We start from the raw sequence: 144179 nt of genomic DNA, 5'->3' as shown, positions 1-144179 counted from the left end.
CCGCGGTCGCTATGTAGAGTGACCGTTAGACGGAGGTTCTTTTATATAGAAAGTGTATAGGGGTAAAACGGGGAAATCCAAAAACTGGTCAGTAAATGGAGGTGGCCGCTAGTGAAAGTGTCCTTTATGGGAGGCTCGACTGTACATACTCGTAATTTAATGAACTCCAAATAATGTGCACTCACCTTACTGCTATTTTCAAACTTCTAACTAACAAATTTTTCTCGAAAACCCGAACGTTTGAGTTATATTTTAATGCTTATCACTTTAGATAATGTTTATCCGATAATTTTTATCAGTAAAAGATGTGGAATTATATGTTTTTAATTACTATTATAAAGATTGGATAAAATCGTTGTCGCTGTTTGCGAGTAAAGTATAAAAAATACAGATTAATCTTTTGTGTAAAATGATAATTTTAGCCTGCCAATTAACTTTAAATTTAGAATTTCAATTCCATATTTTGGTTCTTATTAATATTTTAAAGGTGTTAAAACAGTACAATAAACAGTAATGACACTTTAGAAGTCTTTTTCAAAGGCTCAGAGAGGGTTTTTGAAGCATTTTAGGGGAGGGGCAATGGCTGATTTGAGTTTTTCTAAGATTTTAAACTAAAATCAAAACCTACCTACTACACTACATCGATTATTTCGTTGTTTTTTCCCGTTAATTTTGGGCTACAAAAGCCAATCCCGTAATTGTACGCCTGGATTGTGATCGATTTGTTCAACGATCTATTTTTTGATAGCATTTACCATCGTCGTATTTGTGTGAACGTGGATTTAATGCTGTGGCAACACTGCTAACTAGAATGTGAAATCGTTTACAAATTACCGAACGCGGTGAATTGCGGTTGTTTTTTTTGTAAATTCGAGCCTGATGTCAACAAAATTGTTTAAAAATCATCAGATTCATCCTTCACATTAAATTAGTTTTAAAAATTAAAATGAAATGTTTTGAATAAAAGTTTTTATAAATATTATTTATAAAGTTACATTTTATTGCTCTCATTAGAACAGTATCATTTAAAATGTAAGTTTGAACACAGAAACAGGATAAGATTCACATGCTACGCCATAATTAAATTAAAGTAATGATAGCAATTGGGATTTTTAAGATGTGGTAAAGTTAAAAATTGTAGGTGGCGCTAGAAAATAATTCGATTCTCATATCATAAATATAAACCGTAAAATTGTTTAGCAATAATTCGGCTTCATTCAGTAACAAGCAAATTAATAATTTATTTTTTTCCACGGAATACATCAACTCTTGGTAGTCAAAATCGATCTCTTTTTGGCTACTTTACTCTGATATAGACTCTTGTATATTACAGAATCTTTTTTACTGTTGCACTTTTAATGGACTGAAATTCGTCATCCCCTATCTATGTGCACTGTTCAAATAAAGTTTTGGCAAACCTCTCTCCATAGACTCAATTCTCTAGCTATTCAAGCCAATCATACGCTATCTCATGTCAGTATTGTCGTGATAATGGACAAAATGTTTATTGTTTAACAATTAGCATTCTACTATTAGTTATAATGTATATACAGTGTTTACCTACATGTCGAGACTAATATCAGATTACAATGAGTGTAACAGAGCAATTTATAGACGCCATGTTGGCTGGACAAACCTTCATTACAGGTAATCACACAAAAAAATATATTGTCACGATATGTTACACAAATAATCATATATATCCACTTCTAGTGCACACACATGATGCGAAATGGATAACGGGCTCACCCTATAGCGGTTAGAGTTGAAGGCCAATTTGGTTAAGAAATCCCCCTGGAGTCGGCTCTTTCTCTTGACAGAATGATAGAATCTTATAGAGAGTTGCTTTCTAGGGTGAACTGATCGACAATGGATCCTTCATGGGTGATATCAGAGATATTTAGGTGTTACACTATTATAGACTAGAATTGGAGATCTAATTTGAGACTTGGAGACCATTTGGTGATGCCACATGGAGAGTGAACCACTATTTTCCTGCGAGAGGGTATTATATTAAGCATTTATCTTCTGAACCTGAAGACACCACGGTAGCCGAGAGGTTAGAGGCGAGACCAGTAAAGCTAATATGTATTGTGGTACTGGGTTCGATTCCCCGATCTTAGGCCTTGGATTTTATTTAATGATTAATAAAAGAAATTTACAGTAAAATATGTTTGCTAGTCGCCTCCGTCCACGACACCAAATACGGTAGTTGGGCGTAAAGTCCGCCTGAAAAGAAAAGGCAATTACTTTACTTTTACTTCTGGGCCTGCAGTCTCAGACTCACAGTCGGCTATGATTAATTTATGGTCTGCCATAAATTTTAGCGAGAATCTTCGAATGAACTGCTTCGCATCTCTTTCGCCAGTGGACTGATTTCTTAACAGTCCTAGGATATGCAACAGAAGGTTTGTTCCAAGTGCTTGAAAGATTTGGTAGGCATTGATAGCCTTTATTTACCTCCTAATGACCAGCACAAATGACCAATCCTGCTGTCAAGGAGATTTCGTTATATAATGATTTCATTATAGTATAGCATACTAGCTTACTCTCATCCAAATTGGCAGTGGAAAGACCAGTCTCCGGCTATAAATTGCTGGCTCAAATGGTCTTGGAAATGTCTGTAACCATACATAGTCACCCGGTATCAATCCGATGGTCCTCGGGCTCAATCAGACCGGTTCTACGACACCTAATTATAGGTTTATAATATCCTAGCTTGGGGTAGTTGGGCGTTATTCCAGCCAGGGAATATAGGCGATTACCTTTGCTTCAATTACTTATCAATTAAATTCAAATAAAAGTAAAGTAGTTTTTTTTTAAATGATTTAAGGCGCGTCAACATCTAAGGTTATTGGTGCCCAAAGCTTTTTCCAGTGCACTGCCGGCCTCCAGTGTTCTCTCGTTACAAACAACACTATCCATCACCGGACAGTGAGCTTTAAGAAGCTCCTAGGAAGGGAAAATCTAAGGGTCAGCAGCTGGATTCGGACCCGGGACCTCCGCGTGGGAGTCCAGTATGCTAACCGCATAGCTAATCCCTTCCCTAGTAAAGTAGTAAAGTAAAGTAATCGCCTATTTTTTCAGGCGGAACTTAACGTCCAACTACCAATTAGGTGTCGTGGACAGAGGCGACTAGCAAACATACTTTACTGTTTTCTTTTATTAACCATTAAATAAAATACAAGGCCTAAGACCGGGAATCGAACCCAGTACCACAATACATATTAGCTTCGCCAAATTGAAATAAAAAGGTCGATATTTGTTCACTTTGAATTTACAAACATGGTAGAACCCTCATCGAGTTTTTTTTATAAAAACAAAAACTATTTTTCGACCTCAATCCGTCCCTCCCTCTTATCAGGAGTAAGAAAAAGTGAAAATGAATCCTAGAGAGAACGTTCGTCCAAAGGGACAATCTTGCCTTTGGATTTCACATAGAGCACAGTACGTATAGCTTCACAATCCGAAGTTGGACCATGATATGTTGAAGAGACCATGCACAGTCTAAACGTAAAGTGTAATTTGGTGTGTCTGTATGTGCGCGCGTGTATGTGTTTTGTTTAATTAAGGGCAGACATGTTTGTATGTCTGTTAGTTATATTAAAAATTCACTACATGTAATATATAAGCAATATAAACTGATAAAAATCACAAGTGATGTTTTTTTTTCATTCTTTTCTGTATAGAGCTACAAGCTGATGTATTTAATAGCTTAACATGGCGGAAATAAATAATTCTCTCTAACTTCCGGTATTTATGTTACTGCGTAAACATCATTTACGTTGAAAATGGCTATCGATTACAAAGTTCCACACACCATACACTCTTATCTTTGTTAAATTAACTCGTAAAAATCGGAATAACTCATTTTAACTCTTGAGTTAATTAAAAAACAAAAAAAAAAAATAAAGCGCTGAACTAGCTGAAAGGCAATTAAGTTACAAGACCTTCGCCGTCTGTCGTCGAAACAAAACTCAATTCCCTAAAGTGGTTTTGGTTTACCCTTGTTCAATTTAACGTTGTTAACCAATAAAACAGATCTTATTTCTTTTTAAATTAATTTTAAGATTATGTTTACTCCGAACATACTGAATGGTAAAGCATGCACCGCCAGTATGATTTGATCTCTAAATTTGTATTTTATTCATTTTAATCAAAATTGTAATTTTGAAAGAATATATAATTAGTTTTTCTATTTATTGTATTTAAAACTGGTGTGAACGCACACAACTTTCTCTTATTACCAGTAGAGTAACGTGTTTATTTTATCTGGGTAGACTGTAGCCAAAATTTCCCATTTTATATCAGTAAAAATTTTTAAAAAACAAACTCTTCCAAATATCGGTTTTATCTAAATCAAGGTATATATTTAAATATAAATATTTATGTATCAGTGAAATCTAGATGTAAATTTTTAGATTTCTTGACAAAATACAGGAAATCGTTTGCAAACATACTCGTACATGTTTAGCGAGTCCATTAAATTTATAATTAAAGCCAAGATCTCTTTGTTATACCTAAATAATTTATTAATTCAGTAAATTCTAGTATTCATCACCACCTGACTATATTTTACAAGCAGAAAAAAAACTCAAAAAGTTGTACTTCCAATCCACTGGTCGGCAGTGAACTGAAATCTGGGCGCCTGTGATCTCAGATGTTGCCGCGCCTTCAATTTAAAAACAAAACGAAAAAAAATCAATTAATAAAAATATTATCAACTTTAGATAATTAAGATTTGGTATTTAAAATATATTATGTTCTAAAAAGATCAAAAATAGGGTATTAAAGTAGAAATGAAGAAATATCTACTTGTTCTATATTGCATAATGTAATATAATCTGGATTGAATCTACATACTTTTTTAAAATCCAATTATCATTTGTGTTTTCTGGATTTTTGAAAATACTCCATGAAAGACGATTTTAATCCTGATTAATGTGCTATTATATTTTCTAGTAAATCTTGAGATAGATTAACCTTATTACGGTACATATTAACAACTTTACTGTAAATTAATTTATTAATTAAAATAATTTTATGTATTATATTTTTTTTTTTTTTTTTTTGGCGCATCAACAGCTGAGGTCATTAGCGCCCGGAGCTTTTTCCAGTGCACTGCCGGCCTCCGGACAGTGTTCTCTCGTTACAGACAACACTGTCCATCACCGAACAGTGAGCTGTAAGAAGCTCCTAGGAAGAGAAAATCTAAGGGTCAGCAGCTGGATTCGAACCCGGGACCTCCGCGTGGGAGTCCAGTATGCTAACCTCATAGCTTTATGTATTATAGGAAGAAACGTTTCTATGATATTTTTATGCTTTAATTTTTTATGCCCGCCATTATTGATTATTTTTCGCGTACTACCAACCAGCAACTCGCGTACCTCTGGTTGGGAAACGCTGGCCTAAGCTAAGCAGCGAGGCTGATCAATTCAATGCCACTACTATCATAAACTGCTTAAATTTCAGCACTCTAGATTTGTGACCAGCATACAGCAGGGCTTCAAAACGTGCGTTTTCAGTGAAAACGAAGTATATGAAGAGAAAAACGCGATTTTTTCTTACTTTTTTCTTACAAACTAATTAATTTTAAACTCATCCTTAATTAGCTGCAATTTATATTTAGCAACAATTTATGTATCTATGGTAATTTGGTTGCAGGCCTACCAATTCTCTTTTTAAACACATTTGAAAGAAAAGTAGACGTTAGAATTATAGATAAATAGAAGCGATATAATTTGGCTATATACGGCGTACAAAATTATGCCTGTATAGATCACAAAGACCGCTTGTATTCTGATCGGTAGAATGTACGTTCCACTAGGCGGGTGTAGGTTGTGGAATGTAATTTAGTCAAGAGGATGTTTGTATGTGTTGGTAGTTTTGCCGACATGCACTGCATGATTAGCCCTGTCTTGTTTGTAGCCTTATGTTATATTCTCGGTTTTCATAGTTCAAATTAAGACTGATTGAATCAAAATGCCTTTTTACTTTCTCCTACTCAACAAAAGAAGTAGTTGCGTGATCGTGACAAATAATAATAAAAAAAAATCTCTTTTTCTCTCTTTGTCTTTTACTTCATGTTTTGTGTTATCCTGTAAGTTCAAAGAAATCTGGACTACACACTCACACGACTTAAACGATGAACAATTCTCTAAAACGATAAACAATTCTCTAAAACGATGAACAATTCTCTAAAACAATGAACAATTCACTAAAACAATGAACAATTCACTAAAACGACGAACAATTCACTAAGACGATTAATGCTGCACGAGAATCGAGACCGAGACCGAGACGAGGCTTGAGCAACCGAGACCGAGATCGAGACTTGAGTAACCAAAACCGAGACCGAGATCGAGACATTATATATATCTCGTCGAGATTTATTCGAGAAATCTCGGTCTCGTCTCGGTTTTTCAAATATTAATTTTTAGCTACAAAATTATAAAATTGTGTACTTTATTAATAAATAATCATTACCGGTATTGAATTAATTATTAAAAGATACGATTTTATTATATATATTCAATAATACTACATCTATTTGACTTCGTAATACATAATTTTTACATAAATTCGCTAAATTTCACTATTCATATCATTCATTCATTCAATTTCATAAATTTCACTATTAAAAATCTAATACTTTGAACTTTGACATTATTTAAATTGTATTTTAGAATTTTAGAATTAGTGAATTTGAAAAAAAAGACTGCATCTAAAAAATATTGCCACAAATTTTCGTTTTTAAGTTACTCAATGCCCAAGCATTTATACATAAAAAAGCTTTTACTGAGTCAGAAGTTAGAGAAGATCTTCTATTGGTCATTATCATCGCAGCTTGCGAAAATAATCTTTCAGATGGTACTGAAGTTGCACAGATACTAAAAATATCTTTCACCATTCTAATACAAATTTTTGAAGGAATTCTCATGTGTTTTACCACCATTCTAAAATGTCATATTTTTTTTCATTTTTAATACTTAGACAAAAATTCAAAAAAACCGAGATATCTCGACGAGACCGAGATAGAGACGAGACACTTGTCATAAGAGACCGAGACGAGACTTTATGCAGATCTCGCCTCGTCTCGGTCTCGTGCAGTACTAAAAACGATGAACAATTAATTCTCTTAAACTATGAACAATTCTCTAAAAAGATAAACAATTCTCTATAAAGCAATGAACAATTCACTAGAACGATGAACTCTAAAGCTGCGAACAGTTTCTCTAAAACGATGAATAATTCTCTACAATAACTAGTTGTGTTATACAATTATAATTCACTATGGTTTCCACCTTGATCGTCGGACCAGCTATATTTCACCTGAAAAAACTCCTCAGATGGCCTGTTCTGCTCTTTGATTGCAGAATTTAATGAAATTACTAAATTTTATCGTCTAAAATTGACAATTTCTAATACTAAAGCGACAGCAGAACGGCCTCTGTTTGTCATTTTAAAGAATATCAAAACAAAGTAAAAGAATATTTGATATTTAGATGGCTGTGAGTTAAGTTTTAAAATAATTATTATGATCAATTTTTGGATGCTAAAATTAACTCAGGAGTTGAAAGAATAAGACAGTTTGCCAGTGAGGAAGTAGCCACTTTGTATAGAACTAAGTCCCTCTGTGGACAAACTTAATCAAATACTTATCTGAATCCACAATAGGCGGATGCGACAAAGAGTGTTTTTGTTTTGTTTCTTTTTAGGCACAATGTATTAATGTTAATTATTACCCGGGCGGTTTGATTTCTTGATTGTTTGATTATTGATTGTTGGAGACAGTTATGAATGAGTTCAAAGCTAGTAAGAAAAAGCCGACTGGCTGTGTGCGCTTTTTTGTTTGAATAGAATTAGACAATAGGGGGGGCGATCTAGTCATAGACAAAAGAAATACATACGTACACAATGACAGAAACTCTATTCATGTTATTTAGATTGTACGGAGACATCAACTCTAATCGCATCTTTATAACTCATTACATATATATCTTCTACAGTTTAATTTAAAGTGAAAGAAAAACCAAAATGGCCGTTTTTCAATTAAAACATTAACTGGTGTTAAGCATGGACTTTCTCGATTCATTAGTTTAGTTACCGCCAGAGGAAGCGGTAATCAAGGAAGCTGGTTTTAGTTATAGTGGGAACAACTTTGTGAGGCTAATTTTTCAGCTTTTTGAATTCCTTTACAAACAGCCCCTAAACTTTAACTACATTTATCTAGATCTACAAATTTGATCAGTAACACTTTTCCACTAAACTGCATTTTAGGACACTCTTTCCTCTGAAGTGCGATTTCACTGTATTAATCGTCAGTGAGAAAAAAAAAACCAAACCCTATCTGGGCTCATATATAACTACCCCATAGAAGTAATAACAATAACCAACTTAGAATGCTATTTCCAGCACCAGGCCAAGAACATACAGTCGAGCCTCTCAATAACGGACACTGGCGGAGGAAAGCAAAGTGGCCGCTGTTTGGAGGTGGCCGTTAGAAGGAGGTAGGCAAGTTTCATAATGAAAAAATATGGTTTTTTTTTCCAAACATCTATTTAAAAATTGTTTATTATTAATAGATTTAATAACGTGCATAATTGCATAATTATTTAGCTATATGATATGCATCAAGTTTTTTCTTAATTATCCAAAAAATTTATCAAAAAAACTACATATTATTGACTTATTTAATAATTTTTATAATAATCATCACATTTATTTATAACAGCAATAATTTATGGTAAAATTATCATCATACTAAAAAATAATATTTTATTTAAAACATTTCTCTGATAATTATCATCAAAAAATCATAAATACAAATAGCAATATAAATTTACATTGCATTTTTTATCCACATTTAATTTTTTTTATTACTTTATGGACGGTAAATTTTTGCTAAACTTAATGGACAGACGCGCTTTTACTATATCACTCCTCAACATTGTAAAAATAATCACTAATTTTGTTTTGCAAGCCGTTTTGTTTTTTCAACGCGTAGAATTCCATTTCGGTCCTTCAAAATATTGGCTTAATCTGCATTTTTCCAACTCCAAACCTAATTGTACATAATTAACCTTTTTGTTAGAAATTATGCAAACTCATAAAATAATTGAATTTCTTAGAAAAATACCTTTCGGCAAAGTTGTCGATGGCTCGATTTGGTTTTTGCAAAATCTTCCAACACATTTATTTTTTCTTCTAGAGTTAACCACTTTCGTTTAGGAGACATATCGGAAAAAATAATATTGTTCGTCCAAAGTAATATTGAAAAATGATTAAAATGGTACAAGATGTATGGAGCTTATATAGGAAACTTTAGGAAAAACCAGAGAAAAAAAACAAAAACTTGAGAGGGGATAATTATTTTGATCACCGCGTCAAATAGAACTTTTAATAATAAGGTGGTCGTTGGTGGGAGGTGAAACATATAATTCCGTTCCCCAAAATCAATGTCCGCGGTCGCTATGTAGAGTGTCCGTTAGACGAAGGTTCTTTTATACAAGAAAGTGTATAGGGGTAAAACGGGGTAATCCAAAAACTGGCCCGTAAATAGAGGTGGTCGCTAGTGAGAGTGTCATTTACGGGAAGCTCGACCGTATACCTAAGGATTCATATCAGTCCTAACAAAACGAGCGACAAATTTAAGGCAAAAAATTCCTATTTTTGACTAAAATCCTGAAATTATGTCCTAGGTCAGGGGTCGGCAACCCGCGGCTCGCGAGCCGCATGCGGCTCTTTTATCCAAATTTTGTGGCTCTTCAGCCTGTCCAAAATAAATTGTATATTTCAATTTTATTGAAACAAATGAAAATTTCATTTATATTTTTCAAAAAGAATTTTAAATGTTATAGGTTTGAAATTGAATAGAATTATTTTAAAATACAGTACGTAATTATAAAAGACTGCCGCCATTTTCATTCAAATACAGATTTAGTTATTATTTATTCGTTTATTTACTTTGAATATGTGAAAATAAATATATAAAATTGTCAAAGTTGGGTGTTTTTCAACGTTACGCTTTTTCGTGCAGTTTTTGACGATCACGCTTTTACCACTGTCCTACTGGACAGTTTTAAAACATCTAAATGTTAATGAATATCATAAAATAATAATTTGTGAATACAAATGATCTACAGACTTTTTTACTCTATCATCCTTACGGCTCTTGGTAAGATTTATTAAAATTATTTAAGAAGAAATGGCTCTCTACTTGAAATAGGTTGCCGCCCCCTGTCCTAGGTTATAAAATGATCGTAACTACTTGGCTATATTGATGGCCGTGGACATTCTTATCATTAAATGATATAAGAAAACTGCATTACAAGTTGACACAATTCTCATTGTCAAAATGAATAGATATTAAGAACGATTTCTCCATGAATCCACGTTTTTTTTTCCGCAGCCATCTTGATAGTAAATTAGCTGACAAATCTGGCACATACATTACTTCTGTAATGGTCGATACAAAATTGTGTTTTCAATTCGATTAAACCTGTATTATTACGTGTATTTTTGGTCAGATATATTTCTTTTTTTCAAATTTCTGTTCCAATCTTAATCTTTTATGCTCATATGATTGATTAATGGCTCCCGTATGCACGAGTTATCTTGAGAATACTGTCCAACAAGCAAACAAGACGAGTGAAAAAGCTAGTTTTTTTTTTTTTTATACGCCCTCAATTTTTAACAATAAAGGCATTCACGTAAATTGAACTTTAAATTGTTTGCCTTATTCTTTTTGAAATGATTATGCACTTTTAAAGTCTACATTTTCATTTTTTTTTTCTCTTAAATTCGTCTACGAGCTTTCCATTGAAATAATTATAGATTAACTCATCTTCCACTTCTTCACTGTGCCTCTAAATTATTCAACATCCTCAAAGTAATTCTCATGTAAATATTATATTGATTATTAAAAGTTAAGTATAAGGGTTGATTAAACATCAAAAGTTACACAAACTAACCCTTTCTTACTGCCAAATTTCATCACAATCGGACTATAAGATTTCCAGAGTTATTAAAACTGTCCAGTAGGACAGTTGTATAAGGGTTGACCATCAAAAACTGCACGAAAAAGTGTAACGTTGAAAAACACCCCACTTTGACAATTTTTTTCTATTTTTCTATAAAAGACTCCTTAACAAAAACTTACAGTTTAAAATGTTAAGTATAAGGGTTGATTTTTGTGTACCTTTTGGCGTTTAATCAACCCTTATACTTAACTTTTAAAACTGTAAGTTTTTGTTAAGGTAAGTTAATAATTTTGATTACATACATGGGGCTAACTCTTCTTCCATTCGAGGTACAGCGTCGAGACCCCCAAAAGGCACATCTACATAAAATTCCGAATCGAATGACATCTCATTCATGAAAATCGGTTCACGCGTTTAGGCGCTACGTTGTTTACAAAAAAGGTAACAAGAAGAACATTTTCTGAAAATGCCGTTATTGCCCATTTTCAGCAACTTATTTCTCGAAATCTATTAGATCTTGGTTGTTATAAAAAAATTTACAGTTATAGAGGAGGATTTGCCCTATATTATAAAGAAAATTAATTTGGAAATTCTATCTTTTATAGAAAAAGAGAAAATTTTTTTCAAAGTTGGTTGTTTTTCAACGTTACAGCTCTTTCGTGCAGTTTTTGACGATCAACCCTTATACAACTGTCCTACAGGACAGTTTTAAATTCAACTTACTTTTTTACAATTTGTCTTAGTAAATATAACTTGTTCTACTGAGTTGCATACTCATAATTAATATGAAGCTGATTCCAAATTTCAATTGCGGCAACATAATTGCATAAATAAACTATCAGAGTTTGATAGTTTTGCACTCCATTCACCAGTATTAGCAGACATTTTATCTGTTATAAATAACACTTCAAACCCAATCTCTCATCAAAAACATTCTTGCCTTAAACTTTTAAGGTGTGTTATTGTTATTAAATTTTTCAATAATTACCATTTTCTCCGCTGCTTGCATCATTCTTTTATGTTCCTTGAATAGCAGTGGCCTCCGCAACCATGTTCCTCCAATGATCTCAGTTCTGGGCCACCTGTCTCCATCTTCTTACACCCCATAACCTTCAGGTTCTTATCCAAGTCATCTAAGCAATATAAACAAGGTACCTTTCTCTTTTTCTTCTGCATTACCGAATGTGCCAGAGAAAAGTTTCTAGGGTATTCTGTTTTCCTCCATCCATCCTTTGTAAGTGACCCAGCCATCTTAGACTCTGTTTGACCTCATTTGCCATGAGTTTTTCTTCTCTTAATGGGCCAAAACTTTTTCTTGGAGATCTTCCTTTCACAAAAATTTTCTACAGCTTATCATCACTTGAAAGTTAATAGCTATGATTCATTTCTGTAGACAACTATCGAGCTTAAAATAGTTTTTGTGTACAGCTAACTTATCCCTTCTCAAAATAATACTTTTTTGTAGCAACGGAAAACCTCTTTTTCCGGCTACTGTTCGGGCTTTATAACCACACTCCATTGTTATTACTTATCTTAAATTCCTAAATTCCTTTACTGGCTCAGGGTTACCATTTCTTCGTTTGCCCAAGAGTGCTGGCTTATCTGCTGAACTTCTCGAAAACTCCTGAAAAATTCGCACCATTTTATAATGATTTATGAAATGAAACTCTAAAACAAAACGCTAACTATTATGTATAGGTTGTAAAATGTTTAAAATGGGTAATATGAAATAAATATAGGATAAAAATGTTTACATCGTCTTGAGCAGGGAACATTTTCACTATAAATTTAAAAATGGAGAATGCGAATGGAGAAAACCACTAGGTTCTTTTGTATTTTTAGAATTTACTATTCATTCATTTCCACGCTAATGTTAATAAAATTTCTACTTCAAAGAAAATGGCTCGACTACAAATCTCTTGAAAGACCTCGCATTTATTTGAAATTATTTGTAAAATGATCTTATGAAGAGATTTCGTAACCTTCCTTTTATTGTAATGAACACATAATGAAGCCAAATAAATTTTGTTATGGCGAAGTGAAGTAATATTTAATAAGATTTGAAGATAAACAAAACTTGAAAACGGAATTAAGATGTTCACTTCAGTTATTTTGTTTAAATATATACAAAAATGATTTTTAATAAATAAATGGCTTTACCATCATGCTGTAAAATAGTTCTATTAATATAATTGTGTATTTATAGAAAGGAGTTTGTAAGTTTTGATGCAATATCCAGGAGATCTTTTAAGAGCATAGACTATGTTTACTACATCTAAGTTGAAAAGGGGGAAAAAAAAACTACAGATATTAGAATAACTAAACGCTAAAAACGGTTAGGTATAACCGTAACTAATAAAATGCCTAGGATCTAACATCAATTACAGACAGGCCGACACAAAGATTGGGGGAACAATTTGCCAAAACTATATTACCTGCTCTAACGTACCTTAACTAGCGTGTAAATCTACACAACTAACAGGTAAAAGACTATTAGTAGTAAAATAGTATTAATCGAAATTTTTAAGATACGATGAAATTCATGCAATACTTCTGGTTCAATATTAATTAAATGGAAACATTTTATGTTTTAAATTAAGGAAATGACGATAGAAAATTTGTGTGAATCAAATGCAAGAGCACCAAGAATTAGTGCATTTAATACACTGAAAATGCATAAAGACATGGTTAGCTAGCAATCAACAAGCTATCGGCAAAAAAACTAAATAAACTGCACCTCAACGGGTCACAACCATCATGCATTACTTATTAACTTACGAGGTGTGTTCAAAAAGTAACGGGAATTTTCGTTTTTTGAAAAAAATATTTATTTATTCATCTACATTAATATTGTCGCCTTCAAAGTAGTCCCCTTCGCATACAATACACTTGTGCCAGCGCTTTTTCCAATCCTCGAAACACTTCTGAAACTCGATCTTTGTGATAGCTTTCAGCTCTTTCAGCGATTCGCTTTTAATGTCATCTATGCTTGTAAAACGACGGCCTTTTAATGTTCTCTTTATGTTTGGAAATAGAAAAAAGTCACATGGAGCCATGTCTGGCGAATATGGAGGCTGGGGCATCGTTAAAGTTTTGTTTTTGGCCAAAAATTCACGAACAAGCAATGAAGTGTGAGCAGGTGCATTATCGTGGTGCAAAATCCATGAATTGTTTTGCCACAAATCCGGGCGTTTTTTTCGGATTGCTTCACGCAAACGGCGTTGAACTTGTAGGTAGTACTCCTTATTGATTGTTTGACCTTGTGGCAAGAATTCATGATGCACTATGCCATTAAAATCGAAGAACACAGTGAGCATAACCTTCACATTCGACCGCACTTGTCGAGCCTTTTTCGGTCTTGGCGATCCAGAATGCCTCCACTGGGACGATTGAGCCTTAGTTTCGACATCATATCCGTAAACCCATGTTTCGTCACCTGTTATAACACGTTTCAGTAGATCCGCATCGTTGTCGACTTCATTGAGTGACTCTTGAGCAACTTCCATTCTCCGCTGTTTTTGTTCGAAATTCAACAATTTTGGAACAAATTTTGCTGCCACACGTTTCATACCCAAAACATCCGAAAAAATTTCATGGCATGAGCCAATTGATATGGCAACATCATCAGCGACTTCTCTGATTGTGATTCGGCGATCGTTCATAACCATTTCTTTCACTTTTTTCACGTTTTCATCGGTTGTTGATGTGCTTGGACGTCCAGGTCGTTCGTCATCTTCAACGTTTTCGCGGCCATCTTGGAAACGCTTATACCACTCGTAAATCCTTGTTTTACTCATAGCAGACTCACCATATGCCTTTATTAACATTTCACACACTTTATTACACTTTATTTCATTTTTTACGCAAAATTTAATACAAATTCTTTGATCCATTTTTTTTAACAAACAAAAATCGCCAAGCTCGAAAAACACGTCTAACCTTAACGGCTGCTACTTAAGAAGTAAACAATGAATATTACTGAAAATTTTATCGTACTTCAGGGGCATGTGTACCAACATAATAAAAAAAAAAATTTTACAATCAGACTCCCAAACCCGCGAAATTTAAAAATTCCCGTTACTTTTTGAACACACCTCGTACACCATCCACTGGCCCATGCCCTACAACCAATCTGGTTAAGAACGTCATTTACTGATCGAAATCCTAGAGAATTGATGGAGCTGTTTCCTCACAATGGTACTCACAACAGTAGAATTAAGGAAGGGATTAGCTCTGTGGTTAGCGTATACTGGATTCCACGCAGAGATACCGGGTTCGAATCCCAGCTGCTGGTTCTTAGGAGCTTCTGACGAAAAAGCTCAGGGCGCCAATAGCGCAGATGTTGATGCACCTTAAACTGTCAGAATTGTAATCAACACCAGAGAATACAAAAAGAAGTTTTCTTATTTATTGAGAAAAGATGCAGCGAGTACAGTGCGTAACCTTGCTAATTGAAATCACCAATTTTGAAAAATCAACCCTCCCATAATATAATGAAGTTCTCCAAGTCGAGTCAGTGGCTGTTCTTAAACAGTAGTTGTTTAGGCGAATCAACTTAAATAGCAGAATCGGTAAGCGAACCCCAGTTGGTTCAGATTACTAACAATTTTCTTTTGATGGTGGCAAAATATTCGACAAAATGGTCCATATATCCAATCAACAAATTAATAAAATGCATTATAAAAACCAACGATTTTGGAATTGGAAGAACATAAAACGCTGCACTGACTTTTCTTGCACACAAGTAGAATAGTCAAAAAAATGTTTAAATTTGGCCAATAATTTTAAAATATAGATGAAAACAGGCTTACCATTTTGACCGGAACTGTCCTGTTTTGAAAGTACAGTTCCCGGCAGTTTATCACTTTGTCCCGATTATTTGATAAACATTGAAAAGTTCCCAATATACGATAAAAGCAATAAGCAAAATTAGCTATAAATATCAGTTATAGAATATATTTTTAGCCTGCCAGATACATCTACACTAATTGATAATCTCAACAGTGAGTACTTAAGAATGTGGTGCATTACTACATTGGCTGAATCAAAGGCAAAAGCTTTTTGAATTGCATACTAAACTGTAAACTAAGCTGCACTGAACTTTACGATGCAATTTAAAATAAAGAAAAATACTTTTAATTTTAGAGGCATTTTGTTTCTGCGTATACAAACTACAATAGAATACAAACAACGAGTACATTTGAAATTATCACAGGCTATTTGTTTAGTTATCAAAGTAGGTTCTACGCTAGTTTAGATTTTAGCCATTGTCGGTCAGTTTTCTCTCCGAGTCCCGGTAGTGTTTGTTGTCCATTATTTGTAGTTAGTTTGGTTGACTAGAAATATGTATGTTGTCCTGCCCGTTAAGTTCCTTTATTATGGGCACTTGTAGATTGTTCATATTGTTCTGGAGTTTCTAAGATTTCCTTAGGTAAAAAAATAGATACGAGGTGTGGCTATTAAATAACGAGACTGTTGCTGTAAAATATTTTATTTTAAATTTATACATATTTAGTTATTATCACCTTCAATATACACCCCTCCCCTATCCCTACAACGCTCCATGCGAATTTACCATTGTTTGAAACAGTGCTGGAAGTCTTTTTCTGTGAGCTCCTGCATGACGCGTGCCGCTTTTACTTTCACAGCTTCAACTGACTGAAATCGTGTTCCTTTTAATGCAGATTTGACTTTGGGGGAACAGATAAAAGTTACATGGGGCCAGGTCAGGCGAATAAGGAATTGGGATGTTGTACTTGGCTAAAAACGTCTTGTGACAGACAATGCAGTGTGAGCCGGCGCGTTGTCTTGATGGAGAACCCTGTGACCTTGTTCTTCCACAAATTGGGTCGTTTTTTTCCTTACTCTTTCACGGAGTTGAGCAAGCACCTCACCGGTAGTAATGTTGATTAATTATAATCGATATTTTCACGTCCGTTTTGGACGTGGAAGGGCCGACCCGGGCGGTCATCATCTCCGACGTCTTCTCCCGGCCATCTTGGAAACGCTTGAACCACTCAAAAAACTCGCGCACGTTATAAACATTCATCGCCATAAACTTCTTTTAATAAAAGATAAGTTACATGTAGCAGTTTTACCCAGTTTCATGTGAAATTTCACGACAATTCGTTCGCTCTACTACAATGTGTAGTATCATGTTTTTTCGGCAAAACGAAACTAACACTTCTTACACAAACGGACGGTTCTGGTCAGACAGATTTCTCTACAAGCACGTGAGTGACGCTGCAATCGAAAGAGAGGCTTTACGCTGCACAGCTGTCGGTCGTTAGGATTTGGCGCATGCATAGTTCTTCTGTAATTCTCGTTATTTAATAGCCACACCTCGTAAACTAGATGGCAGAGCTGTCTAAAAGTTTGGTAGGTTTGCCTTAAATTCAGTGTGATTTTTGGACTCTCGTTTCGAATTTAATGCTATACAAGTGTTGCTTTTTGGTAACTAGTCTCTTATGGAAGCCTTTTCAACTATAGGCAAACCGGCATAAAGGGAATTTGACTTTCTGTAATGAAAATTCTATCAAAATTATACCAGTTTGAGTTTAAAACAATAAATCTATTCGTTCAAAACACGATTAGCACACAACTTAACTAATTTCTATCTACAGTCGAACCTCGCTTAACGAGCATAATTCGTTCCAGAACCTTACTCGTTAAGCGAAATACTCGTTAAGCGAAACAATTTTTTTCATTTAAATTAAAATAAAAGGGGATAATTGGTTCCATGCAAAAAAAATATTGATAACAATTTTTTTATAACATTTATTTTGAAAAAATTATATACATATGTACATATGATGTAATATAATATAAATTACATATATTAATTGAGATAAATACATTCATAATTAATCCTTTTTAATTATAAATTTGTCCAATGTTCCTTGTTTCTGCCGTCGCTTCAAAATGTCTTCAAAATGTGACACAGCATTATCATTAAATAAATTTATAGATCGCATAGCCACAGCCTTATTCGGGTGATAGTTTTCTACGTGTGTTGCAACAGTTTCCCATGCTTTCAACATTTCTCTTATTGCGCTGGAAGATTGTTGTTTCTCTGATATTTTCTCCTCTTTGTCTAATAAATTCTCTTCCACCAATTCTTGTTGTGAAATGTGTTGCAACTCAACAAGTTCCTCTGTGGATAGCTCTTGACTATGATCTGCTACAAGCTCATCAATATCATCTTTATCAACTGTCACAATCCCATATCCGTGGCCAAAGACACAATTTCATTATCTAGTGATTCCACAGGTTCGGATTCAATCGCCTCAAAACCAGATTCGAAGAGGATTTCAGGCCAGAGCTTCTTTCATGCAGAAATTAGAGTTTTTTTTTGGTAACCCCGTCCCACGCCTTATTATACACCAGCAATGGTTTAATTTTCAAGTCACCGCTTGCATTAGCACAAAACAGCAACGTGAGGCGATCTTTCATGGGCTTGTGGCCGGGTAATGCTTTTTCTTCTTCTGTTATGTAGGTTCGCTTGGGCATTTTCTTCCAAAAGAGACCTGTCTCGTCACAGTTAAAAATTTGTTGTGGCAAGTAACCCTCGGAAACCAAAAGTTTTTTGAAGTCGCTGACGTAGTTCTCAGCTGCCTTCTTATCGGAACTTGCTGCTTCACCGTGCCTCATAACACTGTGAATGCCGTTTCTTTTTTTGAATTTTTCAAACCACCCACGGCTTGCTTTAAATTCTTCTTCGTCTGTTGACGATCCTGGAGTTTTCGTACGGAGATCAGTGAAAATTCGTTTTGCCTTCTCACAGATTATTTGTTCGGTTATAGTGTCGCCTTGCAATTGTTTTTCATTTATCCAAATGAGAAGTAATCTTTCCAAATCATCAAGGATACGTAACCGCTGCGTAGACATTCTTGTAACGCCCTTTGATGCATCTATCTGTTTGATTTTGTCTTTATTCTTGAGAATAGTGCAAATCGTTGATGTTGATCGATTGTAGGTGCGTGCTAGATCAGCCGAACTTACACCATTTTCTCGTTTCTCAATGATTTTACGTTTCAATTCTAACGTTATTTTAATTCTTTTCGAAGCCATTTTGTTAGTGGGATAACAAAATAAACACAATAATATTTAAACACAAATGTCACTATATGGACTTCCCCTATACACCACTCATTCGGTGAAGTTCGGTTTCGACTGTATCAATGCATTAGATACGTGGAGAATATGAAACGCATATGCGTAAACAGGAATGACTAATCGAAGTATGCGCAGTTTTCGATGAGTCAGCGAAAACTGCGCAGTCAGCGAAATGTCATTGGAAAACTATCGTTATGCGAAACATCGCTCGCTATAAGAATCAATTTGTTTTACTCGTTATGCGAATTACTCGTTAAGAGAGGTGCTCGTTATGCGAGGTTCCACTGTATTTTCCTTGAGTCTGTTCAAAACACAATTAAATTATCTTGGGAAGTGGAAAAAAGAATTGTATACATATTTTTACTGCAAACTGAACGTAATAAAATAACGTAAAAGGAAGAAAGCAAGTCAGAGAAGATTAAATGAAAATTTTAACTTTTTTACTTAATTAAAGACAGATAATTTAACTGCTGTTCACCACATATAGAGAATTAAATATAAATTAATAATAGATATTTTCAACTAAAAACAAATTTTTAAAAAATGACTTAGGTAATCACTTAGGCACCATGTTTTTTTTTATATGTATATAATAAAAAGTTTACAACTGCTCCTCCTTTAACTTAAAAATTAACTCTTGGTTTGTCAGTGAAATTTTCTATAAGAATTTTTTTCCCTAATATACTCTAAAATAGGATGATAAACTATCGTAAAATGGTTATCAGATGCATAAATAACACAGAAAGAAAAACACTTTTATCTTGCCCTGGGAGTTACATCCCTTAGGGATAAGTAAGTAAGGAGATTCACTATCTTGCCAACTTTTCAACCTAATTTTGGTGCATGTGATACGCAAAGCCGGCATTCAACGATCAGGCACAACATTTCATAAGTTGACGCAGATTTTGGCCTATGCAGATGTAGTCGATATCATATACAGTGACTCCCATTAATATTGGGACACCTATCAAAATGATTTAAAAGGAAAATGAAAACAACACACAAAAGTTTGGATTATTTTTTTTTTTTAAATAACATTAGCAACATCTGTACAAATTATATATAAGTATAAATCAATGAAATTCCAAACTGTTAGGTAGTACTTTTTGAAAAAGTGTAAAATAAAGCTCTCAAAAATATTGGGACACCAGAAGTGCTAGAGTTTAAATGTTCAATATTTAAAATCTCCTACTATTTAATAATTGGTTGGTAATAATTTAATAATTGCTTTTTGACTTAAAACAGCCCTCAAACGATCAGGCATGGATGAAACAAGTTTTTTAGTTAATTCAGGTGGTGTTTTTTTCCTATTCTTCCAGGAAACATCGTTTTAATTCATTTTTGTTAGATATTACTCGTTTGCTTAAAGCACTAGCTAAATATTGCCATAATTGTTCAATGGGATTAGGATCTGGTGACTGCGGAGAGGTTTGGAAAACTTTTCGGCAATTATATAACAGTCACTGACGTATCACCCAAGCCGTAGGTTTGGGGTCGTTATCTTGGTAGAATTTAAAAGACCCTAAAATACCCAATTTTTTGGCACTTTTTCCAAATTATTTTTTAATATATTACTATAAACTATTTTGTCCAACATTCCATCAATAAACACTAATTCTCCAAATCCTGATGCGGACATCCAGCCCCAAACCATAACTGACCCACCTCCACCCGGAGGTGGAGCTTTAAAACCCTTTAAATTCTTCTTTTCGAGCTCAGCATTCGCTTTCCTCCAGCCCATAACCCATCCATCTGACTGAAACATTAAATTTTTATTCATCGCTAGAGTATATCATTCCAAAAGTCACTATTTCCATTAAAACATTTTTCGGCAAATTTCACTCTCTTAACACGATTTATCTTACTGACAAAAGGATTCTTCCAGGCTACTCTACCATGATAGTCGAGTTTTCTTAGCACTCTCCGAACAGTTTCTGCTCCTTTTTTGCTCTCTGAACATGTCAAAAATTTCACATAGAAGTTTTGGAGCACTAAGTCGGTGATCTTTTTTAATTCTTTTAATATATAACGCTGCTCTCTCTTAGAGAGCAGTTGAGGACGGCCTTTTTGTGGGGTTGAAACAATTCTTTTTTCTTTTTGGTAACGCTGAATGATGTTCCACGCAGTAGATGTTTTAGGTCCGATCAGTTTTCTGTCCCTCTGACACTTTTTTTTTTGTCTTTGTGCATAGTAATTACAATTTTTCTTTGTTCAATCGTTGTATTTGTATTTTTGCGCGACATGTTACACCTGGCTTGATTTATATAAACTAATTTAATTATTAATTTCATATTGAATATATTCTTAAGGTAAATATTTACAAATTGTATAAATATTCGGGCAAAACCTTGGACAAACTATAAATTATAATAGTGTCCCAATATTTATGAGAGGTAGAATTTGCACTTATTATAATATATATATATTTTAATCTACCAAAACATTTTTATGTAATTATTTAAATAGTTTTTATTTAATTAATAGTAATTATGAAATGAAATGAATTTATAAAAATTTGAATAAATGGGTGCCACTTTTAATTTTCGTCAATTTTTAACTTCTGTATGTACTGTCCCAATATTAATGGGAGTCACTGTAGAAAGGTCCTTCAGAGAAATGGAAACCGCATTCCTTAACCTGGTCAGAGTTGCTGAGAAGGTAGAATTGAAAGTTAATGAGGCCAAAACTAAATATATGCATGCAGGAGGATCAGAAGAGCTTACTGATCTTTTGAATATAGAAGGCTTTAGTATTGTAAAAGTGAACTCCTTTTCCTACTTAGGCACCATCGTTACTATAGATAACTATGTGTCCGTAGAGACCAAGAAGAGAGTGGCCCAGGCAAAAAAATGTTCTTTTCGGGATCGGTCGATACATAAAGAGCAAACTTGGAATCTTGGAATACGAAAGTAACCCTCTACAAGACGCTCATTCGGCCTGTTCTCGCATACGGAGCAGAAGCCTGGGTAATAACAAAAGCCGATGAAAAACTGTTATTAGGGTTTGAAAATTCCTCCAGCTGACGTAGTACGATATTTAGGACTGTACATTGACAAGAGGCTCACGTGGAACCCCACATACTCGACTGAAACGACAAGACGTGAACAGACGCTACAAGCTACTTACTAGACTACTTGGCCGCAGATCCAAACTCGACTTGAATCACAAACTGACAATCTACAAGTTACTGTTAAGGACCCATATGGACATACGGAGCAGAAGTGTGGGGCTCAACCAAACCCTCTACAGTCACTACAGTCTAAAATCCTGAATGCTCCATACTACATTTCTAACCTTACCATACACACTGACCTTCACATCCCTTTTGTCACTAACCGAATAAAGTCTCGCTACCTTGCAGCTTCCTAGCTCTCCATACTAATCCTCTTGTCCAACAACTCTCCTCTCCTCACCTTCCAGACAATTGAAGCCTCGTCGATTGAAGCGGAAGTGGCCTAGAGATCTATTGTGATTAAATCATTGCGAAAGAGTTTCACCAGTGGGTGATTGCTCTAACCATGACATTACAAGTGAACTGAACCAGTAAGATCAAATTTACTTGATGCAACATTTGTTGCAGTGGTAAATATACTCGTACAAATAAAGTGAAAAAAGGTTTGAAAGAAAGATTCTTCGGCTAATATATGGACCTATCAAAGAGGAGGAAACCTGGAGAAGGCGCTCTCTAACGCGGAACTGATACACCTATTCCAGGCCCCGGACATCGTTAAAGTGATAAAATTAAGTAGGTTGCGTAGGGGCAGGCCGTATAATTAGAATGGCAGATAATGCAACAGCAATGTGCTCGAGAGAAGTTAATAAAGTGGCAACAGATTTGGCTCGTTTTCTTGCATAGACGACAGTTTTGGGTGTGGGGTTAATACGATTTCAAATTTTCTGAAGTATAATTTCCGCGGTTAGTGTTCTGTCTTTTATGCTGAGTTGGCATTTTTCTGCAGTGAATTGGAAACTGAGCCGAACTATAACAGAAAAAAAGTAATAATAATTGGCCATCTATCCCTACTGTTTGATGGCCATCTGTCCCGAATGCTAGAGCGAGATGGCCAACATGATAAACATAACTCAAAGCGTACTTTTTGACAGTTTTAGAGGTTAGGATTCATTAATGTGTACTGTACATTCCTAATATGTAAAAAACAACACTAAAATTTCGACACATACATTCGCTGCAGCACGCAATATGCAACTATCATAAAATTTTTTGTTGAGACGATACCGTTTTTATTCTCTGAGTTAATTAATAACGCTTTGACGCAGACCAAAATGAACTCACTGTAGTCAGACATGAAGGTTCATCACTTGAGAGGTCATGCAGTGCCGTCGGACGACATTTCGGTTAAATTTCGGCTGTTGGCCATCTCTCCCGATTGGCCATCTCACCCGACTTTACCCTAATTAAAAATATAAATAAAAAATTGTATTCAAATTAAACTTATTAATTGAAGTCATCTCTGAGTTGTTGCATTAAATAATTATACAATTCAGTTTCAAATGTTGCTGTTGTAGTTTTATTGATTGGTGTCAAAGAGTTTCAGAATAAAGAGGATTGACTTAGAAATGAATTTTTGCAAGTAACTGTTCTGAATGGAGAAATATGATTGTTAACTGCTCTAGATTGTATTAAAACCAATTGGATCTTACTACAAATATATTAAATTAAATAAAAATTAAATATTTCTGAAAATTGTATTCGTCGCTTTTGTACTTCACATTCAGCTAAGCAAGAAAAATAAAAAGAGAAATACCCAGTGAAAATGACCACATTTCTTTTTTGAATAACTGTGGTGGTAACACTGCTACAGGGACGAACGCGCGCTCTATGGTTAGTAGAGACCTGGGAGATTCCTGTTATCAACATTTTAGTAATCATGGAACGTTACACTGCAAAAGAACGAGCATTTTGTGTAGAAGCATATTTTCGAGATAAATCGGTTGTGAAAGTTCATAGAGCGTTTCGTAAACAGTTCAAAGTTAACAGTAATGAATCTGTTCCTACGCGAAAATCGATCCTCAGGTGGGTTGAAAACTTCCGTGAAAGTGGCAAGACGACTGATAAGATTCATCCAGGTGCCAAAAGAACAGTTCGTACACCGGAAAACATCGGAAAAGTTTGCCAAGCAATAAAAATTAGTCCAACTCGTTCCACTCGCCGTCACGCAGCTTCTTTAAAGTTATCAAAGGAATCTGTGCGTCGAATTCTAACCTCAGACTTGAACCACCATCCATATAAGTTGATGATCACTCAAGAGTTGAAAGAAACTGATTACCGACAGAGATTACTTTTCGCCGAAAACATGTCAAAGAAATCGGACGATGGTGAGATTGATTTAAATAATCTTTTAATGAGCGATGAAGCTCATTTCGAACTCTCTGGATCGGTAAATAAACAAAACTTTCGGTACTGGGCAAGTGGTAATCCCCAATTCATTCCAGAAAAATCGTTACATAGCCAACGAGTTACAGTATGGGCCGGTGTAGCGTCGTGGGGAATTATCGGACCGTATTTTTTCGACGGAACCGTCAATGGAGAGAGGTACAGGGAGATGTTAAACTTGTTCCTCATCCCCCAACTCCGCCGCAAACGTCGTTTGAATCGAACCTGGTTCCAGCAAGACGGGGCAACTTGTCACACCGCCGCTCTTACACCTGCGTTGTTGAAAGAAACGTTTGGAATTCGTTTATTGTCACGTTCTTCAGATTTCGCTTGGCCGCCTCGCTCGCCAGATTTGACGGTTCCAGATTTTTTTCTGTGGGGGTATTTGAAAAGTCGTGTTTATGAAACCAAGCCCCGTGATCTAGAGGATTTAAAATCGAGGATTAGAGCCGAATTCGCAAAAATTTCGGCTTCCATGCTGAAGAAAGTATTCAAAAACTTCGTTAAACGATTGGAAGAATGTAAAGCCCAGAACGGTCATCATTTGAAGGATGTAATATCCCACAAATAATCTCCCATGTTTCTACTTTTCAAAGATTTTTTTGTTACTTTTATATCTGTAATAGTTTTGTTGTTATTAAAGAAATAAATGTGGTCATTTTCACTGGGTCACCCATTAATATACACATCCTCTATAAATCCAAAAAAACTTTGTAATTTTAAATTCAGCTCAGCAGTTAAATCGCTAATCAGAACAGTAATCAAAGGTTCAAAAAAGCTGGAGTTGCGATCAACGGGTTTTAGTTAAGTGAAATGAGTTGAATATTGTAATTTTATTTTAGTTAAATAAAAGGTTATTCCGCAATTTTGTTAGAAAATTCTCTTACATTATTGTTACTATGACTATTTTTTGTGACGGAGATTTAAAAAGAACTATTTTCTGTATTGTTACAGAACTGCCACTAACTTCCAATAATCAAGAAAGAGTCTACCAGTGAGCCACGAATTATAATTAAGATTCAGTAATCCATCTCGCTCTTTAAAGATCCTTTTAATGAATACCAACTGATTACAGTCTTTTAATCAAATATTTATACGAGGGTCGTTTGAAAAGTCCGTGCAAAAATAAAAACTACTTAATTTTTTGGGGTAAACCTTTTTTATTTTTCAACATAGTCTCCTTTTAGGCTTATACACTTCGTCCAACGCTGCTCTAGTTTGTTGATCCCTTCCGAATAATAGGATTTGTCCAAGTCTGAAAAATAGCCATTCGTTTCTGCAATCACCTCCTCGTTTGAATAAAATCTTTTTCCCGCCAGCCATTTCTTCATATTGGGGAACAAATGGTAGTCCGAGGGAGCCAAGTCTGGTGAATAGGGGGGATGTGAAACGAGTTGGAACCTTATTTCCATTAATTTTGCGACCACAACTGTTGAGGTGTGAGCTGGTGCGTTGTCGTGATGGAAAAGGACTTTTTTGTGGGCCAATCGTGGGCGTTTTTCTTGCAGCTCGGTTTTCAAACTGTCCAATAACGATGAATAATATGCACCTGTAATAGTTTTACCCTTTTCCAGATAGTCGATGAGGATTATTCCTTGCGAATCCCAAAAGACAGTCGCCATAATCTTTCCGGCCGAAGGAACGGTCTTCGCCTTTTTTTTGGCGCAGATTCCCCCTTGGTAACCCATTGTTTAGATTATTCTTTGGACTCAGGAGTGTAGTGATGTATCCATGTTTCATCCACAGTGACGAAACGACGCTTAAAGTCCTGCGGATTCTTCTGGAACAGCTGCAAACCGTCCTTGCAACACTTCACACGATTTCGTTTTTGGTCAAGCGTGAGCAATCGCGGCACCCATCTTGCGGATAGCTTTGTCATGTCCAAATGTTGATGCAAAATATTATGTACCCGTTCATTCGAGATGCCCACAGCACTAGCAATCTCACGCACCTTCACTCTTCTGTCATCCATCACCATATCATGGATTTTATCAATGATTTCTGGAGTAGTAACCTCAACAGGGCGTCCAGAACGTTCAGCGTCACTTGTGCCCATATGGCCACTCCGAAAATTTTGAAACCACTTATAAACTGTTCTAATCGAAGGTGCAGAGTCACCATAATGTTTATCAAGCTTCTCTTTAGTCTCCTGAGGCGTTTTGCCTTTCATAAAGTAGTGTTTAATCAACACACGAAATTCTTTTTCGTCCATTTTTTGAAAATCACTCGACTTCCTCGATTCAAATGAATGCCAAACACAAAGAAATAGACCGATCTGGCTGAAACTTGGTGTGTGTTCTTCCAAGAGATGCTACTAACTAAACATAACCTCGATACGCGCCAGTAGTGCTATCTCTCTGACTTTGCACGGACTTTTCAAACGACCCTCGTAGAAGATAATGTTTTTTTTTAAAAAAAAAATATGGTTGTACTGTGATTGCTGCGTTTAATATTAAATTTCCTAACTTCTAACCCCTTCAAATTTTGCACAGTTTCCGACTATTGACTTCTCCAAACTGCCAATTAACTTACTTTTAACTTAAAGTTAACCTTAGTATTGTAGTAAGTCTTTCCACCATTTTTAGTTTGTTTCTTTAGAAACAAAAAAATAGGACTAGAAGCGAAACTACCTAACCCATAGAGGGACAAAATCTCCATGTTATATCTCCAAAAACTGTTTCTTCGCCCTCCAATGTTCTACACGATTATGGAAATATAAAATAACAGCAGTAATTTTTCGGACCACAAATAAAGGGGAAGGTTACATTCAGGTAAGAATGCATAACATTGTTTTTTTTTTTTTATACCACGGACTTTTTACTAGTTTCCATTACTAAACGCTAGTTTCTTTTGATAGTTTAAAAATGGCAGGTAACTATAATTTATTTACTATTATTATACGCTGCTACAAAATATTAAAATAGCTATACTATTGTATTGAAAACGATGCATGCAACAGATGCGTCAGTCAAATGTGATATCCAAAGAAAAAAAGGTGTGAAACACACGCCTAAAAACTGCACTATAAACTCCACCCACAAATCTAAACTATTAACACCTAGTTTCGTCTATAAATGACATGTTCTATCTAAACATAATGGAATTTCGTTGAAAGTCATTAAATTGCAGGAGCTTTGGTAAAATCGGGCCAAGGGTATAAAACTGGACCATTTTGTTGTTCTGTTAGTGGTACATAGAAAGAACTTACAGGCTACCACCTGTAAGTAATAGAGTTGTAGTCTATTTAAGGCGATTTGGCCACAGCCAAAACTGTCTCGGTTGTAGTTCTGTTAATGGTAAAACGAAACACAGCGACTAACGCCCACAGTAAAGAAGTGTTATTCTATTTAACGTAGTCTGGTCACACAGCTAAGACTATCTCGGTTGCAGTTCTGTTAATGGTAAAACGAAACACAGCGACTAACGCCCACAGTAAAGATGTGTTATTCTATTTAACGTGGTCTGCTCACACAGCTAAGACTGTCCCGGTGGCAGTTCTGTTAATGGTAGAACCAAACACAGCGGCTAACACCCACAGTAAAGAAGTGTTATACTACTTAAGGTGATTTGGTCACAGCCAAAACTGTCTTAGCTGTAGTTCTGTTAATGGTAGAACGAAACACAGCGACTAACGCCCACAGTAAAGATGTGTTATTCTATTTAACGTGGTCTGCTCACACAGCTAAGACTGTCCCGGTGGCAGTTCTGTTAATGGTAGAACCAAACACAGCGGCTAACACCCACAGTAAAGAAGTGTTATACTACTTAAGGTGATTTGGTCACAGCCAAAACTGTCTTAGCTGTAGTTCTGTTAATGGTAGAACGAAACACAGCGGCTAACACTCACAGTAAAGAAGTGTTATTCCATTTACTGAATCATCTTACTGCCCAAGAATACTCCAAAGATGTTGGCAGGTTTCCAAAGAGAATCGAAGCAGGAAATAAGACTGATAATGCCTGCACTTCCTTTTCCGCTTATTTGTAATTCTGTTACATGTTTAATTAAGTTAGGGTTTAATAATTTCCACTTTTACTAAATTACCGAAGTAAATAGAAATTATGAAGATATGAATAACTTATCATTAATTTAAGAGCCTAATAAGGGAGTGAGTGGAAGATCTAATAGTCTTAGGTGTGCAGAGTAGCAGAGCAGATGGTGTTATCGGGTAATTTGGTGGTACATCTTGCCTCACCGCGAGCCGAGCCACTTGTAGCCCCAGGGGCCAGTGTTCTACCCACTGAAGCACCGTTATTTCAAACAATCTCCCTTAATTGCTACTTTTTATTTATTTATTCTTATTTGTGGAAGACAAAGTGTTGAAGCATAAGCATGGTTCTAAATTGCCCTAATTTTATATTTTTTAAAAATTCTAGTGCGAATACTTACTACTAGTCTCAAGGATCTAACTCACAAATTTTTAAACTTCGAACATTTGATTAATATGTTAACATTATAAAAAAAAAAGACGGCGTAACCTATCCCAACTCATTCCCTGGAACTACCAAAAGCGAATTTTCAAAAAACGTTTTTTCAAAAAAATAAAAAGAATAAAATCTTAAATAAATGTATAATCCATTAAATAAAGAGGTATTTTCTATTGAGAAATTGTATTTAAACTCGATTTTGGCAACACATTTACACTCCTTATTAACAGTACACAAAAGACAGGACCTTGTAGATTGTAGATTGTATTAGAAGGGCGGTTCCACCAAAAAGGGGAAGGAACGCAGGCAATCCAAAATGCCCATTGTTCTCCGCCCATCCCTCATCTCATGATAGATACCGGGGCTTTAAAACAACAAATCCGGCTAAAGTTTGCCAGATGCTAATACAATAAACTAATAAAGTAGTAACAGGACACTACTCCAGTGCACTAGAATTTTTTTTTTTTTTATTTTATTTATTTGCTATTCACAATCTACAAAGAATAGAATTCGTAATAAGTGAATACGATAAAAGAAGTCTTCCTGACTGGATCAACTTGAGGAGAGAAGCTGCCCACCGGCAATACTCTCGCTGGAGTTTCTTACATTACTGGAGATTGTCACGAGGCCAACAGCGTTTCAGTCGTCGTGGAGGACGATCTGGAATCGTTGTGGAGGCGAGATTTAGAACAAGAGGATTGGTACAGAATGGAAGAGAGTCAAAGAATTTTCTATACTTAGATTTAGATTTTGAGATCGTTATGGAGAGTAGAGTTAGACACATAAAATGGAGAATTTGTAATCTGTCGGAGAATTTTTGATTGGAAGGACTGTATTCTTTGTGAATTGGAATGTTTGGTTGAACCCCACAGCTCAAGTCCGTAAGTCCAGATCGGTTTAAGTACACTGTTGTATATTAGTCGTTTATGTTCCAGTGGTAGTTTGGATTGTCTGCCAATTAGTCGTAACAGTAATTTGTTTCGTCGGTTGAGTTCTAGTCTTTTCAGTTTAGTGTGCGGATTCCACGTTAGTCTTTTGTCGATGTACATCCCAAGGTAGCGAACTAAATTAGCAGAAGGAAGAGGAATTGAGTTAAAATTTAAAGTGTGACAAGAATTACGACGCAGAGTAAAAGTTATCTGTTCGCACTTTTGAGTATTGAATTTGACTCTCCACTTTTTGGCCCAGGGTTCAAGTTTGTTTAGATGATATTGTAGATGAGAGGAGGCTGTAGTGGCGTCTGAGTTAGAAGAGAGAATAGCAGTATCGTCAGCGTAAGTGCAGAGCAGTGTGTTTGAGTCAGTTGGTAGGTCAGATGTGTACACAGTATAGAGAAGCGGTCCGAGAATACTTCCTTGAGGTACACCAGCCCGTGCCAGAGCCAGTGCACTGGAATAAACCTAGAAAGTTCGTTAAGATAACCAGATGCCACAATCTCCGGTAGGGAGACATTTGACCTTCCGAAGACGAGAAATCTAGTTTTAGAATAAACTGGGGCACACCTCTACAAAGTGCCGCACAGTCTCATCGGACTCACCACAGCCAAAGCATAGATTGGCGACTGGGTAAGGCCACATTTGAAAAGATGGTACGCTAAATTCGCATGTCCACTCAACACCTGAACCAACTGGTGGATCTGGGACCTGCTGAAACCAACCATATCCGTTTTTGACAGTCCAAGGATTTCCTTAGCCTGGCGGCAGTCAGCTCAGGATCTCCACCCGTTTACGATGTTCTTTCAAAATCCACTGCTCCACCTCTGTTCTACAACGTCGATAGGATACAGGGATAATGGGCTGAGGAGTCATCAAAGGCAGAAATAATTGGAAAAAAAAATCGTACCAGAAAATAAAAAACTTTAAAGAACTTTGTTGAGTCATTTTATAAAATTTTAAAAAACTAAACTTAGGTCCGTTTGCTATTTTTGGTTTTGCGGAACATTGCTCGATTTCTTATAATCATATATCATGCTTTTTATACATAAAACTTCTTTGCACATGCATTGGGGGCTCTCAGCTGTAAAGCAAGAAGGAATCCAATGGCTCATTGTCTTTCTCTACTATGTTTGGAAGCGTTTCAAAAATGAGAAGAATTGATAGTTAGTTCTGCTTTTAGACTGTGTAGTAAATTTCCCGCAGTGCGTTACTGATCTGTCGTAATACAATAATAACATATGTATATATTGTATGTACTGAACATATGTACCGAACATATACGCACACAAAAGTACCCACAGTGTGTGTACTATCATTACTAATACAAAGATTCACACTTAATATGTTTACAATGAGTATTCTTGCTTCATTGTATGCCTGTAAGGCTGTGGACTCCCCTAATTTTGTAGCTACAATACGATTTCTAGCTCACCATATCAGGGGTAGTAGGTTTTGCTTTTGGGACAATACAGCCCCCGAAAACTCCCTGACTAACTCTGTAACTAATTTTCAGTCTACCGCCCCTCACTGAATTTCTATTATAAGCACATTCTTTTTTTCATCCCTAACACAACAATAAATAGTTTTTACGCATTACTAATATTTACAGCACGCAAAACTATTAAAAATAGATAGTACGCGTAAAATAGAAATTGTCAAAGCTGTAATTTAGTTACGCTTACAGGACATCGTTCTCTAATAACTAGGACAAAATGGTCCCGTTAAAGGAATCATTTTGAGAATCACATAACATATTAGAATGTTAATATTAGAAATTTGAAATATTTCAATATTTTTCTTATTTAGCACAGAACGTTTAAACAATTTAAAACGGGGAAGGGATTAGCAATGAGGTTAACGTATTGGATTCTCACGCGGAGGTCCCGGGTTCGAATCCAGCTGCTGACCCTTAGATTTTTTTCTCTTCCTGGGAGCTTCTTACAGCTCACTGTCCAGAGGCCAGCAGTGCACTAAAAAAGATCCGGGCGCCAATAACCTTAGATGTTGACGCGCCTTAAATAAATAAAAAATAATAATAATAATAACAGTAACTTTAAATTCAGTGAATTCAAAGAAAAATTGTCTCCGTGTTTAATAATTAATTTATGTCATTTTAATTGTTGGTTGGCGGCAATTTTGAGTTACGTAACATCTATGAACTATATTCCTTAGACTTGGTGTAACAGCGGTTGAGTGCAGCGAACCAAAGTTGTAACTTGGTCGTAGTGATACAGACAGTACGTTTTATCTGTGTGTGTGTGTGTGTGTGTGTGTGTGTGTACATAGTGTGTTCCGAGTGTTATTATTACCGTCAAGTTTTCTTAGAGGTAAGTTTCCTTAAACATGAACTTGGATTGTGGGGGAGTATCAGGAAGGCCACCCGATGATGTGGAGATGAAGTGGAATAGGCTAGATAAAGTGGTAAATATTAACGACGCTATTTCAAAGCAGAGACATACAGTGCCCGTAATTAAAAGTACAATTACTATGGAGTATAGAAGTACTGATTTAGGGCCATTTCACATAATTATTGAAAGCAACAAACGAGACCAAAAAGGGATCGCTAGGATAAATCCAATGTCCATTGGTACGAGGGTCGTTTGAAAAGTACGTGCAAAAATAAAAACTACTTAATTTTTTGGGGTAAACATTTTTTATTTTTCAACATAGTCTCCTTTTAGGCTTATACACTTCGTCCAACGCTGCTCTAGTTTGTTGATCCCTTCCGAATAATAGGATTTGTCCAAGTCTGAAAAATAGCCATTCGTTTCTGCAATCACCTCCTCGTTTGAATAAAATCTTTTTCCCGCCAGCCATTTCTTCATATTGGGGAACAAATAGTAGTCCGAGGGAGCCAAGTCTGGAGAATAGGGGGGATGTGAAACGAGTTGGAACCCTATTTCCATTAATTTTGCGACCACAACTGCTGAGGTGTGAGCTGGTGCGTTGTCGTGATGGAAAAGGACTTTTTTGTGGGCCAATCGTGGGCGTTTTTCTTGCAGCTCGGTTTTCAAACGGTCCAATAACGATGAATAATATGCACCTGTAATAGTTTTACCCTTTTCCAGATAGTCAATGAGGATTATTCCTTGCGAATCCCAAAAGACAGTCGCCATAATCTTTCCGGCCGAAGGAACGGTCTTCGCCTTTTTTGGCGCAGATTCCCCCTTAGTAACCGATTGTTTAGATTGTTCTTTGGTCTCAGGAGTGTAGTGATGTATCCATGTTTCATTCACATGACGAAACGACGCTTAAAGTCCTGCGGATTCTTCTGGAACAGCTGCAAACCGTCCTTGCAACACTTCACACGATTTCGTTTTTGGTCAAGCGTGAGCAATCGCGGCACCCATCTTGCGGATAGCTTTGTCATGTCCAAATGTTGATGCAAAATATTATGTACCCGTTCATTCGAGATGCCCACAGCACTAGCAATCTCACGCACCTTCACTCTTCTGTCATCCATTACCATATCATGGATTTTATCAATGATTTCTGGAGTAGTAACCTCAACAGGGCGTCCAGAACGTTCAGCGTCAGTTGTGCCCATATGGCCACTCCGAAAATTTTGAAACCACTTATAAACTGTTCTAATCGAAGGTGCAGAGTCACCATAATGTTTATCAAGCTTCTCTTTAGTCTCCTGAGGCGTTTTGCCTTTCATAAAGTGGTTTTTAATCAACACACGAAATTCTTTTTCGTCCATTTTTTGAAAATCACTCGACTTCCTCGATTCAAACGAATGCCAAACACAAAGAAATAGACTGATCTGGCTGAAACTTGGTGTGTGTTCTTCCAAGAGATGCTACTAACTAAACATAACCTCGATACGCGCCAGTGGTGCTATCTCTCTGACTTTGCACGGACTTTTCAAACGACCCTCGTAAAGTACTTTTTGATCATCACCCAGAAATCTCTCAAAATATTGACAACGTAAAAAAAGTTGGCATAAATAGGTTAAGGGTTGAATTGAACAATGGAGTCTCAGCCAATAAATTGTTGGGATCTTCATTGCTCAAAGATAAAGGATTTAATGTGTACATACCGAGATATCTATTGCAACGAAGAGGGGTAATTAGGGGAGTAGATACCGAATTGTCTGAGGCCGAAATAAAAGATGTTCTTAGAGGTCCACCTGGGATTCATTACGAAATATTAGAAACGCGAAGATTGAAACGGAAAGTTACAGATAGGGACACTAACAAAGTGAAATTGGTGCCCACCCAATCTGTTTTGATTACAGTGAGGGGACAGCAATTACCGCAATATGTATATATCCATTACGTAAGGTGTGAAGTAAACAACTACATTCAAAACGTAGTACAGTGTAAAAACTGTTTTCGATTTGGACATTTTCAGGATCAGTGTAAAGGGAATAAAAGATGCGAGGAATGTGGAATGAACCATGATGTATCTGCATGTTCGGAAGATAACCAGGCCAAGTGCACACCTGTTAATTTTTGCTTTACCAAACATTAAAATCAATGATTTTTTTATTCTGCATTTAAACCCAAGCCTTGCAAATCAAGTGCTTAAACTACCAAAATTTCAGTTTTTCTTCAGTCTTGGTCTTTTGGTATATGAATACAGTTACTGCATCAGATTGTCCGCTAATTAAAGCTAGTATTTTTCGCCGGTCCGTGATCTGTAAGTAGCTCCTAGGAAGAGAAAATCTAAGGGCCAGCAAGCTGGATTCGAACCAGGAAATTTTGCAATGGAATCCAGTATACCACTGAACTAATTCCATCCCTACATCTAAAATTATTGCTTACTATTAACTATATTAACGTGAATTTATATTGGTTTTAATGAGCGTAAAAAAATTAAATTAAGGATTCAAATTAGCAAGGAATCGGTCCAAATAAAAACAACAACTCGTCTTTTTTGCCAACGTTTCAACAAATATATTACCTTCTTCAGGGCATGGCTATGCGGGTTGGTTGAATTACAGAAAACTGTATTTATTTTGACTGATTCCTCGCTAATTTGAATCCTTAATACTATATATTAACTATACTAAATGTATACAATATTAACTGCAATTTTCAGATAATGTTAAGTTAGATGATCTGTACTAACTTTATCATTGAAACATTAAAAACAATAGTAACATCAGTTGGAGATATTTTATCGTAAAATACTTTTAAAAGTGCATTTAAAATTAGTTGTAAATGTGTACATGTTTAAGTACACATATATACTTATATATCCAGAATAATGTAAGTTATTGCCAATGTATTGCAAACTAACTCTATTTGTATGGGAGCATATCCCGACAAACAAATAAATAAATCTAATCTTATTAACATTAAAAAGTCAATTAAAGTAATGCCAATTTTTCAGGCAGGCTTTACGTCCAAGGTGTCCGTGGACGGAGGCGACTAGCAAACATACTTTACTGTAAATTTCTCATGTTAAACATTAAATAAAATTCAACGGTCTAGACCGGGAATCGAACCCAGTACCTTACAATACATATTAGCTTTGCAGGCCACGCCTCTAACCGCTCGGCTACCGTGGCGCTTTTATAAACTAATAAATTAGTGATCACACAAAGATCCTACCAATCTAAAAGGCAGCTGTTATCTTCTTATTGTAACCTGCACGTGGATGATGCTGTATCTCATATGCGCAACCACATCATCACCCATTTGTTAAGGGCACACATCCGAGCCAATTTGATTGGCTAATAGAAAAAGACATGAGGATTTTCGAGTTCTACCGTATCAAAGCAGATTTCAAAACAAACAAAAATCATTTTCCTGCATTAGACTCGACAGCAAGACTTCCTTTTATTAAGTGAAGAAAAGGAAGTAAAAAGTAAATTTAGTCTTCTTGTAGAGGAGGTAGCGATTAACCCATGTGAAAAACGCGCGTGCAGTAACAATCGTTCTAAAAAAGATAATGTAAAACAGCTAAAAGTGTTTATTTGACCCCATTTTAATTTTTCAGAATCTGTGTGTTAGTGCGACTTGATCTACATATAATTGACATCGCGGTTAATACGGATTTTTATTTTTTTACGCTTCAAAATTGGAGCAAAATTTAAAATTTAAATTGCACTATATTCGTTTGTGATTTTTTTTTTGTTCTTGTAAACAATTCCTTTTCAATGCTAATTGCTCTGTAATATTTTAGAATAGATGATTTTAGTTTTTATTAAATACCTAATTTGAAATAAAAACACGGTTACCTAACTATTAGGTCACGACTAGACCAAGGTCAAATTGTAGCGTAAGTAGTATTTCTGTTAGTTTGTACAAAATTAGAAAACTTTTGCGTACACTATTAGCTTTCTGTTACTACAATTATTATGGAACTATCTTATACATGAAACTTTTATATTTTAAGATATATGTAATTAATTCTCAGTAACATTATCTTATTTGTAAAAAAAAAAAAAAAATACCGAAATTGTACTTTAGGGAGCAATTACCACCATTTCTCAAAAGAAATGCCCCAAAACGACTTTTAAAAGATAAATTATAGATCTACGTATATTTAAAAATATTTAAGATGTTTATTGAACCACGCCCCCAAAAAAGAACTCAGATTTAATGGAGTTTTTGTGAGCACCGATAAAATCAATTTTATTTATTTTGATGAATGATCCTAGAAAATTTCTAATAATCTCAATCGATTACTTTCTACTTTAATCAATTAAATTGTTTTATCTTTGTTGACCAACGTTTTATACTTTCAAATATATTTTTTTATGTAAATATATTATAATAACCTCGTTAAAAATTAAAATATATAGACCTCCATTTTCATAGGTTGCCCTGTAAAAATTTCATTGGTACAGGCGTGGCCTGTTTTATGTGGGTGAGGTCAATAACACTAACGTAGCTTTCTATTGGCTCCACAAACCCACCTACATTTTGTATCTTCCATTCTCCATTCTGATTAGTCAATTTTTTATTGTCAATTATTTCTGTTGAAAATACATCTTAATTTTTTTTAAACAATTTTTCCCTCCATAGGTATTTGATAAATTATCGGAATATGCAATAAAAACAAAATTAATAAAAATAATCCTAAAATCGAGGTTTTTCTTACTAGCATCTTCCATATTATTTTTACAAATGCAAACGGAAATATGGAAGTTAGGAAATATTCATTATTTTAAATAAAAATAAACAAGAAAACTGTGCACATTGTTCACATATAAATCCTCCATTTTCTAAGATTCTTTGCACGTGACCGCCATTTAACAAAACAGAACTAGTTGCATGGCACAAGAACGTTTTCAAGCACAAGATACTTTTGAGAAATCTATGAGCTGTTTTTAAAAACATTTCTCTGAAGCAGGGGAAAAAAAGCTCCGGGCGTCCCATTACTTCAGATGTAGACAATCAAAGATGATCCGAAACTTGGTATTTAGAAGAGAGACTTGGCCAACACCATTTTATATAATCTTGTAAGGCGCCACGGTAGCCGAGCGGTTAGAGGCGAGACTTGCAAAGCTGATATGCATTATGGTACTGGGTTCGATTCCCGGTCTTAAGGCCTTGGATTTTATTTAATAGGTTAATAAAAGAAATTTAGAGTAAAGTATGTTTGCTAATCGTCTCCGTCCACGACACCTAATTGGAAGTTAGTTGGACATTAAGTCCCGCCTGAAAAAATAGGCGATTACTTTTTTAAACTTGTAGAATCAAAATATGTAAAAACATTTCTAGATAAGTTTTTTTGAGTTTGTAACATAGTTATTTCATATTGTTATGTAATTTTAAGATGCCATTGAAATTTTGCATTTAACGCATGCGAATGCACTTTTAGTGTATGCAGCACCCTGAAATAGACCCGCTTTCTTTAGCGTTATTTTATGGGTTCTTAACCTGAAGACAACGGATTCCTTGGGTTCTTTTTACTTATTTGAAGAAGATGTTACTTTAAAAAAGTAGGATATACAAACAAGAAGATAAGATGATAAATATAATTAATAATAATTGTTTTATTTCAAGGTGGTGTGCAAAAAGATTGATCCCAAAAATAGTTAATGCTTCATTATTATTTATTAAAAATTTATGGCTTTGAAAGGTTTACTAGCTACACCATACGGCTTCCAAAATATAACTATAACCGTAAATTACTTTGTATTAGTTTTAATTAAAGTTTGTTTTTCAGTGTTTTTAATTTCTCAACGAGATTGAACTGACAAGTTGTGATACCTATTTTACCAATTTTAGTTTTAAAAAAATCATTTTTGATTTTAAAAAAGTCGAAATTAAAAATCTGCATGATTCCAATCTTCTCTTTTTTATGGGAACTAAGAAAATGTAAAAACAGACAAACATTTCCAACCATTTCTGTTACTTATTAGAATCCTATTTCTCACCAACTTCATTTTCTGTGGAAGAGGATTATGACGTCAACGATCGCACCTATATGATCGCCTCGTCTTTAATTTTAAATGGCTCATTTTGTGTATATGATTGTTAACAACCTGCTTGGTAATAAAAGAAAAAGTAGACCATCCTTCATAATCGGATTTAGGAACCCCTTAATTGTGCTGTGACTGTGTCTAAAAGATTACCTCGGTCAAAGGTAGCTTTACTTGGATTTTATAGCCACAGTAAGCTAAAGTTCTTTTTTACGTACATAAAAGAAAGAAATTATCGCTGCAGTGTCGTTAAAGAAGAACAGATTTTTTTTGGAAAGCTATTTATTGCAGCTTCAGATTCCAAAGCGACAATACTGTAACACCAAAAGAGCTTATAACCTCGCACAACCATATTTTAAGACTTTGTTACAATGATTTGGGTGATGTAATTTCTTTATTGTTTGAGATATTGATTTAGTAACTTTTTGGTAATTTCTTGATTGATTCATTTAATTTCAACAGCTATTTTGACAAACTTTAAGTTGATTCTTATTTAGTGATTTAGGAGATAAATGAGGTAATAAGTAGATGACAAAGTCAGAAAAAGTAGAAATCTAGACAAACTGGAAGCCATTTCGGTGTTTTTCCATTTTATTTTACCTTCCATTTTCCAAATGAAGGTTACCCTTCATGTTTATTTTAGCCCTGGCCATAAAAGTAGGTGACAAAGACAGAAAAAGTAGAAATCTAGACGAACTAGAACCCATTTCGGTGTTTTTCCCTTGTATTTTACCATGCATTTTTCATATGAAGGCTGCCCTTCATGTTTATTTTAGCCCTGGCCATAAAATTAGGTGTCAAAGACAGAAAAAGTAGAAATCTAGACGATCTATAAGCTAATTCGGTGATTTTCCCTTGAATATTACCTCCCATTTTCCAAATGAAGGCTGCCCTTTATGTTTATTTGGGGTAATATGGTTCTAGACGGGCGCCTTAGGGCCAAGATTGGGCCCGATCCTACCTTACAGGAAACGCTACTTCTACCAACTCTCTCATTTAACCTTTTACACTAGTTTATCCTAAACCTAACAGTCTTGTTTACAGTACTTCTCAAATCCTTATGGAAGAAAGAGTTATGAAATTGTCCTTTTAAATTACCTCCACTCCAGTGGATCTTAACCTGCGTTGAACAAACCGCGTACGTTCTCCAAGGACTCTATGTGTACACTCACCAATTCCATACTGTTGACACTATGCGTGCCGAATTACCACCATGTTAAAAAGTGGCTCGCCACTTTGGAGAATGTCCGATAATTAGTGCTACAATGTTTCTCAGATCTTTTCATTCTAAAGTTGTTAATTCTAAGAGAATTCGTTAGGCTTAACGTTGTAAGTTACTTTGTAAGTTACTTCGATCGGGTGCTGTAATCCATTTCTTGCACTCTTTAAATCTAGCCCAATAGCTGCCAGACTTAGGCAACACGGACTCTGGTCCTTCAAAAAGTTGAGAAGAACCCAACTTTGACCTGAACCTAATAATATCCACTGCATTCTTTTGGCCAAGTTCGATAAGTTTTCTTCTAAATTTATTTATCAGCTTTGATAAGCACTCTAGTTTTTTCCAGAGCTTTCAAAGCAGAATAAAAAAAAAATAACTCTTTCTTTCACTGAATCTTCTAGAATCTTAGCAACTGTTATTTGTAATAAAATTCACAAGCTCAAACATTTTTAAAAGAGTAAATTATATAGTTTGGAAGTATGTTGATATTAAGCAACAAGTAAGGTGCCACGGTTAGAGGCAATGACCGCAAATATAAGATGTTTTGTGGCTCTGGGTTCAATTGCGGTCCTAGGGCTTAGGTTTCATTTAATGTTTTGACATAAGAACTTTATAGGTATGTTTGCTGGTCGTCTCCATCCACTATACCTAATTAGGTAGTTGGACCTAAGCAAGAATGAAAAATAGGCATTACGAATTTATATTAGCTTTTAATAACCCTTAAAAATAAGGGTTCAAAATTAGCGAGGAATCGGTCCAAATAAAAGCACCAACTCGTCTTTTTGCCAACGTTTCGACAAATATATTGCCAACCAACCCGCACAGCCACGTAAGTTTCAATAATTATAAAAAAAATTATTGTATTTAATTATTATATTACTGATTTTTCAATTCTCTAAATTGTTTTATTTGTAATATCCAGGCCCTGAAGAAGGCAATACATTTGTCGAAACGTTGGCAAAAAGACGAGTTCTTGTTTTTATTTGGACCGATTCCTTGACTAATTTGAATATTTAATACAATAGGCATTACCTTACCTCATTTTTACACATCAAGAATTCACTTTGGCAACATTCAACGCAAATATTTGTTTTTCTTTACACAAATTAATGCTCTTCAAGTCTGCTTTTTGACTATTTTATGCGTTGGAAGCCAGTTTTTGCATATCCAACTGACATGCTCTTCAATAAAAGAATAGTGACGTGATGAGAAGTGGATTTTCTAGCCATTAATACCGAAGCAGATGGTCAATGCTAAATTCTAAAACATTCCATTAGAATTAGTGTATTTTAAAGTTATGCCTGGCCGTAAAACATGTGTGAGATTGGCTATTTAAAAAAACTGATAGTTGAAGTGAAGATTACGGAGTGCCATTAAGAGCTCAACTATTCTGTACACTACAGTGGAGAACTGTTGTCAGGCCAATCAGCAGATAAATTAGAGTCTTGTCGTTTTACAAATTTCACACATAATTAGTAATTCAGCTGTAAAACTATCATTATCATTCTTTTGTTTCTTTCCAAAACTAGCCATACTAGGGCAATTTGCACGACTCTCTTTCACTACAATGATTAAAAAGATACTGTTGAACACGGGTGTCAAACTCAATTAAAACACGGGCCATTTGGTGCAACGGGCAAGAATCACGCGGTTATCAATAAATTTAAAAATTTGATTTGATAGTTATGATTAATAACATCACAACCAACAATGCTTTAGAAATTTAGACGAACTAGATCCCAATTCGGTGTTTTTCCCTTGAATATTACCTTCCATTTTCCAAATGAAGGCTACCCTTTATGTTTATTTTAGCCATGGCCACAAATGTAGGTAACAAAGTTACATTTTGAATAATTTCAGAGTTCTGCTTTAGATTCTTGCCGATTGCAATTAACGGCAACCAGACAAAGCTGCGCCGTTGCAAAAATTAAATAAAAATCTTATTTTCTCTAATTGTTTAGTAACGTTCCTATAATATTCTTAATAAAGTAAACGAACATTTACTTTAAAGTAACTGTTACATGTACAAGAAACTAAGTTAAGAAATATTATTAAAATCTATAATTCATTTAATTTTTAATTGAGAGTTGTGCAATCTAAGCCCGATCAATATCTGGTCTTAAATCTCAGTACAGCAGCAGAATGAGCTCACAAATAATCTACAAACCAGTTTGTGTAGAATTGCTATAGTTAAACTAAACTCTATTTTTTAAACACTTTTTTTGAGACTATGAGTTCTTGGTCTCAATTCTTTCACTCTAGACATACGATCAAATACTGCAGTTACAGTGTAGATTGTGTCTATACTGTGTCAGTGAATGCTTGTATTAGTGTTTGCTACGTGCCTAGTCGTAGATTGTAGCGAGTGACTCTGTGTCTTTGAAAAGAGATGTTTTTATACGTTACGTGATGGATCGCTCTGGTCACTTCACGGCTTGGAAGTCGAAATAATAGAAACTAGACAAAGATTAGTTTGGATGAGAAATGCTTTAATAGTGTTTTGTGTTAGAAGGTAGTATAAAAACACTTCTAGTGACAAATATCTGTTGAAGTCACAATCTATGAAATTGGAAAGTGTAACCTACCTTCTGTATTTCTGAAGGTTATGTTTACATGTAAGATATTTTTTTTTTTTTAACTATTCCGTTTTGAGAGTATTGTTTAGGGTTGCTACAAGGCGATTGCCCTGGACCGATTAAGGCTTAGAAAATATTTATTTATGAGCCCACTTTATTTCTAAATTTCTAATTTAGCCTAAAACTAATGGCAGACGATAAACTTAACTAACATTATAGATCTGACACGAGGACTCTGCTTCAACTCCTGTTAAATATTCAAACTCTCCAGATGATCTTCTCACATTAAGGTACTCAGATAAAGCGAAAAATTTTGGAAGGTTCTAAAAATGGAATACACGGCGAGCTGGCGATTAGGGATAATGTTAGGCACTTGACGCTAAAAAGTTATTTCTTCTGCGTAAGGGAGGACTCTAGTTAACCTAGGAGAAGCGGCTAGACAGCAATTGGAGATAAATACTTTCTTGTACTAAACAGACAACGGCTGTTAGCATGAATATATTGAAATGTAAAATATCTATAGAGATGTTCCGCCTTCATATCCTCTATCTGGCAGAAGAAGCCCATAATGTGAATCATTTAACCAATTCTGTGGAGATGATGGTGAAGAAATCATGGCCAGTGATGAACCTAAAGCTACAGCTACTTCGCAAGTTCAAAGGGAGAAAAAAGGTCAGCCCAACGCTCTCCTTGGCAGTATCTTCTCATTTCCTGAAGGAAACTATCCTTGCTTGAGGCGGTGACAATCCTTTTTGTTAATGGATAAAGCCTCATCGGGCTATGGATGGGTATAGCGGTTCGCTTGTTCGTAACCATAAATCCTGCATACCCACTGCATTATTACTTCTTACCTGTCTTAGCGTTATAGCTTCTGGCATCATCTAACAACTTTGCGATTGTCTCGGCAACTGTAAACAGTTACAATTGAGCCGATGAAAATGAAAGTGGCGTAAGTCCATTTTGAGCAGTTTTGTGTTAAAATGAGTTTTGTGTTTTGCTCTGTAAAAAAATGCAGATAATAAAAATAGCTTTACTATTTTTGTTTTTATTATTATTATTACATAGAATCAAATTTTTTTTTTTACACTCTAATGAGTGTAATGGGATTTAAAATTATTTTAGAAAATGCAAAAATGTGTCTTAATTCATTGTCATTCTCAACAAATCTGGCGTAAGGTTAAACAAAACGGTGTCTTAACATCAATGATAAGGGTTTTATTTCATAAACCAATGCTTCAAAATGCAGAAATCTCATCACAGAGACTCATTTTACTAGCAGATCTTATTTGAACATAACCGACTACACTATCCACAGAACTGATCACCCTGATGATACTGCACATGGGGCACTGCAATTCTAATAAAAAACTGTCTTCAACACAATCTGATCCCAACTAATCCTACCAATTCTCTTCAATCAACAGTCATCTCACTCTCAATAAACTGAACAGACGATTCAAACTTCTCTCTAGACTTCTCGACAAGCGATGTAAACTCTCACTACAGAATAAATGACTTATCTACACTATGAGTCTGAAACCTGTCCCTGGACTTACGGAATGGAACTTTGGGGCTTAGCCAAAGCTTCCAATATCTACAAAATCCAATCCTTCCAGTCAAAAACACTCCGTCGAATCGCAAATACTCCTTACTATGTCCTTAACTCTACCTTACACCGAGATTTCCTTGTTACGTATGTTTCAAAAGCTGTAAGAACCCGTTATACTCAATTCCACACATCAATCACCTCACATCCTAATCCACTAGTATGCCCAACTTACTGCATTGCCTGGAAATACTCCAAGACGGCTGAAGCGCTGGTGGGGCCACGCGATCTTCTAACATGAAGTAAGTGCCAGTCCAACAATAGTGAACTGTACCTCTTCGGGAGTTCCACTAATGGGTGAATTCTCCCCTCATGCTATTCATGTACTTATCTATTATCATGTTGTACGTATCAGCTTCACTTACGTATTGCAGAAATATTCTGCAGTTGTGAAAGTAAGAAAAAATTCCAAATTAAAATTTAACTAATAACACCAACACTAAGGCTTATATTTAATTTTCAGATAACTAAAAACCATGTAACAATTCACTAATTAACACCACACGACAATAAACTTCACCAAGAAAACAGTCATAAAGAAACAAACAATCTGGGTGGACTTACGCCATTGTCATTCTCAACAGTTTGAGCTTTTGAGTAAGTACAAATAATTTGTGCATCTCCTGATGGCCAATAAGTGCACTAAGAACTTATTGCATTGTCACTCTAAACAAAACAGTTGTAGAAATACTAAGCTGTCGTTACCTTGATTTCAATAAAAAATGGACTTAAGCCACTTTCATTCTTACGGGCTCAATTAATGCCTTAGTTGAATCGGATAATACTGCTACTTCGATAATGTAATGTAAGAATCGTTTTTATAAAATTAAACTGTTGAAGAAAAAAAAAGTGCATAGGATATCCACAATTTACTATGCACAAAAAGTTGTAAACCCAAATGATGTAAGGGGTAGTCAGTATTTACAGCTTGAGTAAAATAATATATTTTGTATTTTAAGGAAAATAAAAACTATGACATGACTTTTCCTTCACTCATTGTATTATCATCAAAAATTTAATTAAACGCGTTGAATAAACCAACCAGACATGCGCACGATGTGTTAACATGTCATTTACAAGATATATGCATGTTATCTATGCACGGCATCTCATTTTATTTATTAAAATAAAATTAATTAAAATATTATAATAAATTAACTTCATTAATGCCAAAAGCAATTAATTTAGGATGTCTAGATTTAAAGGAGAGAAGAGAATTTTTTTTTGTTAACTTCCTGTCTATTTACAGTTTACAAACGCTAACAATGTTTTTAACAAACATTCCTTTTAATTTGTTTATTACATGTGAAAAAATTTACATCACTACTGGGCATTGTATGACTGGTAAAGCTGTGCATGAAGGTCGCACCGAACATTTTGTATTATATATGCATAACCGTTACTATACTTTTCTATACTATACTTTCTCCTGCCTCTTTTAAGAATGATTGCATTTATGCTTATGTTTTCTTTTGAATTTTTACCGAAATACACGATTTGTAGGCCGGAGAATGAAGGAAAAGTGATATTTTACAATGTGATTGTCTTTTCAGTTTAGCAAAATGCAGTAGATTGAATCCAGCAAAAACAAAGTAAATGTATATACTTCTGGAGCGGAGCAGGAACAGGATACTGTGCAATTCGGAAATTACACCTTCGAGTGGGTGGATAATTTTATTTATGTAGGCACGCAGGTGAGCTCCGAAATTAATAGAAGAATTAATGCTGGCTAGCAGGACATACTTCGGCTTGCAAGAACATTTTAGAAGTCAGTTACTCTCCAGGTCGACTAAGATAAGGGTCTTTATAAGACCCTTATCCGACCCGTCTTAACGTACGCCTCAGAGGGCTGGGTTACCACCAGAAATGACGAGCTTGTTCCCCTTAGGTTAGAAAGAAAAAAATTCTTCGAAGGATCTATGGAGCCATTTTGGATGGCTGGAACATTGGAGACGGAGAAGTAACGCGGAACTAAGGAGTTTGTACAGGGACGTCGACGTGGTGAGTTTGATAGAAGCTTGGACGCCTTCGTTGGGCAGGAATTGAATCCCGAGGAAATACCACACAAGATAATTAAAGAAAATATATATGCGACCGAGTGGGCAGACCGAGGTAGCGATGGAGGTGATGGTGTTTCTAAGTATGCAAGAACTCTCCTTGGTGTCCGAAACTGGATGGTGGCCGGCATTGGACAGGGGACAACTGGCAAACTTTGATAGAGGAGGCCAAGATTTGCGCAAGCGAGTTGTAGCGCCAGTTAAGAAGAAGAAAATACAGTAGATTAGATTTTAGCGTCCATGGTGGACTACACCATCGCACCACTAATTGTGGTGACCACTAGTGCGAGCACAACCCTCAGTCACGTCAGTTTTATAGTGAGAGGCCAAAGGTAAGAAGTCAAGAATATTTCTTCTCCGGCATAGCGAACTGAATCAAAACAGCCCTAAACTTGCAGTGCCGCTTCTTCTTCTATCTGACAATACCCCAACATTGGCATGAACAAGTGACACATGGGTTTTCTCATGCTTCTGTCCCCTTCAAGTGATAACATCCGAATGAATGTCCGTCTGGGCTTCGTTGGTACAATGCTTTAGTAAATTTATGTTGATCTGTTCATTATTTTTGGTGACTGAATCATAGTTTCAATAGGATGAAAAATTAATGCAGTTTCAGTTATTATAAACTTTATTATGCCGAGCTTTCGACCTAGGGACTAGAGTCATCTTCAGGGATAATTTACAATACAGTCGAACCTCGCTTAACGAGCATAATTCGTTCCAGAACCTTACTCGTTAAGCGAAATACTCGTTAAGCGAAACAATTTTTTTCATTTAAATTAAAATAAAAGGGGATAATTGGTTCCATGCAAAAAAAATATTGATAAAATTTTTTTTTATAACATTTATTTCGAAAAAATTATATACATATGTACATATGATGTAATATAATATAAATTACATATATTAATTGAGATAAATATGTACATTCATAATTAATCCTTTTTAATTATAAATTTGTCCAATGTTCCTTGTTTCTGCCGTCGCTTCAAAATGTCTTCAAAATGTGACACAGCATTATCATTAAATAAATTTATAGATCGCATAGCCACAGCCTTATTCGGGTGATAGTTTTCTACGTGTGTTGCAACAGTTTCCCATGCTTTCAACATTTCTCTTATTGCGCTGGAAGATTGTTGTTCCTCTGATATTTTCTCCTCTTTGTCTAATAAATTCTCTTCCACCAATTCTTGTTGTGAAATGTGTTGCAACTCAACAAGTTCCTCTGTGGATAGCTCTTGACTATGATCGTTCAACCCCTAGAACAATCTAAGCCTTTCTTCTCTGCCCAGGTCAACTTCGTTACAATATTTAAACACAAATGTCACTATATGGACTTTCCCTATACACCACTCATTCGGTGAAGTTCGGTTTCGACTGTATCAGTGCATTAGATACGTGGAGAATATGAAACGCATATGCGTAAACAGGAATGACTAATCGAAGAATGCGCAGTTTTCGATGAGTCAGCGAAAACTGCGCAGTCAGCGAAATGTCATTAGAAAACTATCGTTATGCGAAACATCGCTCGCTATAAGAATCAATTTGTTTTACTCGTTATGCGAATTACTCGTTAAGCGAGGTGCTCGTTATGCGAGGTTCCACTGTATACTGTTTTACATCATTAGATGGTTGGTGTGTCTTCTGTTTTGTCTGTTCATGGACATCGAGTCCACTAAACCGCTCCAGCAACTTGTTATATACCCATTCTTTGATTACTGTTCAAAGGGATCTAGTGTACTTGGACGCCAAACATTCGAATCCTGTAAAACCACTGTAGAACCTTCCCAACTGAGCCAAAAGATCTGCCGCTTTACTGCTCCTGCGTTCTGCCACCCTTAAAAGAAAGGTCTTTAAATTTGCTGCACATATTTTAGGAATAACAGCTTATTTACTAAGAAAAATAAAAGAAACAGTAATACAGTGGTGATCTACAAAGGATAATGTTATGTCGTACAAGTTGGTAGGGATAGAATTTTCATTATATTGCATTTACCAACAATATTCTACAGGGGTGGTAAACTAACTCCCATTATATTAGGTTACTGATAGCCGACAATGTTATTATTGTTTGATTATTTGTGCGTGTGCCGTATGTATGTGGTGCGCGTGTGAATTTATATGAGCCAAATACGTAGGGGGAGATTGGAAACAAGTCAATTTTCCGTAGCTGATTGCTGTAAGAGACTACTCAGTAAAATGTATTCTGCGAGCGTGTTAGTGAGTATGGAGGGTGGGGGGCAGCTACCCTACAATCTCCAAGGAAAAGAGACCTAACAGTGCATATCCATTGACCGAAGCTATAGTTCTACGCCTGCAGAAAGCAACTTCCGAAATAAATGGCCACATCAACATCCAGAATTTCCTGTTTCATAATTCCAAAGCTTGATAACCCGAGGATAACTTTCCTTATCCACTCTTTAACTAGGATGAATGTAGCGAAACAAATAGAATGTCCACAATTTCCTTGCAAAAGAACAAAAACAAAAAGACGCCTGATTTTGGTTGAATAAAAACCTGTTCACTATTAGTTGGTGACTAGCATGACAACAACAAGAACGATTTTAAAAGGAATGTTCAGGCTTTAGTTCTGTAAATATAAATATACATTTTAAAAAAAACACACTAGCTAATAATCACAACAATGATTGATTGACCTAATTGAGGTAATGTAGCCACATCTCGCTCGTGAGACTGTTCAGGTTTTAGGTCTGTAAGTGGTCGAAAGATCAAAAGTACCAGCTAATTCTCGTAAGAATGATGAGTAGTCCTGATTTAGATAATTTAGCCTAATCTCGCTCGTGAGACTGTTCAGGTTTTAGGTCTGTAAGTGGTCGAAAGATCAAAAGTACCAGCTAATTCTCGTAAGAATGATGAGTAGTCCTGATTTAGATAATTTAGCCTAATCTCGCTCGTGAGACTGTTCAGGTTTTAGGTCTGTAAGTGGTCGAAAGATCAAAAGTACCAGATAATTCCCGTTAGAATGATGTGTAGTCCTGATTTAGGTAATTTAGCCTAATCTCGCTCGTGAGACTGTTCAGGTTTTAGGTCTGTAAGTGGTCGAATGATCAAAAGTACCAGCTAATACCCGTAAGAATGATGAGTAGTCCTGATTTAGGTAATTTAGCCTAATCTCGCTCGTGAGACTGTTCAGGTTTTAGGTCTGTAAGTGGCCGAAAGATCAAAAGTACCAGATAATTCCCGTTAGAATGATGTGTAGTCCTGATTTAGGTAATTTAGCCTAATCTCGCTCGTGAGACTGTTCAGGTTTTAGGTCTGTAAGTGGTCGAATGATCAAAAGTACCAGCTAATATCTCTGGGAATGATGAGTTGACCTGATTTAGGTAATTTGGCCACGTCTGGTTCATTCTGCAGTCTAAGCAATAGTTCTGTAAGTGGTTGATAGTCCACAGAAATTAATGGTTGAATTGATTTCGGGCGTGGCTTAACGTCCAACTACCAGATTGAATTGATTTGCGTTCTTTAATGCTGTATAAATAATTTATACTCATTCTTGTAGACACTGCATTGAACCGATATTCTAGCAAAAGAACTGCATTTTATTATGAAAATAAGGATTTGATTGAATTGAATGAATTCTTAGGAAGAAATGAATACCTTTGCTGATTTTGATTACAAAAAAATGTAACTGTATTTTACGAATTTTGGAATACAAGCTTTTTTTTTATTTTTGGGAGAGATACATAAATATTTTGTTACCATACATAATGTATTTTTTATTGAGTGTAATTATTATTACCTTTTATTTGAAATACATTACAATATTATTACATCTGGCTTAGGACATAAATTACATGCATAATAATGAGGATTTTTTTTTTATTATTCATACATGGCGTTTTTACTACATTAATTATCATGAATTAATTTATGTATTTTTATTCTCACAATTTAAACTTAATGCGTCTACGTATAATAGGTTGTAACTAAAACAAATTACTATGGGACTTTAAAACCCAGTCACATACGTCTTAATATTTAAAAACACTGATACCATACTAGGATTTTTGGAAAGGTCTGTGCGTTTGTTTGCTTGAATATTTGAACATTCTTTGTTCTATCAACACTATTACCAACTGTTTGTTGTTAAAAAATTTAGAATGAACACTCATATAACTGCCTCTTAAATATCTAATTTCCTTTAAACTTTTAGTTTTATGCTAAATGTTTGGTTGCAAATGTTCGCCACAATAAAGCAAAAGTTTTTGTAATAGACTCGTGACATTTCAACATCCCTGACTCTTCATTAAAAATAAAAATTATATTATTATTACTGTCTCTTATTTTAAAATTTTTTTTTGTTACGACATATTTTTGGAATTTGTTCATGTTCATGTTGTTTTGGGGTGGTTTAAGTTTTTTACAAGGAAATACCTGTTTTCAGGACATTGAATACGAAAACAATATAACAACATATATACAGGGTGTTCATTTTAAGACGGCTCAAATCCATTTCATGCTTAAACGGTTAATCTGAGCAAAAAATGGTAGAGGAAAAATTTGTTGCCCGTCACCTCTAGTTTCAGAATATGTAACTTGATTTTAGATTCCTGCCCGCATACGCGGCTGACGCGCGACCAAAAGTGAGAGTTCGCAGTTGACCCCCATTTTATAAAAAGTAATGAAAGAAACCGGAAACCGCAATTCGATATCTTTAAAATTAAAGGTGCTAGGCCATTTCAAAATCTGGTATTTTTAATCATATTTCAATTTTTTTAACTTGTTATCAAAGAGAAAGAAGAGCACGCGATAGGTCATTTTTATGTATTTTTTTCATCCCCTTTCTACTAAAAATATTGCCAAGGCCGTAAAGCTAGTATTTTTTCTTAATATCGGGAAATAAGTAGTTTTCCGAGTGATTTTTCTAAGAAAAATCAAATGTTAAGAGCTTTAGATGTTGTCAAGCATACACAAAATGGCTAAAAATTAATTTTACATCTGTTACAAACAAGAAGGTTTAATAATTGTTTGATAATTTTGGGAGAGTTGCGTTTAATTACCAAAAAAATTGGAAACCTCCTGCCACATATTTAAGTGATCAATATCTTTCATGTAAATGATCAATCTTATTCCTTAATTTATCAAATAATGCACTTTTGCAGCATGAACTGTGTCTTGAAAGATGCCTCCTCAGACTCGCAAGCCAGGTTAGCCAGGAGGTTATCAACTGCTCTCTGTATCTGAGGAGGCACCTTTGAAGGCACAGTAAATGCTTCAAAAGTTGAGTAAAGTGCATTGTTTGATAAATTAAGGAATACGTTTGATCCTTTACATGAAAGATATTGATCACTTAAATGTGTGGCAGAAGGTTTCCAATTTTTTTTGTAATTAAACGCAACTCTCCCAAAATTATCAAACAATTATTAAACCTTCTTGTTTGTAACAGATGTAAAATTAATTTTTACCCATTTTGTGTATGCTTGAGAACATTTAAAGCTCTAAACATTTGATTTTTCTTAAAAAAATCACTCGGAAAACTACTTATTTCCCGATATTAAGAAAAAATACTAGCTTTACGGCCTTGGCAATATTTTTAGTAGAAAGGGGATGAAAAAAATACATAAAAATGACCTATCGCGTGCTCTTCTTTCTCTTTGATAACAAGTTAAAAAATCGAAATATGATTAATAAATACCAGATTTTGAAATGGCCTAGCACCTTTAATTTTAAAGATATCGAATTGCGGTTTCCGGATTCTTTCATTACTTTTTATACTCTTTAAAACAGTGTACATGAAAAGAGGACCCTCAATTTTGGTCGCGCGTCAGCCGCGTATGCGGGCAGGAATCTAAAATCAAGTTACATATTCTGAAACTAGAGGTGACGGGCAACAAATTTCTCCTCTACCATTTTTTGCTCAGATCAACCGTTTAAGCATGAAATGGATTTGAGCCGTCTTAAAATGAACACCGTGCATAATATATACATTATTATAATTTTATTTTAAGAAATTGTCCTTTTTCTTTAAGTGCAGAGTTTAATATATTTTTTCTTCTTTTTTTCTCTTGTTTACTTATAGCAGAGATACTGCCCGCCACATTTATATGTACAGGGCGACCAGAGTTATATGCTCCACCCACTTTTTTTTTAAACTGCGGGAAATTTCGAAAAAATAAAAAACACGTATTTAATCATTTTTAGTCTAGTTTATTTTCAGTGATTGACCCATTTTTTTAAACCCTTGTATCTCGAGATACAGCATCCAACTTTTGTTTTTCAAATGGAACGTTATATTTTTTTTACATATTTTTATAGTATTTGAGCTCCTAAAAAAAACAAAAACAAAATTATTGAAATCGGTTATGTTTTTCAAAAGTTATGGGTATTTAAAAGATAAAAAACAAATTTCAGTTTACTGTCAAAATTACGTTATTTTTTTTAAAGAATCTATTCAAACTGGGCACAACCAACGGATAGGCAAGCCAAAACTCTGGACGCCCACGCTTTGCTTGTAGCAGCACTTATCGTGGCGAAGTCAAGATCTAGGCAGGCTAGAAGTATTCGACGTTCAGGTTGTTTTTTCTACAAACGTTTAGGTGGAGTTATTGGAAATCAACTAATCGGCCCATACTTCTACAGAGAGAACTTAACTGGTGAAAGGTGTCCAACTTTTTGTTCAGATACATTTTGCCAGTTCCGCTTGAAGATGTTCATCTACAACGTCGGCTAGATATGTATTTTCAACAAGATGGTTGCCCGGCGAGAGTGGTTCGAGGTTAGCTGGGCAGAAATTTCCATTAAAAGTGCGTAAGGACTCATTGTCCCATCCAATGGCCACCTCGATCTCCGGACTTGACCCAAATGGACTATATTTTGTGGGGATACCTAAAAAAATAAAGTGTAAAGTATCCTTAATCACGTGGCTTCAGTCAATGATCTGAAACGTCGAATTACTCTAGCCTGCCTAGATCTTGACTTTGTCACTATAAGTGCTGCTGTAAGCAAAGCGTGGGAGTCCAGAGTTTTGGCTTGCCTATCCGTTGATGGTGCCCAGTTTGAACAGATTCTTTAAAAAAAAATAACGTAATTTTGACAATAAACTGAAATTTGTTTTTCATATTTTAAATTACCATAACTTTTGAAAAACCTAACCGATTTCAAAAATTCTTTTTTTTTTTTTTTAGGAGCTCAAATACTATAAAAATATGCAACAAAAAATATAACGTTCCATTTGAAAAACAAAAGTTGAATGCTGTATCTCGAGATACAGGGGTTTTAAAAAAATGGGTCAATCACTGAAAATAAACTAGACTAAAAATGATTAAATACGTGTTTTTTATTTTTTCGAAATTTCCCGCTGTTAAAAAAAAAGTGGGTGGAGCATATAACTCTGGTCACCCTGTATATATAAATGTAATCAGGGTATCTTTTCTGGGTGCTCAAGGGTTCAGGTTCAATCAAACACATGCCCAAAATTGAAAATTTTCATATATACATTTATCTGCAGGTAAAAAAAAAAAAAATTATCATAATTATTCCAAAACAATCACCCTTTTAAGTTTCCATTTCGTCAGTCAGTCAGATATAGTTTCGAGACTCCGTTTCAGGTGATCCTCAGATGGAGGACTGAATGGAGGGTAAACTGAACAGAACAGTGCCAGAAAGGAGCCATGTGGTTTACGGATGGCTCCAAGATGGCCTGTGGTACCGGAGCTGGAGTGTATGGGGCTAAACCTGAGATACTCATTGAGAGTGCTCTTGGGAGATACGCCACCGTCTTTAAGGCCGAGGTCTTTGCCATTAAAACTTGCGCTGGGGAAGATCTGGCGAATGAATCTTAGAAATAGGGAGATTTGCATTTTTCCGGGACAGCCAAGCTGCACTGAAGGCCCTCTCTTCCTACCGCTTCCCTGGTCTGGGAGTGTAAAAAGGCCCTAGATCAACTGGCCCAGCACAATAAAGTCCGACTGAGAGTGGGTGCCGGCCCTGTGGGGATTAAGGGGAATGAAATAGCTGATCGGTTGGCCAGGAAAGGAGCTAGTACTCCTTTCATTTTCCCGGAACCAGTCCTGGGGATCACTAGGGGTGAAGTCCGTGAGGCTCTCAGAGATTGGATCTGGAGAGAACATGAAAAGAACTGGGTGATGCTTCCTGGAGTTAAACACGGCAACAGTATTATGCCCTTGACTGCGTAAACAAAGAACCAAATTGACTCTGGGCTTGGGCAGAAATCAGATTACTCTGCTTACAGGTCTATTCACAGGGCACGGCATGTTCAGAAAGTACCTGTACAAGGTGGGGGGCTTATTAGCTCGGAACTATTGTGCAGATTGTGCCAGGAAGAGGAGGAAACGGCCTCTCTCATCTGTTATTCGATTGCGTTGCAATCGAGCGGCTGCGCTACCGATATCTTTGGTACCTTGAGACCAAAGGAGATTATAGCGCAGAAGGAACTGGTAGGGAAAGCCCTCAACCTTCTTAGAAGGGGAGGTTTCACCTACTAGACTTTAGGGAAGGCACAGTAAGCCTCTTGGTGGCTCCAGTGCTGTGGGGCATGGGTCCCGTCCCGCCATGTAAATCTAATCTAAATCTAAATCGTCAGTCTAATTATTTTAAAAGAAAAAAAAAAACTGCTTCTAAATGACCCAGCAACGATTGGCCAGAAATTATAAATTCATTTAAAGAAATTATGTATGCAAGTTGCACAATAAGGTCTCTTACCAAGCAACAGGGCAACTTGTTATCTTGTTGGTGGGCGATTAAGAGTTGAAATGATTTAGAACCAACATTCACATGAATGAGCGGAGTATGATGGAAATGAAGTGATTAAAAAAAACAGTGATGCTAGGAGGTTCAATTTTGGTTATCCATTATTGCTTGGACTTGGAGAAAGCGCCCAGGATCGCTGCGGTTTACAAAAACATATAATTAATAATGTAATAATTTGTGTCAAATTGGTTTAAAGTTATTTATTTTTTAATATCGTTATTAATATCGTTGATTTTATCTGTTGAAGCAGAATGTTTTCCGTATTCCTGGCCGATTTCGCATTTTCAGAGGTTGGTTTATTTCAGATTGGTGTGGACAATTTACTTAAACTATATTCCTGTCATACTGTAAACTTGCCGACTAGTGTATGACAAAAAAATCCGCAACACTAAGCTTGAAAATCCGAAACGGGTAGATAATATATTTTTTAAAAAGAATACGCGCTGCAATTAATAATAATCGACGATGATATTCAGTTCTGTTGAGCCATGAACATTTTCAATAATTATTTCATTATTATTAATATTATTCATTATTAAATTCATTTAGGGTGAAGGGACCAGTAATTGACTGGGCACCAGTAATTGACATACCAGAAATAAACTGGTATTATAAGGGATATGAGCCGTTTTTAGTGGTGATTCTTTCAATTTCGTTATTGAGAAGCCTTTGGGCAGCAGTTCCAGAAAAATATTAATTATTGGAAGGTTCCTTGGTATCAGTGGAAGGTTATTTGTGTTAAAAGTTCAAAATCAAGGAAAAAACAAGCCGTTGCTAAGGAGGATTGATAAGAAATTAGTATTACTTGTAGATTTCATTTATGTAGTTTTTTTTTTAATTATAAGAAGCATTGAGGATTAAAATGGGGCTGTCAATCACTGGTCCTTGAAACGGCAATCTGCCCAGTAATTGACATGTATGTCAATTACTAGTCCTACAGCTTTTTTGTTTGAGACCAGTGATTGACTTCCTGGGAAAATGATAAGATAGGTTGGTAAATTTTATTATAATTAAAAATTCAATACATTGTAAAATAAAATCATTGATAAAAAATATCGGCAACATAAAATAAATAGTAAAACTTCCATCAAAATATGTTTAAATTAATGAATTAGCAAATGTACGCCTTATTTCAAGAGGGCATGCAGAATGATTATTCTGTAGAGAACAACAATGTATGAACAACAAACTGGAATAGTCGTGATCGCCGAACAGCTTCCAAGGCCTACGTGACTAATAAAAACGACGCCCACGTAACGGAGTTGGAAAATCTCTCATTCTCCCTCAGTTTTGGGTCCTAGCCACATGACAAAGAAGAAAGGGAGGAAATGGCTAAACCATAGAATTCCATCAAAGAAAACGGCCAGAGGAAGAAGTACCAGGTGCGAAAACAAACATACGTGGAGAGTTGGTGACTTTGTGATGTTTGTGATGTTACCGGTAGTACAGTTGTGTAAGGGTTGATCGTCAAAAGCTGCATAAAAAAGGGTAAGGTTGAAAAAATATTAGATTATTTAGGTTTGCCTATTTAAAAACTGATTGTAATTAATTATGAATAAGACCGATTTTTGTTATAAATCCAATTGAAAAAGTGATTTAGGTGATTTAAGTGATTTATTTAGATTTAAAAGTGATTTTGAATGCATACCTTATGTCGTTTCATGAATGTATTTGTATGTCAATTACTGGTCCCACCCCATGTCAAACACTGGTTCCACCGAAAATTCGGTATGTCAATTACTGGGTCACTGACATACTTCCAAAAAAAATCATTTTTGGTTGACATAAAGATCGAATTTACTGCTTTTAAAATATTAATAAAAAAAAATACATCCTACTGGAGCGGTACAATTTTAGAACCTACACCTGGAGCCAAAATAACGGAAGTTATTCTATCTTAAACTCGAATTTTTTCTTAAGCAGTCAATTACTGGTCCCTTCACCCTATTTATTTGTTTTATTTATTAATTGCAACTGAAATTGCTTTTTCTATTTAATAAAGCCACGCTAAAAATAACTTTTCATAAAATACAATAAATAATTTCATTGAAAGGAATATTCGTGCCAAACTTTCAAAGATTAAAAATATTACAGATAATTCTTTGTCAATAAATATAAATCTTATTCTATTCGTGTAGTGATTTTTGTTTTTTAGAAAGTAACCAGTCGTCCCAAGTTGGCTTCACAGAATTAATTTATATCACTGGGGCTGTCAAAAAAACATTAACATAAGACATATTTGATGTTTAGTTAAAGTTAAAATGTTTGTAAATTGGATTCAATGCTTTGAGTTTTTGTTTTGTTATGTTCAAAGTTAAACAGAAATAATATCAGAGGAGTTACAAATAGATTTTTTTTTAAATCATTTGCTACTCATCGGAACAAGAGTTACCATTTTGAAGATTTATTAGAATCCATAAATATATGAAGTTTTATCTATATATATAAAAATGAATGTGTGTCTGTTTGTTTGTTTGTACTCGATAGATTCAAAAACCATACATCCAATCGCCGTGAAAATTTGGGAAATTATTAGGTATATCCCCGGGAAGGTTTTTGCAAAGATTTTTAAAATCAGAGTTGGGGCTCTAGGTGCTCCCGAACAAATATCCCAAAAATATCAAAATAACATTTAATTAGTAATATTTGTTAAAAGTGTTACCATGAAAACCATGAAAAACAGTTTTTTTGCAATTATTAATACGAGAATAAATTATACCGAGGATGGTGGAATCCATTAATCTAAAAGTACTCAACAATACTATTGACGTTGATAATCGTTGGGTAGTACCATATTCTCCATTACTACTAAAAACGTATAACGCACACATAAATGTTGGGTACTACAATTCAGTGAAAGCTATAAAATATATTTGCAAATATGTGAACAAAGGAAGCGATATGGCAGTGTTTGGAGTGGAAAATACAACTGCATCTAACGATGAAGTCACCCAATATCAACTGGGAAGCTACATAAGTAGCAATGAGGCCGTAAGGCGTATTTGATCATTTTCCATTCATGAGCGATATCCAACGGTTGTTCATTTAGCAGAAAATGGACAGCGTGTGTATTTTACATCAGAAAATGTACGTGCAAGAGCAATGTCACCAACGCCAACAACATTAACTGAATTTTTCACATTATGTAGAAATGATACCTTTGCAAGGACACTACTGTACTCTGAAGTAGGGATAATTTTATTGTTAATTTTCATTTCGATGTATTGTATACATTTGGTCATTAATAAATTATGTTTGAGGTATCAAAACTGCCTTTTTGTTAAACACAGCAACGTGTGAACGGGTACAGCTAGTATATTATAATTATTAAGACTATTCTGATACTAGTCCTTTTAATCAATGGTTTGTCTTAGTGCTTCATCCGTTATGCGAAATCATATATTTACACAATATTGTACGTATTCGTAGTAAACCTAATAATATGCACAAATAATGCAATATATAATCTATAATGGGTGTATAACGATTTATATTCTGCATACTAATCTGCCAATTAAAACATAGTTTAGATTAAGAATAGGGAATCTTTTACCAAGGATTTGTCACTAATTTTTATATATGTGAATTTGGGCATAGAATATGCCCAGCGTAAATAAGCCTAATTATTCTAGATAGCCTAATCTTTATTAATCAATAGATATATTGAAACTTGTTAAAATCAAGGACCTAAAGCAAAAAAAAGTCTAGCCAAAAGGTACAATGACAAAAACTTACCATTCTTCCCTGGGATTGACCAATTCTTTGTATGAAAAATAAAAATTTAATATTTTTTACTAATTTTTCCTCCGTAGGTATTTAATGAAGTATCAAATTATGCCATAAAGAATTTTCTTAATGAAAACATAAAAAATAAAAGATTTTTCTTGCTTAATATCTTCTAATAATGTAAGGGTAAAACAGAAAATTGGGAATAATGGTTATTTTCTTGTAAAATAGGTAAAAGAAAATTGTGGGTCACGTTTCATCTATTGTTCACCGCCATTTTGTATGTTTTCATTTGCATAAGGCTGTTATTCAACGATTTTTTGTAAAGATTTAATGATTAATAGTTTAATACCTCCTATTACAATCAATCTAAGTTAAATGGTGTGCTAAACTTTAGTGAACAAATATTTTGAAAATGGCCAGCAAAAGGGCCAGTGACAATTAATAAATCCTAAACAATATTAATTGTTGTAGAATTTGAATAAAACACCATAAAGCTTTTTCAAAAAGTTTCTAAATGGCTGAAATTACTAGCTGATGAAATGTTGGAGATATTTGCTGATTTGTACACTTTTTGTCGTTTAATCAATCTTTATACTTAACTTTTTTTAAACTGTAAGTTTTTGTTAATGGGGTTTATTTATAGGCGTGGATGATTTTATAAGTGCAGATGTATTTATCAGCATGAATGGATTACTGGATTTGGATTTTAGCTGAGCTGCATGGAATGTTTTATCAAAGTATTCCACTTCTATTACTAGTAGAATAAACTGAGTAATGTTGTTTTAGAGTTTGTGGCAGAAATTACTTTCAAAAGTAATCAACCTTTCTCAAAGCAAATAGCTCTTTAATATGCACGTCTAGCAACATCAATAATGATAAAGGGTAGTATGTGAAGTGCGAATACAGGTTAGAAATTACTTGATTATTTGATAAAATATGGAAAAGAGAAAAAATTGAAGTGAAGTCAGGGTGTGGCGATAACGGATATAATCCGAGAGTACACCTGAAGCGTAGGAGTTAGGAAAGGATGATGTTTACATCACTGTAAAACTCTCTTCCATCCGTCGACTAGATTGGATGGCTAAAGTGAAGAAAGGAGAGTCGGTTTGCTACTTGTGTTCTCTTACTACTTGCCGATGGAAGCCGCAATTGACGACGTAAAGAGAAAAGGAGGCGTCATTCCAACCCGGGCTAGTTTTATATGTCAGGACGATGCTAATGGCCAAGTAGTCGATATGCAAAATATAAATTAAAAGTAAATAAATAAAATAAAATATAAACACACAGCCTTTTTTCCACATCCTAGTATATTAGTGTTTAAACTTAGTAGAGTGTCTCTACACATGTTATGTCCAACTTCAAACAGTCAGCTTTATTGATGAATATAGGATATCTACGCTTGAATTTACACCTCATCATTACTACCATCAAATTGCATATTTACCAATCTTCTCCTAAACAATCTCTTTTTGATATGCATTTTTACAAAAGAATAGTTGTCTTTTGTTGAGAAGGAATTTACTGGCCATATTTACTGAGACAGATCTAATGTCTAATTGACAAGTTCCTGTATTCTAGTCCCAGACAGTTGGCTCAAGGTTGTAAGAAACCCCCAAGAGGTAAGGTATTTATTTGGGTTTCAGTTTTGCGACAAGTTTCTCATGGAATTAATTGATAGAAATTCATAATAAATGAATACATTTGAATGCAGCCCAGTAGTATTTTAACTGCATTGCGTAATAAGGAACCATTATTACTGGGCTTAAATTTAGGTTAGGAACTTTATTCTTACAGAATTTAAAATTCTTTCAACTCCATTTTGTTTTTGTTTTTTCTAATTTTGTTTACAGACAGAATTGAATTTGAAAACAATAACAATACAACTCACTTTCTTCTCTTTTTTTATGGATTTGCAAACCACATTGCAGCTCCAAAATCTACAATATATCTATATTTAACGAAGAAGCACGAACAGTGACATTACGACAATAGATCCAAACTGAGTAAGTTTGTGGAGGAGATTAAGTTAAGAGTTAACACTGCTCTGGACTACATTATTACTGGTCTCATGTTCTGTGTAAAAAGAATTGCAACCATATTCATCACCGTCTCCAGTAATTTAGAGTTTAGTCCCAGCTACAGCAATGTTCTCCAAAACTGGTTGAGTTTTTACTAGTTATTGCAATTAAGTTAGTGAGCTCACTACTTCTTTTAGTGATTGATTTATGTAATCATGAGTATAGTGTAAAGGGAATTGAGGCCATATTCAATTAGTGAATGCGAACTCAGTTCTACCATCAGGTTCCAGTTCATCCAGTTAGCAGTTGGTGTTCTAATACTACACCAGGATTGACAGTAAATGACCAAAATTTTGTTTTGTTTTCATCACATGTCCTGCTCCCTATAATGTTTTCTTTATTTTTTTTAGCAAGGTGTTTTGCATTTTTTGTAACATTATTTAATAAATACATGATTGCAACTAACTTATCAATAATTTTGTCACAAAATCAGTATAAATCCATTGTTCTGGACATTTGTATTCATAAAAATAATTATTAAAAAAAAATGGTCTAATACAAAATAAATTAACTATCTTAGATAATTTAAAATTAAAAAATTCATATTTACAATGAGAACAGATTTTAAAAACTGTATTTTAACTGAATTTATTGCGGATAAGTCGGCGGTGGAACTCTTGCTAGATTGAGTGCCGTCAGACTTGGACAGACCGAGTGGCTGGATTCACCTGTAACAAATCCAAATTTTACCATATTTATTATAATATACATGAGTTAATTAGATCAAGTCGTGAATAAAACAGAAATTGAAACATTTGCTGTCGATACTAGTCGATATTATTGTCTCACATTCATTCTCCCAACTTATCACGTCAGATTTCGAAAGAAATAAAGTCAAATTTGAAATTTGCTGACTCCAGTTCCACGTCCAAATATATTTGAAGATTACACGGTAAAAAAGGGTTCAAGTCCAATTTTGACTAAAATGAGTTTTTTGGCAACATTCATGTAGTTCATCACACAAAATTTTAGATGGGTCAACTTAGTTGAATGTAATGGTGTTTGTCTCAAGAGTTATGGCCAGATGAATGTATGGTATACACTGAGAAAATGGGTGAAGTCACATCCAAAACACGGACAGAAAGAGTTGTAGTCCTGCAGGTGTGTATTTCTACGTATTAATTTTTGTTTCTCTGGTTTTATAAAAGTTATTTATTAAAGGTATATATTATAATTTACATAAGTTCATTCAAAATAAAAGCCGAAAATTTGTAAACAATGCAGGTGCATTTTCTGAAACTCAATTAGCCAAGAACACCCTGTATGATATAGATGACCTAGACTCACAGATGAATAGAATTTTGTCGAGGGTAGTTGCACGGAGTTTATATAGTGAAATATGATCTCTATATTACATTATATTCTTATTTTCACAATCTGATTCGAGGGTTATACTAAGAAATTTGAAAATAGACATACAGACAGACAGACAGCCCCAATTTTTATAAAATATTTGTTCGATACTTTTAAGGAATACTAAAGAATGGTCCATTCAATGCACTGATATAAATTACAAAAGCATATTTCAATAAAGATTGAAACTGTAACGTTTCAAACTTTAAAGTTGCTCTCCTCTATAATTTATAAAATGGACACTTAACCCTTTCTTCCCCTGTAGTCTTCATTTATTTGAAAATAAACCATATATTTATTTAATTTTAGTTTGAGGTACGACTTAAAGCAGTAGGTGGTACGATTTAAGGTACTGGTTTCCCTTAGTCGTACCGATTTCATTTTTTTTTTGTTTAATTTTTGGATTTTAAGGAAAATGTGCGCAGGCTATTTTAATTTTTTGTTGCAATCAATAGAAACAGGGTTTATTAAGGTTTCCAATGATGCCCATAAGTATGTAAAGTAAGTAAAAGTAATTGCCTATTTTTTTTTTAGGCGGCCTTTACGTCCAACTACCCAATTAGATGTCGTGGACGGAGACGACTAGCAAACATACTTTACTTCTAAATTTCTTTTATTAACCATTAAATAAAATCCAAGGCCTCTAGACCGGGGAATCGAACCCAGCACCACAAAATACATATTAGCTTTACAGGTCTCGCCTCTTAACCGCTCGGCTACCGTAGCGCCTTCCAATAAGTATGTACGAGGTGTGCTCAAAAAGTAACGGGAATTTTCGTTTTTTGAAAAAAATATTTATTTATTCATCTACATTAATATTGTCGCCTTCAAAGTAGTCCCCTTCGCATACAATACACTTGTGCCAGCGCTTTTTCCAATCCTCGAAACACTTCTGAAACTCGATCTTTGTGATAGCTTTCAGCGATTCGCTTTTAATGTCATCTATGCTTGTAAAACGACGGCCTTTTAATGTTCTCTTTATGTTTGGAAATAGAAAAAAGTCACATGGAGCCATGTCTGGCGAATATGGAGGCTGGGGCATCGTTAAAGTTTTGTTTTTGGCCAAAAATTCACGAACAAGCAATGAAGTGTGAGCAGGTGCATTATCGTGGTGCAAAATCCATGAATTGTTTTGCCACAAATCCGGGCGTTTTTTTCGGATTGCTTCACGCAAACGGCGTTGAACTTGTAGGTAGTACTCCTTATTGATTGTTTGACCTTGTGGCAAGAATTCATGATGCACTATGCCATTAAAATCGAAGAACACAGTGAGCATAACCTTCACATTCGACCGCACTTGTCGAGCCTTTTTCGGTCTTGGCGATCCAGAATGCCTCCACTGGGACGATTGAGCCTTAGTTTCGACATCATATCCGTAAACCCATGTTTCGTCACCTGTTATAACACGTTTCAGTAGATCCGCATCGTTGTCGACTTCATTGAGTGACTCTTGAGCAACTTCCATTCTCCGCTGTTTTTGTTCGAAATTCAACAATTTTGGAACAAATTTTGCTGCCACACGTTTCATACCCAAAACATCCGAAAAAATTTCATGGCATGAGCCAATTGATATGGCAACATCATCAGCGACTTCTCTGATTGTGATTCGGCGATCGTTCATAACCATTTCTTTCACTTTTTTCACGTTTTCATCGGTTGTTGATGTGCTTGGACGTCCAGGTCGTTCGTCATCTTCAACGTTTTCGCGGCCATCTTGGAAACGCTTATACCACTCGTAAATTCTTGTTTTGCTCATAGCAGACTCACCATATGCCTTTATTAACATTTCACACACTTTATTTCATTTTTTACGCAAAATTTAATACAAATTCTTTGATCCATTTTTTTTAACAAACAAAAATCGCCAAGCTCGAAAAACACGTCTAACCTTAACGGCTGCCACTTAAGAAGTAAACAATGAATATTACTGAAAATTTTATCGTACTTCAGGGGCATGTGTACCAACATAATAAAAAAAAAAATTTACAATCAGACTCTCCAAACCCGCGAAATTTAAAAATTCCCGTTACTTTTTGAACAAACCTCGTATTTACTAATACGATTAGTATTAGTAAAATACCGGCGATTTGAACGCACAAGATCCCAGATTCTGTTGACATTTTCATCGGTTCCTTGAAGATGAAGAGCCTTCCGCTTCGTGGTTCATCTTGACTCCTCTTTCTTTCTGAAAATGCCCTTAAACCACCGAAAAACCTGGGCTCTTGACCAAAACACTATCTTCGTAGGCCTGCTAAAGAGTTTCCGTTGCACTGTGCCCATGTCTGAAGTAAAACAGTTGAAAACATTCAAACGGCTATAACTGACCAGCTGAAGACTATTCCAATATCGGGAGTTCGAGCACTGCTATGAGGAGTGGAAGAAACGTCTCCAGCGCTGTGTGGCTTCAGAAGGAAGTTATTTTGAGGGGAGACAATATAGAATTGTAATTCTTTTTGAATAAAATTTTTTTAAAAAAAATCAGTCTCATTACTTAATTTACAGACCTCGTATATTCTTTGATTTCTGAGAACGTTTTTTTAAGGTGTACGACTTGAGCAACCTTACCCTATTACACATAATAAAAATACTCAAAAAATAAAAATAAACCTCTAAATGGAAATTTAGACATTTTCTTTGAAAAAAAAAAAAAATAAATGTGCACGGTTCGAGTACTTATTTTTGCGAAGTGCAAGAGAAAGCCCAAAAAAAAACGTATTAACTCTTTGCGGCTAGGTGGATTCAAAACTGTCCCACCATTTGCTTAGCTTTTGCTGCAAGGTGGGATATACAGTCAGGGACAAAATGATAGACACACATCCAAAAGCATCTTTTATATTTTCCTGAATTTTTCTTTTTAAATTTAATGATTATTTTCTTAATTTATTGCCTTGTGATATCACACTTTTATTGGCATATTGCGGATAGGTGAAAGTTTACTTTTATATTCTCAAATATTTGTAAAAATTGAATATTTACGTGGGACAAAAAGATAGACACACTTGTGTTTTTGTTGACTTAATGCTTCAGTTAAATTTTTTTTCGCTTTCTAATATAGTGCACAGTCTTTCAATTTTTATACCACATTTTATTATTTCATTTTTGTTAAAAAAATATTTTTTTTTTATAATGGGAAGAGGGAAGTGTTTTAGTGACGAAGAGAGGAGGTTAATCAAATCTCTTTCGGAATCGGGTATGTCTGCCAGAGAAATTGGAAGCCAAATAAAGAGGAGTTTCTCGTCAGTGTGTAAATTTTTGAAATTCGGGAAACAATATGGCGCTGGGAGGTCAAAAGGTACGCCTTCGGCCTTTCGAAGCGTGAAAAAATAGTAATTTTAAGAGCTGCCTCAAACTCTACGCTCTCAGCTCGGGCAATTGCTGCAAATGTTGGTGTCCACAATAATGTTAAAAATGTAAGGAGGTTTTTAAGGAAGCAAGATACGTTGGTCAGAAAAAAATTAAGGACGAAACCAGTCTTAACACAAAGGCACAAATTCGGCCGACTAGATTTTGCACGGGAACACATGTCGTGGGTCCGAGAATGGAATAAAGTGATTTTTTCGGATGAAGAAAAAGTTAATTTAGATGGCCCTGATGGATTTCGATATTATTTCCATGATTTAAGGAAAGAAGAGAAATTTTTGTCTAAACGGAAAATGGGCGGTGGATCCAAAATGGTGTGGGCATCCATAGACTTCCTAGATAAGGGCGAAATAACTTTTCTTCCTCGTAGAGTTAACGCCGAAGCATACAAGAACATATTGGAAGAAGCAAAAATTGAGTTTCTCAGGATGGCTGGTGAAAATTATATTTTTCAGCAAGACAACGCTCCAGTTCATAATGCTCGGACAATAAAAAGTTGGTTCCAAGATCATAACATTGAAACTCTTTCTTGGCCAACTCTTTCTCTACATCTCAATATAATTGAAAATCTATGGGGAATCCTATCCAGGAAGGTTTACGACAATGGTCGCCATTTCGACATGTTGAGGAATTGAAAATCGCAATTTCGGCATCTTGGGAAGATATTGGGCAAGAAGAAGTTCAAAATTTGTACAGAAGTCTTCCAAATAGAATGTTAGAAGTGATACACAACATAGGAGGCTCAACAAAATATTAAGCGACAGCTGAAACTCCAAAACTGAAGTTGTGTCTATCTTTTTGTCCACATGTTGACACACAAAGTGATTATTTTAAGTTTATGCTTTATACAAATTGACACATTTATAAATTAATCTGATTTTACTGTTTATTCCTTATTTTAATGTCTGATGCAACATTTTCAAAAGTCAGAAATAAATTAAAATTGCAAATAAACATTTTCTAAAAGAAATTGTATGTGTGTCTATCATTTTGTCCCTGACTGTATATTTTAATCCACCTCGAAAAGTTGAAGTTATTCATACATACAGCTTAATATGTTATTTAAAGTTTTTCATTCAGTTGGCAGTGCTATGCACCAATGGTAAAGGCGTGAAAAAACAAATTGTATATCAATTATAAACTTGACCGATAGTAAAAAAATGGTGGCACCGCACACTGTTCTATTATTTGGATGCAGCTGTTGTTAATTCATATATTGTTTATAAAAAATTGGGTCAAAACATGGAACTTAAACATTTCAAAGAACAGTGCGCTGAAGGACAGCGCTGTACTGTCAGCAAAGTTCCGCTTTGTTTTGGTAAAAAGTTGTGTTTGAATGAGCATCATATAAAGCATTAGTTGCATAGTGGTATTATACAATACCAGTGTCCCACACTAAAAAAGGACTATTGAAATGGTATTAATTTTTTCTTTTCTTTTTTTCTGATTTTGAGAGTAATGATTATTTGTGAGGGATGATTACATAGGGTAAAGTCGGGTGAGATGGCCAATCGGGAGAGATGGCCAACAGCCGAAATTTAACCGAAATGTCGTCCGACGGCACTGCATGACCTCTCAAGTGATGAACCTTCATGTCTGACTACAGTGAGTTCATTTTGGTCTGCGTCAAAGCGTTATTAATTAACTCAGAGAATAAAAACATTATCGTCACAACAAAAAATTTTATGATAGTTGCATATTGCATGCTGCAGCGAATGTATGTGTCGAAATTTTAGTGTTGTTTTTTACATATTAGGAAAGTACAGTACACATTAATGAATCCTAACTTCTAAAACTGTCAAAAAGTACGCGTTGAGTTATGTTTATTCATGTTGGCCATCTCTCTCCAGCATTCGGGACAGATGGCCATCAAACAGTAGGGATAGATGACCAATTATTTTTACTTTTTTTCTGTTATAGTTCGGCTCAGTTTCCAATTCACTGCAGAAAAATGCCAACTCAGCATAAAAGACAGAACACTAACCGCGGAAATTATACTTCAGAAAATTTGAGATCGTATTAACCCCTCACCCAAAACTGTTGTCTATGCAAGAAAACGAGGCCAAATCTGTTGCCACTTTATTAACTTCTCTCGAGCACATTGCTGTTGTGAAAAATAGAGTTGCAAAGAAATTCAAACCAACGAGAAATACCATCCCCAAAGAGACAATTCTGCAAAGAAAGGATTGTCCGAAAAAGAAAACGCTCACATTCCCCAAGTTCCGATGAAGAGGAAGAAACAGGAATCGAATTTGAAGAGGAAAGTGATGCCATTTCAGAAATCGATGAAACTGAATGTACAGGATATGGGGAAAGCTACAACAAGACCAGAAAACAAAAGATTGCTTGGAATGCATAATATGCCGGAAGTGGTTTCCCGAAAAATGCTCTTCTTTTGCATGCACTTGCCAAAATTGCAGTAAAAGCGCATTTAAAAAGAAGAATAATAAGTAAATATTAAGTAACCATTCATTTTTTTCTGTTATTTTTACGTTTTACTAGCGCAATTTCATTTACAATATGTGGCCATCTCTCCCAAGTTACACTGGCCAACTCACCCAACCCAGGGGGGATAGATGGCCAAATGCTTCTTTTTTTTTTTTGTAAGAATAAAAAAATGTTTCCCTTAGCATTTTTTCTGAAATTTTTTCCTCATCTTATGTTTGTGAGCGTATGAGGTTTCCAAAAATAATAATAAAGTAAGCCTAGCCCTAACCAAAAATTTGCAGGCACCCTCCAAATAAAATGGTGGCCATCTCACCCTACTTTACCCTATGTAAAATAATGGAAATGAATGTTTATTTCCATTTTTTTATAATAAAAGAAATTCTGTGCAACTATGGCTTTTATTTTCTTTAAAATCGTGTGCCTCAAAGAGTTAATAGATTTAGACCGAAAGCTTAAATATGAGATGCGTTTAGCGAAAAGGTATTTTGAAGAATTGCAATTTTTCCGTATTCCAATTATGCTGACACAAAGAGTGAGGTAAGAAATGATGACGTGGTAGTGGGAGAAGTGCAGAAGAAGTGCGGTTTGGAACAGGTGTTCTCTGAAACAGAGGGGGATACTGACTGACTTGAGTTGATGCCGCCTTCTTAAGCTCCGTCCGGCTCATAATAGGAAACTCCTACAGACAAGTTATTATTACTTTGGGCCCTGTCACCCCTCCCCCCACACACACTCCTGCGGCTTTTGAAGTTAAAGGTAGTTATAGTGCCATTAGTTGTGTTGGAACTACACAACAACTTTACAACAGTCCCCAGATTTATAGACTTTGGAACACCTACTTGACGTGGCTAGGAGTTAGTACGCGCCTATCTTTCATGTACGCCCCGAAGAAGTGCTCGTCCGCATGTGTCGGTCCCCTACATATTTTTTTAGTGGCAATCTGACCCACAGAACTAATGCAAAACTCTAAAGCACTAAAAGTGTCTACACGTTTTTATTTTGCTCTAGATCCCTAAGGTAAGGGAAGCCATTGCAATCGCGAAAAAGGTCTTATTTAGTGTATTACCGGAAATATAAAATATTTTGAGAACGAAAATTTGAGTTTTTTCAACGTAGCATGTTTCAACAACTGAGCCGTTTATTTTGAAAGTGGGGCAAGTCCATTTTTGAAAAAAATGAAGATAATGGTAATTATAGATAAAATATTAGTATGATCTTTCTATCTGTAAAGAATTTAGAGTCAAAAAAAATCAGAATGCTAATATTTGGGAGATGGAAGTTTTAGCTCTTATTGTAAATATGTTTAATTTGAAAATGGTGCAAGTCCATCTTAGGTTGAAATTATTTAACTCCGGCGAAGCAAATGTGATGGTTTAACTTCTATCTTTGATATTGGTAATCGGTGATTATACAATATTTCATAAAATTTATTATTATTTAATAATAATAAGTACATCTTAATTTTGTGTTTCGATAATAACACCAACATCGGGAAATTTTTAGTACTAATGGCTCTGAAAAACTGTAAATTGTATAACATTAGACTTATATTATCGACTATCAAGTAAGTTGTGTTGTTTTGTGCTCGGTGTACGAAAAAAAGTTTCATTATTTGAAAATTAATAACGGATTGTGGTTTATTTTATAAAAAGAAAAAATGGCTGAAACCGATTACAACGGTAATTATAACTCTGATGCACCTGAAAGTGAATTTGGTAGGTAACAAATATAAAATAGAAATACTTTTCTGGGTAATAACGCCATTTCAATAAAATCCTCATTTGCAAGTAATTTTATTACGTTTGTAGAAATAAGACCCCATGACAATCGATAATAAAAGAAGAATCTTGGAATCAGAATCTGAATACGAAGGCAATTCGGACCAAAATGATTCAAAAAAAAAAAGAAGAATAGTTGAACTATTGATTAGTATTTTGTTTTTATTGTTAAAAAAAGACTGATACGACTGAAATATTATCCATTTAAATCAACGATTACAATAATTCATTAGTTTTGAAAGTGAGGCAAGTCCATTTAGTTATAATAAAACCTTTATTTTTCTTAGCCAACACTATAAACACTATTGGATTATAAACTTACATTATCTAACACCACAAAATACAACAAATATGTCTATTAATATTTACCAATATTTTTAAATTTATTGAAACGCAAAACCTTAAATATCTCGAAATAACAAAAAATGGACTTGCCCCACTTTCAAAATAAACGGCACAACTATTACTTGTTAAAGCAAAAGATATTTACGAATAAATACATATAATTTCAGACAAATCACTTTATAACTTTTATAAAAATAAATAAATAGATAAAATGCTTTTACAAAAGTTTAAAACACATTCCATATATGTTTGAAAGTATTCATAAATGTTTATAAAGATGGCCATTGTTTTTCAATGGCTAATTACTGACCGCATTAACATATCCAGGGATTGGATTAACTAAGTGGTTAACGTACTGAATACTGAAAATTTTAATCTAACCGAAGCGCCATTTTATGGTATCAGATTTCCAGTTTTGCGGGGGTTTTTCTCTAACGTTTTTTTTATTACATGGTGAACTAGTCACTATTATTTTAAACAGGTGCCACGATAGCCGTGCGGTTAGAGGCGATACCTGTACAGCTAGGTTTAGTAGGTTCGATTCCCCGGTCTAGAGGCCTTGGATTTTATTTAATGGTTAATAAAAGAAATTTACAGTAAAGTATGTTTGCTAGTCGCTGCCGTCCACGTCACCTAATTTGGTAGTTGGACGTAAAGCCCGCCTGAAAAAATAGGCATCACTTAACTTTCATTTCACTTTACTATTATTTGAAACCTATTCCAGGAGAATCAATCTTGGGAGAGAGTTCGGAGTAGGTATATGTAACCAATTGCTTAAATTTGAAGTAAAATCGACATATTGGATGCCACTTTAATTAATAGTTTGTTTAGTTTTTACAGATTTGTCGAAAATACTTTTGTACAAGTTCAAATATGTGTAGCTATAAATTCAAATATCCTTCTAATTCAAGTTCAAACTTTCAAGAAAATTTAATCGTCTGACTGACCCCAGCAGTTTTCTAAAAAATCAATTTGATTCCCACTTTGCGCCAGGGAGCCCAATATGTCTTGACCTTCGCGTTCCAAGATCCTCTCTTTCGTTTCCACTTCGAGGAAGAGGCAATATCTTTCATATTGTACTCTTTGTCCACTTACCGTTTATAACATAAAGGTACGATGTCCGAGTGCGCGCTGCCAGACCTGAAAGGCGGGCCTATCATGTCTCATCACCATTCTGACATATTGCTACTGTCGTTCTCCTTAAGAAATTCGTGGCCGTTGTAGTGGATAGTTATATTATTTAAAGAAAATTTTTAACAGCAGAATTCGCAAGCGTTTTTACCTAATGCCAGATCGCATTATAAAATGTCTAATTTGAAAAAATAATAATAGATTACAATATATTTTTTAAACAATTTTACGTTTTAAATTATTAAAATAAGACAAACTAAGAGAGAGTCAGTAGAACAAAACAAATTAAACCACATTTTAAATGTAAATCTCATTATAAATAAATGTAAATTAAACAACCTAATCTTAAAGCGAGTAAGTTCTTAATAATTGTAACAACTAACAAGTAAATAATGTTTACACAAATTAAATAATCTGTAAACAAAAATTAAAACACAACTAAATATTAAAATTTAATTTACTTATCTGCTTTAGACAAAGTAACTCTGTATAAAATACTGAGACCTAAAACCTAAATAATAGGTAAAGTAACTGCCTATTTTTTTCAGGCAGGCTTTACGTCCAAACTACCAATTAGGTAGGACAGAGGCGACTAGCAAACATACTTTACATGTAAATTTCTTTTTATTAACCATTAAATAAAATCCAAGGCCTAGAGAGACCGGGAATCGAACCCAGTACCACACAATAAATATTAGCTTTATAGGTCTTTGCCTCTAACCGTTCGGCTACCGTGGCGCGCCTAAATAATAAAATCCGCTTTATTTAGGATTGGAAGATTGGCGAAGAAACGGTCAAATAAAACAACAAACTCGATATCCAGGCCCTGAAGAGGACAATATATTTGTCGAAACGTACGCAAAAAGACAGTTGTTTTATTTGACCGATTCCTCGCCAATCTTCAATCCTAAGTTTAACAATTTACGATCACGAAACCTATATATTCAAATCCGCTTTATGTTTAATTTTAAGCGAATAGTAAAAGTAACTAGCATTTTAGAATATTTGGGAAACATTTTCTCGCTTCAGATAAAATGGCCGGTTAATATAACACATCTCAATAGAATGTACGTTTCTAACATCTGATTAAAAATGAACTAAAAAAGCATGCTTCTAATGTGCTCCGATCAGTACATTGTACGGAGTACACGTCCATGAGCTATAATAATCTCAACAGTAATGAGGATAGTTTAGTGTGTACGAAGTGTAGCGAGTTGGGAATGGTCTATTAAATGCTAGGAATGGGCAATCTGTTAGAATAGAACAAGTGGCTAGAGAATTATAAAACAAATAGACAAATAAAAAAATAGAAACCTCTAATCTAGTAGCGGCATAGTAGAAGAAAGCCAAAAGGTGCTTAGAGAACCGGTCTGGCTGGCAGCACAGTCAATGTTAATAAAAACAAAAAAAAATCAAATCATATCTTGAATATTATACATACTATATAGAAGGCGGTGTGAAAGGCCCTTGCCAGGGCTAGTTGGATATATTCAGAACGGCTAGTAGTGTAGCCAGGCACGACGGCCGGTCTAAATCGCCCAGCGGAGACTGCATGGCACCGGCCACAAGCTCACTCGCACCGCCTCCCTTCGATACCGCACATCTTTCCCACTGTACCAACTTGCCAGCTCTTACCACACACATAATGCCTCTTAAATATAATATTAAGGTGTACCAAAGTCTGCGCTTTTTTTTCTCTTCTAATCATCAAACGTATTTTGTGTCCTGTTTACCATCTATCTCGCTTATAATAACTTTCTCATTAGTAACTCCTTCAATCATCACTTTGTAATTTTTTCACACTAAAAAAGAAACAGACCGTCATTCCTTTTAAACTTAAGCTTAAACGCCGCTTCCGAAACTAGCGAAGGCACTATTTTTAGAGCTGCTTGTGAATAAACAAAAAAATCTGGCTCAAAATTAAAAACAAACAAAATTAGAGAATGTAATATTGAAAAAGGAAGGTTATGGACATTGGCAAGAAGGTTAAGCAGATCTTAAGGTGAAGCTAAAAATGAAGGAATCAACAGTTAGGTTCCAAGGAAGAATTTTTAGAGAGAATGGATCCATAAAATATGGCTCCTCTATCGTACCATGGATCAAGAGACAAAAGAAGGCACAGTAGTAGATTAGATAAGATTAGACTAGGGCAGCCTCAAGGCCTACGCCACTGCGACCCCTTTGGATCTATTGTGGCTCCCCTCACTTTAAAGCTCACCCACCAGACCTGTCCTTTTAATCAGACTCTTAATGCTGGAGAGCGACTCTTAGGTAAAGCTCACCAGGCCTCGTTTTTTTTCCTCCCCGAGAAGTAACATCCTTAGCCACAGACAAGCCCCTCACACTGACACAACCACGTGCAGTGCCGTTTCCACCTCCTCTTCCTGACAGAACCTACAAAAAACTAGCCATCTGCCAGGCCCATGCGATGCATGTGTTTTCTGAGCCTGCAGTGGCCCAGTTAATAGGCCTACAATCATCCCCTTATAGCCCCACACGGCCTTGACGGATTAATTCTGCAGTCAGCCTCGGCGAATAGCCTTTAATAAACTCCTTCGCCTGTCTCTCTGCCCAGTAGTGGCAAGCCACAACTCCTGAGACCTACTCTGCACCCATAAGTTAATGGTCGCAGTCTTAACACACTTCGGAACCCCAAAAGCAGAGCTCCAGGCCAACCAAGTGTCCCGCAGAGTTTTCCCGGGCCAATAAATCTGCCGCTTCGTTTCCCCTTATGTCCTGAATGACCAGGTACCCAAACCAGAAAGACCTTATTTTGGTCACTAATTTCCTTCAGGGCACCCAGACAATCCCAAACCAGTTTTGAGTTAACCTGGTAGGAACTAATTGCCCGTGGAGCAGCCTGACTATCCGAGAAAATTACGACCTTAGAATTAATAATTCCTCGCCCTTTAATCTCGGAGGCACAGTAGTAATGCTTGCTAGTCACTTAGGCAAAGTTCTGCTTAACCATATTCCGCTATTTCATGTAAAACCTATCTTCAAAACCCACGTGATATTAGTTACACCAATGTTATGAAAAAAGTGTTATTTAATTTTTTGAAAATCTGCTCAATCCAAACAAAAATGGATTGATCTGGCCAACTTGTAATCTATCCTGGGCTCGGAAGGAAAAGTAAAATATGTAGTGACGCTGAGGCGCCACGGTAGCCGAGCGGTTAGAGGCGAGTACCTGTAAAGCTAAAATGTATTGTGGTACTGGGTTCGATTCCTCGGTCTAGAGGCCTTGGATTTTATTTAATGGTTAATAAAAAGAAATTTACAGTAAAGTATGTTTGCTAGTCGCCTCCGTCCACGACACCTAATTTGGTAGTTGGACGTAATGTCGGCCTGAAAAAATAGGCATTGCTTTACTTTACTTTACTTTAAGTGACGCTGTCATATGTGGTGGATACTGTCATTCATTTTAAGCTAACGATAAGTGCGATCATTTGGGTTCTTGCATCAGCTAGATAACGCGTGTATTCCATTTCGTCCGAAATATGGCCCCTCTTTGATTAATAAGAATAATAAAAAAGGTACATCTTCAACAAGACAAAGCGAGACAAAGTCAAAACTCTAGGTCAAATATTATCAGCAATGGAAGAATTGAAGTTGAAACTTATACCTGACCCAACTTTACAATCCTAGACCTGGCACACTCCACGATTACCATTATGATCCACGTTTTACCTGGTAAACAATTTACTAATACGGGGGTGTTGAAAACGAAATGTTTGGAGCATTTTATCTAAGTAAAAAAGATAGCAGGTGTAAAGTTTATGGTGAATCGTTGTATATTACGGACGAGTTCAAGTTATAGACAACAATGGCTTCTATTTCCCCCCAGTAAGCCTTGTACATGACACAGTAACATCTTTGATTTTATTCGTCGTAGTGCGCATGCTTATTGATCCCTGACCGGTTTCGGACTTAAGACTTTAATCCAACAATCAACGGATTCAGTCATAAACTGATTCCCTTGATGATTCAATAAAGACAATGTTTATTGGTTACCTGTAGAGAATTTGACTTTAACAATGTAAAGTAAAGTAATGCCTATTTTTTTCAGGCGGGCTTTACGTCCAACTACTCAATTAGGTGTCGTGGACGGAGGCGACTAGCAGACATACTTTACTGTAAATTTCTTTTTATTACCCATTAAATAAAAATCCAAGGCCTGGAGACCGGGAATCGAACCTAGTACCACAATACGAGGGTCGTTTGAAAAGTCCGTGCAAAGTCAGAGAGATAGCACCACTGGCGCGTATCGAGGTTATGTTTAGTTAGTAGCATCTCTTGGAAGAACACACACCAAGTTTCAGCCAGATCGGTCTATTTCTTTGTGTTTGGCATTCGTTTGAATCGAGGAAGTCGAGTGATTTTCAAAAAATGGACGAAAAAGAATTTCGTGTGTTGATTAAACACTACTTTATGAAAAGCAAAACGCCTCAGGAGACTAAAGAGAAGCTTGATAAACATTATGGTGACTCTGCACCTTCGATTAGAACAGTTTATAAGTGGTTTCAAAATTTTCGGAGTGGCCATATGGGCACAAGTGACGCTGAACGTTCTGGACGCCCTGTTGAGGTTACTACTCCAGAAATCATTGATAAAATCCATGATATGGTGATGGATGACAGAAGAGTGAAGGTGCGTGAGATTGCTAGTGCTGTGGGCATCTCGAATGAACGGGTACATAATATTTTGCATCAACATTTGGACATGACAAAGCTATCCGCAAGATGGGTGCCGCGATTGCTCACGCTTGACTAAAAACGAAATCGTGTGAAGTGTTGCAAGGACGGTTTGCAGCTGTTCCAGAAGAATCCGCAGGACTTTAAGCGTCGTTTCGTCACTGTGGATACATCATTACACTCCTGAGACCAAAGAACAATCTAAACAATGGGTTACCAAGGGGGAATCTGCGCCATAAAAGGCGAAGACCGTTCCTTCGGCCGGAAAGATTATGGCGACTGTCTTTTGGGATTCGCAAGGAATTATCCTCATCGACTATCTGGGAAAGGGTAAAACTATTACAGGTGCTTATTATTCATCGTTATTGGACCGTTTGAAAACCGAGCTGCAAGAAAAACGCCCACGATTGGCCCACAAAAAGTCCTTTTCCATCACGACAACGCACCAGCTCACACCTGAGCAGTTGTGGTCGCAAAATTAATGGAAATAGGGTTCCAACTCGTTTCACATCCCCCCTATTCTCCAGACTTGGCTCCCTCGGACTACTATTTGTTCCCCAATATGAAGAAATGGCTATTTTTCAGACTTGGACAAATCCTATTATTCGGAAGGGATCAACAAACTAGAGCAGCGTTGGACGAAGTGTATAAGCCTAAAAGGAGACTCTGTTGAAAAATAAAAATGGTTTATCCCCCAAAATTAAGTAGTTTTTATTTTTGCACGGACTTTTCAAACGACCCTCGTACATATTAGCTTTACAGGTCTAGGGCCTCTAACCGCTCGGCTATCGAGGCGCCTGACTTGTTTCTTTCTCAAACTCAGCCGAGTTATTAAAGTGTAGTGTGAGACGATAAACTAAGTGAAATCAAAATTTCTACACCAAACTGTTTAATCTACCTCTAATAATGGTTGTAAGTAAGAAATTGGTCAGAGATTACAATAAACATATCCAGCGCTACATTTTTAATGAACAAGTAAGTTTGAATTAACTATTTTGTTTTGTTTCTGTCTTTCACGTAGATGAGAGCAACATCGTTAGTCTTTTAAAGAATTATACATTTTGAAGTCCCTTGAATCCAAAAAAAGGTGATCTTTAGAATAGGACCAGCGATAAAAATTCCGCTTCATGAAGTAAATTCAGTGGCTTTGTTTAATAATATGTTTAATTCAATGAAGGTCTATTATTCTTCAACCCAGGAGTCTGTTAAGTAAATAATGATTCAACCAGTGGGTGCAGTGCTTACCAGTTTTCGTTCTACGATATACTTCGCAAGATAACAACATTCTCGATAAATAACACCAATTCTGACACTTCTATTCCATTTTTACTGTAAAGCCATCATTTTGCTTTAATTCTATGTCATGTTTATGGTTTACTCATTACAGTAACAAATCTGTGCATAAAATCAGTTGGTTTCCTTCTTAGAAAGACGAAATATTGTTGCGATATTAGTTTACGAATTGGGTTTTTGTTTGTTTCCGCACTTAAGATATGTGGCATCCATCAACATTCTCAAGTTTATTTCTGGATTCAAAATACTCACGATCCTAAGCGATAAAAATCCCAAAACAAAAATCACCACCTTAATCAATAAGTTTGTTTAATTTTTCTTTTTACGATTATCCCAATAACTGCTCAATTGAGTTTCTTTAAAGATGGCATATTTACTGTATCAGTTTAGTTGTAACATTTATTAGAAAAACTCCCCTCTAATGTGCCTTTCTAGTAACTTTTACTTCTTACCATCGCTTACTTCTTAACAGAAACTATCAATTTAAAAAGTTAAGTATAAGAGTTGATTAAACCAACCAAAGGTACACAAATCAGCATGTACCTAACATTTCATTCATATAATTCAGCTCGTGATTTCAGCCTGTTAGAAACTAATTAGTAAAAACTTGTTTTATTCAAATTTTATAACAATAGAAACATAAGGGTATGGGATATCTAAAGCCTTTATAGGAAGGCTTTATAGAACCTTAATCAGGCCGTTGCTGAAACATGGACGTTTACATCTACCATGATAAATAGTCTAAATGTTTTTGATCTTAAGGAGTATTTATGGTCCAGTTTTTGACACTACTTCTCGCACATGGAGACTCAGAAAGAACTGTGAGCTTTATACTCTTGTATGGGAATGAGAATGTGGTCCGTTTCATCAAGGCACTGACGATTGGAATGGTTAGGCTACATTGCAAGAATGCCGAACAGACTGCTGCGTGTTACCCGTCATAGGCATGAAGAAGAGAGTTGGCCGACCGCGAAGACGTTGGCTTGATGATGATGAGGAGGGACTTGAGAGTCCTAGGAGTATCGGGATGGAAAACAAAAACAGCCAATAGAGATATCTGGAGTCGAATTGTTAAGGAAGCCAAGGCCCACCCCGGGCTGTAGAGCTACGTAGTAGTAAGTGATATGTGATATCTAAAAAGGGTCTAATTTTCCTAAGGTAAGCACAGCGTCAAATCGCCTAAAAGGCAACATTTGATGAAATTCCAAATCGAATGACACGTCAATCATGAAATTCAGTTCGCGCATTTAGACACTACATTGTTTACAAAAAAAAAAAAGATAACAACAAGAACAAATACAAGAACTAGAACTACGAGGTCTGTCTAAAAACTATCCTCGCAAAATAAAGACGATAACGCGGCGCCACTGTACTCAGTAAAGGAAGACACCTTCATGTGCATGTGTGAATTTTGTCACCGCCTTCGAGCGCGTCAGTCGCTGCCTGTGGGTCGCTGAGTGAGGTGCTACTCAACGTGTTCGTTCGCATTACCGATACTCTCAAGATGACTGAAATGTAAAATTTTGTCAAAAGCTTGGTGATTCTCAAAGCGAAACAATTCGTAAGATTCAACAGGTGTTTTGAAGACGAAGCGATGGGTGAAACCCAAATTTAGGAGTGGTTCAACCGTTTCAATAATAGCCGCACATCAGCGGAGTGTGACCAGCGTTCTGGCAGGCCCCAGACTGCTCGGAGTGCAGCCGTTGTTGAGACTGTGCGAAATTTGGTGATGGCAGAGCGTCGCTTGACCGTGGGGGAGATTGCCCAAGAGGTTGGAGTTAGTGGAACTTCAAAACGGAGGTCCTTTTGTTCCGGCGACAACAACATGGTCACTCTCCGCTGATGTGCGGCTATTTTGAAGCGGTTGAACCACTCCATAATTTGTGTTTCACCCATCGCTTCGTCTCCAAATACCTGCTGAATCTTACGAATTGTTTCACCAAACTTTTGACAAATTTTGATGCAGTGCCTTTGCTCAACACGTTCAGTCATCTTGAGAGAATCGGATACGGAAGTAGGAGAATCGGTTATGCGACGAATACGTTGAGTAGCACCTCACTCGGCGACCCACAGGCAGCGACTGACACGCTCGAAGGCGGTGACAAAATTCACACATGTGCATGAAGGTGTCTTCCTTTACTGAGTACAGTGGCGCCGCGCTATCGTCTTTATTTTGCAAGGGAAAAATAAAGGTCGGATACTTTTTAGACAGACCTCGTATTTCAAAAAATACTTCCTTTTGGCCCATTTTCGGCAATGTTTTTCTCAAAATCTATTTGATCTGGGTTGTTGCAAACAAAAAAAAAATGCACTTTTTAACGTGAAAAATGCCCTTTATTTTAAAGAAAATTTGGGAATTTTATCTCTTATAGAAAAAAAGAAAAAAAATGGTCAAAGTTGAGTGTTTTTCAACGTTACGCCTTTTCGTACAGTTTTTGCCGATCAACCTTTGTACAACTGTCCTACTGGACAATTTTGAAATTTTGATTTGATATACGAGGGTCGTTTGAAAAGTCCGTGCAAAAATAAAAACCACTTAATTTTTTGGGGTAAACCTTTTTTATTTTTCAACAGTCTCCTTTTAGGCTTATACACTTCGTCCAACGCTGCTCTAGTTTGTTGATCCCTTCCGAATAATAGGATTTGTCCAAGTCTGAAAAATAGCTATTCGTTTCTGCAATCACCTCCTCGTTTGAATAAAATCTTTTTCCCGCCAGCCATTTCTTCATATTGGGGAACAAATAGTAGTCCGAGAGAGCCAAGTCTGGAGAATAGGGGGGATGTGAAACGAGTTGGAACCCTATTTCCATTAATTTTGCGACCACAATTGCTGAGGTGTGAGCTGGTGCGTTGTCGTGATGGAAAAGGACTTTTTTGTGGGCCAATCGTGGGCGTTTTTCTTGCAGCTCGGTTTTTAAACGGTCCAATAACGATGAATAATATGCACCTGTAATAGTTTTACCCTTTTCCAGATAGTCGATGAGGATTATTCCTTGCGAATCCCAAAAGACAGTCGCCATAATCTTTCCGGTCGAAGGAACGGTCTTCGCCTTTTTTGGTGCAGATTCCCCCTTGGTAACCCATTGTTTAGATTGTTCTTTGGTCTCAGGAGTGTAGTGATGTATCCATGTTTCATCCACAGTGACGAAACGACGCTTAAAGTCCTGCGGATTCTTCTGGAACAGCTGCAAACCGTCCTTGCAACACTTCACACGATTTCGTTTTTGGTCAAGCGTGAGCAATCGCGGCACCCATCTTGCGGATAGCTTTGTCATGTCCAAATGTTGATGCAAAATATTATGTACCCGTTCATTCGAGATGCCCACAGCACTAGCAATCTCACGCACCTTCACTCTTCTGTCATCCATCACCATATCATGGATTTTATCAATGATTTCTGGAGTAGTAACCTCAACAGGGCGTCCAGAACGTTCAGCGTCACTTGTAGCCCATATGGCCACTCCGAAAATTTTGAAACCACTTATAAACTGTTCTAATCGAAGGTGCAGAGTCACCATAATGTTTATCAAGCTTCTCTTTAGTCTCCTGAGGCGTTTTGCCTTTCATAAAGTAAGGTTTAATCAACACACGAAATTCTTTTTCGTCCATTTTTTGAAAATCACTCGACTTCCTCGATTCAAACGAATGCCAAACACAAAGAAATAGACCGATCTGGCTGAAACTTGGTGTGTGTTCTTCCAAGAGATGCTACTAACTAAACATAACCTCGATACGCGCCAGTGGTGCTATCTCTCTGACTTTGCACGGACTTTTCAAACGACCCTCGTACTTTTCTAGAAAATTTCGGGCTTTCAGGAAAAAGGATTGTGGTAGGTTCGCTCAAAGTTAGTTGCTACATTACAGTCTTAAAAAGAATATATAATGTAAATAAGAATTAAAAATAAATCTTCAGTGTTCACACAACACTTTTTCCTTTTAATTGAAAGATACTAACTTTTGAAAAGAACTACTAATAGTTGATAGATTGGTACATTCTATTTAATTAGGACTGTTTAGAAGCATGCTCTTAGTTTTTTCCCCCAAAATATTATTATTTCATACAAGTTTAATTGTTTGCTATAACTAATTGCATGTTTTACAACATACAGTAATAATTGCATGCATTTACAAAAGGCTAGAAATGCGGCCACAGGAAGTGAACTTTTAAAATTAGTGTCGGTAAATGATTTCTTTCTGCGAGTTGATTCATACTTTTAATTATGCTGATAATATTAAACGGTAATAATAATTTAAAATATAAACATAATTATTAAGCGAACTTCTAAATTAACTGAAGAAAGTTCAATTTAGAATTACCATCTCTTTTTATGGAAGAACTACAGAAATTCACTTAACTATCTAAGTAAACAATTTTACGTACAACTGAACGTATCTTCATGTAACAAAATGAGAACCCTAAAAAAACCTTTTAAAATTCACAGGCCTAAATTCATAAAGAGGAAACAAAGCATCAATTTTAAGGCTTACCAAATTGGCGTACCGAATAAAATATGGCTCACAAGCCTGGTAAGTACTAATCTACAGATCTTCTTGTAATAAAAGGAGAATTAGATGTATCACCTGTAGATATATAACACCTGTTTAAAGAGGATCTTCGTTTGTCTCCGAAATTTTCGGTCAGTACTATATACGGATATACGAGGTGTGTCTATTAAATAACGAGACTGATGCTGCTACAGAAGAACTATGCATGCGCCAAATCCTAACGACCGACAGCTGTGCAGCGTAAAGCCTTCTCTTTTGGTTGCAGCGTCTCACGTGTTTTGTAGAGAAAATCTGTCTGACCGGTACCGTCCGTTTGTGTAAGAGGTGTTAGTTTCGTTTTGCCGAAAACATGAAATTGTCGGTGAAATTTCACATGAAACTGGGTAAAACCGCTACTGAAACTTATCTTTTATTAAAAGAAGTTTACGGCGATGAATTTTTATAACGTGCACAGGGTTTTTGTGTGGTTCAAGCGTTTCCAAGATGGCCCGAGAAGACGTCGAAGATGATGACCGCCCAGGTCGCCCTTCCACGTCTAAAACGGATGAAAATATCGATTATAATTAATCAACATTACTACCGTGAGGTGCTTGCTCAACTTTGTGAAAGAGTAAGGAAAAAAACGACCCGATTTGTTGGAAGAACAAGTCACGGGGTTCTCCATCAAGACAACGCGCCGGCTCACACTGCGTTGTCTGTCCAAGACGTTTCTAGCCAAGTACAACTTCCCAGTCCGTTGAAGCTGTGAAAGAATAAGCGGCACGCGTCATGCAGGTGCTCATAGAAGAAGACTTCCAGCACTGTTTCGAACAACGGTAAATTCGTAAGGAGCGTTGTAGGGATAGGGGAGGGGTGTATATTGAAGGTGATAATAACTATAAATAATGTATAAATTTAAAATAAAATGTTTTACAGCAATAGTCTCGTTATTTAATAGCCACGCCTCGTATCTCCCAATATTCGGATAGATTAGATTTTAAAAGCGGGACGGGACCCATGCCCCACGGCTCCGCAGCCACAAGAGGCTTATTGTGGCTTCCCCTTTAAGTCTAGCAGATGAAACCTCCCCTTCTATGAAGGTTGAGGACTTTCCCTACCAGTTCCTTCTGCGCTACAATCTCCTTTGGCCTCAAGGTTCCAAAGATATCGGTAGCGCAGTCGCTCGATTGCAACGCAATCGAATAACAGGTGAGTGGCCGTTTCCTCCTCTTCCTGGCACAATCTGCACAATGATTCCGTGCTGATAAGCCCTAACTTGTGCAGGTGCTTTCTGAACCTGCCGTGACCTGTGAATAGACCTGTAACCAGAGTAATCTGATTTCTGCCCAAGCCCAGAGTCTCTTTGCATTTTTTGTTTGCACAGCAAGGGAATGACACTCTTGTCATGTTTGACCCCAGGAAGCATCACCCAGTTCTTTTCATGCTCCGTCCAGATCCTGTCTCTGAGAGCCACAAGAACTGCACCCCTAGTGATCCCCAGGACTGGTTCCGGGCCACTGAAAAGAGTACTAGCTCCATTCCTGGCCAACTGATCAGCTATTTCATTCCCTTTAATCCCCACATGGCCCGGCACCCATTTCAGTCGAACTTTATTGTGCCGGGCCAGTTGTTCTAGTGTACTCGCTTCGGCGGTACATATACTAAAATATTCAGGTAAGTAATACTTACGTCACTGAGTAAAAGTGTACGTTGTTTTTTTTTTTATCTCTAGCAATTTCACTATTGTGTAGTTTCGTTCAGTCTTTACCAACAATGGTACGCTTTACATCACAAAAGTCCTTGTCAGTTCTTCCGTATGGCGCATATCCTGCCTTAATTTTCAACACCTGATCCTTCCGTAATTTTTTCAAACTGTCTCCCTTGTTTCTGACAACCGTGCCAGCTAATCCCTCTCGACTCACTCTGCAAATATCTATTCCCATGTTAGTCTACAGGTTAATCCTCTCCAGTCACCTTTTCTTTTTTGTGGTCATTTCTAACTCAATCAACCCGCTGAACTTTATAACCATCATTAACAATATTTAAACGAAATATAAAGTTTTAGCTTTAGCCAGCAATTGTTCGTGTTAGCAAATGCTAGCATCCAAACACGCAAATATTTTAGAAAATTTTAAAAAATTGAGAAATACTTTTCAATAAAGTAATGTTAACGATTATTTATTTGCATAGGTTATGGCAACAAAGTGTAAATGAATTTGCATTTAATAATTTCCCTGGTTCAGAAAACGTTGTAGATCTACATTTAAGCATTTAAATTAGAGAATAATCGTAGGAGCGTTATTAGAAAAACACTTAAAAACAAAACAAAAAATCGATTCAGTAATGTGAAACTCCCAAGTTAATCGATATAATCTAAAAGTTTAATTATCGGCACCTTCAGTGTAACCTACTCTAAAATACCATCGTTTAAGTTTCGAAGATTTTTATTAGTTTGTGATTTATGGTGACCATACATTACAAACAGAAATACAGGGTGACCAGAGTTATATGCTCCACCCACTTTTTTTTTAAACGGCGGGAAATTTTGAAAAAATAAAAAACACGTATTTAATCATTTTTAGTCTAGTTTATTTTCAGTGATTGACCAATTTTTTTAAACCCCTGTAACTCGAGATACAGCATCCAACTTTTGTTTTTCAAATGGAACGTTATATTTTTTTTGCATATTTTTATAGTATTTGAGCTCCTAAAAAAAAAAAAAAGAATTTTTGAAATCGGTTAGGTTTTTCAAAAGTTATGGTAATTTAAAATATGAAAAACAAATTTCAGTTTACTGTCAAAATTACGTAATTTTTTTTAAAGAATCTATTCAAACTGGGCACAACCAACGGATAGGCAAGCTAAAATTCTGGACTCGCACGCTTTGCTTGTAGCAGCACTCCACCACAAGTGTATAGGGGTAAAACGGGGAAATCCAAAAACTGGTCCGTAAATGGAGGTGGTCGCTAGTGAGAGTGTCCTTTATGGGAGGCTCGACTGTAAATGTAAATTAAACAACTAACCTTAAAGTAAGTACTTAATACTTGTAAAATACAAGTTAATTAAACAATATAACCTTAAAGTAAGTACTTAATACTTGTAACAACTAACAAGTAAATAATATTTACACGAGTACAAACACTAAATAATCTGTAAACAAAAAATTAGAACAATCTAAATAAATTCCTGTCCATTAATTTAATTTATCAGCTCTAGACAAATTGACTCAGTACAGAACCTAAGTAAGGAGCTTCTTGGGGTAATCCTCTAACATTCGGAGAATCCGTCCAATTCTCAAGTCCTTCGGCATATTTTGATCCATTTCTTCTAAAGCATCCTAATTGTTATGCGTGTCAAACACTACATGTAAAAAATGTTTCACAAACCGAACTCATATTAGTAAAATGGTAGTTTCGATTAACCGATTCTCACCAAAATCTTGTATCACTTCTACTGTTGGTACCAATGATGAATACCGTATTTAAAGCTTGTAGCAGCACTTATGGTGGCGAAGTCAAGTTCTAGGCAGGCTAGAGTTATTCGACGTTCAGGTTGTTTTTTCTACAATCGTTTGGTGTGGAGTTTTAGGAAATCAACTAATCGGCCCATACTACTACAGAGAGAACTTAACTGGTGCTAGGTATCGTAACTTTTTTTTAAGAAACATTTTGCCAGTTCTGCTTGAAGATGTTCCTCTACAACGTCGGCTAGATATGTATTTTCAACAAGATGGTTGCCCGGCATGTAATGCGAGAGTTGTTCGAGGTTACCTGGACAGAAATTTCCATGAAAAGTGCTTAGGGACTCATTGTCCGATCTAATGGCCACCACGATCTCTGGACTTAACCCCAATGGACTATTTTTTTTTGTGGGGATATCTAAAAAATAAAGTGTACAGTAACCTTAATCCCGTGACTTCAGTACATGATCTGAAACGTCGAATAACTCTAGCCTGCCTAGATCTTGACTTTGCCACCATAAGTTCTGCTACAAGCAAAGCGTGGGAGTCCAGAGTTTTGGCTTGCCTATCCGTTGATGGTGCCCAGTTTGAACAGATTCTTTAAAAAAAATAACGTAATTTTTACAATAAACTGAAATTTGCAAAAAAAAAAATATAACGTTCCATTTGAAAAAACAAAGTTGTATGCTGTATCTCGAGATACAGGGGGCCGGTTAATAAAAAAGTGGGTGGAGCATATAACTCTGGTCACCCTGTATACACACACACACACACACGCGCCATTTTTTTGGGGGCGAAAAGTTCCAAAAATAGCAAAATATTTTTTCTTGCTTACAGAATATTATAAAACAAACAGGACATCAACGATTTTATTTTTTAACTTAGTAAACACACAAATGTAGATGCACAAACACTTTCAGTTGTAAGCATCGTTGAGTTTTGGTTTGTGTATGTGGATGGGGGGTACCAATGTGTTTGTGTTAGAAATTTTTTAATATAAATGGTAATAAGTAAGAGACTTGATTGTTTGTGTATTAGTTGTATATTAGTGTATGTTCAAAGGTAGTTATAGTGTGTTAGTACTAGTGTGTGTGTGTGTGTGTAGTTTAAACTGTGATAGGCCTACCTTATTATTATTATTGTTTTTTTTTTGTTTTTTTTACACCTTAGGTTTTCAAAGAGATCTGTACCGCCACATACATACGCGCGGCACTCCTCCGCTATACGTAATATGTGAAGCAGACAAACAGACGCACACAAAGCATCAGGAGGCATGTTTTTACTAATACTAAATACTAACTACTACTAAAGAGTGTTTTAGTAGTAAGTTACAACAACAACAAGAAAGTGGTGGTGGTGGTAGAATTCTCCTTCTTCTTCTTTTTTTCTTTTTTGATAACCTGCTCATTTGTAACCTCTACACACAGACACACATTCACACAAACACACACACACACAGGCTTGCCACTTATTACCCCCAACTAACCTATAATTAGTGGGGTAACTCAAACATATTTTGCGGTACACGGTTCCCTTTAATACAGGAGAAGGTTTAAAAAAAACAACCTTTTTTGTCGGTTACTTAAAGGTATTATAAGGTATAAGGTATAGGTATATGAAAGAAACAAGACCGAAACATCACCAACAGATAGTTAAATACATTTGTGTTTGTGTCTGTGTTTTGGAAACACCATCTGAGCAGCACTGAGTGCCGAAGAAATAGGCGTGGTCCCGAAGCAGGCGATAGAAATCACACTCCCGAGATGTTCCCTACCTACCATTTCTTTTCTTTTTAGAACCTATAACCTTCTCTCTTATAAACTTCTTTGAAACCTTCCCGCATATATCTACAGCCAACTTAATTTCTTCCTTACCCACCTGAAGCTGTCCGCTTAAAAAAAAAACAAAACCAACCTTTCAATCATACACCCATTTACCGACATCAAGAACTTCTCTACACCTTAAACAGAAATAAAATAAAAAAGGATACAATTAAATCAAATCCAATTCTCTCAATTTCTAGTTTTAATGGAGGCCCCCCCTTAATATTATTACAGGTGTTTAAGGAACCGTAGATTGTACTCAAGATGGTATTAAAAAAATAAAAGAAAAAGAAAAAAGCTTAACGTTACAGTTTCTCCTTTAATAAAAATGGTAGATTTGTACATTATACAGACGGAGTACTTTTCACGCAAAATGAATTCTCTGAGAAAATGGTTTATATTATTGATTTGCAGCTACGAGGGTCATTCAATAAGTAACGAGACAAATTACTACTGCTCAAAAACAGCTAAATTGGTCCGTATGAAACTTTCAGGACATAAAGTTGGCAACCTTGCGATGACATCTGATCAGCTGTTCAATTATATTTTGTAAACATAACCTCAAATTTACTCAGTTAACGATGGCGAGTCCGCTCGAGAATTGCACCGTGGAAGAACAACGTGCCGTGATCAGATTTTTAGTCGCGGAAGGTGAGAAAGGTAGTAAAATCCACAAAAGAATGTTAAAAGTGTACGGAGACAATTGTTTGAATCGTTCGAACGTTTACAAATGGGTAGAACAGTTTCAAAGTGGCCGCACAAAAGTTTCTGACGAGCAACGCAGTGGACGACCGATCGAAGTTGGGACTTCCTCACTCGAATCTCGGATTGACGCGTTAATTCGGGACAATAGGCGTATCACCGTTGAACTGATAAGTGAAAAAGTAAACGCGAGTGTTGGAACTGTCCATAACATTATTCACAACAAGCTGCAGTACAAGAAAACCTGTGCGAGATGGGTGCCCAGACAACTCACGGACGCTCACAAACAAAACCCGGCTTCAAATCAGTCAACAGTTGAAAAATCGATATTCGACTGAAGGAGAAGATTTTTTCAAAAGAATTGTAACGTGTGATGAAACATGGATCCACCACTACGAGCCAGAGTCAAAACGACAGAGCCTTTACCAGCCATCTGCCGGTAAAGTCATGCTTACAGTATTCTGGAATTTTCAGGGGCCAACTTATTGTGATTTTCTTGAAGGCCAAAGAACAATCAACAGCCAGTACTACAGTGACAAGCTGGAAAACAAGATAAGACCTGTAACTCGAACGAAACGCCGTGGGCTCTTGACTGAAGGCGTGATTTTGCTTCATGACAACGCCTGTCCACATACGGCACAGCTGACGAAAGAAAAACTTCAGAAACTGGGATGGGAGATCCTTCCACATCTCCCCTACAGCCCCGACCTCGCCCCATCAGACTTCCATCTGTTTGGACCCCTTAAAGATGGTCTACGAGGGATAAATTTTCGATCCAATGAAGAGGTAAAAAAATCAGGTGCAAAAGTGGCTTCGAGATCAACCCAAAGATTTTATGCCAAGGGCATTTACAAATTAGCAGAAAGATGGGACAAGCGTATAAGTGTTGCTGGGGACTATGTTGAAAAGTAACCAAAGTTTTGTACTGATTCAATAAACCGTTTTTGAGCAATAATAATTTGTCTCGTTACTTATTGAATGACCCTCGTATTTGCAATTTTGACAAATTGATAGCTACCTTATTAGGCAGGCCTAACAGGTCTTGTATCTAAACCCAACATCGAGTTTAAAAACCTATCGATAATTCGTTTTTTCCTTTAATTTTCTCCTAGGTAAGAAGAATGCGTAGTAATTATAGAGATATTCAATACCAAGTTTCTCACCAGAATACACGTTTTTCAAAAATGGGTGCTATGTATGTGTATCCATCGTAACTCATTTATACAGGGTGGCCAGAGTTATAAGCTCCACCCACTTTTTTTTAAACGGCGGAAAATTAAGAAAAAATAAAAAATACGTATTTAATCATTTTTAGTCTAGTTTATTTTTAGTGATTGACCCATTTTTTTAAACCCCTGTATCTCGAGTTACAACAGCATCCAACTTTGTCTTTTCAAATGGAACGTTATATTTTTTTTGCATATTTTTATAGTTATTTGAGCTCCTAAAAATGACAAGAATTTTTTTTTTTTTTGAAATCGGTTGGGTATTTCGAAAGTTATGGTAATTTAAAATATGAAAAACAAATTTCAGTTTATTGTCAAAATTACGTTATTTTTTTTTTAAAGAATCTGTTCAAACTGGGCACCCATCAACGGATAGGCAAGCCAAAACTCCGGACTCCCACGCTCTGTTTGCAGCAGCACTTATGGTGGTGAAATCAAAATCTAGGCAGGCTAGAGTTATTCGACGTTCCAGATCTTCGACTGAAGCCATGACATTAGGGTTACTTCTTTTTTTTTTTTTAGATATCCTCACAAAAAAAATACTCCATTTGGGTTAAGTCTAGAGATCGAGGTGGCCACTGGATGAGACAATGAGTCCCTAAGCACTTTTCATGAAAATTTCTGTCCAGGTAACCTCGAACAACTCTCGCATTATGTGCCGGGCAACTATCTTGTTGAAAATACATATGTAGCCGACGTTGTAGATGAACATCTTCAAGCAGTACTGGCAAAATGTCTCTTAAAAAAGTTATATAGTACCTTGCACCAGTTAAGTTCTCTCTGTAGAAGTATGGGCCGATTAGTTGATTTCCTAAAACTCCACACCAAACGTTTGTAGAAAAAACAACCTGAAGGTCGAATAACTCTAGCCTGCCTAGATCTTGACTTCGCCACCATAAGTGCTGCTACAAGCTTTAAATACGGTATTCATCATTGGTACCAACAGTAGAAGTGATACAAGATTTTGGTGAGAATCGGTTAATCGAAACTACCATTTTACTGATATGAGTTCGGTTTGTGAAACATTTTTTACATATAGTGTTTGAACACGCATAAAAATTAGGATGCTTTAGAAGAAATGGATCAAAATATTTGTCTAGAGCTGATAAATTAAATTAATGGACAGGAATTTATTTAGATTGTTCTAATTTTTTGTTTACAGATTATTTAGTGTTTGTACTCGTGTAAATATTATTTACTTGTTAGTTGTTACAAGTATTAAGTACTTACTTTAAGGTTATATTGTTTAATTAACTTGTATTTTACAAGTATTAAGTAATTACTTTAAGGTTAGTTGTTTACTTTACGAGGGCCGTTTGAAAAGTCCGTGCAAAGTCAGAGAGATAGCACCACTGGCGCGTATCGAGGTTATGTTTAGTTAGTAGCATCTCTTGGAAGAACACACACCAAGTTTCAGCCAGATCGGTCTATTTCTTTGTGTTTGGCATTCGTTTGAATCGAGGAAGTTGAGTGATTTTCAAAAAATGGACGAAAAAGAATTTCGTGTGTTGATTAAACACTACTTTATGAAAGGCAAAACGCCTCAGGAGACTAAAGAGAAGCTTGATAAACATTATGGTGACTCTGCACCTTCGATTAGAACAGTTTATAAGTGGTTTCAAAATTTTCGGAGTGGCCATATGGGCACAAGTGACGCTGAACGTTCTGGACGCCCTGTTGAGGTTACTACTCCAGAAATCATTGATAAAATCCATGATATGGTGATGGATGACAGAAGAGTGAAAGTGCGTGAGATTGCTAGTGCTGTGGGCATCTCGAATGAACGGGTACATAATATTTTGCATCAACATTTGGACATGACAAAGCTATCCGCAAGCTGGGTGCCGCGATTACTCACGCTTGACCAAAAACGAAATCGTGTGAAGTGTTGCAAGAACGGTTTGCAGCTGTTCCAGAAGAATCCGCAGGACTTTAAGCGTCGTTTCGTCACTGTGGATGAAACATGGATAAATCACTACACTCCTGAGACCAAAGAACAATCTAAACAATGGGTTACCAAGGGGGAATCTGCGCCAAAAAAGGCGAAGACCGTTCCTTCGGCCGGAAAGATTATGGCGACTGTCTTTTGGGATACGCAAGGAATAATCCTCATCGACTATCTGGAAAAGGGTAAAACTATTACAGGTGCATATTATTCATCGTTATTGGACCGTTTGAAAACCGAGCTGCAAGAAAAACGCCCACGATTGGCCCACAAAAAAGTCCTTTTCCATCACGACAACGCACCAGCTCACACCTCAGCAGTTGTGGTCGCAAAATTAATGGAAATAGGGTTCCAACTCGTTTCACATCCCCCCTATTCTCCAGACCTGGCTCCCTCGGACTACTATTTGTTCCCTAATATGAAGAAATGGCTGGCGGGAAAAAGATTTTATTCAAACGAGTAGGTGATTGCAGAAACGAATGGCTATTTTTCAGACTTGGACAAATCCTATTATTCGGAAGGGATCAACAAACTAGAGCAGCGTTGGACGAAGTGTATAAGCCTAAAAGGAGACTATGTTGAAAAATAAAAAAGGTTGACCCCAAAAAATTAAGTAGTTTTTATTTTTGCACGGACTTTTCAAACGACCCTCGTACATTTACAGTCGAGCCTCCCATAAAGGACACTCTCACTAGCGACCACCTCCATTTACGGACCAGTTTTTGGATTTCCCCGTTTTACCCCTATACACTTACTAAATAAAAGAACCTTCGTCTAACGGACACTATATAGCGACCGCGGACATTGATTTTGGGGAACGGATTAAATGTTTCACCTCCCACCAACGACCACCTTATTCTTAAAAGTTCGTTTGACGCGGTGATAAAAATAATTATCCCCTCTCAAGTTTTTGTTTTTTTTTCCTGGTTTTTCCTAAAGTTTCCTATATAAGCTCCATACATCTTGTACCATTTTAATTCCATTTTTCAATATTACTTTGGACGAACAGTATTATTTTTTCCATTATGTCTCTCAAACGAAAGTGGTTCAACTCTAGAAGAGAAAATAAATGTGTTGGAAGATTTTGCAAAAACCAAATCGAGCCATCGTCAACTTGCCGAAAGGTTTGTTCTATTTTTCTAATAATAGATGATAGTATGATGATAATTTTACCATAAATTATTATTGTTACGAATAAATGTGATGATTATTATAAAAATTATTAATTAAGTCAATAATATGTAGTTTTTTGATAAATTTTTTGGATAATTAACAAAAAATTTTATGCATATCATATAGCTAAATAATTATGCAATTATGTACGTTTTTAAATCTATTAATGGTAAACAATTTTAAAATAGATGTTTGGAAAAAAAACCCATATTTTTTCATTATGAAACTTGCCTACCTCCTTCTAACGGCCACCTCCAAACAGTACACTTTTCGTTGTTTAAAAAAAGTGATCTTAATTTCGTCCCCTCGGCCACAAGTAAAAATAAAAAAATATATTGGGTAATAAAGAATATTGTGTTTTTTTATAATACTACGATATTGATACACAAATCTCAAATAAGATGAAAAGTCAAAACTCTGAACAAATTTCACTGAAAAACTGGCATGTCTTTTGTTCGAGAAATAGCCGTACTCATTTTCAACCCGCTTTTTGATTTGTTGCAGAAAAAAGGTGAGGTAAATTGTTCTTCTTAGCTAACTGAAACGCCATTCGAGGCAAGTCTCCGACAATTAACCCGTAGAAGTTTTTTTCTATTGTCAGGCAGCTATTCTGCAAGCATTTGCTCGATGACTTTGGGCAGAACTGTTGGTCGGCCAATATTTCTATTAACCATATATCCTCTGGTTCTACTGAGGATTTGACATAATACTTCAGCGTTGCTCTTGGAACTTGGAATGTCTTTGCTGCCGTTTTGTATCCCATTTCTTTTTTTTCTCACCGCCTTCACTGCTTCTACCATCGCCTTAGGATTCCATTGCTTACGTTTGCGCCATCTAAATCGAAAGCAAATAATCAACTGTTTTCTCTAACTTTTTCAAATATAAAATAAAGATAATGTTCTAAATTTCGTCTCCGGGGGACAAAATTTAGACTACTTAAGGGGACTGAATTAGGAACAATTACATTTTTAAAGATGGCCACCACTATAGAAACAACACATGAATGTTGAAGTGGCGTTTCGTTGAAGAATTTCAAAATAAGGACAATATATTACATGCCCTAAGCAACATCAATATTTTAACGAACCTTTAAAAGATTGGAATACGTTTTGATAACACTACCAAATCCTATCGACGTTGTAGAACAGAGGTGGAACAGTGGATTTTGAAAGAACATCGGAAACGGTGGAGATCCCGAACTGACTGCCGCCAGGCTAAGGAAATCCTTGGCCTGTCAAGAACGGATATGGTTGGTTTTAGCAGGTCCCGGATCCGCCAGTTGGTTCAGGTGTTGAGTGGACATGCGAATTTAGCATATCATCTTTTTAAATGTGGCCTAATCCAGTCGCCAAATTGTGCTGGCTGTGGTGAGTCCGATGAAACTGTGAGGCACTTTGTTGAGGTGTGCCCAGTTTATTCTAAAACTAGATTCCTCGTCTTCGGAAGGTCAAATGTCTCCCTACCGGAGATTGTAGCATCTGGTAATCTTAATGAACTTTCTAGGTTTATTCAGTGCACTGGGCGATTGAGTCGTCAAGCTCCCTAGTGTCCTGTTGCTACTTTGTTAGGTTATTATATTAGCATCTGGTAATTTTTAGCCGGATTTGTTTTTAAACCCCGGTATCTCTCATGAGATGAGGGGTGGGCGGGGAACAATGGGCATCAGGATTGCCTGCGTTCCTTCCCTTTTTTTTGGTGGAACCGCCCGTCTTGTACAATCTACAATCTACAACACTACCAAATTTAACAACTTATTATGACTAAAAATATAACACTTCAAAAACACGGCTGGACATGAACCGTAACCTCGAGTTGACGTTTCCAAACGATTACTGCTGCTTCAAAGTAGCTTTCTTAAAATTGCCATTAGTGTGCAATACTTGGCGATTGTTTTAAATAAGGGGACGAAATTAGGCGCAGGGACGAAATTTGGGCACTTTACCCTATATATTTAACAAAAAAACAACCTTTTTTCTTTAACTTGGTAAATTCACTCAGAGAATATTGATTTTAATAGAGTCCTTTTTGGGAGCTTTGTTGGTGAAAGGTCCTCCAACAGTATCATTTTGTTTGAATAACTAGCTTTTTGGATAAATTCCAACTTTTTAGGAAAACACGTTAGTCTTATAAACGTACCAGAAGGTGCGCAATTACATTTTTAAAAAACAGCTAGTGGCTTTGTTGGGTAGAAGTTAAATAAAAAGAACCGGTCTGTGTATGAGCGAGTGTGGAGTTAAGATTTGAAGTAACAATCCTCCCTACTACTTTTATTACTTAGTAGTTAAACGAGTCTAATTTAAAGAGTGAGTAAAATATTACTACACTCAGTTTAGTAGTGATAGATTAATACCCTAATAGGGAAGGCACAATGCGCTTCCAAAAATAAAAGCGCGTCTTTTTTACAAGCGGTTAAAAAGGTGTGAAAAAATGCTTTTGATATAGGTTGAAAGAGTAGGTGTGGCTTATTTAGAGCTGGTACCAGTGGTGGGGATAACAAATGGGCGTGGCCAAAGCCGGGCTAGCCATGCCCTCTTAAAAATCTTTAGTTAGCTCTTGTCACAAAGTGAACTGTATAGACTTCAGTAAGTAATACTACGTTCAGTTCTAGTCTTTAAATGACAAGAGCCCTAAATTCAAAAATCATTAGTAATCACCTCAAAATTGCTCTTGATACTCAAACATTTTGTACTAAAAAATATGTTGACTTCATTATTGGACTGTTCATAACTACAGTTCGGATGAAGGAAGCGTGGCGTCGCATCTTCCCCAGCAAAATCAATGTAATCTCAAAAAAAGAACTGTACAATACACTTAAATTGCACGTTAGAATACAGCTTAATTTTACACCTCCGTAGGAAAATAAAGGGTTTCTAGAACAATGTTTTAAATTAAAGTGAAAGAACTATGTATAAGTAGTGATCATATAGAAGTTCATTGAAACCATTTTAGAAACGAATCGTTAAAAACTGAATCTAACTTCACTGAATCTATTTTTACTGAATCTATCTTCACTAAATCTATTTTTACTGAATCTATCTTTGCCGAATCTATCTTCATTGGAGCTGTCTAAGGTTGGTGTGTCTTCTGTTCGGACTCTATTAATCTGGCTTTATCGCAAATAATATAGTTTTCTTCAATTACATTCTCCATCTAGGTGTTCTTCCCACAATGTTGTGTATATGTAATATAAAATAAATAAGATATGCATATTTTTAGGACAGCTAATTATTCCAGTATTTTACTATAATAAGTAAAATTAGGGGGACTAAATTAAATTACAATTGAGAAATGAATAATTTTTGTTGAATAATCTACTTGTTATTTTAACTGTGTGTTATTTTTGCTCACGAATATTTCGGTAAGATGAATTCAAGACTGAAATATTGTTTTAAATCCTCCGTGATTCAAATTTAAACAGTAGCCGACTCTAACATTGTATTTTTTTCTAGTTTAACATGCACAGTATATGTGATAACTTCAGAATAATAGGGCACATTAAAGAGAAATCAGAAGAATAATTTGGAATAGAGTTGGTAGTGAGTGCAAACCAAGTAACTAAAAATGATGTACGATGAGTTTTGAGGTATTCCGAGTTCCTCCAAAAAAAAGAAGGTTTCTAAAAAATTAGATGTGCAAGATTTGCTGTCAATCGTAAAAAGTTTAAATTTGAAAAATCATGTTTTTAGATGCTACCATCAAATCCGATAATAAATTATTTTTGGACCAAAAATCACTCAATGCGAAGTGCCATTGTATCGACTAAAAAATTTAGCTTTTTTAATAACAGCTTTTTTATGGTTTTTCTCGAATATGGCTTCTAGGATTTTCTTTAAATTTTGAACAAATTTTGTACTTTTAAACTTTATGATTAAGAGAAGCTTTCCTCTAAAATTTAATAAACGAATGTTTGCTCTCACCAACTATGTAATACGAATTTAATTTAAGTAAAATTCCGTATTTGAAGGAATTTAATATTATTATAATATTCGATAAATATAGTAGTATAAAATATTTTATTTATAATAATACTATTGCACATAATTTTGCAATTTCTAATCATAATTCAGAGTAGAACGAATATCAGTCACACAGCTTTCTGTAATTTTTTAACCAATAGCCAATCAAGTAGGCATTTGTTAAGTGGATAATGCACACAGAGGGCATTATCGGCTTCTTTTGTCGCTGGTAAAAGACTGACACAATAATGTTGTGTTGCACCAACAATGTTTAAAATTTGAATAATGAATTCTTGACAACCTCAGTACTTTTATGGTACGCAGAACGTCTTAGCTCAAGACCGGGAATAAATGAAATTAGATGCTCAATATCAGAAAATGGGTATGTGGGTAAATTCTAATGAGACGGATATAAGTAACTACCAATTAGGTGTCGTGGACGGAGGCGGAAGCCTCTTTACTGAAAACAATTTTTCCTAACAAATAAAAAGTAGCCATACACGGGATTCGAACTGGGGATCTTCCACCTACAAAGACCAACAACCGCTTCATAAGCAGTAACATTTGGCTATGGGTATATAGAAGCTAGCTTCAACTATTATGGCTCAACATTGGATCCACAGAGCGGATTAGGCAGGTGGATTCCTCTCCACTAAGGAGACTATGATCAACTGGCAGTTGTATACTCGTAGGATGCCGGAAAATAAGAAGGAGATGGCTTTTATCTGGAGGTTTGGGTACCTAGTCATTCAAGACACAAGGGAAACGAAGCGGCAGATTTACTGGCCCGGGAAGGCTCTGCTGGACACTTCGTTGGCCTGGAGCCCTGCTTTTGGGGTTTCGAAATGTGTTGTGGCCATTAACTTATGGGTGCAGACTAGATCTCAAGAGTGGTGGCTTGCCACTACTGGGCAGAGAGACAGGCGAAGGAGTTCATCAGAGGCTATTCGCCGAGGCTGACCGCAGAATTAATCCGTCAAGGCCGCGTGGGGCTATAAGGATAATTGTAGGCCTATTAACTGGGTCACTGCAGGCTCAGAAAACACATGCATCGCATGGGCCTGGCAGATGGCTAGCCTTTTGTAGGTTCTGTCAGGAAGTGGAGGAGGAAACGGCACTGCACGTGTTGTGTCAGTATGAGGGACTTGTCTGGCTAAGGATGTTACTTCTCGGGGAGGAAAAACCAAGGCCTGTGAGCTTTACCCAGAAGCCACTCTCCAGAATTAAGAGTCTGATTAAGCGGACGGGTCTGGAGGGTGAGCTCTAAAGTCGGGGAGCCACAATAGATCTATAGGGGTCGCGGTGGCGTAGGCTTTGAGGGCGTCCTAATTTTAATCTATTCTATTCTATTTATCTGGAGACTGTGAGAATACAGAGAATTTGAAGCTTTAGCGTGATCTTACTTGATGGCAACTCGTTATGAGCTAAGCCAAATAAGTAAAAAGTAAATAGTATTGTGAGCTAAGTGCAACGTTCTCTCCTTAGTGATGAAACGCAAAGATTTGTAGTGCAAGAATGCATTTTCATTTTCTCACCTAAGTCCCCTTTTTTAGTTCAATGCACTATGTCCAACGTTGTTCCAATGAACAGCTTTCCATCCTTGAACTGAGTTTCTGTCGGTGAATTAGCTAAGAATATCTCTCAACCGAAATCATGTTACAGACTCCTTTTATTTAATTTCTCTTACTTTTACAAAAGAGTGAATTGTAATCGTACAGATTTTCGATTTTAAGTTTTCACTACATCGAGGCCTCGTTTCAGAAAAGTGTTTGTTAACAAATGGTCTCTGTTATTATCTCTCAGATTGCTCAGAATACTTTGGTACGATTTTCTCGTCGTCGGATGTTTTCAAAAGAGTTACCTCTAACTTTCTAATCTTTGGCAATGATGGCAACTGCCCGAGTTAAAGAATTATTAAGGAAAAGGTAATTCGGATTCATGGGAAACAAAGGCAATTGCCTTAAACTAATAAAGAATGAAATGAATGAATCCCTCAGTATGTATGTATTCACTTTAACACAAAATTAGAAAACTGCAAAAATTTCAAATTTAATATTCAGCTTAGACGCCAACAGATGTAAGGTTTTGGTTAAAATCGCTTTACTAAATAGATTTCCCGTTTTTTAGAATTTTTACAATAAACGACATCTACGTCTTGCTTTAAACTTCTGCTAATTAATAACACTTCCATCTTAAGTGTAATCACCTTGCCACCTGTATAATATTAATATATTTGGTACAAAGATCAAGTCTTACTAAAGAACAATCTAACCAACTTAAAAATTGCAATATAGAATAACCTTTTGCATAAAGATGTAGATAATGTTCTGAACTCTAGGTTTTAACTTCCATTTCAGGTTAGTAAGTACTTTAGGCATCGAGGAGCACTTTCTTAATTTCACCATGAATATTGCTGTTTTAAGATTATTTGTACAGTTAAGGCAAGTAATAAATCTCCTAGTCTGTTCATAAAGGGGAGGAATTTTAAATTTAAGCCAGAAAACTTCTGTTTTTACCTGGTTATTGTTTAAAACTGATACGTTAGAACATTTCTTAATAGAGTTCCTTTACTACAGTCCCTTAAAGTATCAACATTTTAATGAATTTACATTAGAAATAGTTTCCATTTTGACTTTACGCACTAAATTAGATTTACAGAATTTGTACCATTTTGTAACTCAAGCTTTGGAAAAGCGGCAAAAAGCTGGTGAAATATTAGGGCTCAAGTAAAGTGTTCCAATCGAATCAATCGATGGTAATTCCAAAACAGGCATTACCCTACCTGTACGATACACTAGAGGCCTAGAAATAGGATGCAGGAGAAAGAACATTCACTATTCTTGGCTAAAATATACTTAGATTCCTTTTTGTATAAACCTTTTTTCTTTACTGGTAGTTCCAAAACTAGCCAACCACACTTGTACGAACCACCTTTGGCCTGGAAACAGAATGTAAAGGATGGAAAATTCACTTTTCGTCCCTAAAGTAATGAGGATTTCCTATTTTGAATGCTTTTTCTTCTTATCGAATGTATTAATTAAGAAATTAAATTGAAATAATAATTATTTTTAGGGAAAATATAGAATAGAATAGAAATAGAAAAGAAATTGATTATTCTGGGACAATTGTCCCCTAAGAATAAATACAGGAACAAATAGAGGCCTTAATAGTTTGGCCTGTGATTATACAGAAATTAAATAAATAAATAAGTATTTACAAAAGTTAAAATATAATAAGTGAAAATGAAAGGAAAAATAAAATAATAAAACAGCAGAAATTAAGGAAATAAATTAAAACAATTAGAATTTCGGAGGAAGCTGAATAGAAAGGAGATAACTGAATAGACGGGATTTAAAGATGGATAGGGTAGGAGCATGGCGGACAGATGAAGGCAAGGCGTTCCAGAGAGAGGTAGCACGTATTAGGAAGGACTTGTCAAAGGATGAGGTACGGTGAGAGGGAATATAGAGATCAGATGAGCGAGATCTAGTGTTACGGGAATGGATGGAGGATTTAAACTTAAAGAGTTGAAAAATATAGGAAGGCCTTTGAGACTGGATGACTTGAAAAAGGAAAGAAGCCAAAAAATATTGGCGGCGATAGACAGGAAAAAGCCACTTCAACTCATCGTAGCAGTGCGAAATGCGAGAGTCTCTGGAAATGCTGAAAATAAATCTTATGAAGCAGTTCATGAGGCGCTTAAGCTTAGCTTCAATATCACCAGAAAGACCGCCATACACTAAACAACCATATACTATTTTATTTGTATTTATGTTTGCATTATTATATTGTATCATTTTATTAATTTCATATAAAATATTGCATGATCATTTAGCCGTGAAAAAGGTTTGTTCTCGTTGGATCCTACATAATCTGACAAAATCTCAAAAAGATACTCGTTTCGATTGGTGCAAACAAATGCTTAAGAAATAACATACAATGGCGGTGCTTCAAAAGACGTGTATAAGATTGGAACAGGTGACGAATCATGGAGCCGGAAACTAAACAGCAGTCGACTGTATGGGTGTTTCAAGATGAACCAAATCCAACAAAAGTTGTTCGCACTTCGAAACAAATGGTCGCCTGAAAAACTTCTGTTTAAAAATTAATCAACTATTAAAAAAGAACTTATTTTTAAACATCAAAAAGACGAAATTTTAAAGTCTTTGCAACACTTTTAGTTTACTTATTTATTATTATTATTATTTTATTTTACACACTCCATCGTGTCTTTTTTTTTTAATGTCGTTGATGACATTTTATTTAAAATTGAAATGGCAGTTTTTGTTCTAACAATGTCGTAGGAGTTCATATATTATACATGCGCCTAGAGAAGAGTTTAGGGAGACGTGATCTAATGTACCGTCACACGAATAACCGATGTTGCCCAATTTCAAACTATCACATACATACACATGGACACGGACATAACACTAGAACAATATTCTGGAATATGCAAATGTCCAGGTTATTGTTTGATATATGCCGACACTTATGCAATTAACACATAAATACGACTTTCTATTAGTACTGCCATTTACATTGAATATGGAAATTGATTGGTTGAATCCCAGTATTAGATGAATTTTTGTTTTATGTTTTTTGAAGTCTCTATCGATATTATTGCAGAAAAAAAAGTGCATAAGTGGCCATGTTACAATAAATTTTGATTTTATCAGCTACCCAGAGGTAGCAGTTACACACTTAATGTCTAATATCCAACGTGTATATTATTAGTTTTGGTCGAAATTATTTAGATATTCATTTCGCAAGGTTCGCTAGTTAGAAAATAATTATTCTGCAGATTCTTTGATTGAAAGCTTTCTCACACTATTAAGTACAGGGAAAAATTGTCCATGTTCAGCATCAGTGTAGTTCCCAAAATATGTGATGAAGGCAACTTGTCCGGACTACAAGAAATTATCAAAATTGAACGGCGTACGAAAATTGCAAAAAAAAATGTGCCACCATCGAACTTTACACAATCGATTTATCAACTATTTTGAAGTTTACTTTTTTAACCATTAACATAGGATGGGACAATTTAGAGCAGCGTTTCCCAACGTGTGGTACGCGGGTTGCTGGTTGGTGGTACACGAAGAATAATCAATAATGGCGGACATAAAAATTATTTTAATTAATAATATTATACAATAAAGTTATTAATATGTACAGCAATAAGGTTTGTCTGTCTCAAGATAAACGAGAAAATATAATAGCACATTTAATAGGATTAAAATTGTCTTTCATGGAGTATTTTCCCAAAACCCGAAAACACAAATGATAATTTAATTTCAAACCACCTTCTATAAAGAAAATTTATGAAAAGCTACATCATTATCGATAAAAGATGAAAATTTAATAGAATTCATCATGTGACAGAACTATGTAAAGATCTGCTTAAAGAGACTGATTGTAATGAGGAAGCTCTATCCAAGCAACATTAAATTTAATTGGTACTTACGGGTCATTGAATGCTTAAAAGAAATTAATTTAGAAGATTTGGGCACAAATATAATAATCCTAAAGAAGAACTTTGTAAATTAATTAATAATTTTGAAGAGAAAAATATGTACGTAATTTTTAATTATTTACAAAAAAGTTTTAAAACTAAGATCTTACACTTTACAAAGTTTATATAAAGTGAACATGAACTTGGAACTCCTTTGTAATAGATACATTGTATCTCTATACAAAATAGAGATAGTAATAGTAAAATAACACAATCGAAATAACAAATTTTACGAAATACAATCATTTCTACGATGTGGTACAATTTAGCATGATGTACTACCAAGTGGTACGCGAGCCAAAAAAGGTTGGGAAACGCTGATTTAGATAATTACAATATTCAGTCCATTTTTTCCCCACAATTTTATCTTACGCGGTGTGTAACTTTTAGCCTCTGTACCGAAAATAATATCGAGATTCCTATAACAGTACACTCGGAGGCTTGCCAGATCGAACGTTGGGTACTCAATAGGCCTCTAACAGATTATACTCTTAGTAAGTATATAAAGAGTAATACGCCTCCTTACGTTTATAGAAATAAGTTCCTAGAAAGGACGAGAAATAAGTATGTGAATTATAAGCAAATTTTCACTGACGGCTCTAAAACGGCTACTGGAGTGGGATCGGCCTGGGTGATAGATGGAAGGAGTTACAGCTGGTCACTGAACAATATTTCTAGTATCTTCACAGCGGAACTTTTTGCGATTTTCAAAGCTTCAGAACACATAATAGATTCCACTGAGAGAAAATTTCTAATTTGTTCAGATTCTCGAAACTCTCTGGATGCGATATGTAAGTTGGATACAGACAACCTACTCATCCAGACCGTGCATAAACGTCTGCATCTTTGTGCTGAAATTGGAAAAACAGTCGTTTTCCTATGGACTCCCGGACATTCAGGGATTAAATTCAATGAAATCGCCGACAAGGCCGCTAGGAATGCAGCCTTAATAAGTAACCCAAAGGAAAATGTTCTGCCGTTGGATTGGAGGGCTTATCTGCGCACCCAAGCCTTATTGCTATGGAAACGGGAATGGGAAACACTTCCATTAATGAATAAGCTGAGAAATATTAAATCCACACCATTGAAATGGATGACTTCAAGTAGACAGTCCCGCCACGAAGAAGTCATACTTGCAAGACTAAGAATAGGCCATACGATGTTAACCCATGGCTATATCTTTAGAGGTGAGCAGCAACCCATATGTGGAACCTGCAATGTAATACTATCCGTCCATCATATTTTCGTAGAATGTACCAGATATACATGGGCTAGGCGGAAGTTAAACATGGGTAATAGCATGAAAGAGATCCTGGACGATAATGAAGACAATGCAAGGAAAGCCTTGCAATACCTTAAAGATATAGATTTATATAGTCTCATATGACACTATGCTAGTCTCTAATTATGAAAGTATGTAAATATGTTTTTATCTTAGATTAGGTTATTAATGTGATGCGAGGAATATCAAGTACTCCATCACAAATCGCGATTAGATTTAATGTGTGTGATTGTATTTATTTGGATGAATGTATTTATATGCATGAGTGTTTTTTGTTAGAATGATAGTTTTAGTCTAGAATGAGCTAGTGTAGTGTCTTACAGCAACATTGTCAGGTGCGAAGGACCTTAGATGTTGAGCACCTTTAAAAAGAACACAATAATAATAATAACTTTTAGCTTTGATTGTTTCTGAAAAAATTGCAAGAATTAATTATTTGATGTCAGCCATTTTTTTTCATCTACATAGATCACTAAACCATGTTTTTATTATTAATTAAATGTATTTTAGAATTATCATTTTTAGGAAAGAACTCTTTCGAGTATTTGACGCTCCTCAGTTACTACCTGAAATATAGTTCCATTTTCGTTTAAACAATATGCACATTTATTAGAATCAAAAGGTTAAACAAAGGATATGTATTCAGTTCTTTATTGGAAAAATTCAACTTTAGAATCGTCCCTTATTAATTATAGTTATTTTTTTATAGAATAGACGATCAGCTAAATCAGTTTTAACACTCAATTATCATATTATAATCAGGATTAACTGCAGCGTCATGATTGGCAATAATTAAATCAATTATACTTTGACCAATAGAAGATTGAAAAGTATAATTAGCTTTTAAAATCAGAATGACTTCTATCTTTTAACAATGGTTTAACCAAATGTTTATGTCTGTGATTTTTGTTTAGCAATAACGCAGATCTAATAGATATTTATGTAATACAGGATATGTTTGCTTCAATTGAAAATGAAAATTTATGAAATAAAGTAAAAATATGGCCCACTTTCTTCACTCAAAGTAAAAATAAAACTAAAAGATGGTAAAAGAGAGATTCGTAATCTCTCTTTTGAAGGAAGATTTACACCTCATTTCCCAAAAAATAGTTTCATGTTGATATCTCTCAGAGGAATGAATTGTTTTCTTTTCATTTTTTTAGTTTTCTCTACTTGAATTGAATTTCCTTATAGTGAGGCATCTCTCAACATGTTCTAATGAACTATACTTTATGATCATTATACAGAAATGTTCCTTATATAACCAGATACATGTCACAGATTTACAAACCAAAACGTAAAAAACCAACTTGTAACACTCATAAGATCACAAAACGGTTAAACTAGAATATCTGAACGATTACAGTAACTGTAATCTGAATATCTAACTGACAGTGCAAGAGAAATTAACTAAGGAATTTAATTGGAGAGTGAAGCTGCACAAATATTAGCCTAGACTTAATAATTATACTAATTAAAAGCCGAGTTATTTGTAAATTCTACTTAATTAGTTGCCCATATTTAATGTAAAGCCTTTTTGATATACGTGTATAGAGCCTGTCTAAATAGGAAGAACCTGAAGACAAAACTGTTAGCAATCTAGCGGGCAGCATTAGCTGCGTTATACGATATGGACAAGCTGTATATGTCTCTAAATGTTTATCGTTATAATACTTAACTTAAGACCAAAAAATAGTTACTTTAAGAATTTGCTCTAGGCCATGGAAAAATGCATTTATAATTTATTAAAGTGTTCTTTTAAATTTAATTAAAGCTGATCATGGCTCTGGAAGAATTTAAAATTTTAAACAAATCTTTTATTTAAATCAATCAATAATCAGCCTTATTTATTAAAAAATAGTTTGTTTTTTTTCATTACTATCGGACTAAACTAGAAATATCAATTCCAATAGTAATAGCAAAAACTAGAGTTCATGTTTTAGCCCACAGATATGATGCTTATCGAGATATGTAATAAAAGATGGACAGCTTCACTCATTCGGTTTACAATTTAAAAGTCTCTAATCTTATTTAAAAATTAGTTTTACCAAGAAAAACTATTCAATTAGCAACATATTCAATTAGCTACAATTTTAGTTCTATACAGTTTCTATTTAGAGTTAACGCTAACTAAAGATGTCGTCTAAATTAATGCAGCTTCACGCATTCACAATTAGTGTAAGGGATAGTCTGATCTAGGAATACCACAGAATATCCGTAATAGAAAATTGCATTAGTTAAAATTTGAAATTTGTACAGTTTTGCGATAGAGTTGAATCAAGATATGAGCTAAAATTATAAAATGATAAATTTATTTAGCTATAATTATAATACATTCAGATTTCACGTAGGAATTAATCAAGTAATGTGAGCTACATTTTTACTAAATAGCACTAATAAAACATATGTGTATGGTAGAAGAATGAAATTGATTTGACTGCCTCCCTTTTCTGAAGTGTCTTGTTATAAAAGGCTAATGTAATTGCTTTTGAATTAGCTCTGTTTGTGTCTGTGTATGTATTTAACGTGTAAAGATGGCGGACGAGGGGGGGAGAGAGATTATCTCCCCTTGTTGGAGATAGTTAGGGATAGGAGTTTGGGGGAATGGGATAACAAGAGAAGGCCTAGTATCTTTAGCACGCTATCCTCTTGAGACAGATAACCAATTCGTATACTTGACCAATCTCTCTCCTGTTTTTGGAGAGGGGCCAATTCTGATAATAATCCTTCCGTTTTTCTAGCTTAAAACTGGGCCCACGCGATATCAACTTACAATTCATGCTTACACCCCTCATTTTACTTAAAAGGTAAAATGCAAACTAAAACACACGGAAGTATCATTTTCTAGAATACAAGAGAATTATTATTATCCCAAAAAAGATCTTACGTCTGCACCTGCTTAAAAATAAAACGGAAATCTGCAATTACCCACTTCTTTCACTAACTTAATTTAGCATTCTATAATCTTCTAAAGGTTCAAATAACTTTTCTATACGGCGTTTGGCCCAATTTTTATATACACGTATATATATATTCTTTTATTCATCTTTATTCAAATAGTTCAGATTTTTCCATTTTAAGTTATTTTGATTATCAAAGATTGTTCCGGTTGGATAAGGGCCACTATGTTATGGTGACTAAATTTTTTGAGGAAATTAAAGGAATTCATAAGTCGACAACATTGATTACGAAAATAGTGCAATACAACAAAGCATACATTAAAATTTTAAACAATCTTAATTATTACACATACACTCATATTGTAAAAAATTTAAATAACATTAATTTGGATACTTTACTGTAGAATTATTTAGTTTTAACACTACATTGCCAATCCGAAGTCATCTCATAGCAATCCCGAAATGCTCTTAGATATGCTATCCCCACTCTCTCACCATTCGATAGTTACGGAGCTGAAGACCATGGAATTCTTAGTTTCCTTTTTGCAGATTAGTTTACTTGAATCATAAGAGTCATTTTGACTCCAGATTGGCATACACGTGAATATATCGGAGTCATTTCGACTCCTGGTTGGTAATATATGTTAAGTAGATTTTCTGTTATTATCTTGACTTCAGACTATTGCCTAAATGCTTATTTGCATTAAATTTACATAATTTTCATAGAAAGTATCAAGGCACAAAACAAAAAGCCTCTTTCTAGAATTGATTTTCTGTCCGAATTGCAGCAAAAACTTGCAGCGAATTGGGTAAATTCCGATCCGTGTCAACAGAGCACAGTAATTGAAAAAATAGTGAATGTAATCAAAAAAAATGAAAATGTCCCTGATCAGAAGGCAGCCAGTCCAGTTTGGGTTCTAGAAAATACTGAAATTACTGCGAACCTAAGTTGAAGTTAATTCCTTCTGCGTGAAATGTTAAAGCCGATTTGTGGACAAAATTTTGGTTTTTCGTTCTTAATTCCTATTCTTTCTCATCCTTTAATGCAAATTTTATTATTAAAATTGAAATCAATTAAAAAAAAGATAAAAATAAATTATGGAGTCAATATGACTCCGCATTGGCAATAACTGAAGTAAGTTCGAGCATTGGCAATGCAGTGTTAATAGCGCCGATTCACGCCTTAAAAAGTCTTAAAATTCTATACAGTTCACTTGAAAGTTGTATTTGACGGAAATACATGCTTCTAATGTGCTTACCTTTAATTGGAGGGTTTTTATTCGTCCACATACTTATTCACCAATGAAAATATTCGTATTTTTTTGTACAATTTTGCGACGACTTTACAAAATAAAGGACAAAAAGGCCTATTTCAGGAAAATAAATGAAGTTAGAGGTCAGGGCAGTGAAATAAAGGACTGTTCTCTTAAATAAACGACTTATGGTCGCCCTAACTATGTCAGTCATATGAAACTGGTTTGAAAAAATTAACCTAAAAGCCAAATACCGAAAAATTGAAGAAACAGATATACAGGGTGAACACGGAGAAGAGGTCGAAACTTGGGGAGGTGATTCAGCAGCTCAAATGCAACAAAAAATATTCTATTCACTTTGGCCTGATTCTCAATAGTGTCCAAGATATTTGCATTTTTAACTTTTCCGTCGATATTCGCGTTTTTCACCATAAAAACGGCCGTAACTTTTCTATCCTTTATCCTACAACAAATCTGCTTATTCCAAAAGAAAGAGCATTAAATTTCCTATAAATTTGCTTAATAAAGAGCCTCAAAACGTTTCTTATAAACAATGAAATTTTTACTTTAATGTCTAAAAAATTCGCTCTCAATGATTTTTGTTTAAATTTTCAACTGCATTTTTTTCAATGATTAATGAATCAAGGAGTCACATAATTTCAGAAAAAGTTGCGCATTTATTGAGCTTCAAGACCATATGGATTTTTTTTGGTTTTTAATAAAACCCTACTTGGAACTATTTTATTAATTAAATTAAAATAGAAAATAAATAATTCATGAACTAAGCTTTGACATTTTTCATGTTGTTAAATCGCCTTAATAATCACTAACATTTGCATTACCCGTCTTATTAAACAATTTATAGATAGACGAAGAACAGCATCAAGTAATGTTATTTGAACATTTGATAAAGGGTTTAGAATAAAATTGGCATCCAAATATGAGTGAGGAAATACGATTCCTAAAGGTCAATAAATATTTATTTACTCATTTGTGGGTCTTTGTTTTAAAAATTAAACATTCAGTGAAAAAAAATTATAATCTCAAAAACTTGTAAAATGATTTCAAAAACTTACTTCTTCAAGCTTACTATTTGATTTCACTATTTTTGAGCATAAAAAGTTCTACAATATCTATTTTGAAACATCGGTGAACCGACATTATTCAAAATCATCTTTTTCAACATTCATACGAAATACAACAGTACTTCGAATAGTGCAATATACTGTAAATAGGCAGCTAAACTTCACCATAATCTTAAAACTATTAATGTTTTTATTTTTTTCCCCCCTTTATGGAAAAAAATTCAACGAAATCTCAAGAAGTTTTGCTAAAAAATGTTTCAAATAAATGTTCGTAATAGACCTTGATGTATGTAGCGTGCAATGTATGACAGATTATTTAATGTATAGTTATTTTTTTAAAAGCAATAAATTGCTTAAATTGCTAGTTACTACGTCCATTATCTCTTTAAAATTAAATATAAAAGTGGGTTATTATTTAGGCTTTATATGTAATGCCTAAGTAACATACAAAATACGAGGAAGAAGAGTAGTCAATTTGTGAAACATTTTGGCTAGTTCAATTTTAAGAAGAGATAACATAAATAAATTAAGTAATTAAATATTTAAATTTCGGAAGGGATTAGCTATGCGGTTAGCATACTGGACTTCCACGCGGAGGTCCTGGGTTCGAATCCAGCTGCTGGCCCCTTAGATTTTCTCTTCCCAGGAGCTTCTTACAGCTCACTGTAACTGTGTAGTCTGTAACGAGAGGACACTGTCCGGAGGCCGTCAGTGCACTGAAAAAAGCTCCTAGGAAGGATGATGACGCGCCTTAAATAATTAAAAAAAAAAAAATTTAAGTTAAGATCTGGGTTGTTGCAAAAAATTTACAGTTATAAAGGAGGATTTGCCCAATACTATAAAGAAAATTTGGGAATTTTATCTTTTATAGAAAAAGAAAAACAAATATTGTCAAATTTGGGTGTTTTTCAACGTTACAGCTTTTTCATGCAGTTTTTGACGATCAACCCTTATACCAACTGCCCTACCGGACAGTTTGAATTGATATAACATAAAAACGGCCGTAACTTTTCTATCCTTTATCCTACAACAAATCTGCTTATTCCAAACGAAAGAGTTTTAAATTTTAAGGGAATGATGAGGGATCATGCTTTTCGACTAAACCAACCATTTTGAATAAACAAGTATAATTCCCAATTTTAAGTAAATTTGACAATCGGAATAGATACTCATTTTAACAAATATTCTATTCATTTTTTTAACATTTTTGGGTTCTACTGATTTTATTTTAAAATTACTATTGCTTATAATTGATACACTCTTCATAAAAACTTTATTTAAAGCGGAGGTTCTTAGAAAGGTTTAAAAGAAAGTGTGCTGTTTCAGTATATTTTACGATTCTATCACCTAAAATGTACATGAAAGCCCATGACTTTGCTTTGAAACTTATACTTAGGGAAATATTGATTACTAACTGGAGGAGCTATGACGTCAGGCTTCCGATAATACATGCGTACATATAGGTGCCACACCAATTAACACCAAAAAACATGATGGATCGAATTTCTGGCCAAACGGAATGAAATCGACCCATTTCTTAAACGGATGGTGACTGAGGATGAAAAATGGGTCACATACGACAATATTGTGCGAAAACGATCGTGGTCAAAGCGTGGTGAAGCAGCTCAAACGGTGGCTAAACCAGGACTAACGGCCAGGAAGGTTCTGGCCGTGTATTTGGTGGGACTTGAAAGGAATCATTTATTATGAGTTGCTTCCGTATGGCCAAACACTAAATTCAGATCTTTACTGCCAACAACTGGACCGTTTGAAGCTAGCGATTGGCCAGAAACGGCCAGAATTGGCCAACAGAAGAGGTGTTGTATTCCATCGGGACAACGCAAGGCCACACACGTCTGTAGTGATTCGCTAGAAACTCCGGGAGCTTGGTTGGGAAGTTTTAATGCATCCACCATATAGTCCGGACCTGGCACCAAGCGATTACCACCTTTTTCTCGCATTTGCAAAACTTCCTGAGTGATAAGAAATTGGGATCAAGAGAAGATTGTGAAAATCGATTACTAGAGTTTTTCGCCAATAAGGACCAAGACTTCTATGAGAGAGGCATTATGAAGCTACCTTTAAAATGGCAACAAATTATACAACAAAACGGTGCATATTTGACCCAAATCGGACAATCCCAAACATCTTAAATAAAGTTTTGAATTTCACATTTCACGCAAAAATAATGGATTTCTTTTTCCCCAACCCATTATTTAATAAAAGAAATGAATTTTATAATATTGAAGTCAACTCAAGAAAGTGTTCACACCAGTTTTATGAGTTAATGAATCAAAAATTTGGGTACCATAAATCAAACAATGAGAACTCGCAGAAGGAAGTTTGATATTTCTTCTAAATGCCAATGCGACAGTAAGTTTTTGATTAAACTCTATTTATCGGAAATACTTCTTTACTGAATCGATTTGTTCAGTTTCCTGAGATTTTTCAAAAATATCTTCTACGATTTTCATTTGGTGCAGTAAATTATACGAGGGTCGTTTGAAAAGTCTGTGCAAAGTCAGAGAGATAGCACTACTGGCGCGTATCGAGGTTATGTTTAGTTAGTAGCATCTCTTGGAAGAACACACACCAAGTTTCAGCCAGATCGGTCTATTTCTTTGTGTTTGGCATTCGTTTGAATCGAGGAAGTCGAGTGATTTTCAAAAAATGGACGAAAAAGAATTTCGTGTGTTGATTAAACACTACTTTATGAAAGGCAAAACGCTTCAGGAGACTAAAGAGAAGCTTGATAAACATTATGGTGACTCTGCACCTTCGATTAGAACAGTTTATAAGTGGTTTCAAAATTTTTGGAGTGACCAAAAAGGCGAAGACCGTTCCTTCGGCCGGAAAGATTATGGCGACTGTCTTTTGGGATTCGCAAGGAGTAATCCTCATCGACTATCTGGAAAAGGGTAAAACTATTACAGGTGCATATTATTCAACGTTATTGGACCGTTTGAAAACCGAGCTGCAAGAAAAACGCCCACGATTGGCCCACAAAAAAGTCCTTTTCCATCACGACAACGCACCAGCTCACACCTCAGCAGTTGTGGTCGCAAAATTAATGGAAATAGGGTTCCAACTCGTTTCATATCCTCCCTATTCTCCAGACTTGGCTCCCTCGGACTACTATTTGTTCCCCAATATGAAGAAATGGCTGGCGGGAAAAAGATTTTTATTCAAACGAGGAGGTGATTGCAGAAACGAATGGCTATTTTTCAGACTTGGACAAATCCTATTATTCGGAAGGGATCAACAAACTAGAGCAGCGTTGGACGAAGTGTATAAGCCTAAAAGGAGACTATGTTGAAAAATAAAAAAGGTTTACCCCAAAAAATTAAGTAGTTTTTATTTTTGCACGGACTTTTTAAACGACCCTCGTAGATACATGTAGAAGTGTAACATTTCTTTGAAACATATTCATAGAAAAATTCAACTGAAGGCACCACTGGGTGGGTTAGGCTTTCCTCTGAAGCATCATTTCTCTATATCGATTTAGTAATACGAATTTTAAAAAAATTAAAATTAAATTTGTCGAATTTGAAGAATATCAACTTTCCCGAAGTGCCACATTATTAAAACGATTTTTCGGTTTCGATTTCTCTAAAACAACTCTTTGTACAGTAATTACAAAACTTCTGAGGGAAAATGGGGTGTACAAATTCCCCCTCTAAAGTATTTACTTTTTTCTTCCCTTAAGGAGAGTTAAATATATTGTATATTGCCCAAAATTTTCTACTGAGTTTCGAAACAACATTCCAATCTGGTAGTACCAATCTTCTCAATGGATGTTTTATTGTTTTGAGCTTTTCATCAACATGGACTCTTTGGATTTTTTTTTTTTTTGTAAAATTCGTAGAATTACATTTCATGCACACAGATCACTTTGCTTCAGATCATTTTGGCAAGAAATATAATGCTAGGAAACGGATTCCTATAAGGCAGGGGTGTCAAACTCAGTTAAACCACGGGGCCACTTGGTGCAACAACAGGCAAGATTCATGCGGGTCACAACATATTTACAAAATTTTTTCCTAGTTTACCAATCTCTGGATTCAGAGACTGAGAACAGGCAATCTTCAGGTAAGGCAGATATCTGTTTATCCAGTCAATCTTGATCTGTAGACCCGTTCTATTTAATTTTATAGACGGAAATAGTTGCTCACACAAGGATGTACTCCAAAAATAATAACAAAATTTGTGAAGATGAGAGAAGATTAAAATGATTAGGGGCGCTAATGACCTCAGCAGTCGATGCGCCAAAAAAAAAAAAAAAAAAAAAATTGTACACCAAAACATTTTGGGATATTTCTCACCTAAATAAGAATATATTTTGGGAATTCCTACTTCCGTCTTTTAAAACCAAATCATTCTGCAATTCTGCATGTGGCAGGACATATGGCTTCCAAAAAGTCGCTTGGAACTAAGTCCAGCTTGTTTATTCAAGCCCAAAGGCTCCCAGGAAAGGCCCTGGGGCCACGTGTATACTCGTCTTCAGTAGTTAAACGGAAACTAGGAATTGTGTGTACGATAATATTGCCTCGATCCTCCCGTAAGCGCTATTTCCTTCATAGAAAACTTTTTTCTATTTTCATTTTATTTCAGAGTACATCGTGGGGCCACAAGAAATTACTCCGCGGGCCTCCGAGTTTGACACCCCTGCTGAAAGGTGTGATATCAGTTTAAGATACAAATTATTATTGAATTTAGGGCGCATGAATATCTGAGGTTATTTACGCCCAGAGCTATTTCTATGCCCTGCCGGCCTCAGGACAGTGTTCACTCGTCTATGAAAACACTGTTCATCAGCGTACAGTGATACAAGAAGCTGCAAGGAAGAGAAAATCTAAAAGGCTAGCTGCTGGATTCGAACCCGGGATCTTCGCGTTGGAATCCAGTATTCAAAATGCACGATGTAAGAATTAATTTTTTTTTTTAAATATTCACAGTTCATGAAAATTATTAACGTTTAGAAGAAGTTTGAGATTTCTTTTGTAAGAGAATTTCGCAGTAGTAATTTTTTTCAATAAACTGTAAAATTTCAACCAAAACTGACATTTTTATTTTTTACTAAATCCATTTTGATTTAAGTTTACAATTTTCAAATCTAATTACACTGTTTGTACTAACCTAATTAATGTAAACTAAAAATTAGTTTAAATAAATATTATTGAGTTAAAAAAGGTGGTTTTACAAGGTTTATTTCAACAAAACGCGATCTAATGTTCGTTTCGTGTATATTTTTAAGATCGCGTGCTACAGTCAGTATTTATACAAGCTTTGAATCTGATATCGTTACAAAAGCAATTACCTCTGTAATCGCTACGTCATATTATAAACTCTGTTTGGCAGCGCCCTTTAATTCAAAAAAAAAAACTTTCAATAATTCACTTGATGGTGGGGGATGAGTAAAATGGTTTATTTTTGTAGAGTATTATTTAGGGTTTAAATTTAAGCATAAAAGCATATATAGTTGGCACTGGTAGTTTACATTTGGTGTAAGCTTCACTTTTCTTTTTTAATGATCTATTAATTTTTTATTTTTTTTAACTTAGACTTTTTATCAAATGTAAGTAATTAGTTTTAATACACGTTTACAATAATAAAACGGTACATTCAAAATGAGTGTGACGTCCTAGAACCTATTCTAAAATTCATTTTTAAGAAAAGAATTTCATTTTAAAAGACGACAGAATAGGGAGGATACTCTTAAGTTATCCTATTTAGTAGGCATTTGCTACATATACGAGGGGGTACCCAAAAAAAACCGGAATTATTTTTTAAAAGCTATTTATTTACAACTTTTTTACAGAACAACCTTATCCCCTTCAAAATACTCTCCATTACAACTAATACATTTGTCCCACCGGTGCTTCCACTGTTCGAAACATTTTTTGTAGTCATCTTTAGAAATGGCTGACAGCTCCTTCTTCGTTTTTTTCTTGACCTCTTCAATGTTGTCAAATCGGTGACCTTTCTTGCCCTTTTTCATGCGTGGAAATAAGAAAAAGTCGCACGGAGCCAGGTCAGGCGAGTAAGGTGCGTGGGGCAGCGGAACCATGCCAATTTTTAGCCAAAAACTGTGTAACAGAGATGGCTGTGTGTGCAGGTGCATTGTCGTGGTGGAAGAACCAGTCTCCTGTTTGCCACAAATCGGGTCTTTTTTGGCGAACACTATTGCGCAATCTTTTCAAAACTTCCAAATACAAGGTTTGATTGACGGTCTGACCTGGGGGGACAAACTCTGAATGGACTATGCCTTTGGCATCAAAAAAGCAAATCAGCATTGTTTTGATGTTTGACTTGACTTGACGACATTTTTTTGGTCGGGGTGAAGATGACGTCTTCCATTGGCTCGACTGTTGCTTTGTTTCTGGGTCATAACCATAGCACCATGACTCATCACCAGTAATGACCTTTGACAGAAAGTCTGGATCAGTTTCAAGCTGTTGTTTCAAAGCACGACATGTTTCAACTCGATGTTCTTTTTGATTGTCAGTCAGAACTCGAGGAACAAACTTGGCAGCAACCCTTTTCATCCCCAAATCTTCCGTTAAAATTCGCTGAACCGAGCTCCAAGATAACCCACTACTCTCTGACAGTTGATCAATTGTCTGTCGACGGTCTGTGAACACCAGCTCTCGAATTTTTTCAACATTTTCGTCGATTCGGGCAGTTGATGGACGTCCCGAACGAGGTTTGTCATCAATCGACATGTCGCCGAGTAAACCACTCGTATACTTGAGTTTTTCCCATAGCGTCATCTTTGTAAGCTGTTTTCAACATTAAAACACATTCAGCAGCATTTTTGCCGAGTAGAAAACAAAATTTCAGAGCTGCACGTTGTTCACTTAAACTTGCCATCATAAAAAACGAAAAAAGAACAAAACAGCGCTGGTAAAAACAATCACTGCAGATGAACAGAACAAGCCAGGCAGACAACACAGGCAGGACTGAACTGGCAAGGAATTGCGCTATACACGTCTAGCGGCAGAAATGCGTACTACATAAGCTCCATGCGCGGCAACGCAATTCCGGTTATTTTTGGGTACCCCCTCGTATTTTGGTACTGGGTTCGATTCCCGGACTTAGACCTTGGATTTTATTTAATGGTTAATAAAAGAAATTTATAGTAAAGTATGTTTGCTAGTCGCCTCCGTCCACGACACCTAATTTGGTAGTTGGACGTTAAGCCTGCCTGAAAAAATAGGCGATTACTACTACTACTACTACTAAATTATAAAAGATGGAGTTTTTACAAAAAGTTTAAATCAAATTATTGGGAACATTTCAGAAAATAATAAGTAATCGCCCATTTTTTCAGGCGGGGCTTAACGTCCAACTACCATTTACTGTACTAACGGTGTCAGCGTGCCAAAAAATTACACGACTCAGAAAGAATAAAATTACTCTTTCACAATATACTTACATTAAAACCCAGTTGTAAGTATTGTAATTCCAATGAGGGAAAAGATGATAATAATTAAAAGAATTTGTCCCAATTGTTACACCTTTTAACATGGCGGAGAATACATCGAACGATGGTAGTGCAATACAATAGCTATTCTAAATTGTTTACTAATTAAATAACCCATATTTGTTCTTGGCGAGGAGGCGAATTTCAGCTAAACCTGTTAAGTGCTGTTTAGTACGGTGCTAAAACCTGGTCGCCATTTAAGAGAATTTTCAATCAAAACTGCAAATTAGAATAACAACATCAAGGCTTCCAAAAGTACGACTGCGTAGATCGACTTTTACTGATTATCTAGGTAATTGTTTTAACGTTTCATTTAAATTGGTTACTCTAACTGGAGTAATTTGTTACATTTTAAGTCAATGGACTTTGTTTGACTAGCAACAATGATTTTTTTTGTATTAACCAGTTAAGCGTGGAATTTAGTTTTTAAAAAATCCCCAAAACAGTGTGCGGAATTAAAATCAAACAATGAGGTGTATACACGTCGAACGCAAAGGCAAAACAACCCAAAAGTTTACAACATCATAATAGGTTACTGCAAGCGACTTTTTCTGCAATCTCTCTGGGGGGGGGGCTTGAGATTACCAGAGCATTCTGTGCTCATTCAAAAATCTTGCACCGCTTCACGGTTAACTAGGGACGCGCAAGAGCTTTTACAAGGAAGAAAAGAGCTTTTAAAATTCTGGGCAAAATGAAATCATGCTCGTAGTGAGGTCCTGAACCTCTATCTAAAAGGTAAAAACGGGCATTGCACAAGGGTTGAGAACTTTTATTTGTATGCGTCATTCCCCAATCTCTAATGCGGAGACCAAACATGTACCAACCACTTATCATTTGGCTGACTCCCACCTCCGTATAAAATACTTGGCAGTTCTATTGGTAAGATAAAGGAAACATCTCACCAAATAATATTCTTATTGTATTTTATTAAAATTTCGAGTTTTTACTCGTATAGTTAAATGACAATTTTATATTTTTCGACAACGAGTATACACGTCGAACGCACCGCAATAGAGATTTGATTTGACGTGTATACACGTTAAACACGCTTAACTGGTTAACATTGAAGGAAACATTAGAGATTAAGGCAGCTATAATCTTTTCACTCTTTACAAGTTTAAGAAAAAGTAAAAATAAAACTGAGTATTGCAAATAGTACTACCAGGTTGCCTGCTAACAAAAAATTTGACAATAAACTAGTCGAGAAGGTTAGCTCCTACAGGGTTGTCTGAAGTCCAAAAAAGAGACATGAAAGGGCATGAATTGGCTGAAAATAAGGCGGAAAAAATGCTCTCAAATTGCTGAACATAAGAGGACATCTCAAGTCTTTAGGAGTTATCCAATTATGAGTTCTAATTTAATATGATTTCATCAGAAAATAAATGTTTTAGAGTGGAATATTTTTGTTGTGGAACATAATGTCAAAGTAACCAATTGTAAGGTTTAAAACTGGGAAAAAAATGTAAAAATAGTTTTATCACATGGGCTGAAAAGTCCCGGGCCTAACACATAGATGGCGCTAGTTTTATTGCATTCACCACTTTTTCAGTTAGTACTAACCTTCAAAAGGCAGCTGTTAAAATTTCATGATATTCTATTCATTAGTTTGTGAGTTATTGCGCTAAGAGTGACGCTACTTTTGTTATTTTCAAGACAATGGATCAAAAACAATTTTACACTGCTTCTTGATGGGGAAAAATACCGTTCAAGCGAAGCAATGGCTTGAAAAGTGTTATGGGGACTCTGCACCATCAGAAACAACAATAAAACGTTGGTTTGCTGACATCAAACGTGGTCGTAGAGACACCGATGATGCAGAACGCAGTGGACGTCCAAATGAGGCGATAACACCAGAAAACATAAACAAAAAATCCACAAAATCGTTTTGAATGATCGAAAAGTGAAGTTGCGTGAGTTAGCTGCGTAAAGATATCAAAAGAACGTGTTGGTTTTATATTGCATGAGCATTTGACTATGAGAAAGCTCTGTTCAAAGTGGGTGCCGCGTTTGCTTGCAAGTCAATCAAGTCACAAGTCAATCAAAACAATGGCATAACTACATGAATTAAACTTCGAATTGCTCCCCACATTCACCGTATTCGCCAGATTTGGCTCCCAGCGACTACTGGCTGTTCGCAGACCTAAAAAAAAAAAAAATGCTCGCCGGTAAGAAATTTCGCTCGAATGAAGAGGTTATCGCTGAAACTGAGGCCTATTTTGAGGCAAAAGATAAATCGTTCTACAAAAGTGGTATTGAAATATTAGAGCGGCCCTGGAATGATTGCGTTGTTCTTGATGGAAATTACGTTGATGAATATAGCTAATTTTGAACCAAAAAATACCGTGTTTTCTTTGTTAGGCCCGGGACTTTTCAGCCCATGTGTTAAATAGTGGTCTCAAAAAGTTAAAAAAAAGAATACTTTACATTTAAAATATTAGTATAGTTTGAAAAAATAATAATTAATTCACGACATTCCCCGTTTTGTTTTAACTTACTAGCCAAAGTTAAATAAAAAGCAAAAAATAAGACAGTCCTGATATTTGGTATAAACTCCAAGTTTTATTAAAGTAAACAAATAAAATTACGTAAGTTGCAGTAATGAAAGATCGTGTGAGTTTTACTTATTATTTATCCAAAAAAATAAATCTCTTTTAGAATAAGGATTTTAGGAGTTATGAAATGGGCTAGCTGTGAAGGTTGGCAATGCATATCAGGAAGTTCATTGGTGCGGATAGTTGAGAAGATGGCCAATAATATGACTTCTATTATTCTATTATTTTTTTTTTTATTCAGTCTGTATTCATAGTTTAATAGACTATCTATGAATTCATAGTTACCTTTCCTTTACTATTCAATCAGTTGGTTGCCGGTCTGTGGGCACAATATGGCTGTGGTCGATGTCCAGTTCTTTCCCAAGCTTAAAACCATGTGGGAACTTAATCTACAGCCACGTTCAGACACGTACCAAAAAAGTACTTATCGTTTTTAACTCAATTATTCTACCATTCTTTCTCGCCACTGGAAGTTCTTTTATTCAATTTTTTTTTGCTTTCCAGTATCATAAATATAATTCATGGTTCCACGGGTCGCTTTTAAAACTGTAACTATTTTAGCCGCAAAGCTACTCTGTAATCTGTAGATATTCCCTCCTGTCTTCTTTTTTGAACATTCTACGGAATGTCATTTAATGGGGTGTCTAAAAAGAAACAAAATTGACCTGCTTTGAACGAATGTTGGAAGTCTTCATTTTGCAATGGATTCCTTCAGTCCAACTACTTCTGCACCTTTAGTTTTAACATCTCCTTTTTTATTCAACATCTGAGGTCATCGGCGGCTAGATCTTTCAGTTTAACGGACAGTGTTCTCTCGTTACAGTCCATCATCGGACCGTGAGCTGTAAGATGCTCTGAGATCAACTTATTATTACTTTTTCTGTTTTTAAATTTAAGGCACGCCTGCAACTCAGGTTATTGGCGCCCCTAAAGCTATTTTAAGTGCAATGTCTCTTTAACTGTACAGCATCGGTGCCATAGATATTTGGAACAGTCAAGATGCAGTTTTGCTAAAGAAAAATCTAACCAATTTTTAAAATTGCATTTCAAAATAACCTTTTAAGTAAAAGATGTAGATAATGTTCTGAATTCCAGGTTTAACTTCTACTTCAGGTTAGTAACATAAGTACTTTAGGCATCGAGGAGCATTTTCTTAATGTCAAGATGAACATTGCTGTTTCAAGATTATTTGTACAGCTAAGTTAGTTATAAATCTCCTAGTCTGTTCACAATGGGGAGGAAATTTAAATTTAAGCCAGAAAACTCCTGTTTTTACCTGTTCATTGTTTAAAGCTGACACGTTAGAACATTTCTTAATAGAGTGCCTTTACTGTAGTATCAACATTTTAATGAATTTACATTAGAAATAGTTTCCATTTTGACTTTACGCATTAAATTAGATTTACAGAATTTGTACCATTTTGTTACTCAAACTTTGGATAAGTGTCAAAAAAGCAGGTCAAGTGTTTCAATCGAACTTATTAATTAAAAAAATAAATTGAAATAATAATCAGTTTTGGGGAAATGTACTATTTTATTTGTATTTATGTTTATATTCTATTATTTTTTGCATTGTATTCATTTCATGTAGAACATTGAAGTTTATTTATGTTTAGCCAACTCAATTACAGAAAGTTTTGAACTTATAAGCAATAAATTATTATTATAAGTGCACTGTCGGTCTTCGGACATATCACTGGACAGTGAACTGTAAGAAGCACTTAGAAACATTTGACCAATTGACCAAAACGTATATCCGAAACGAATCCCTCTTAAATTACTTCAATATAATCTCAAGAATTCTAATTTTTCTCAAGAGTGCATTATGGTGGCTGGACTGTTGAGGTGTACGTTTCTATCCTTTGTGCCTTTCCCCTAGTCTCGGGATGGGCAAGCTAACTGTAAAACGGATGTTGCAACTTGTGGATACAAGTTGCAAGTTTAATGTCAAGTCTAAGAGTAAACTCCATTAATTTTAGTTATACCCAATTTTGCAATAAATAGTGATCATCCTAAACTAAAAGATCTATCATATACTATTTACTCACCAAGAATGGAGTTAGGCGTTATATGACTCAGAGGTAGATGATATTGAGGCGTATGCACAGGCGTTGGAAATAGTCGATGCAATGCAGCTGCATATAGTGTTGCTACAGTAGCTGGATTGGTTGTAATACTGTTGCATATTGTTGTTGCAATCGGTGTGGAACAAGTTGCTTGTACATTGCCGGCAACATCCAATGCACATTGCGTTGGTTCGATACAGGATGCACCGATGGTCCGCACCGTTGGTGGACCTCGCGAAGACATTATACTTTCTATACTGAACGAATTACTAGGTTTTGCACTATTACTAGCCGCTAGATTACTATTTGATCTGAAACAGAACAATAATTTATTGAATAGATTGAGACAAAATAAATTCTTTTCAAGACTTTGGAGGCATGTTTTATTGTTTCCGCTAAAATGTTTGGTAGATATTGCATACAATTGAACAGTAAGCTAGCCACTTTTACAGACGTGCTTAACTTCCTCTTTTAACAGATAGCTGATCTGTACATAGTATTGATTTCAGCTGTGCTTGTAGCTGTCCCTTAAAATCTGCAGGACTGTTCTTTGAACTGACATTGACCATTTTACTAGATGGTAAGCATTTTTGCACACAGTATACATTAGACCAACTCTTGACTTACCATTGTTACAGATAATAAAGAATTAAAAAAGTTACATAAGATTATGGGAGAACACAGTGTCTTCCGAGTACATTAGAAGATGAAAAAGAAACCTGATAGGTAGTAACCGACAGCTAATTACTTCAACCACACAGAAGAACCAAATGTAATCTCCGAAATCCATTCTAATTACAGAGACACACTGGAAAAGAATGGAACTCTAGAATAACTTCCAAAAAAAAGAAGTTAAAGAAGAAATATCGACAATAAATTATACAGAATTTTCTGGAACTGGACAGAATCTAGGCAGAATTACTGAAACATAGAAGAGTACAAGTAACAGAGCATTTTGGAATTGAGGCAGGACGAAAAGATGCTTAGCGAGCGGAACAAGGTAGTCCTATGTTCACCCTACAAGAAATGATACATAGATTAACCGCTGACAGATGATACGTATGTCCTGAAAAAGTCTTGGAGAATACCTGTGTAGATTTATACTAGAAACGTATTTTGACTATCGACACAAGTGGTTGACGGTGTAAATAGAAAGGAAGCACTGAACGATCTGACTGCTCTTGGGATCCCTTGGGATCAAGCAAGTGAATGCAAGCTTGGTAGCAAAGGGACGCTACCAATAATTTTATTAATCTCTGCCTGTAGAGGGCTGTATGTAGCATAAGAAACAGTTCTGGCCTAAGTAAAATACGATCTACTGATAACTGGCACGAAAAAATCTGTTCTAGGGGGAGCTTTTCCTAGGCTCTTGAGTTTCAAAACCCATCATCAAGGTCTAATACTAGGAAAGAAGGATCAAGTCCAGTTTAAAAGTTCACATCTTTCAAGCATGTTCGAGCTTTAGGTTTCTTAGTTTTTATTGATAATTATGTTACTGCAGATATAAAAGCCAGACTAATGCTGGTATTAAATGCTTTAACGTAAAGCAACGCTGAAGGTTTTTCAGTTCAACGATCTGTAGCAAAAAGCTAACTTAATCGTCTATAACACAAAATTAACTGGTAACCAGATTTACCACACCAAGGACAATGAGAAGATGCTCCGAATTCGGGAAAGAAAATTATTATGGAAGTTATAGAACACTAAATGTAAGTATACGGATTGACGAAATGGAAATGACTAACTAAAAGAACTTTTAGAAGGTTCAGATTAAATCTATACAAAAGAAAGTTGAGATTAAGATGGCTTAGACTCGTCCAACGATTGTCACGAGAGAGGTTACCAAATAATGAATATAAGGTCAGGAATTGCAAAAAGATTAGGTTGTTCTCGGCTAAGATGGTTGAATCAATTAGAATAAGACCTTTGACAGTGAGGTACATCTCACAAGAAGGTAGCGCGAAAAGTGATCGATCGGGGAAGTATAAATCGATTATTTTAGATCAAGTGTTGTTCTCTTTTTAATTATTTTGATCCTACTCCTTAATACTGGTGTAGGTGATAGATCTGTACATTGTACTCCCTTGGGACATTTTTATAGGGGTTACTTTAGTTCCCCCTTCAATATTAATCGTAGATATGTGCATTATACACGCTAGAACACTAAACTGGTAAAATTACATATATCCTGCAAATATGTTCACCATATTGTCTATGGGGCATACCAACATGGTTTGATTGCCCTTAATATACTCGTACAATATATGTGGTGGATCTACCATATTGTACTGTCTTGGGAGACTTTACTGGCACTTTTTAGTTCACTTTATCATTCAATTGGTAGATCTGTACATTGTACTCTGACTTAAGACACATTAGGGAGTCATGCTTTGGTCCTAGTTTCCCTTAGAATTGAGTAGACATGTTTCTTCATTCAATATTATTTCTTGTCATCAAACTAGTTTGTGTAATTTCAGGGGATATGTAAATATTAAATCGAACTTCCAACATAGTTCAACCCCTTAACATTAAAATACTAGCCAATCTTTTTGGAGCCCATATGGGATTATTTACAAGCACTGTTTGCACAACAGCACTGTTTGTAAAAGTGTTTGCTTAAACAGTAAGATTACTGTTTGCATTTGACAGCAACGCAATTGTGAGAATAGTCTGTAACTTAGTTAATTTTGTCTGTAACACAGTACAATTTCTGAACTTAATTTGGGTATTAAAGAATGGTATGTTAAGTCTCTAATCTCTGTAAAGCGAGCTGTGTCTGTAAATCAATGTTAGGCCTATCACTTATCTACCAGTAAAAAAAAAAAGTGTAAAAAATATGGTTCAACTACACACCTTTTAACGGCCTCCTCTAGCTCCTTAGGTTTCGGCAATTTGAACCTTTTTCGCCTCCTTAAAAACGAACCATTTTCAAACATATCCAATGCGGCTGGATGTAATGTCCAATAAGCGCCTTTACCAGGCCTGTCCGGCCTTCGGGGTACTTTAACGAAGCAATCGTTAAAGGATAGATTATGCCTTAAGGAATTCTGCCATCGTTGCGTATTCCTTCGATAGTACGGAAATCGTTCCGAGATAAATCTGTAACAGATAAGTAAAACACATTGTTTTATTTTTTGTTTTCTTTTTAGTTTTAATTGATGATGTAGCTATTGTAAAAGGGTAGGTAAGGACAACGCAGGTTGCATCATGGGTTCTACTAAAGAAATTTTTCACTTTTTGTGATAGTATTTTTTTCAACTTGGTAGACTTATTGCTTACACTTTGATCTGTAAGTTTCATTCGAAACATTTTTATAATAAATTTCATTTACTAAGTGCAATTTCGGAAGAGTTGTAGGTAAGGTTTCCTTCTACTGTTAAAATATAACGAGAATTAAATTCATTCAGATTTTGTTTCCGTACTTTTCACTATCCGCACGTTATATCATCTCCGAAAACAGAAAATTCTGTAACTTCCAGAGCCCAAATTTGGCTTCCTTGCTTCAGCTCTTACTTCCATAATAGTAATCGTTCCTTAAAACACTACACTAACTACACAGTAAATACACTCAACAGTTGAAACAAACCGTACTATTAACATACATACGAAGTAGAGGTTCTATAGTAAGCTACCAAGGAAGCGATTAGCAATAAGAAGTTAGCGTACTGGTTTCTAGCGATGAGATCTCGCTAGAAGTTTCTTCCAGCTTACTGCAGAGTTGTCTGTAACGAGAGAACACTATATAGAGACCAGCAATGTACTAGAAAAAAACACCGGACGCTTCAGATCTTGAATCAGCTACCATTTTTAGATTTCCTTATCATTAACACTGCATTGCCAATGCTCGAACTTAGTCAGTTATTGCCAATGTGGGAGTCATATTGATTCCATAATTTATTTTTATCTTTTTTTTAAATTGATTTCAATTTTAATAATAAAATTTGCATTAAAGGATGAGAAAGAATAGGAATTAAGAACGAAAAACCAAATTTTGGCGCTGTCCACAAATCGGGCTTTAACATTTCACGCAGAAGGAATTAACTTCAACTTAGGATCGCAGTAATTTCAGTATTTTCTAGAACCCTGACTGGACTGCCTTCTGATCAGGGACTTTTTCATTTTTTAAAATTACATTCACTATTTTTTCTCAATTACTGTGCGCTGATGACACGGTTCGGAAATTACCCAATTCACTGCAAGTTTTTGCCACAATTCGGACAGAAAATCAATTCTAGAAAGAGGCTTTTTGTTTTGTGCCTTGATACTTTCTATGAAAATTATGTAAATTTAATGCAAATAAGCATTTAGGCAATCTGGAGTCAAGTTAATGACAGAAAATCTACTTATATTACCAATCAGGAGTCGAAATGACTTCTATGATTCAAGTAAACTAATCTGCAAAAAGGAAACTAAGTATTCCACGGTCTTCAGCTCGTGACTATCAAATGGTGAGAGAGTGGGGATAGCATATCTAAGAGCATTTCGGGATAGCTATGAGATGTGGGGAAACAGAGACCATTCCTATTTTTTTTTTTTAGAGTCAAATTGACTTCGGATTGGCAATGTAGTGTTAAGGAAGTTGCAGAGTCTTAAACATCCGACAGAAAGAAACTTGGACGATTTAAGGTTTGGGGGAATTTCTGCTCCTGCCGTTAAGAGCTTTTATCCCTCAGATTAGGAGCATTATTCATTTTCTTATTTCCTGGATGACCAAGTAGCAATTGTTAAGGTTGCCTGTCAAAAGCTTTTTAAAGTTAGGAATTGAAGATTGGCGAGGAATCGGTCAAATAAAACAACTCGTCTTTTTGCCAACGTTTCGACAAATATATTGTCTTCTTCAGGGCCTGGATATTACAAATACACAAATACAAACAATTCAGTAACACAGAAAATCAGTAATACAAAAATAAACAGTAAAATACAATAAATTCTTTATAATTATTGAAACTTACGTGGCTATGCGGGTTGGTTGAGTTACAGAAACTAAGAGCCAGAACTGGAGAAGCAGGTATATGTATATACTCGTACAGATATAGCGGGACTTACACGGGAATTTCGGTAATTACAATGGGACAGATACAATAGAGTAATTACAACAAAAGCGTAAATAAAATAAATATTGGAAAAGAATACAAAAAAACGTTAAAAACAAAACACAGGAGAAACCAAATAACCCTTATGAACTAAATAACAAATAACCAAAAGATTAGAAGTAAATTTAACAAAACCCAGCAATAATTATGTACAAAATCTGGATATCTATTTATTTTTTAATAATAAAATTGTAGCAATTGGCCAAATTCGACGTGTCTGTTCTAAAGTTTACTGTGTTGTTTTGTTTCACTATGTGGCACATTTCTAGAAAGTTACGTTTGTATTGGTTCTTTTCCCTATCGAGTACTGTCACATTCTGAAAGTCAAAATTATGTTTGTTGTCCATGTGGTGTCTAAGTAGCGCGGTGGAATAGTCGTCTTTTTTCGTCTTACAATCATACTGATGCTGGTACAACCTTGCCTTAAGATACTGACTTGTCTGGCCTAAAGGTTTAAAGGTTAATAAAGCATAGATAAACCGCTTTGTTGTACACTATGTACTTCACACAAATTTAACTTTAAAGCAAAAACCAAATCATTTGTACTGCAACAAGAACTTTACATTACTTTTTTCCTGTAGAGGAAGTTATACTTATAATCTACTCATCTAAGCTCAGAAAGGTTGTGCCTCCCTTGATTCACCATTTTCCTGCAGGAATCCTGCTTTTTAAAAATAAGAACAATATTTGACATTTCCCAATCCCAAATTAATCCTTTTATTTTGCAAAGTTAACTTCATAACTCTAAATAAATAGAATTTCCCTTGCGTTTTTTCCAACAACTTGGTTATTCTCATGTCTTTCCTTTAACGGTACCAACAGCTGGTAGAAAGATCTCTTACAGCAGTACAATCACAATGGCACAAACATTCATGTAAGTTAATAAAACAAAGATTTCATTTTTTTTTAAGACTTAAAAAAACATGTCATTTTGGTTTGCAATTTACCCAATTATTTTTTACTGTCTAGAAATATGTCATGATTTGTCCTAAAATAGGTACCTAACATCTGTCATTCCCAACTAAAAGAATTCACAATAATAAGACCTCATTACCCAAGGTAATAACTCTATCATTACTCTAAGTGCAACCACCCCTTACGTCAGGCCTACATTATATTGTTTAACCAACAAACTTCCTTATTAAGCTACCCCTTTTTTATTTCCGGTTAAGTTTAATGGAAAGATCTATGCTATATAGATAGTAATTGAGTTGAACCTAAAAGTACTGAGTGAAAACGACAATCCCTATGTTCTAACTCTATTTAATTATTACCAACCACAAATAGTTTGCAAAGCCGTACATTATACTGAAATGTAACGATATAGGGAAGGCTACTCTAGTTACTGCTCAGGAACTGCCTAAAAATTAATTTTATTAGAAAAGTGGTGAATACGAGGTGTGGCTATTAAATAACGAGACTGATGCTGCTATAGAAGAACTATGCATGCGCCAAATCCCTAACGACCGACAGCTGTGCAGCGTAAAGCCTTCTCTTTCGATTGCAGCGTCTCACTTGTTTTGTAGAGAAAATCAGTCTGACCTGAACCGTCCGTTTGTGTAAGAAGTGTTGTGTTTCGTTTTGCCGAAAACATGATACTACACATGTAGTAGAGCAACTAAATTGTCGTGAAATTTCACATGAAACTTGGTGAAACCGCTACTGAAACTTATCTTTTATTAAAAGAAGTTTATGGCGATGAATATTAATCACGTGCGCAAGTTTTTGAGACCGAAAAGGATGAAAATATCGATTATAATTAATCAACATTACTACCGTGAGGTGCTTGCTCAACTCCGTGAAAGAGGAAGGAAAAAAAACGACCCGATTTATTGGAAGAACAAGTCACGGGGTTCTCCATCAAGACAACGCGCCGGCTCACGACGTCAAGACGTTTCTAGCCAAGTACAACATCCCAATTTTAGGCCATCCACCCTTATTCGCCTGACCTGACCCCATGTGACTTTTATCTGTTCCCCAAAGTCCAATCTGCATTAAAAGGATACACTGGATTTCAGTCCATTGAAGCTGTGAAAGCAAAAGCGGCACGCGTCATGCAGGAGCTCACAGAAAAAGACTTCTAGCACTGTTCTGAACAATGGTAAATTCACATGGAGTGTTGTAGGGATAGGGGAGGGGTGTATATTGAAGGTGATAATAACTAAATATGTATAAATTTAAAATAAAATGTTTTACAGCAATAGTCTCGTTATTTAGTAGCCACACCTCGTAGATGTATGCGTATACAAGAAATTTAAAGATACTCCTGGGAGCCACTTTCCAATTAAAATCTCCAAAAAGTGAACAACCCGTTTAGCAAAGGGACGTGTAAAGGAAATTTTGCATCAAATTCGGAATTTTAGCCATCTATTTAACCTTCCTTTAATAATACCTAAGTGATAGGACCGTACATTGTACAGAAAGAGGCACTTTAGAGGGGATCTACCCACCAGGTCCTCACTTAAAGGTGCCCTTATCGGATTTAAAACAAAAAAAACCTTTCTAATACAAGTTGTACATTTATTTACAGAAAGAGAACGAAGTTATAAGCAGCACACCCAACGGGACTTAAATTAACCGTTGCCATTCAGTAACTAGAGACACTTTTCCCAAATCTCGTCACCAATAAACCATATCCTCGGCATTACTCTCCGTCAATCGATGGCCTGTCAAGTCTCCATCGACTACAGACCTCCAAGCAAGACTCAGTCGGCCTCTCCTCTTTCTACCATTCAGTTTCCAAACCAAAACCTGTTGGGACAATCTTTCTGGGGACCATTCTTTCAACATGGCCAAACCACTGGAGTCGTCTCTCTCACAGATAACTTCTAGTACCGACTTCTGGACATTCATAATCTCCTGGATTTTATCATTTGTTACTTTTTCTCTTCGGGATTTTCTCGCAGATCTGCGCCAGAAGACCATTTCGGTGGCTACCAGTTTTTTCTGATCTTGTGACCCAACTGACCATGTCTCGCACCCATAGAGCATTATACTCTTAATTGTTCTTATTGGTGCTGTTAAAAATATTTTTGCTCCATAATACTGGATTTAGAATAGCCAATAGCCTCAGGAACCCTTCTTAATATATCTTTTTTGGAGAATCCATTCAGTTCTAAGTACCAATACCCAAGGTATTTAAAATGATCCACATTTCTTATATTTTTATTTCCAATTATTAGACATCCTCCATCCGTGATCATATATTCACTTTTTTTGGAAATTCACCTTGAGTCCTCCACCTCTCGTATTCTTCTACCAGTCTGGTACACATAAAGGTGTAGGGAGTTATGAGTATACTGCACGATGACTACCTGGTCATCGGCAAAGAGCGAAATATGAAGAAAGGACCCATCATTTATTTCCAATCCCATTTTATCACATTTCTTAGATCAGAGGCGAAGACCCACATCTATCTAAATTTTGAGATACTGGAGATACTCAGAAATAAAATAGTGTGGCCGGATGATGACGAAGAAAACTGCTGTCATAAAGTAAGAATCTACGCTGAACGTACGGGTGCGGCGATTTGTGGTCTATAAAGATGAGAGTATCGTGTTTGAGGGACAATAGGCTAAAAAATGGTCGTGAAAACAGTCAAAAGGAGCTTTAAGTGCTCAATTGGATTTCATTGAAATCCATATTTTGGATATGAACACAGTTCTCATAAATAAAGACAGCTGTATAGCAAGATACAATAAAATCCCAACAATTCATACAACCCTTGTAGCGGTCGAAGACATATAATTTTTAACTGTTCATTACTTAAAGGCATCTTTCTGGTTTGGGTACCTGGTCATTCAGGACATAAAGGAAACGAAGTGGCAGATTTATTGGCCCGGGAAGGCTCTGCGGGACACTTCGTTGGCCCGGAGCCCTATTTTGGGGTCTCCAAGTGCCCTTAAGACTGAGGCCATTAAACTATGGGTGCAGACTAGGACTCAGGAGTGGTGGCTTGCTATCACAGGGCAGAGACAGGCGAAGGAGTTCATAACAGGCTATTCGCTGACTGCAGATTTAATCCGTCAAGACCGTGGGGCTATAAGGATAATTGTAGGCCTATTAACCTGGCCACTGCAGGCTCAGAAAACACATGCATCGCATGGGATCTGGCAGATGATAGCCTTTGTTATAGGAAGAGGAGGAAACGGCACTGCACTGGTGTTGTGTCAGTGTGAGGGGCTTGTCTGTGGCTAAGGATGTTACTTCTCGGGGAGGAAAAACCAAGGCCTGGTAAGCTTTACCCAAGAGACAGCTCTCCAGAATTAAAAGTCTGATTAAACGGACGGGTCTGGAGGGCGAGGTTTAGAGTGAGGGGAGCCACAATAGATCCAAAGAGGTCGCAGTGGCGTAAGCCTTAAAGGCCGCCCTATTAGAATCTTAATATTAATCTTACGGCATTGATAATGAAGATATGGAGATTACCTTTACCAAAGCTACCAATGAACTAAATTTCTGGCCAGCTGTAAGAAGGATTTTTTTTTCAAGAGAAGGGCAGCAAATTTGGTTATAACCAAAGATGGAGCGTTTTGTGGAGAGAATTTTTAACCCAAAACAAAGTACAGGCTTGAGTGCATCCATTAAGCAATAAAGATTCGAATGGGCCACGGTATTTACACCTTTTTATTAAAAAATAATCACGCAAAAAAAAAGCAAAGCCCATTTGATGTTGCAACGGTTCAAAGCGTAGACCACATCATTTTACCACTGCAGCAGATATGTAGCAGCACGAGGTAGCCACATTAGAACAGAATTGACCAATGGAAGCAACTGTGAGATGGAGAAGAAGAATCTAATGTATCAGAAGCACGCAAATTTTTTATAGATTTCATAAAATCTATTATAATCTATAAGATATGTAATTTGTATTTTATTATCATTATTAATTTTTAATCAAACTGGCAAGTTTCATTTTCTTACTTACTTATAAATATATCTTTTTTTGTTTAAGAAAATTAATTATTTATTGTAAATATTGATATACGTAGTAACGATTGTGGTAACATAATGGAGCGAATGGAAAAATAAACTTCTTAGCTCTACGATTGCTCTCGCAAAGGTCAAATTAAAAAATATATGTATATTGAGATAGCGAAAGACGAATATGCAAAACGGTAAATTCCGTTAACGAATTATTATTTGAAATCTCAAAACCAATAATCTGAGAAATAATAGAGATAGATTCATAAACTACATTATTCAATATTTACAATTAATTACAAAGATGAAGTACCAATGCAAATTTACATTTTAACCTTCATTGCATTTTAAGGGGATGCTTAGGGCAAGGATAAAATATGTAGCGAGGAAAAGGATAGAAAAATCTGCAGCTAGAAGAGAAAGTTAGAGAAGGATATGTTTAATTCTTTTGTGTCTGTAAGAAATGGAAGGATCCGTTAATGGCAATTTCGCGGCAGTGTGGATTAAGGGTGACCATCTAGAGTGGAAAGGAATTTCAGCAAAACGGTTTTTGGATTAAAGAATGTTCAGGAGATTATGGAAGCATTCTCAAGGAGCGAGTAGCACGCACCTCGTGGAGAATCTAGAGAGATTTGTTCTGTGTTGTCTTGGAGTTTCTTGATGTTACTACTTAAAGATCAGAATCCAGACTGAATAACATCAGCGCTGATGACCATTTTGTCAAAGCAGGAGTTTGTCCTTGTTCAGTTAGCTTCGAGTCACGTGAGATTAAATTAAAGAGTAGTCTTGTGGTCAGTTTACTAGAATTCACTTTGTGCTGATCATATGTTAAGCCGAAGATACTTGACAAGGGTAGACCACGGGAACAGAATATTGCTGTGCCAAACTTGTCTGTGCAGAATGGGTTTAGGTTTAGCAAAGAGTATGGCGTTAGTCTAAGACAGCGTTTCCCAACCTTTTTTGGCTCGCGTTGGTACCACTTGGTAATACATCATGCTAAATTGTACCACTTCATAAAAATGATTGTATTTTGTGAAATTTGTTACTCCGAGTGTGTTATTTTATTATTATTATCTTTATTTGTATAGAGATACAATGGATCTGTTACAAAGTAGTTCAAGTTCATGTTCACTTTATAAACTTTGTGAAGTGTAAGATCATAGTTTTAAAACTTTTTTTAAATAATTAAAAATTGCACAAGTATATTTTCTTCAAAATTATTAATTAATTTACAAAGTTCTTCTTTAGGATTATTATATTTGTGCCCAAATCTTCTAAATTAATTTCTTTTAAGCATTTCAATGTAATGTTGCTTGGATAGAGCTTACTCATTACAATCAGTCTTTTTAAGCAGATTTTTACATAGTTATCATTTAAGTTCTGTCACATGTATATTCTATTAAATTCTCTTTATCTTTTATCGATAATGATGAAGCATTTCCTAAATTTTCTTTATAGAAGGGGTTTGAAAACCAATTATCATTATGTATTTTCGGGTTTTGGGAAAATACTCGATGAAAGACAATTTTCATCCTATTAAATGTGCTATTATATTTTCTCGTTTATCTTGAGACAGACCAACCTTATTGCTGTACATATTAACAACTTTACTGTATAATATTATTAATTAAAATCATGTTTATGTATCATAGGAAAAAAAATCTATGATATTTTTATGCTTTAATTTTTTATGTCCGCCATTATGGATTATTTTTCGCGTACCACCAACCAGCAACTCGCGTACCATCAGTGGTACGCGTACCACAGGTTGGGAAACGCTAGTCTAAGATATTAAGAAAATAATGAATAAATCTTTATTATAAATATATACAATAAATACAGACATGAAGTGCCAATGTACAATACATTATAATCTTCATAAAAATGATATGCGGAAAGCTTAAGATTTGAAGGATGCAGAATGCAGGGAAACTTTTTTTTTATATTATTTATATATTTTTGGTACAAAAATATATTTAAATAATTACAAACCATACACAATCATCACAGAAAGTACAAACAGCAAATGGCACCTAATAAAACAAAGACAGAAATCCTAAGAAACATTGGAAATCATGAAAATAATTTACAATAGGGGGATAATTTTCGTACGACAGTGGAGTATTTAAACAGATGTTAGGGCTGGACAATCGTGTCTGGGCTGGGCTAGCTTCGTGATGCTAGTTCTTCTTCTAATGGACAGGACTTAAAAACTCCCCTACAGTATACCAATTACCAAAATTTACGTTGATGAAACAATAGCAATCGTTCCGAAAATCACTACACTAACTACACCAGGGGTGAGCAACCTTTTTAATCAATGGGCCAATTTAAATTTTATTTTTTTTTGGCGGGCCTTACATAGATTAACTCTTATTAATAATTTACGAAACTTCGTACGAAACGCATCGCGTCCGTATTGCATGTTTGAACAAGTCACCGACAAGTGTTATCTCGTCACAAAAAAATCGCGCAGACGCGGCGCGTTCGTATTGCATGATTAAAAACGTCGTCGACAAGTAACTCGCCATAAAAAAATATTTCTGTTTAGTATGTACTACCATTTTATTATAATTAATTTTATAACAATATATCGATGGGAGAAAGTCGATAAAATAAATTCAATTTTAGAAATGCTTGGCGGGCCGCGTGTTGCTCATCCTTGAACTACACAGTAAATACACTCAACAGTTATAACAAACCATACCATTTACATACTACATACGAAGTAGAGGTTCTACAATAAGCTACCAAGGAAGAGATTAGCAATCAGAAGTTAGCCTAGTGGTTTCCCGCGATGAGATCTCGCTAGAAGTTTCTTCCAGCTCACTACAAAGTTGTCTGTAACGAGAGAACACTATATAGAGACCAGCAATGTACTAGAAAAAACACCGGACGCTTCAGATCTTGAAATAATGGTAATAAGCTACCATTTTTAGAACATTTCAAGCGACGTGGCACACAGAATATAGCAACCGAATACTTAAAAAGTACAGCTCGCAGCCCTATTTATAAAAAAACACGGGTGAAGTAATCATTACAAAAATGTATTTTAAAACTAGATGGAAGATAAAGATTGATTAAAGTTAAATGAATTAGAAAGGTCGAATTTTAAATTAATTGTTTTTACAACTTCAAAAATATTAACCAAACCAAAATTTGACTAAAAAGTTCTTCTGAGATAAACCAAAAAAAAAAAATGTACAAAAACTGAAGTTTTCACCAGCAAAAAGTCAGAACATATGACTGAAATCTCTGACTAACATTTCTACATATCTAATGTACATTAAGGAATGGTTCGATTTGGATGAATAAGGTATCATTCGATTCAGAATTTAATCTAGATGTGCGTTTTGCTAGTTTTAATGAGTTATTGTCATTAAGAGTAGCAGTTTAGGTAGAAGTTTGAATTTAAGATTAAGTCTTGCTCAACTTTATAAAATAATTATAAAAAACAATATTGACGATACTTTTCCAAATGTAGACATTGGTTTTCATCACAGATTCTAGGATGATATTTATTAAAACTTCAGTCAGAACAACTATACAACAAATTAGGCTAGATTTCTCATCATTACGGAGAAGAAAATGAGTTACTTGAAATTAATTTAGAGAGTCTGAGGTGAAAACTTCTCAAATATAAATAAAGTGCTAGTCTCCAAAAACAAATATCATTTTCTATATTACTGTAACATTTGTGAGTTTAATTTCGATAAATTATTTTATATTTTCAATTAGTACAATATAAGTGGCACCAAAACTTTAAAGTGCTCAGGATCTCGTAACAAACTTAATTCGCTCCTAAATTCAAATAAATTTATAAAACTCAAACAACGGCAAAAATTTCAGAACTGAGTTCACCGATGAAGCAATAAGGTATGCTCAACAAATTATAGAAAGAAACTTCTATCCACAAAATCTCATAACCATAATCAAAATAAAAACAACCTATAAGAACATTGTATCAACAAGTTACAATGCAGCACAAAACAATGCAATTTACCAGCAGGCCGAGCAGAACTAAAAATAAAAAGGTACTCATTTTATTGGTTATCTATAAGCATTGTAGAAACGGTCAATGAATCATTTTGGGACCTCCAAAAAAAAACATTACATTCTCGGCACAAAATACCCCAAAAAATACCATATTTACGTAAATCAAAATCAGTTTTCCGAATCACAAATTTATTATGAAAGATTAACAGCAACGACTGCTTGCATAGTCAGAGTGCACTAGTGACAGATTCGCAATATTTGGAAAAAAAAACAAAGAAAAAAACACGCGAGAAATATTTGAATAATAGAAAGGAAAATACTGCATCCAACTTGTGTTGTCACCGAAGATTTATCTGAAAGAAACCCTGGATTATCGACAGCGAAAATATCAATAGACAAAAGAAATAAATTAGAGAAGATACTGCATAGACAAGGATTCTACCTCAGTTAACTATAGAATAGAAACTGTTAACCTAAACCAAATAATAACCTAACCTAACCAAATAACCAAAACCCAATTAAGAAGGAGCCTTTACAATCGCCTGATTGTAATCACAACTGAATATAACCACCACAAGAATCATATCCCTCACTTGAATCATTTTCTACGATCTAAAATTTTACCCTTGGGAACCTCCTTTCACCTCTTCTACTGCCTAAAAATCTTTACTCCGCGAAAAGCGAGCCATGATCGGAAATGGTAGAGCAAAGGAGAAAGGTTTTGGTCCAAAAGCAGGGTAATGAAGACACGCTGTAGAACGTTATTTCCTCTCTAGACCATAGAGCGGTATTTTCAGCAAGAACAGCATGAACCTTATCCTATTTTTGTCGAATAGAGTGCAGAGATATGAAATGGCTCGCTCATTGGGAACCAACTTGAATGTAAACACACTTTCTTGAGTTCCATCATGAGCAGAGTATGGACTTTTCACACAAAACGTTTCCTTCGAGGTACAAGAAGAGCAGATTGGCCATGAAAAACCCCGTTTTTTGAATGGCTTGTCTTAGGCTGCCGACTTTTAGCGCAAGTGACAATTAGTTTTGATTTTTTTAACAGAAAATCACTTATGATTTTTAAGCAGTGTTTGGAACACTTCATTTGCCTTTTGCCGAGGGTACAATTTCTACAAACTTTTAGACACCATTCCAATATCTTGCAAGGCCTATTCCTAGCAAATTGAGGCACTTCTAACCCGATTGAAAGATTTCTGGTGCTTGTTCAAGTATCAGTGTCCATCCGCAGCTACTCTTAAAACTCTTAAGTTGGATTTCAAGAGAACATTGATGCCCAGACTTTGCCAAACTTTCAAGATAGATCGCCTTTCCTGACAGCCCTCCTAACTTCCAAATTTCTCAGACTGTAGACTATTTAAAACTCAAAGTGCACCACACCTTCAAAATTCCACCCACTCGTAAAATATCAACTTTCTCGCTTATCTTCACTTTTGAGGGACAGAAATACAAACCGGTCTTACTATACTTGGGAGTAATGTGTGATTTTCCTCGCTAGTAACAATTAGCTTTTTGAATCTAAAATCATTTTCACCGGGTTTGAGTCCAGCAGGTAGCCCTTAGATTTTCTCTTCCTAGGAGGTTCTTACAAGCACATTAATGGAGGCAGGCAGAGCACTAAGAAAATGTTCCGGGCGCAAATAGCCTCAGTTGTTAACGCGCCTTTAATTGAAAAAAAAAAAATCTCAAATCATTTGTATTTTTATGAAGAGTTTCACACAATGATGCTGATATGAAATAATGCTTCAATTGGGCCCGAATTCCAAAATTTATTGTGTACATGAACCCGTATTCTGTGATAAAATTTAATGTTTATGTTTTATACAAAGTGCGGAAAATTTAGGCGTGCTTTGCGTTCAACTATCTAAATAAGATGGCAAAAGTGGCAATTAGTACTCAACTATTAACTTCTCACATTAACCAATAAATAAACCCCAGCGCTTAGACCAGGTATCGAACCCAGTCCGCAAATACATCTAAGACGGACCTTGCCTCTGTCCGCTCGGCTATAAAAATGGAGAAGTATGTTTCAAAATTATTTTCCAGAGTATTAACGATAAGATATGGAAATAGTGTTCAAATCTTTTTCTTTTTTCTATTGTTTTGTAAAAGAAGAATCAAAGAATTCCTGCCAGAAGGATATGAAAGTTAAATTAAAATTAGCTCTAATTCTTAAAGAGTTAATTCGAAACAGTCTCATAAAATGTAACATAAACTGCAAAATATCCATTAAAACATTTGTATTGTGAAGGACTCCATAAATTTCATTGTTGTTTAAACTTATAAAAATGTGGTTAATTCGTTAAATTTTAACAAATGGAATGAAAGACATTAATTTTTTGTTTTTTAATCCACTTTTTATGTAATTTATAGAAATTAAAAGAAATGCAAAACAAAACAAAAAATCCTTATTTCACCTTTTACATGGTTGCGTTCTAGATGTGGTTTCATTTAGCCAGTTGGGCATTGTCAAAAATAGATGTTTCGACGGATTGCTGTCCCATACTTCACTAATCTTTTACTTGGAGCTCGCCAAAGATACTAGAATGTTGGAGGACAAGCCCCTCACATTGCCATAAGTGGAATAGAGAAACTGGAATACAACTAAGACACCAAATACCTTGGCTATTTTGAGGAGAGACAGCCAGTAACCGTAAGAAACTATTATTTGTCTTCAGGAACAGCAGGAATTTGGTCTAATCATTTTTTGTCCCCCTGAGATTACTAAATTAGCCAGGATTTTCCCATTAACTAATTGATTTGGTATAATAATTCATCAAGAAGAAATCTTTTCACCGATGAATCCAGGATACGCTCTCCCTCATCATCAAATGGAAGAGAATGTGGACAAGACAAGTGACTAAGTTAGCGCAATACACCACAACTTCCAGAAATAGCTAACAAAAGACGTACGGGTGACATTTAGGGTGAAGGTTGCACTTATTTTGTGGATCTTACGAAACTCTACAGGTTATCTTCAGGTTTCCTTACTCCCCTTCCGTCACTTACAAAGACAATGTGATGCCGATCTTTTGCGTCATAGGTTCTGCTACCAGGAAATGCATGGCCACGTTTTCAGTAATATCTGCAGGAAATAGTGCTAACCTCATTCGTGTAGAGTATGAATGAGTCACGATCGGTAGGTTAGTACGAGCTTGTTTTCGATACCTAGAACTCTGAGCTAGCTCCATTGTACGGGAAACAAAATAGATCGTTTGAAAAACACCTATTTTATCAAAGACCAACAGGCTAAATTAAGTTATCAAATCTAGAGCAGCGACAATACTGTTAAATGGTTAAATAGACTTTTCTTAATGAAGCTAGATTTTTTCTGAGGTTAAATTGTATTGTCCTATTCTTATATTCCGTTCATGCAAATTTAATGAATTAACCTCTTTTGAATTTTTAATGACTTGGAACAATTAATGGTATTGAGTATTCCATAATAAAAAGAACATTAATGGATTTTTTTTTTTTTTATCATTATTATTTACAGGTTTTGCACATCAGTTTGTATGACGAATATCATTACAATTTATAAAATTAAACAGTTATTTTGCTACGTTTATAGCTCAGTAAATGCTTCTGGAAATGGTATTGGTGTAGACTTTGCTTTAAAGTACAATTTTAGATTAACATGCGGCCCTATCACTTAACAATATTAACAAAGATTAATATATGATTATAATAGCTAATATGAAAAATTTATAATAAAGGATAGTCGCCTTCGTTCACGATAGCTAATTTGGTAGTTTGACGTAAAGCCAGCCATTACGTTCCTTTTAAATCTAAAGAAAGTGTTCCAGCCCAATTTTGTAAAAATCTTAAAACCACAATGCCCAGTGAGGGAACCAGCTGGTTTTCAAAGAAAACATTTCAAATTTTACTAACCTTGGACAAATTTCGAATAAACATTTTAGTCTGCCTACAGAACTGATCCACTAAGAAGTCCTGGAAGAATGAAACTACAGCGCTTTAGATTTAACCAGCTCATCCGTTTGTACGTTACCCAAAAAATCATTTCTTTAAAATCGAAACGGACCGGACTCATCCAAAACACAATAGAGAATTTGCCCAACAATATTGGCCAAACTTATCCCCGAAGCCCAAGTGATCTCATGTGTCATTGCGCCCGCGACCTTTCATTCATTTTGGAAGACACCTTGATATTTATCTGGGTATCACAACACCAAACGGCCCACCTTTAAGCTGTTCTCTTATTACTGTAAGAATGGCCAAAAATTATAAAAATCAACATACTGTCAGAAAACAAGACCAGTAATAAGTAATTTTCAACATATTTGACGAAAGACCATCTTACCAATTTAAGAATATTTAAGTGAATCGATAGAATTCTGAGATCGAAGAAAATTCTCGAACCGGTGGTATCATTTGGAATTTTTCACTTTTTTTGGGAGTTTCTTGAAAATTGCTCAATCGATTTACTTTAAAATTTTAATGTGTATCATTTACTTCAGCCTATCAATTTTTATTGCTAACATTTTGCTAGTAAAATTCGTATTAGGGCAATACTAATAGGGAATATTAACCTTCTCTCTAAAATTTCATTTCAGGTGTTGTATTACTTAGCTAATTGTATAATATTAGTGGAAATTAGTATATGTTTCTAAAATTTGGATTTTGAAGGGAATGTAAGTATCTGAACAATGGAATTGTAATAAAAGTCTTGTGTTGCTTCAAATCAGATATTTTCTAGGTTTTAAGAATGAAATAAACTTCAATTTTAATTTTTAAATCTGTTCACTTTCAATCTCATTTATTAAAATAAAATTATTTGAAAATTTACAACATTTTACTTCAGTTTTTCAATATCTAGTAAGGTTTTCATGTTTTCTGAAACATCGTGCACAGGTTCAGCGTAAAAAATAAGTTTTGGGACCGCTGATCTAAGTTGTTTATTAATATTATTGTTATTTTACCTGTATATATCAGCTAAAGGTAACATCTTATCTGGTGAACTCCAAATTGCCATTGCTGTAAGCGATATATAAGAGTATGGTGGCTTTTGGTCGCCGTATGTCTCCCGCGAGGGTCGAGGCATGAGCCGTTCATGTCTCTAAACACTTGAGACTAAACGCACAGACTGTCATAACCATCCAACCTACCAGACCGTACACAAGAACTCTGTGGGGGTCCCAGTAGCTAGCTACACAAGCACTATACAGTGTGGAGAGGTGGATTTTCTGCTTTACGGACAAATCATACACATACACACAGAATAAGAAATTAATAGGAGGATCTCTTTTATTTTTTGAATTTTAGAAAGGGGCGTTTTATTATAAGAAGGCGTGGCCTATTTTTTTAGAGGTAGATCCCCCTGACACTGACTGAACTAACCGCTTCCAATGCTATACTGGTTCAATTCAGGCACTTTCTTAAATAAAACAATTTCCCCTCCTAGATCTGAGCTAGCCAATAGTAAAACTATTAGTCCTCCATTTTCTGGCCACGCCTTCTATAACGGCCCTCTCCCCCTAGGTAAAGCTACACAAAACGGTCCCACCCCAAAGCTCAAAAGACTAAGAGCTACTTTTTAAACCACCCTAAACCGATATATTACAAAATCCCCCTAAACCATAGACCATTTAATTTCAAATTTATATACCGTTTTATTTGCAATCAAAAAACCGGAACTGAAATCACAAATCACGTACAAATGCTTAAACAGAAATTCATTGTATAAGAAAAAAGCACCCTCTACACTCTCTAACGCACACATTTTATTAATAAACTCATGCACATGACAAAATTGCGCTTACAAAGCAAAGAACCCTTTCCTGCTGACTTATACAATAGACCCATCTTTCTGCCAGCTGTTAGCTTCCTCGCTCATTACCATTATTTGATATCTCGATACTAACTCAACTTTCTTTCCTTTATCGTAATTTCATTTACTTAAAACCTATAATTTGGATTAAAACGTTAACTGGTAACACTGTTAGATAAAATAATAATAATTTCCCCAGATTTTTTTAGATTTTAAGTTCTCCTCAGAAATATTCGTCGCTATTCGAGTAGAATAGTTTATAAATAGAAAACATTGAAAACATATTATAAATAAGACATTACATTGAGCCATATAACGTAAACTACATACAGCATTAATGCCTCCCCCTGCTGAGTACGAAGAAGTGATTTTTAAAAATGTGCAAAAATGAACTCAGGAAGTCTTAAATTGATATTTAGTTAGCACGTAGGGTTGCAAAAAAGGACACCCTAAAAAAATTAGGTATATTCAGCGCCCCGGGGAAAAAGTCCCCTCTCCCCACGTCTGTAATCTGGCCTTAGGTACATTTATATCTTACATACTTATTCATGAAAAGTTCATCGTTACATCAATAACCTGTTTGACCTATTCGGTTCAGTTAGAACAGAAAAAAACAACACGCCAAATGAAGAAGTCTCAGAAGTCAGAACTTAAATCAAAAATACAATAAAATAAATTAGATTTGTATGAACAACATCAGAAAAAAGAACAAAAGGCGTCCTTTCCTAATTTAAGAAAAGACAAGGACAACCAGGTTAAAAAAGGACTGTCCTTTCCAAAAAAAAAGGGCAGTTGGCAACACTAGTTAGCTGTAACAACAAATATGACAATAATAATTTGTTAAAAAAATAATTCAACCAGAAGAATCAGTTCAACCAGTTTTGATTTACTCAAAGTCAGCTCATAACATCAATAACCGATTTACTAATACTCATTTTTACACAATACAGTGGTTCTCTTTTTAGATATACCAATACTACATATTAGGGTATAGATGGCCAGTTTACGAAGGAAATAAATCAAGTTGTAAGACGCATTGTTACAGTTACAGTTAAATATTTTAGTTTTATTAAATTACTATAACAATATTTAAAGATTCTTTGAAAACAAATTGAATACTTGTAAGCAACAATTGAATAAATATAATGAGAAACGTGAGTTCGATGTTTCGCACAAACATCGTACTGATATTTCCTGCTCTTAAGTTATCGATCGAGTTTCACCATTTTAAAGATGATTTGTATCGATTATTTTTGATGAAAATTATAATTCAAGATCATACTTTTTTAAAAAAAAAAAATCACAGAATATTCCTTTTCGATAGAAAACTTCTGAGAGTTGTTTTTTTCAAATTTTTGACTGACTAGGATCTAAAAAATGGGGTATTTATTCCTCTTTCGATTTGTAGTCGTACAACATTTTAAGCAATTTTTCATAGTTCATAAATGCTAAGAAACATGATTTATTCTCTCCTATTGTTTGCATTCAGCATGAATTAAGTGTGAAATATATGATATGCAGCCTTGCTAGAAAGCGATATTTGTTCAAATGATCCTCTGATCATAAATATGAAGTCAGATAGATGGCCGATACTCCTTTTAACAACTCCTTCGCTTTTGGCGTCTTTGAATATCATAATGTTTTGCTAAATTCGAACTATTTTTTTGGTTTATTATTTCCACTTTTGCACAGAAGACAAGAAATGCCTAGCAAATTGCTGAGAAGCGGTAAGTGTCACTGGAATTTTTTGTTTTTCCAATTTAAGTTACGTCAACATTTGAGGTCATTGGCGCCCGTAGCTTTTTTTAGTGAACTTATTTCACCGGAGTCTACAATTCTAGCCACTAGACTCGAACGCACATCAAATTAAATTTAAATTTTAAGTTGAACGTCATTCTTTCATTTATTTTATTTTATTTTTTTACCAGGAACCTCATGTGATTTATTTCTCCACTTTGCCTGGTACGAAAACAAAGAAAATATGGAAATTATAATACTTAAGCAAAAACAAGATATAATAAAGGCAGTGCAGTACAAAACAAAACAAATAATACAGACAGATTTATATAATTAGGGTAAGAATCAAGGGATTTGGATTCCTCTGATGTCCGATTCCTTGACTGTTGTTAGATTCATTTGGAAGATTTTATTGGTTGTCTCTGCTTTCCTGTCTACGATTCATTTCTACAATAGTGTTCACAATTGTTTTACCCAACCTAAACTAATTTATTTATTTAATATTTAATTATTTATTTTATGTACCAGAAGTAAAGCTGTTTTATGAAGTTTTATATAAGTTAGATAATTATTAGATAGATAAGTTAGCTAATACGACAACAAGGGTTCATAACATTTAAGTAGATTTATTGAGCGTGCCGACTACAATAAACCTAAACCTTAAGCACCTATTTTAATGTTTTCTTCAATTATTCATGTTGCTTCATTATTTTACAGTCCAGGATATTAATATTTAAATTTTTTTGAACTATCTTAGCAGGAAAGAATAGACTTTATGCTTGCTAATTGTTTGCGAAATATCACCTACAAAAAAGTAATAGTGTTTGCTATAACTTTTAACTAGTACTTTTTCAGAAATGTTTATGTAAACTCGTACCTTCTAGCTTCATCCAGAAGTCTTTCTTCTAACCTTTCAAGTCTAATCAGACTGTAGTGGAGGGGCTACAACATACTCCGGTGCTTCTGATCAAGAAATCTATTTCGGATTTGGCATTTTAGTTATATTCGAAAATTCGCAGTTAATGGTCATGCAATTTTCCTCAATCTCGCTATTTAAGATATTTCTTTAAACCTCTTTAATATTGTGTAAGTGATACAGCCATAAGTTAGCCTTGAAGCCACTTTAAAGAGGAGCGTATCACCTCTATCCACCAAAAGTGTCCTAAAATGAATTTTCATGGGACAAATTTCTTTTAAATTTATAGATCTACATGTAAGCAAACAGCATACGAAGATTAAAGTACGTATGTAAATAGTAACCCACATTTTTAAGAAAATAACATATAATGAAAAATTCACTTAGTAAAAGTGGTACTTCTAGTTAAAATAGTTATAAAGCAAAGTTGCTCTTAGGTGTCGCGGCTATATATTTATATTAGATTAGATTGCTTTAGACTGGCGTTTCCACCAGAAAGGGGAAGGAACGCAGGCAATCCAAATGCCCATTGTTCCCCGCCCACCCATCATCTCATAAGAGATACCGGGGCTTTGAAACAAATCCGGCTAAAAGTTGCCAGATGCTAATATAATACACTAATAAAGTAGTAACAGGACACTAGGGAGCATGACGACTCAATCGCCCAGTGCACTGAATAAACCTAGAAAGTTCTAGTAAAGATTACCAGATGCTACAATCTCTGGTAGGGAAACATTTAACCTCCCGAAGACGAGAAATCCAGTTTTAGAATAAACTGGACACACCTCAACAATTTCATCACAGTTTCCGCACCGTCTCATCGGACTCACCACAGCCAGCACAATTTGGCGACTGGATAAGGCCGCATTTGAAAAGATGATACGCTAAATTCGCATGTCCACTCAACACCTGAACCAACAGGCGGATCCGGGACCTGCTAAAACATTATCCGTTTTTGACAGGCTAAGGATTTCCTTGGCGGCAGTCAGCTCGGTATCTCCACCGTTTCCGATGTTCTTTCAAAATCCACTGCTCCACCTCTGTTCTACAACGTCGATAGGATAAAGGGATAATGGGCTGAGGAGTCATTGTTAGCAACGCACCTCCTTCCTTTGCTGTTTCATCAGCAGTTCCTTACCCGCAATCTCGGAGTGACCAGGGGACCAAGCAACCGAAACAGTAATCAAAGCTCCTAACAAATTGAGAGCAACATGACAAGAATTGACCGAGATTTGGTTCTTACTAGGAGAGGCCAGAGCTTTAATTGCAGCCTGGCTATCCGTGAAGAACCTAATATCTATATATTTATATAACCCCAGACTTGAACTCAGGGGACCTTCAAACGGAATAAGAATCATCTAAACTTAATGTTGCATATTTGATACAATCTTAAAACTTCCTCTTGCAATGAATAGTAAGAGAAACTAAAAATGTGCTCTAATTCACCTACTTACTAGTCCATACTCATAGCCATTACATCAAACCTGCTCCCGCCCACAAATATGCTTGAGCATTTAGAGCTGCAAACTCATAGCAAAGGACTAAACTACTATAAATCTACTTAATCTGTCGTATCAGTGTCAAGATTATAGAAAACTAATATTATTTAACAAACAACTAGATAATTTTAAATTAAGCTAACCATGTAAGAAAATTAAACTAAAGTTCAGAGTAAGCACTAAAGTAGAGGTAAATTCCGTGTACATGTTTCAATTGCTGCACGAATTTTGTGTATATAATTTTGCATGCAATAGCTTACCTAAAGAAAAATCTTAAACAGAAATACCACAAATCATCAATTATTAAAAAACTTAGTCATAATTTTAATTCTATAAATTAAAGCTAATTCAGACATGAGTTAAATTAATGCAGTTTCATTCGGATGAGTTTGGGAACAACTTGGGGCAGCAATTTCACTTAAGGATTCTCTCCTATCTAGAAATATCAGAAAACATAAATTAATTAATTTAAAATTGAAATTAATTAGCTACAATGTTTATTAAATACATGTTTGCTAGACGTTCTGTGCAAAACAAGTCTTTGATCTTCAAACTAGCCTGGAATTCAATAATCAAGTGATGGAGTAGAAGTGTAATACGAGATTGCGGATCCATCTAGTGAGCGCAACTGCAACTATGTGCAACTAACTACAGATAGCGTCACTATCCAATGTGGTTCAGAA

At 35.4% G+C, this 144179-nt stretch overlaps 1 protein-coding gene across 1 annotated transcript; it reads right to left on the bottom strand.

Annotated features, from left to right (window-relative positions):
- Positions 1-49998: 49998 nt before the first annotated feature.
- On the bottom strand, positions 49999-138759 carry LOC141461660 (uncharacterized). The gene is made up of 4 exons (XM_074142871.1): positions 138497-138759; positions 122389-122634; positions 119518-119846; positions 49999-60898 (listed from the first exon to the last, which is right to left on the bottom strand). Exons 1-4 carry the CDS (start codon positions 138616-138618, stop codon positions 60819-60821), a joined length of 777 nt encoding a protein of 258 aa, XP_073998972.1. The 5' UTR covers positions 138619-138759; the 3' UTR covers positions 49999-60818.
- Between the last annotated feature and the right edge of the window lie 5420 nt (positions 138760-144179).

This window comes from Rhodnius prolixus, unplaced genomic scaffold (genome assembly GCF_049639745.1).
Source record: "Rhodnius prolixus isolate KJV_2025 unplaced genomic scaffold, Rpr scaffold_12, whole genome shotgun sequence".
In the NCBI taxonomy this organism is placed as follows: Eukaryota; Metazoa; Arthropoda; class Insecta; order Hemiptera; family Reduviidae; genus Rhodnius; species Rhodnius prolixus.
Note: the sequence above shows the minus strand (reverse complement) of the source record. Positions and strands in the feature narration are given on the sequence as shown.

Excerpts from the sequence above, each read along its gene's own strand:
- LOC141461660 (XM_074142871.1), bottom strand. The coding sequence starts at position 138,618 with ATGCCTCGACCCTCGCGGGAGACATACGGCGACCAAAAGCCACCATAC. Across the intron at positions 119,847-122,388 it reads CTAGAGGAGGCCGTTAAAAG|ATCAAATAGTAATCTAGCGG; the intron begins GTGTGTAGTTGA and ends GTTCTGTTTCAG. Across the intron at positions 60,899-119,517 it reads AACGCCTAACTCCATTCTTG|GTGAATCCAGCCACTCGGTC; the intron begins GTGAGTAAATAG and ends GATTTGTTACAG.